Here is a 144,179-nt window from a genome sequence, read left to right on the forward strand (position 1 = left end):
CTTCCAGGCAAGCTAACTAATACATGCAGTGCCTAGTGAGGGAGATGACAAATGAACAATTACAATAAACTGTAGCAGTCGCTATGCAGAAGTGACATAGGAGCAAGCCACAGGTTCCCAAACTTACTGACCTGTTCTGCTATGCAGAGAGGACTTACAGACTTCTCTTCTGCAGAGGACATCACTTGATTGCTGTCCTTCATGCTTCTACTTACAGCCTTACCTGAACATTCCTTGACAATAACAATAAAATCTGCTACCATTCCTAGATTAGTTTCTTCTCCAATTAAAGAAATTTTGACACCCATTTACTTTATACTTACTGCTGTCTGCATGCTGTGATAAGAGCATAAAACAATACAAAACAATAACCACATTACTCTCAGCCCGGGGTTAATTATATGCATTAAACTTACCATGATAACATTTGATGGAATACATTGATCATTTTATTTATTTATTATTTATTTTTTTAAAAAAGATTTCATTTATTTATTTGACAGAGATCACAAGTAGGCAGAGAAGCAGGCAGAGAGAGAGGAGGAAGCAGGCTCCCCACTGAGCAGAGAACCTGATTCGGGGCTCGATCCCAAGACCCTGGGATCATGACCCGAGCTGAAGGCAGAGGCTTTAACCCATTGAGCCACCCAGGTGATATTAAAATAGCATTTTAATGTATGTCAGCTCTTAATGTGGTACATATCATCCTTATACCATAGGTGCTACTGTCATCTCCATGTCACCAAGGAAGAGACTGAAGTTCCAGCAAACAGTCCCACTTGTTCATGGTCACACAGTAAGTAACCCTGGATTTCAAACCTGTGTAGTCTGGCTCCCTTCATATCTATTAAGCTATTTTCCTTGCAGTTTTATTTCATCTTGACATTCCATTGTGTCTTAGATTGAAGTTTATTCTAATACCGTCATGTCTGGAGAGGTACCACAGCAGAAGTTTTAGGATTAAAACACTTGGTTTGAATCTGGTGTCATTACTTATTAGCTAGGCAGCCTTGAATACTTGACTCAAGCTTTCTGTGCTTTAGGTGAGTCATTGGCCCAATGGGAATAATACTAGTACATAATTTAGTTGTTTTAAATGAGTCAGTACATATTAAACAATGAGCAGAGGTGAACAAATAGAAAACACTTATCTCTGGTTATCATCACTGCTATTGCTATCAGTTACTACTATAATTATTACTACTATGGATAGAGCATTATTACCACCATGGCTGGTTTGTGAGCCCGTAGAAAAGCAAATGGAATCAATGTTCCCATTGATAAAGTGGGAATTTAAGTCCTCTTGGCTTTCCGTATAAGATTTCTATGAGGATCAAAATAAAAAATTAATATAATATTATTTCAAGTCTCTGATCTATGCTGACAAAGTATTTGTAACTGTATCATTGCATTTTCAGCTTTTATTGCTGTGCAATTCTTTTCTTAGTTTGTGAGATTCTGGGTGCATACAATAAAATAAAGGAACAAGAGTAGTCCCGAAAGTCCCTCAAGAATCAGAATCTGCAGTTTGGTGGAGCTGCTCCTATTTCACACCTGTTCTCTACCTGCTAATGGAAAATATGCAGAGACCCTGTGTGGGGCACCTGGGGGTCTCAGTTGGTTAAGCAGTTAAGTGTCTGCCTTTGGCTCAGGTCATGATCCTGGGGTCCTGGGATCGAGCAGGGAGTCTGCTTCTCCCTCTGCCTCTCCCCCATCTCACGTGTGCACTCACTCAGTCTTGCGCACATGTGCTCTCTCTTACCTCTCCTCTCTCAAATAAAATTAAAAAAAGAAAAGAAAAAAAAAAAAAACCTGGACCCTAAATGTACAGTGGGCCCAATGAGCAAGGGGATAGAACTTTCATTGATTAATGAAAGATCTCCTTTATGCTAGAGACTTTTACTTGTGTTCACTTTTTAAAAAAATTTTTAAAAGATTTATTTACTTTAGAGAGAGAGAGAGAGACAGAGGGCATGAGTGGCGGAAGGGGCAGAGGGAGAGGCGGGGGACAATCCTGAGCAGACTCCGTGCTGAGAGGTAGAGCCCCTTGTAGGACTCCATCCCAGGAACCTGAGATCAGGACCTGAGCCAAAATCAAGAATTGGCCACTTACCAACTGAGCTATCCAGGTGCCCCCACTTTTTAAGTTTTTTTAAACCTGTGTTCTTTGTAACACTAGAAGGTATGATGCATTACCCCCATTTTTACTGGACAAACTTCCAGCTCAGTGAGATAAAACAAGTTGTGTCCAGGCACCTTAATAAATGTCAAAGATATTTTAATTCTGGTGCTGGCGTCCAATAGTTTAGACATTTTTCAATAGGATATGGCATATCCCACATGTACCCAAAGAACAGTTAATAAGCACATTCATTCATCCTCAGAGGGAAAAAAAAAAAAAACGTTTTAAGAAATGACCTGGCCAGTGGCTAATGAAGGGTCCAGAAAGGCAAATATGGGGAGGGTGATTGGCAATAGATACAAATATGTTGCACAGATATGCAAATAGCATCTTGGGACTAGGTCACAAAATCTGAGTTTGATGTTAATTTGATATTCTGACCCTACACAATTTTTAAAGCCCTATATTGCTTTGTATCTTAATTTCATTATAGTATTTTCTTTGTTTCCCTTTGGTCATTATAAAGGTAACAGCTGTTCAATATAGAAAATTGGGGGCACAGGTGGCCCAGTCATTAACTGTCTGCCTTGGGCTCAGGTCATGATCCTAGGGTCCTGCTTCTCCCTCTCCCACTCCCCCTACTTGTGTTCCTGTTCTTGCTGTCTCTCTCTGTGTCAAATAAGTAAATAAAACCTCAAAAAAAAAAAAAAAAAGGAAAATTGGGGGCAAATTCTAGAAGGAAAGTATTATCACTCATTGTCAAAGACCCATAAGTAACCATGTGAGAATTCTCAACATTTTTTATGATTTTTCTTTCTTTTTTTAATTTTTATATACTTATGTATTCTGTTAATTTTTAAATTAATATATTGCCACATCTCTTGTCTTCTTTTTGCCAACTTAGCATTTGGCTATTTTATAACAAATTTTTCATGACTTTTTAGTTTTCTATGCTGAGGATTAATAAATTTTTAATTTACCTTATCTTTTTGCTATTTTGAATTTATAAAGTAAAATGTGTTTTAACTCTACCCTAAACATCTCTGTTACTTATAGGGTTTTTTGTATCCATATTATTATGGTAGAATGAATATGCAAAGATACATATGAACATATTTAATGTCTTAATACATATTGCCAAATTGCTTTTCTATAAATACAATAGGCATTGGTCAGGAAGCTCAGAGAGAAAGGGTACTTCAGATGGAAGGGTAGCCTGGGAAAGGCTAGGAAAAGGGGATAAAGACTGAGAAATTTGACAGTTGAGGTTAGGGCTGAGGCAGGGAGATGGAAGAAACATCCAAAAATGTCAATTAGCATTAGTTTCAGATTCACAGCCAGCAAGAGCCTAAAGAATATAAAATATACCATGTTGTAAAATTAAAGTCATAGTTCCTTTTTAAAATGTGCATGAAGGGATTATCAACATTGCCTTCTTTTCAAATCCAACAGAGAGGAGGCATTTAGAAGCCCAAGTTTTGCATACATGCTTATATTGTTGTCCAGTGATGGGGTTTCCTGTTCTTCAGTAGAAAGGCTGACTCTGTATTCTTGAGATGCATTTGAAACAGGACTGTTTTAACAGATGAGATGTTGGCTCCATCTCTCACAATATGTTTTGAAATGACAATAGCTATACTCTGACTGGTTTTGGCTACCCAGAGCAATTGGATATTCTAACAAGTGAATCTGGATGCAAGAAGAAAAATATATTTTGTAGTCCAAATTATGCCAATAAAAATTAAAATTATATCAATTATAATTTAATTTTCAAAATAAATAACTCCAAAATAATTAAACAACACATTACTAATTCTATAATTTTTAAATAATATTTTTTTGGAACTAAGGTATCTTTCATCCATCGTGATTTCAATATTTCCCTGAGTCATATTTTCCCCTTTGAATTTGTATCTCTAGAACTTGATTTTTAGACAATAATAGTCACAGATCAAATTATTTATTAATACGTTTGACCCTATAGAAAATCATCTCAATTGTTTCAGGATTATTAGTGTTTAGGTAAATAGAGTTATATAGGAATGTTCATGAGCACATTCAACAAGTAATTACTGAGATTAAAATAAGGGAATATAAGGTTAATTGTATTCTCTGCCTTTGATGAACTTTGATGAATAACTTTGATGAATTCTAATGATAATTGCAAGTAAGAATAATAAATCCTGTGGTTTTTAAGACTTTTAGGGTTAAGTCCCGCACCTCATTTCTGTTCTGTGCTGCTGTGATGATAGAATGTATAGGTTTCTGAGAAATCCAGGAGAGGGGCCATCTAAACTCATGAAGAGTTGAGAACACTGTTCCATTGGGCAGATAATGGCTGAAGTAAATTATCCTGGTGATTACCACAAGTCAAAGTTTAGTAGGATAAAATGTGTGGTGTAAAGTCACAGAAAGGAGTTGTTAGAATTGGGGACGTCAGGAGTGCCAGAGTGACTTAGCTGGTTAACAGCCAATTCTTGATTTCGCCTTAGGTTGTGATCTCCGGGTCGTGAAATGGAGCTCCATGTTAGGCTCTCTGCTCAGTGTGGAGTCTGCTTGTCCCTTTCCCTTTGCTTCTACCATCCCACCTCCCCTCCTCGTCACATAAATAAATAAAATCATTAAAAAATAATAATAATTGGGGTCTTCAGCATGCCTGGCATTCATGTTGGAGTTAAGATCCATGAACTAGGCATGAAGTGAAATCACAAATGAGTGCTACCATTTCAGACTCTGTTTCTTGAATCAGTGCAGCACCTTGGAAGATTTTATGCAAGTGATGCCATCAGATCAACAGTGTAGAAAGATTGTCCTGATGGAGATCTGGTAGTTAAATATGGGGATCTGGAAGATTGAGAATGTCATTATTACTAAGCTACTTTATTGTTCCACTGAGATATAATGGGGACCTTTTCCATGGCAATGCAAGGAGGAACAGAGAAGAGAAGATACATGAAAGATATTTATTATCACAGATTTCTTACAAGTTTCTTTTGAAAAGCTTAGTTCCTTAAATCCCAAAGATTTACAGTTGGACATATTTCAAAACAGGGGCTGCTGAAATGAAAAAGAGTGAAAGCTAAATTGCCTTCAACTTAGTTTTTTTTTTTTCCCCAGCTCTAACTTGCCTATGTTTGGTGTGGAATTAGGTATTGAAATCCACTCAAGTTTCTAATTTTCAGCTCTCCTGCACCCACACAACCTCACACCTGTGAGTTTGCTAATATAATAGGTTCCCAATTTAATCCAACAAGGGGCTTACTGTGCAAATGTTCTTCTATAGCATGTTTTCATGTAAATAAAACCTAGATCAAAATGTGGATACTCATAAACTTAAGGATCTATATTTTAACAGAATGATTCTTAAAATCATTCTAATTAAGTATGTAGCCATGACCCAGTTGTGACAATTGGAGCTATAATGTAAAGAGAAGGGATCATAAGTAAAAACTTGGCACTCACTGCTGAACTATAGTATGGGTGTGGCTCTTAGGTTTTCTCTAGTCTAAACAATAGATAAAGGCAGTTAAGGAAATAAGAAAAATATAAGGAAAGATACCTCTGGTTTGTGGTGCTGGCATTAGCTTCCTGGCAAATAAAAATTAGAGCATTCTCCTTTGAAAGCCTGGCCCATTTCTCACTTCCATTATAAAAACCAGATAAACATATCGATGCAATACAATATCCTGAGCCACACCATGTGTTTTCATTATTAGAATGTCTGGGGCTTGGAGCTTAGGATTTTGTATTGTAATAAAAAGTCTACCAGGTAATTCTCATGGACACCAAAGTTTGATAATGACTGCTCTTAAGACTGTTGGACCCCTATGATTTCACACAAGATGTTCTGGAGGTTTTGTACAGAACAAGTATTTTTGAAATATAATGATTGCTTTAAAATATTTCTACTTTCAGTTCTCAGAAACCATTTAAAAGGAGAAGACAGAAGATTTATCCTTGTGGTTAGGTGTAGATACACAGGCTAGGGGTATAGAGGGCCAGTCAGTAATATATCCTTGTCAGTGTCCCCTAGTGCCTAGCACAAAGCCTGAGGCATGGCAGGTATCCTGTTAGATATATGGAATGAATTAACTAATTTGAAAGTCAGAGGCTTTCTTCTCAGTAGGGAAGTTGTGGAGGTAAGTCTTAGCTTCTGAAGTGAAGCCTTGAGTGTTCCCAGTAATGAACTCTGCAGTCATCTTTTGATGGGAATGGGAAGCAATTCCTTTGCAGGCCTTCTGTAAGGGGCTATATATACATATTGAAAAATGAAGCAATGGTTTGCCATTGCTCAAATTAAGTAGATGGGCTCCGTTGTTTGCTTCATGTGCAGGATTGCTCTGTGCCTCTAGATGGTGCTGCTGGCTCATAACTAAGCAGCTGCAAAACCAAAAGCTAAGGCAGCGTGAGGCATTCTGACCCCTGAGGAACCATCCCTATGTTTGTGTCTCTGCCTTTTGCCACTTTGCAGGAAGCTGTATGTTAAAATGCTTCCACTTGCCCAATTCTGATCACCTTTTCTTCCTTCTCTCCTCATTACCTTTGTTTTTAAACTAAGGAATCTCTTTTAAGATGCTCTTAATAGAATTTCTGTTTATGCTCTTTTTATTTGTGGTATATAGAATGGAAGAGTAGAGATAACTAATCCACGTTAAGAAACAACAACCACAACATCAACAACACAAAACTATGGCTACCTTGCAATATTCCACACTGAAGTCCATACTATGGAAATACATATTTACATACTCTGTACACAACCTTGTCCAAGAGGTATGATCTCTCGGAGTCCAGTTGTAATTATTTTTAAAAAGAAACAGATTAACACTTGACATTAGTGAAATAAAAATACTCAGGATTGAAAAATATGTCACATATGCATGGCTACTCTGCCCTCTTATTCCGAGGACACAGGTGAAAAAACCTCAGTGTTTTTTCAGCCCTAATTAGTTAAATCTGGAACCAGAATCCATCCCCGTCACATAGATAAAGATGGATAAGTATCTGCATATACTGTACATGATTAACTAAACTTAATTCGTTATTTTGTGGTAATTATTTGGGACATCCAGAAGCTAGATGTCCTCCTCATATTTCCATGAAATAACTAGCAGAACTAAAAATAGAACCCAGGTAGACTGACTCTAGGTTAAGAGTTTTTGTTTTTTTTTTTAAAGATTTTATTTATTTATTTGACAGAGAGAGATCACAAGTAGATGGAGAGGCAGGCAGAGAGAGAGAGAGGGAAGCAGGATCTCCGCTGAGCAGAGAACCCGATGTGGGACTCGATCCCAGGACCCTGAGATCATGACCTGAGACGAAGGCAGCGGCTTAACCCACTGAGCCACCTAGGCGCCCCTAGGTTAAGAGTTTATACACCATGCTGATTGTGTTCGATCTCTAAAATTCCAAGCCAGAGTCCCAAACTATTAGAGCACATCCTGGCAAACAGGAACAATTTATTCATTGATCAGTAAGGATTCATAAACAGGATTTGAGATGTGTCCCTGAATCAGAGCACAGGCAACCCTTTTGCTTCAGGAGGGAAAAGAAGCCACAGAGCCCAGAGGAACACTGAGCTTTTTGGCATAGCAAGGCTAACCATAGGCACAGTTTCTGTAAGTTTGTTGGCTAAAGAAAATGAGGGGTTACCCAGTCACTAATATAAGCCAATACCATTAGGAATTAGAACTCAGGTTCCAGAAAAAAAACAATGAGAAGGGCAGGAGCCTCAGCGTCTTAGGACCCAGATGTGAAACATTGAAGATTCTACAATGAACACCAAAAAATGGCCTTATAATTCTGGGAAACTTCCTTTACCTTTTAGATGCACAAGTTACATCAATCTGCAAGTGTTGGTAGGTAGAATATCAGATCACAGTCTTCATTTTAGCTCATTCTGTGCTTCTGTGTTCAAAAGCCATGTCCTTTCAGCACCATGTCAGAGAGGAAGGTGGAAATTAAAAAGGAAGAGGATGTGATCCACCTAAGGATTATATGCAGAAGCAACGTGGGTTACCCTTATGGTCTAAGGAAGCCAGGCTGATGTCTCTATAAACACACTTCAAGTTTCTCATCTCCTCCAGCACTTAGAACTGTGCCTCCAACAAGAGAGTACTCATCTGGTAACTGCTGAATATATGATATCGTAAATTTGGATTCATTCATCCATTTAATAAATACATAGTGAGCTTCTACAATAGGGAAAACACTATTGTAGTCACTGGGTCTTAAAGAGTATTGCTCAGGGCGCCTGGGTGGCTCAGTGGTTTAGGCCGCTGCCTTCGGCTCAGGTCATGATCTCAGGGTCCTGGGATCCAGTCCCGCATCGGGCTTTCTGCTCGGCAGGGAGCCTGCTTCCCTCTCTCTCTCTCTCTCTGCCTGCCTCTCTGCCTACTTGTGATCTCTCTCTGTCAAAGAAATAAATAAAATATTAAAAAAAAAGAGTATTGCTCATGAGGGTTCAGTATACATGAGTCTTTTCATAGAAAGAAAAAAGTTAAGTCAGGAAGTGTGAAGCAAAAATAAAGAATGGCCTTGGGTATGCGGGAAGCGGAAGACTTGATTTCCTGAATCTAAAAAGATTCTGAAGTTCAGCAAGAGACTCAGACTAAAGTCTTTTGTAAAAGACTGAGCACATACCAGTCAAGGCAAGTGAAAGAGTGGGTTCAGAGCAGGACTCATTAATGGTGGATTGTGGGAGGACATATTGTTTTCTCAGGTGGTTTACCTGGGGTAACTTGAAACAGTCCCTTAACTGAGCAATACTATGGCCAGAGTTCTCAACTCCAAAGAGTCTCATAATCAAGTGTTTTGATACAAATTTTGTATATGAGTTATCTTGTTTCTCTCCCTCCCCTTTCCATTCTCTGGATTAAGGAATAAAATAGTGTATATGTACAGCAGTTAACGCTTTAAGCGCCTTTTCTTTTTTTTTTTTTCTAAAGATTTTATTTATTTATTTGACAGACAGAGATTACAAGTAGGCAGAGAGGCAGGCAGAGAGAGAGAGAGAGAGGAGAAAGCAGGCTCCCTGCTGAGCAGAGAACCCGATATGGGGCTCAATCCCAGGACCCTGGGATCATGACCTGAGCCGAAAGCAGAGGCTTTAACCCACTGAGTCACCCAGGTGCCCCTTTAAGCGCCTTTTCAAACTAAAGCATCTAAATGGTCAAGAAACAGCCCAGCGTTAGCATTCTCAGACCACAGGAACACCGCTGCAATCAGTCCTTTGAGACCTAGCCACTCCGTCTGTGTCATGTCCTGTGGGTTTCAGTCACATCACTGATTATTCATTCACAGACCTGCTCATCCCCTCACCACTATACACTGGGCACAATTGCTCATTGTTCTCTGCTGATTAGAATGCTATGACTTATAAATGGATGACGTAAAAGAAAAATAGACCAAGACCATTACTTGCAGGTGGATTTTTCTAGTCTTGACTGCTAGGTCCTCAATCTTCTGTGGAGTGTCTCTGTCCACTTATGGTTGGGATTTTTTTTTTTTTTTTAAAGATTTTATTTATTTATTTGACAGAGAGAGATCACAAGTAGATGGAGAGGAAGGCAGAGAGAGAGAGAGAGAGGGAAGCAGGCTTCTTGCTGAGCAGAGAGCCTGACGTGGGACTCGATCCCAGGACCCTGAGATCATGACCTGAGCCGAAGGCAGTGGCTTAACCCACTGAGCCACCCAGGCGCCCCTATGGTTGGGATTTTTAAAGTAACTTTCTAGACTGTACCAAGTTCCATGTATGTCCAGTTCCAAAAGGCAGAAGGTATACAACAGTATTCATGACAGGATCTAATTTATTTAGATAAATAAATAAATAATAATAAATAGATAAATCTAATTTATTTATTTCATGTAAGGATCTAATTTACTCTAAACTCTAAACTGTCCTTTATGTGAACATTATCAAGTTTGATTCAAAGACTCTCAACTGACAGACTAAAAGGGTTAAATAGAAAGTGTGGATATTAATATATCAAGTTTGTCACCCTAAAGGACTCAAGCTGGCTAATATCCTTTAATTGTCTTTGGCAAAAACGCAAATGTTAAATTCTATCATATACCTTCGTACTAGTTATCCGAGTTAAAACTGTCTCTAAATGCTGCCTTTTAGAAGTACCTCTTGTTGACAGGCGAAGAATACAAGAAATGAGAAGTTACATACCATGAAAGAGGAAGAAATGTGCTTTCTTAATTTCCATCCTAAGTTTGACCCAAATAATTCTCACATGGTCTTAGGGGTGGGAACCTTTTTATGGGCCCCTCGTGTCTCCGGTAGCACAGAACACAGGCTCCTGCGCCAAGCAGGTGCTCATACATAATAATTACAACAATTATAGCACTCATATGACCCTGAAGGATCAGGGAGGTGGGGATTAATTAATAACTAAAAAGAAGTGGAAATCTGAGAGAGCAAAAGTTGAGTTGATGGGTACAGGTTCGTAATGCCTACTTACTTGAGTTGGTGTGAGCCTCGCAGCCCAACATCTGGCAAACCTATCTGAGATTTAGCAGATGAAATCTCAGCATATGTGAACAAATCTTTTTTTTTTTTTCTTTTCAGTGATGGAAAAGATAAGCTATTTTTATTTATTTTTTTTTTACAAATAAAAAGTTCAGGCACAGAAACCATTACGTTTCATAAATCTATTTTACAACATTCATTAAAATTATTTTTTTCTGTCTATTTAAAACGAAAACATGGACCATTTCTGTTGTAATTAGCTGGTATCCACAAAGATAAGTATGTGAATACAACTATATATTTACCTCTGCATGTAGCTGCAAATGCCAGTCTATTTTGAAAAATATATTTATAAATAAATTTTGCCCTTCCTTCTTCTGTATTTTCTAGAAAAATTACATTGGAGAGTTAGATACATATCTTCCCATAGGTCCTCATCCTTCATCATCACAAGCATTCTCGACTAGCAGAGACCCCGAGTTAGAATAAAAGTGTTAGATTTTGGGTCCATTGAACTTTTTTATTTTTTATTTATTTATTTATTTATTTATTTTTTTTTTTAAGATTTTATTTATTTATTTGAGAGAGAGACAGTGAGAGAGAGCATGAGCGAGGAGAAGGTCAGAGGGAGAAGCAGACTCCCCATGGAGCTGGGAGCCCGATGTGGGACTCAATCCCGGGACTCCGGGATCATGACCTGAGCCGAAGGCAGTCGTCCAACCAACTGAGCCACCCAGGCGTCCCCTTTTTTAGAAGCCTGACCACAACTACTACCTGTTGTCTTGGAAGAAAAAACTAATTATTTGGGAAAAGATTGTAAAAGAGTATCTGAAGGAGCAAAGAGCTAAAGGAACTGAACAGATTCCCAAAAGTCAGTGTTACAAATGGTAACTATAAATTCTATGAAGTTAAATTAAAAAGCAACAGAAGGTCAAATTCCCATAACATGGACGGTTGTGAACTTTCTTTGGTATTTAAAAACACTCTATTTTTCAAATTTGTATTTAGGAGAAAAGGATAAACTGGCAAGAAGAGTAGTTGTGGGGAAACTAATCCTCGTCTTAAATATTAAGAGACGAGGGGAAAAAATTCCAACACTAACCCATCTTTCAGCTCGCTTTCCTATATGCTAATCACTGATGTTCTTAATGATTGCAGGCCCTGCAAAAGCCCTAAGGATCACAGAAAGATTAAATTGTGCTCATTAGATTGTAGCTAACAAGGCAGGAGAGTGTCCTGATATATGTAACAATGATTTCCGATAACTTGCTCTGTGACCTTGGAAAATACACTTAACTGCTCTGAACCTCAGTTTTAATATTTGTCAAATTAAGTGATTGAAGGGTAATCTGAAGTCCCTCAGATAACTGAAAGTCAATGATTTTTAAGATGTTAAAAAAAAAAAAAAGAAAGAAAAAGAAACTTCAGTTCAAAATATCCTTCCAGCTAGAAAATTAAATTACTGACAGCTATTGGTGGCTCCCAATACAGATGATTCAAAAGTATAGCCAGACTTGGGGATCATTGTTAATACCCAAAATATCATTAGGAAAACACTGACTAGGAGTCAGACCAGGCAGAAAAAGGTTAGACTCTCAAAAATTTCTTCAGCTAGTGCCCTGTGTTAGCTAGAACACTCCAACCGCAGGGTTCTGGGTTGAGAGAAAGTTTTAAGTTTAAGGATATGAAAAATATGCTAAAATTAAGTATTTAATTAGGGCAATGTAGAGCTACAAGGAGGGCTAATGGGAGAGGGAGAACTGCACAGACTGTTATGAATAAGTAACCTTGTTTGTTAATGTATTTTGTATGATAAGTGGTTCTTATAGAGGTGGCTACTGGTGTTTTTGTTTATCCTTAATTTCAAGGAAAGATAAAGTATGTTTTTGAAGATTAGTATAGAATATGAACTAAAATTTAATGAACCACCTTTAATATTTTGGATGCTATAGCCCTGACCTATATGACTGAACATGCCTTAGGTAACTATAGTTTAGTGTCAAACATAAAATACTTCAGATCATGAACATGTATAGGAACATTAACATACACACACAATGTAATACATACACAAGATCATACATTCAATCTTATCAGGTGATTTGCTCTTCTTAGTTAATACATCTTTGAGACCTGTATTCACCCTGGTATAAAAATTTTTATACTGTGAGATATGCAGATCTATCTCTTCACTTGTAATGTTTATATAAAATTCCATAGTATGAATGTACTCAAATTAACTGTTTTTCTAAAAATTAGATACTTTAAAGTCTTTGCTATTTTTATAATCCACATTCTTATTAATAGTCATAGTCTATAAATAGTTTAAATAGTATAAATAGTCTAGATAGTGTGTGTTTTTTTAAATTTTTTTTATTAACATATAGTGTATTATTAGTCCAGGGGTCTGTTCACAGGTCTGTGAATCATCAGGCTTACACACTTCACAGCACTTAGATAGTGTGTGACTTTTGAACAAATAAAACCATCTCCTCTCTGGTCATATTACACATTGTAGAAGAAGAGCACATTCTTAGCCTTCAACTTTATGAAGGTCACCTAAGTCTGAGTTTTGTCTTTTCATTATTGGATGTGCAAGAGAGGATGAATTCTTCCCAGGGTCCATTCTCTCTTCTGCAGAATGGTTTGATGAGCTTTGTGATCCTGGAGAAAAAATATGTGACTCTATTCTTTGAAAAGAGCAAAAATTTATTGGGGTGCCTGATAACCAACTTAGTCAGTTAAGCGTCTTCTCTTGATTTCAGCTCATGTCACGATCTCGGGGTCTTGGGATTGTGCCCTATATTGAGCTCCACACTCAGCAAGGAGTCTGCTTGAGATTCTCTCCCTCTCCCTCTGCACCTCCCTAGCTTGCACAAATGGGTGTGTGCGCACGCTCTCTCTCTCTCTCTCAAATAAATACATTAATTAATGAACATTATTTTTAAAATAGCAGAAGTATAAAGGAATATTTCAAATACTGAAAAGATCATACATATATTTTTTTTCCTTTTTTTTTTTTTTTTAAGTAAAATCAGTCAAATTCTTCTCACTGGAGTCTTTTCAGTGATGATTGTGGCAACTATCAGGGCAGCACTCTTGTTGAATTCAGATAGTCACAGATAACATAATACTCTTCATCCTGTCTGGTGGGCAAAGCAAAAGACATGTTTCTATATTGCTCTACAGTCAGGACATCTCAGCTCAGAGGAGTTCTAGGAGCCATCAATAGCACTGAATGGATATAACTGGTATGCTCTGCCAGCCACAGAATTCCAGAGGGTATTCCTTCAGAAACATTCTAAAAAAGTGTTTACTTCTCCCTCTTCAAATTAGTTGGAGAATTTCCAGAGGAGATTTGGTAGAAGTATTTCCAAGATGCAGAAAGAAACTGTCTCTAAACTTTGTTGAACTGCCCAAATAAATTTGCATCAGAAATAGAAATGCAGTCACATGATTTTTAAAAAAGAAAGAATGAAAGAACCGATATCACCCATTTATACCCCAGAAAACAACAAAACAAAATAAAAATAATAAATGAACAAAGTCCATGCTTATGGAAACTGCTTTCATTAGATTGACCAAGTTTATGGTTTTCGATCAGTAAGTTATTTCTTTTTCTTACTATTTTTATTTTGAAGAGACGTAGTTGCCCTGGACAGAGAAATACAGCTTGACCATATATTGGAGATCTAAATTACTTCTTCTTGAAGTAGTTAGAATGTTATTCATAGGAATAATTTTTTTTTCTTTAAGATTTTATTTATTTATTTGACAGACAGAGATTACAAGTAGGCAGAGAAGCAGGCAGAGAGAGAGGAGGAAGCAGGCTCCCCGCTGAGCAGAGAGCCCGATTCGGGGCTCGATCCTAGGACCCTGGGATCATGACCTGAGCCGAAGGCAGAGGCTTTAACCCACTGAGCCACCCAGGCACCCGATAGGAATAAATTTTATATTCAGACCTTTCAGGATAAATCTCACTGCTAACTTGAATCTTTTTAACTAATCCAGCTTTCACCTATATACATGGTATAGAAATTCTATTATTTCCTGCTTCTCATAGCAGCTTTGAAATTGTACAACCTACTTTAGCATCCTTTAGTCCTTAACAAGTAAGACTGGGGAATTGAGGAATAATCAGTAATGGTTATCTGCTTTTTCCTATTTAAGAACAATAATGGTGCTCACTCATCCTGAACAAGGCCGTTAATTAATCATTGTAGCTATGCAGGTTGAAGTCCCAATGTTATCATCACTGAAGCATAGCAGCCATATAAACTCCTGCTTAAGTGCTTTTGTTCTGTGAAATAAATCTTTGCATTACAACCATTCCTAATCATTTATTAAAAGTATAACACTTTGCTATTATCATACTTGATTGTGATGTTTTTAAGCCATTTATTTATTTTGTCTACTTGCTAGCACAAATTTAATTTACTAGAATTTTTTTTTTAAGATTTTATTATTTGACAGAGATCACAAGTAGGCAGAGAGGCAGGCAGAGAGAGAGAGGAAGGGAAGCAGGCTCCCTGCTGAGCAGAGAGCCTGATGTGGGGCTCGATCCCAGGACTCTGAAACCATGACCTGAGCCGAAGGGAGAGGCTTAACCCACTGAGCCACCCAGGAGCCCCTTTACTAGAATTTTTAAGCCTATAGTGGATTTGGTAGGAGGGGGCAGGAAAGCTCTCCAAAAGAATGCAGTCTTAAAGAAAATAAAAGTAAAAATATACAGACGTAAACAGGATAGAAAATTAATATGGATGCCCAAACAGATTGTTCATGCAGTGGACATTAGGCATAAATCATGAGAGTTGGGATTATTAGGTTCAGCTATAGAACACAACCAAAAGAAATAACTGGTAATATGTATTGAGTTAACCATATTATCTCAAACAAATAGAACTTTCTATTGACTTGAAAAGTATGTTTGTCTCTAATTTGCAAGTTGAGGTAATAGCCTAATTTACTTAAATGTTACTTAGTGTCTGTGAATAATTCCCAAATGAAATTACTACTTTATAGTCTCCTGGGACCCACATCCCCAGGAAAAACAACTTTTTAAGATACTTTAACCAGATACAAATGGTTTCTTTTTTATTCATACAAAAAAAAAAAAAAAAAAGAAAGAAAGAAAGAAAAGAAAAGACAAGACTTAATAGGACAAGTTATTTATCAGGAAAGACCCTCAGAATGCTGAATACTGAGGAGTATACTGAATACTTGTGTGCCACTCCCATTCCCCAAAGCAGCAGTGGGACAGTACACAATCTCCTGGAGTTCTTCTTTAAGCACAGGTTGATTAAATGCTTGAATGGGATCTAATAAAGGTTATGGGGAAACATAATGTCACTAATTGTTAAACAAATAGACCAGAACCTATACAGCCAAATGAATGCTGGCTTTTTTACCAAGGGAGGCTGCCAACTCACTCCAAGATAGTACCTGATCTCAAAACTCTGGAGCGCCCCCCCCCCCCCCTTAATGTCATTCTGGTGGCTCAGCCAATCAAATCACCACCTTATCACTTCAAGAGATTAGAACCTTTTTTCCTGTCAGAGGTAGTTTAGAATGGATTCACTACCACATTGCGAAATTGGACTAAGGTTTTAATCAAATGCAGGTTCAGTCACCAATTCTATCATTTACTGCCTGGAAGACTGCAGGCAGTTACAATGAGAGACTGAGTGAATGAACATATGAATAAATTAATACATGGTAATTTCACGCCCTAATCAGAAAGTCTCTGCTTGCCAAAGCTGACCCTAAATTCTGATGTAGTACTGAAGAAAGAATTAGCTTATATGTGAAAATACCTTAGTCAACAAGAAACCTTATTCTTCCCCTCCCTCATTTAAACATGCATTGGGTTCCTACTATGTACCATGCATTGTACTAGGCAGATGAAATACCAAGATAGACATTTTATGGCCTCCCAAACCTTAATGGTCTAACCGAGGAGACAAACAAGTACCCACATAATATAAGTGCCGTCTGATTGGAGCTAAAGGAGGGAGGCAGAGGATGCAGAAGATGGAAGGGAGAGAGGGAAGAGAAGGCGTTTAGGGAAGACTTCGTAGAGAAGAATTTGTGGATCTGAAAAAAAAAAAAAAAAGAAGTAATCCTGCCAACTGCAAGGGACTGAAAGTTTGTGTTCCTGCACAATTCAAATGTTGAAATCCTGTTTCCCAATGTGATGGGATTAGGAGGCAGGGCCTTTGGGAGATAATTAGGTTCTGAGTGTGGAGCCCTCATGAATGGGATTAGTGTCCTTATAAAAGAAACAGCAGAAAGCTCTCTCGCCTTCTTTTGGCATTGAGAATAAAATGAGAAGTCAACAGTCTATAAACCAAAAAAACAGTCGCACAAGAAGCAAATTCTGCTGGCACCCTGATCTTGGATTTCCAGTCTCAAGATCTGTAAGGGGTACTTTTCTGTTTATAAGCCATGTAGTCTATTGTATTTTGTTATAGTAGCCTGGCCTAAGGCATCACCCCTCCCTTTGGCGAGGACAGGAAGATCCAAACAGAAAATTCATTCAAGGTTGAATGACCTCTTGTAGATTTTAACTGTGAATTACTAATACAGATTTTTAGATCTAGGGTCCAGTGCTCTGTCACAACTCTATATGAAGAAAGTCTGTACATTCTAGAAGCTTTACCTAGGAAAGATCCAGTTTTGGGGTATTATCCCAAATAATTGTGACAACCCTCTCATTTCACTCCCAAAAGGGAAACAGCTTAGAAAATAAATGACCAGGTTTGGTCTCTTAGTGTATGATGTAATGCACGGTCTCTAAGACGCATGGCCAGGATTCATTTATGGAAGTAAAGCATTACAAACTATTGCAAAACTATTGCCAAGGGCAATAGTTATGAGATTGAAAACTGTCTCTCATATTCATTGGTTGTGGACCAATTATCAAACCTCTGAGCATCATTGATATGTGTAATGGATTGGGATGAGGTGGGTTGGTATTTACCTCACAGGTGTGTTTTGAGGATCGAATAAGTTAAGTGTTTGTAAAAATCTTTAGTATAGTCTCTGGCGTATGCACCATCTAGATATGTGTTAGCTTATTATATATCATTAGCTAGGTGTCCTACACCCAGATTCACTGAGAACAGCAGAGCACAATTTAAAGACATGTCCTGGAACCAGACTGTGTAACTCTGAAATCTAGTTCTGCCGGGACTGTATTTAAAGGCTGTGAAAACTTGGGCTAATTACTAAGCCTCTTTTGTCTCTTTTGTTTTTCAATTTCCTCTTAAGTCAAATGGAGATATTAATAATAGGGTCTACCACAGAGAGTTATGAGTAGTATCAAATGTTACAGAGAGAATATGTGGAATGGTGAGAAATATTATCAACATCATCACCATCATTATCATCATCTTTCTTTGCACACTAATCCTTGAGGTCATTAAAAGGTCTCTGGCCCTGAAGAGCCTACATATTTGTACCAGGCAATGGCAATGATACTTTTTTTTTGTCAAGTTCCATCCTTGGCATGAATATCCAATGAGTTGTATCTCACTTTTAAATTGTAGTTTTGCCTTTCATTATGCTAGAGCTTTACTAAATATTTCTAGGTCTTGGCTTCCTTGTAAAAACTTGATTTTTTTTAAGTATCTCCCCTTTCATATTTCACTCCAGTGCTCTTAGGAATTATTAACAATTAAGATGACTGTTGAATAATAAAGTACCAAGAAGCACCCACTCGATTTGTTAATGGTATTTGACTTCCAGCAAATTCTCATAAGTACTGAGACAAGCAGAAGCTATCTGTTTTGTACTCTTTTGGTTTTCAATTCGTTAATCAAAACCCCATTTCATGATTCCAGTACTACCCATCATAATATCACAGCACAAAAATTCTACTGCCATGAAGGTTTAACCAAGTAACCCATGAGTGGGAATACAATAACATTAACAAAAATAAAATTCCAAAGACACACTGTTCTGAACCTGAAAAAGAATAAACACCAACACAGCTCATCTGTTTGAAAAATTATTTAATCGTATCACTTTGAACACAGAAAAATTATGAAATTTCACTCTATTTTCTAATGCAGACCTTTCCAAACTTAATTCTAAGTAATTCTAGTATCATCTTTTCTAGTGAATTTGTTCACAGGCTTAGAACACACCAACATGGTTATTATTTTTCCCTTTTTATTGTATTTTCAACCCAATATTTGCCCTGTGCAAATGCCTCTATCTCCCCTCCTGTAAGGCTCTTCTCCCTCATCATTTCCTTATCAAACTTACCTCATTTCACCTGGTGATATGGAAAGTTTTCCTGTGAAACTTCCTCTGGCATCCTTCTTTCCAGCCTCCACGCCCAGTCAGAATTATTTCACAGTCCTTGCTGACTCATTGGACTTAACAGTTATTCATCCCAATTTTTATCATAGCTGCAGGCAGGTTGGGTTGCCCTCTTTAGTCATAAATTCTTTAGGAGTAGAAACTACCTCTTGTTTCACACTTCTGGGTACCTCTTGATTAACTGTCACCCACTCTTTGGCAAGGCATTATAAAATTTAAATATTAAGAAATATTTGTTAAATAAATGTATGGGTAGGACATAACAGTAAAGTTTGATTGTAGACTCCAGCTCCTCATTAAATACCCAGAAAACGTACTGATGCATGTGCTTGGACAATATTATTATGGTTTAATTACAAGCTTGATTTTGCAAACACAATACCATTTATCCTAAAAATTGAAGTTGTTTTCAGTTCTCTCTCCATCTTTTTCTTTTACGTACACACATACACCACACAGAAACTGGCCAATAAGATCCCTATGATCCTGCCTTTGAAAGAAAGACACCCCTCCCACCCCCACCCCTTAAATAGCTTTTGAAAGAGAGGCACAAAGTGAGTTAGGTATGCCGAACAGGTGAATATCAAAGGCAGACTTCCCCCTGCTGCCATTAACTACATGAAAGCTTTTGGGAGTTATTCCTTTGCTCATTTTAGTGGTTTGTATAATGAGATCAGAAGACAGAAACTCTGGCAAGTCTTGGATCTATTTGTAGCTGCTAGACACAGAGACACACTCTGCAGAGGAATGATGATTCTATTTGAAACACCAAACATCCAGATGCCTGAAGTGGCCAGTAATCACCCCTGTCTTGTCTGGGTATCATGCCTTTTGCAGTGGGATTCACTTTTCTTTTCACTTTTTTTCCCCCCTTTTTCTTTTCAGACTCACGACCGTGAGAAAACATTTTCTACATCCTTATTTGGCTCATTGTGAAATAAAGTCTTGGGAGCAGAAAAAGAGAAACACCCTTACGCATACTAAAATGAATGTAGGAAACCAAAGTAATTATACACACACACATACATCCACATACGATGTAAGCGGTACCCAATAGGATGAAAATCTGGCCAACTCATTGTGTACATCTTGAATATTCTGGAGGGTCCCTTGAATGCTGAATTGATTTTGCATTATTATGCTTGCATTTGCCTGCTTTCCTTGCTTGTATTTTGGCATTCCAAACAAAGAATACCTGACTTAGAACCTGATACCAGTCTTAACTTCATTCCTGATGTTTTTTTATACAGTTTTGTGTTAGCCCCAACTGCATCTTCTTCTCATCAGTATAGGTAACTAATATTAGACCTGATGTCAGTATCACGTATCCCCCTTTTGAGTGAGACTAAAATCATGACTGATGAAAGGACCTAACTAAACTGTTGATGTTTCAGTAGGAAGGAGGGCACGGCAAGGAAAAAAATAGTGGCCAGAGGCAGCCTGGGCTCTGATGGGGAGAGGCCTTTACATTCTCATTCCAAATGCCAGTGAGGAGCCTGAATTTACAGAAGTACTTAAGCAGGATTTTGGAAGTACTGGTCTATATGAATACTTTTTGTAAATGTAGTATCTTTAAACCTACCTCGAAATAAAAGAAAAAAACATCATTTGTGTTAAATTTGCAAGATTGACTGAATTCACTTGCATCACTTATTGCTTATTATTAAAAAATCTTACGTAGTCTTACATATCTACATGATTATATGATTACATAATTACAAAATCTTACATATCTACATTAAGAATGTAATAGGGGTGCCTGGGTAGCTCAGTGGTAAAGCCTCTGACTTCAGCTCAGGTCATGATCTCAGGGTCCTGGGATGGAGCCCCACATCGGGCTCTCTGCTCAGCAGGGAGCCTGCTCCCCCCTCTCTCTCTGCCTGCCTCTCTGCCTACTTGTGATCTCTGTCAGATAAATAAAATTTAAAAAAATTTTAAAAATTAAGAATGTAATAGTTACATGAGTCCCCACCTCTGGGTCATATCAGAGTCTTGTAACTTTGCCAAGCTCTAGTGACTTCCAAAAACCTCAGCTCAGGAGAATAAACTTAGAGAGATCTCGCATTTACAAAGGTTTCCTTGGGATTAGTCAACAGCTGTGTATCGTTCATCCTCTTAATGCTGAAACACTATAACTTTTGTGTGCCTGCCTTTCTCCATGATGAATAAAGTCTAGATTTATGTCTCCTTTGTTGTCATAATTATCATTAAGATCCCAGTTTACACTTAAAATTGTCCCCATTTTGACAATATATTTATGGTCAGTCTAATTATCTCCACATACTAGATTCACTAAAACTATGCTTTTCTAAGTGTAGACCACAGGTTGAACACAACGGAACCTAAGAAGGTCGTTTAAAAAAAAAAAAAAATTTCTAAATATCAGTCTCAGAGATGTTGTTTTGATTAGGTCCACTTGGTGCCCATAAATTTGTACTCATTCAATTGATATTTATTGAATATGTCACCAGATGCTATTTTCAGTAGTAAAAGTCAGCAGTAAAAAGGAAAAATCCTTATCCATCTTCACTGGCTCTGATAACTAAAAGTGGATTTTTAAGGAAAAAAGTGAAGGAGAGAGAGAGAGATGGGGGCAAGGTGGAGACACAGGAAGGAAGAAAGCAAGTAAGCAAGCGACCATAGTATATGACAGATGAAAATTCCATTAGTGTTTGTCAACCCAAGTTCTCTCATATTTCAAATAAAGTAGATTTGGAATATAACAACAACAACAATACTATTATGAAATGACCTCATGTTCCACCTACTATCCTAAGGTTTTTATATCCATTATTTCCATCTACCTTTGCAAACAACAACAACAACAATGAGGATATTATCACTGTCCTCATTTTACAGATGAGGAAACTGAGCTCAGGTATACTAAGGAATTTACTCAAGGTCACAGAAATACTATGAATGAAATAGCATATTACCCACATAGTCTGCTTTCAGAACCTATGCTCTTAACCAATATTCACAGTTCTCCTTTTCTTCTGCTCTCATCATTCAGTGAGTTTTGTTAGAATAAGAACCCAGGGCTGTTGACTCCCAGGACTAATTCCTTTCTGGTGTATTATGTTTCCTCAAGTGCAGCACCACCGAAGTTATTGTCACATTATATGTCACGGAACTTCTCACTTCTTCAAGTCAAAAAATAAATTCTAACACCTCTGGCAGCAACAGTTAACTAATTTATTTAAATTCATCTCTTAATTTACTGATATCACAAGGTAACTACTGTTTGACTATTAAGGTGGATTCAAAATGTAATATAACTATGTAGAGAGAGAGAGAGAAAAAAAAGAGACTGAGAGACAGAGAAGACATATAGCCGGCAAATGCTGGTGAAGGTTTTAAATGCTGTATGTCTCCCTCAGGACAACAGAAATCTGTCCAAAATCCATACGGAAGTAGCAGCTGAATAACTCCTGTTAGAGCAGAGGTGATTTTTAGTTTAAGGTTTATTATGTCTTTAGATTTGTTACCTCCATGTTGGCAGTGTTCGTGCATTATGAGACAATTAATCTCACCAAGAATATATGCAGGATTTAAATTAGGTGATTGGGAAGTACCTGAGTTAGATGTATGGGGCATGAAAGGCCAACCACTCTCAGAGAGCACTTGCTGTATATGTATACATCAGACACTACGTTTTGTTTTGTCTTAGTTTTAAGCAGTTAATTCCTCACACAAATATTTTATTAGCAATTACAGCTAATTGTCACTATGAGAAAACAGAAGTTCACTTTCCAGAGACACGAAGATAATAAATGCTGTTTTCAGAATTTGAACTCAGGTTTCAGTAATTCTATAGGGCACACTCAATTACCTATTGTTTACACTTTATTATCACAGTGGAGACTGATGCATCCATTTATCTGCTTATTTTTTAAGAATTGTCATGTTGAAAGTGGGAAACAGCACAGGAACAACAAACAGGATGAGGAAATAGATTACCTCTGAAAATATAGGTCTGATATCTCAGGATGTGTTATCCTTTTAGAATTCTGACAAAATGGCTTAACATTAGTACCTATCTACTTTAGAATTTCCTATTGTTATCTTTTTACTGTCCAACTGACACTAAAGGAGAGTTACCATATCTTGTTTTACCCCCATGTTTAAGGAAAGTCTTTTATTTTCCTGAATTTGAATCAAAGTTTTATTACCTTACATCTATATAACTATGTGCATAATATTTAATTCTGATCTTAGTTTTCTCATTCTTAAAAATGGTAATAATCATTAAATTTCAGAGTGCTATGAAAATGAAATTAAATGTAACATTTAGCAGCATCAAGCACATAGTAACTGTTCAATAAAATTAGCTAGAATTTTCCAAAGCAATATCTACCCATATTCACAAACACAGGTATATGTAGAGCAGTAATTCAATAATTCAATAATTGCTAGTGAGTACATTTAAATTATGCATTAAGAATTAGAAAAAAAAATAGTTGTCTGTTGGCTTCCAGGATGAGTTTACATTATAGGCTTGAAATTAGTTTTAGGTATACTTATTCTTTGTTTGTGTTAGTATTAACGATATGTGGAAGTCATTCAGTGGCATTATTTGATGGTAGGTCCTAACGAGTGTAACTAAATATTAAAGGATATCTTCTCTACTCACTAGACATATGGGAGGCATGAACGCACACAGCCCATAAAGTGAGGGAATTTTAATGAGCAGCACTGGGGCACCCAATGGGATCACAAACCAACCATCTGTTCAAGAGAAAGAATAAGAGATGAAAGAAAAAAGAAGTTGTCTGCCAGTTCAACAATATTTTCTGCAACTATTTGAATTAATTGATGAATTAAGCATATAAAACACACCATAAATTTGTATGTCTTTATTCACAAAAGCAAGTGTTCTAAGGTACCACTTCAGTGTAAGTGAACATCTACCAAAATTAACCAAAAATACGAGTTTTATATCAGATTTGTCTTACCCTATGTCAGATTCTGGCCTACCTTTTTACCACCTCCATCAGGTAGATGTTAAATTTTGATAAAATCAGGAGATAAATTAGGCTGCTTAACTTGAGTACCACTCTGTGTATCCACTCACTTGCTAATTGGGTGATTTAATTGAGCTTCAAATCCACTACTTGGATACAGATAAATAAATATCTGAAAAACAGATAAATAAACAGATAAGCAGATAAATAAATCCTAGTTCTATAGAAACTGTCAGTCTAGGGTTATCTGGGTGGCTCAGTCAGTTGGGTATGGTACTCTTGGTTTGAGCTCAGGTCATAATCTCAGGGTCATGAGATTGAGCCCTGCTCTGGGCTCCTTCTCAGTTGGGAGTTGGCTTGAGATTATCTCTCTTCCTCTCCTTTTGCCCCTCTCCTAGCACACTCTTTCTCTCTCTAAAATAAATAAACAAATAAATAAATAAGTCTTTAAAAATAAAAGAAATGGGCAGTCTATGCTATTTAACATAACTGAAATAATAGATAATTTACATCAGGTTATACATGTCCTATACATGTATTATTTCCTCCTGATGCCTCTGATACGGAAGAAATATTTTATTGTTATATAAAAGGAAAAAAGGAGAGCACATTTTAATCAAGTGGCCATGTTTTTAATGTCTTCAATTCTGCATTGACATTAGATTACATCACAAGAGGATGGATCTTAAATTCATACAAACTTGGGTTTATTGTCTACCATTCTCTTCTCTTTACATCAGAGTTTCTCAGCTTCAACACTAATGAAATTTGGGGCCAGGTAATTCTTTGTTGTGGACGGTGGCTTTGTCATTGTAGTATGTTTAGCAGCTTCCATGGCCTTAACCCACAAGATGCCATTAGCCCCACCATCCACCTCCAGTTGTGACAACCAACAATGTCTCCACATATTGCCAGTTGTTTCCTAGGGGACAATAATACTTCCAGTTGAGAACCATGGTGTATATTACTGAGACACTATAATTATCACCCATAATCAAGAGAATGTTGGTAAAAGAAATTATATTTCCATCAGATGTGTTTATTAAGACTGTACATATTTGGGGCGCCTGGGTGGCTCAGTGGGTTAAGACTGTACATATTTATAAATTATCTGTTATTAGTATATTTCAAATAGGATCAAGGCAAAGACTGTCTTACTTTTATTTGTTTCCCAAGACAATCTAGCTTCTACAAATGAAGAACACACAAGTAACTCTCAATGAGGGGTTAAAAAGGAATCAGGAAACATGTTCAAATTGCATCCCTCTTCTTCTGATTAAATTTTTGACCACTGTATTAGTTAGCTCAGGCTGCTATAACAAAATACCACAGACATTTATTTTATCATAATTATGAATGCTGAAAATCCATGACTGAGGTGCTGGAAGATTTCATTTCTCCTAACGCCTCTCTCCTTTGCTTGCAGATGACTGCCTTCTGGCTTTGTCCTCACATGGCCCTTCCTCTATATATTCATATCCCTGGTGTCTCTTCTGTGTGTACAAATTTCCACTTCTTTTTTTTTTTTAAAAGATTTTATTTATTTATTTGACAGACAGAGATCACAAGTAAGCAGAGAGGCACACAGAGAGAGAGGGAGGGGGAAGCAGGCTCCCTGCTGAGCAGAGAGCCCGATGCTGGGCTCCATCCCAGGATCCTGGGATCGTGACCTGAGCTGAAGACAGAGGGTTTAACCCACTGAGCCACCCAGGCGCCCCAAATTTCCACTTCTTCTTTTTTTTTTTTTTAAAGATTTTATTTATTTATTTGACAGAGAGAGATCACAAGCAGGCAGAGAGGCAGGCAGAGAGAGAGAGGAGGAAGCAGGTTCTCTGCTGAGCAGAGAGCCCGATGTGGGGCTCTATCCCAGGACCCTGAGATCATGACCTGAGCCGAAGGCAGCGGCTTAACCCGCTGAGCCACCCAGGCGCCCCCAAATTTCCACTTCTTAAAAGAACTCCAGTTAGATTGGATTAGGACCCACCCATACCACCTTATTTAATTACATCTTTGAAGATCCTGTCTCCCAAATATAGTCATACTTGTAGGAATTTGTGGTCAAGGTTTCCACATATGAATTTGGAGGGGACACAATTCAGTCCCTGACAACTTTGTTTGCTCATGAATTCAGTCTTTCAAGTATGAAATGAGTATGTCATCCTAGATCAGTTTGTTTCCAGATATTATCATTGGCATATTGTCATGATTTTGACTATATCTGTATACTGTCTTTATTTGTTGATATTTTTAAATTGAATTAGTGTTTAAATTATAAATATATCTAAAAGGAGTTTTCTTTCACTACCATAATGGACAACAGTTATATTTACTTACCTTATATATAAAGAAAATTACTAAAACTTCAAAAAAGACAAAATACATACTTTTGTCTTGCTCTAGCATAAGGTGCTGAGCCTGAGGAACACTCTATCTTGGTTGTAATAGCAAGTGTTGAAGACATGTAAGTGTTAAAGACACATTAGCAACACACTGATTCATTCTTCTTGATGTGTCCAGAGGGAATGAAAGAAAGTTGAGATGAGAATAACTTTCTCACTACAAGATTCAAGGTTAATTATTGCCTTGCCAGCATGTCATCTGAAACCATCTTGTGTTCTACTAAAAATCATTTTGATTTACACCCTGGTTTCACATCCCCCACTCTGGCAAACCCTGTGCTAGCTGATTTCTAATTCTATTTCAAAGATCCTACCAATCTTTTAGGATGTGTAAGCATCAAATATTAAAAGAAGTAGAAAGTAAAGTTAATAGTGAAGTTATGGGGTTAACTGTAAGTCAAATGGATTGAGTAGAGCCATTGAATAATGTCTTTATACTTGACATGAGAGTGCTGTACAGTTCAGCCCTAACACGATTGTCTTAAAAAGTTCAAAGATAAGAGACTACTTTTCCCTTTTTGGTACACATATCAAACAGTGTTGTAATAATTCATGTGATGATGGACTGAGATTGTTCTATGATTGATAAACTCGAGGGATATAATGTATCATTTTTTGAAGTAGGTGTTACAGTGATTGGTTTAATAATGATATGAGGTGTCAAAGATTAAAAATATCAGGGGAAATGTCTATATAATATGCAAATGACTGTTAAGTGCAAGCATCTTTAACTAGATAAAGACAGAAAGCACATGTACTAGAAAGACTTGAACATCATTTGTCTGGATCCCTTCTATCTTACCAGGCACTTGGAATACTTTCAAATTCATTGCTGGAATGAGTTTATAAATTTCACAAGCACCTCTGTCAGAGTTTAGGGATATGTATACACATCACAAAGTTGACAATCATGTGAAAAATTAGTAAGAGGAGGGATAGATTATTTTTATTTAGCCAGATATACTCTTTTGTTTTCAAATTATTTTTATTAACATATAATGTATTATTAGCCCAGGGTTACAGGTCTATGAATCATCAGGCTTACACACTTCACAGCACTCACCATAGCACATACCCTCCCCAATGTCCATAACCCAACCACCGTCTCCCGACCCCTCCCACCTCCCAGCAACCCTCAGTTTATTTTGTGAGATTAAGAGTCTTTTATGGTCTGTCTCCCTCCCATTCCCATCTTGTTTCGTTTTTTTCCCTCCCTATTCCCCAAACCCCCCATTCTGCCTCTCAAATTCCTCATATCAGAGAGATCATATGATAATTGTATTTCTCTGATTGACTTATTTTGGCAAGATTTTGTTTGTTTTGATGGCTGCATAGTACTATATACTGTATAGTACAATATATATGTTGTACAATTGTACAATATATATATCGTACAATATATATATAGTACAATATGTATATTGTACTATATACCACATCTTCTTTATCCATCTATCTGTTGATGGACATTTAGGCTCTTTCCATAGTTTCGCTATTGTGGACATTGCTACTATAAACATTGGGGTGCATGTGCCCCTTCAGATCACTACTTTGTATCTTTAGGGTAAATAACCAGTAGTGCAATTGCTGGGTTGTAGGGTAGCTCTATTTTCAACTTTTTGAGGAACCTCCATGCTGTTTTCCAGAGTTAGCCAGAGATATTCTTAGATAAAGAAAAACAAGAGGGAGATTGCCCAACCGATTAAACCTATTTTATCCCCTTCTCTATTGATCAAATTTGGGCGTAGTTAATTATAATGGTTGTATCAGAGAGTTGGGATAGTTGGATACATCTAATGAGATACACTGCCTCCTGCAGGGCATATCCACATTCACAAAAGATTTCTGTATTCATGAGCCTCTTGGGCCCCACAGGCCTGAGAGATGTCATGTCAACTCTTACCTTACCTCCTGATGTCTTGTCCACAATTTTGGCTTCTATTAGCACATTCTTTGTTTAGCCAGAACACAAGGACCTTATTATAAAATCATTCATTTATAGGATATGTACATTAACATTGACTATCTGAATCTTCCTAATTTTATCTTCAAAAGACAAAAAAACCTCAAGTTTAAAAATGTAATTCCTACAGCAGTAGTTATACCAAGTGTTGAAAGGTACCAATGTCATCTTGCTTGCCCACAGCTCACGGCTTTAACAAAGTATTACAAAGTATCAAGAAACATCCCTCACATACCATTCTATCTCCAGAATGGTCTTGCTTTATTTCCATCCAAACCTTCTAAGTAGAGTTTGGAGTCATCAGAGTCCTTTCACTGGAGAAAAGACCTGAGAATTCCCAAAGTAAACCCCACTATCCTTGAGAACAGGTGATCTACAAACTTGGGATTTTTCCTTTCAAATGGGAAATAAACATTTCAGGTCCCTACCTTTGTTTGTGAATCTGCCTTCTCGTAGGACATGGTGAAATTATTAGCTCTTTGCCCTCCATCAGTTCATTGAATTTCTTTTTCACAGAGACTAGTGAAGGTATTTGAATCTATTTGAAGTAGGTATTTGAAAGTAGTAACTCGACTCTTCACTCAAAAAAGCCATTAACTATGTAGATACCCTTATAATCATAATGCTCCATAATATTAAGTTGTTAGCCATTAGGCTACCCATTCTCAGACTGATAATAACCACCTTCTAAAGCCTACTTCTTTTCATTCACTGGGGCTCTTGCATGAAAGGCTGGCATATTCCCAGGGCCTTTAGGAGGAGCTTTGGGAGGACCAGGCACCTACAAGTGAACTCTCGGCATGGATCCTCCATATTCTGCAGGCAGAATCAGATACAAGCCATCCAACTACAATGAGACAGAGAAAATAGTGGGGCCAGCCTGAAGAGATGGCCCCATGTTCATAATATGCATTCCTTTAAAAAAAGTATGTGTCTTTCTTGCACTCCACTGCTTTGCTGATATTCAGAGTGCCTAGCACATAGCAGGTGCGAAGGGACTGACTGCTGGGTGAATGATTGAGTGGATGAATGAAGAAAAGAAAGAATAAATTACTGAAAAAGTTTACAAACTGAGCCTTATTTTACTACTCTGAGGTAGCCATGGGAATCAACAATGCATGGTCCTGTAACATATCACAATGTTTATCAACCCGGTGGCATAATGAAATAACCTCTAAAAATATGTATCTTGGAATACTAGTCCCCTCCTCAAAGGCTTTCAATGTAATAGACAATTTGCATTTTTTAATATCAAGTAATTCTAACATGGTGACCAGGGTTAGAACCTCTGACATGAGCACAAGTTTTCTCAGAGAAATGAGCAGAGCCCATGGTTATATATTGTTCCTCATGAAAAGTTAATATTAACTCCTTAGAAATTGGAGCAGGCTGATAACCTTTTAGCATAGTTGTTCTCAAATTTGAGGTACATCATAATTATTTAGATAGATTATTAAAGCAGTGATTGCTAGTCTCCAACCTCAGTTTCTAAAGGAATAGGTTTGGGGTGGGACCCAAAAAGTTGAATTTCTAACAGGTTTCTAGGTGATGCTATTACTGATGGTTCTGGGACCACATTTGGAAATCATTGCTTATAATCCAATAGTTTTTAATACTTTCTGCAATCCTACTGTTTAATATAGCACCTAGACATTCTAGAAAAGTTTGTTGCAGATAGGACAGAAAATAGATTAGTAATTCCTAGGGGACAGGGTTGGTAGGGGCATGGATTCAGGAGGCGAAGAACCTGTTCTGTATCTTGATTGTTCTGAAGTTTACATAAACCTATACATGTATTAAAACTCATGTAACTGTTTGTAAAAAAAAGTTTTATTATATAAGAAAAAAAAATCCAGCTCATGTCACAGAGTAGGCTCTCAATTAAAAAAAAAAAAAGAAATTGATTCCCATGCCAACTCAGTAATGTGAATTTGAGTGGAATAAAAATATAACTTTTAACTCTTTTACTTTATATATGATTTCCTGAAGAAATCTCAGCTGACTCTCTTCACCCTAGAGACACATTGTACTGAGTGGGCCCAATTTGCTCTACACATCTCTGATCCAATTTACTTTATCTTAAGGCCACACTTTGATTTCTTGAACAAAAATATCCTTGGAGTAAAACCTTTTCAAGTTCCATCCATATCACATGTTAACTTGTTCCATTTGTCAGGGAGAAAGAGAATTTCAGATGCTTAGATTCTGAATTCTGGTAATTTGCCAACCGAGACTCTGAGAATTTTTAAGATTTCACTACTTATTAGATCTTTTGTGATGATGAATGTGTAAAATGCATGTTGTTTACAAATTGGGAAAGCCCAAAAATGTCTCCTTTCAGACCACAAAGGGGAACAAGCTCTCCTACTGTTGTGTCTGCAAGCATAAATAAGAACCACAGTGGTTTACTAAAACAATAAATTAAGCAGACTCAGAATAAGATACCCAAAATAGGACTGTCTCAACTAAGAAAAACTGGGTTATAAGTAAATTTACATCTCTAGCTTCACATGTTGCCTTGCACTATTTGTATATTTTGTGAGCTTTTGATTTCTCCCCTATAAAATAAGAATTGGGAGTAGATTCTTTCTTTTTTTTTTTAAATTTTATTTATTAGACAGAGATCACAAGTAGGCAGAGAGGCAGGCACAGAGAGAGGGGGAAGCAGGCTCCCCGCTGAGCAAAGAGACCGATGCGGGGCTCGATCCCAGGACCCTGGGACCATGACCCGAGCTGAAGGCAGAGGCTTTAACCCACTGAGCCACCCAGGCACCCCAGGAATAGATTATTTCTAAGCCACACTGAATGATTAAATTATGTATTTCATCCAAGGGAGGTGAGGAAAATTTAGGATAATCATATTAGAATCAGGACAGAATGAATGATGGTAAAAATGTACTTTAACTTACATTATCCTTATAGTGCACATTACTGTAAGAAAAGAAAGACATGTGAAGTACAAAGATAGAACAAATACCAGTATTTGTTGTTGGTATGATAGTCTTAGAAGATGCAATTGAAGCAACTAGAAACCAGTTATGATTAAAAAGGAAGTTCAGGCAGGTTTTGGGGGGGGAACATGCATGTGGATAAAGCCTATTTCCTATACATCTACAAGAATCATTTAGAAATCATAAAGGGACACTGTGTAGCATGGCTGATGGAGCGTCGGACTAAGTTTCACCTCCAGTCATAGTCTCTGAATCATGGAATCAAGCCCGGCCTCTGGCTCAGCGCTCAGCATTGAGTCTGCTTGGGACTCTCTCCCATCTCCCTCTGCACTTCCCCACCCCACCCACACTGACTCTCTCTCTCTCAAATAAATAAATAAATCTTTTTTTTTTTTAAGATTTCATTTATTTATTTGACAGAGAGAGATGACAAGTAGGCAGAGAGGCAGGCAGAGAGAGTGAGGGGGAAGCGGGCTCCCTGCCGAGCAGAGAGCCTGATGCGGGGTTTGATCCCAGGACGCTGGGATCATGACCTGAGCCGAAGGCAGAGGCTTTAACCCACTGAGCCACCCAGGTGCCCCAATAAATAAATCTTTTAAGAAAATAAATCATAACAAAGACTTCATCTGAAAAAGTAAAATGTGGATTAAAATTAATAAGAATTATATAGAGGATATGTAAAGCACTTATAAAATTTGGGGATATTAAAATATTATAATAAATTGAGAGATATATTCCTTGCTAGATTCAGAGGTAATTAATAACCAATAAAAATTTGATTCTTCACAAATTGATATATAGATTTAATATAATTCCAATTAAAAGCACAGTGTGGTTACTGAGATTTAGAAGCACTTTAATAAATAGTCTACATCTTATGTGCAGTAAGAAACAGAATACTCATTTTCTTAAATAACATGATATTGGTGAAGTCAAGTTTGCCATGCCAGATATTAAAATATACCCTATTAATAGTTTATATTGTTTATCATTCTGTGCATAACTTGGCCTCTTCTAAGAGGTCTGTGTATGCTCACTCGTTTTTTTTTTCTTTAGTACACATCCTAAAAGGTCTATTCACTTTATGAATAAAGAAACTAAGGCAAAGAGAGAAATAAATAATGGACCCTAGTAACACAATAAGTAGGTCGCTAACCAAGAATTAGAACCTGGATCATCTGACATCAGAATTTGTGCCACTAACCACTATGGTGCACTGAGAGCTTGAAACAGACTGAAATAGTGAGGTTGGCCCATGAACAAAGAAGAACAAAAAGATAGGAGTTAAACCAGAGAAGAGAATATATTAAGAATCATATATCCATCAGGGAGGAATGTCATTATAGTGAAACTTCAGATCTCTGCTTTGCCAAGAGCTAGAAACATTCATCATAATCCACTCCATCTTGTCCTTCATTTTTAGGACTTGACTACACTGTCTCTTATTTCATCGGAAGAACTAGCAGCATCATTTTTGTGCTTTCTATTTCAAAAGTTTATGTGTAGGATGTTAAGCTTCGGTTTCTGCATATTGGGATTTAAGAAAAAGTCATTAGGTCATTTGGTACTGTTTATGTCATGTGTACATGAGCGTGCACACACATGTGTGCTGCAAAGAGGTCAACTCCCTATTTGAAATGGCTGATAAAATTCAGGGAAAATTTATACTTCTTTGATAGGAAATGAGTATGCAAAGGGGTACTTCATATTTATGAAACTAATACCTTCTACTTAATGAGATTTAGCTGTTAAGTGACTTGCTAAGAACTCTATGGTGTATCATCTCACCCAAACATCTCAGAAAGCTCCCATGATATACATAACATCCTTCACCCTACCTTATGTGCAAGGGAACTGGTAAACACACGGGTTACATACCCAGTTCACACTGGTTTTGACACAATTGAAAATAATCTTTCAGAAACATAATTTGAACATAGTTTTCTATAATTTTAAAGCTCATGCTCTTAAGCACTGTACTGCAGGATCCTTAGATAATATAATATATAACATATATAACATACTATATATAATATATAACATATATAACATACTATATATGTTATATAGTATGTTATATATGTTATATATTATATATAGTATGTTATATATGTTATATATTATATGTAATATATAATATTATTTGGATAAATAATATAAAAATGCAAGAAAAAAACCCTATTAATGTCCACAAATGTATGGACATACTATATTTAAAAAAAAATTCACAGATGTATGAAGGTGGAAGAGAATGATTCTTGAAAATGTGCTGGTATATAATAGAAGCATGACTGACATCTGGTGTGTAGGGTAGAACTTCTTGCTAAAGTCAGTTTTCCAGCACAGGTAAAAAATAAGTGCAAATTTTACTTCTTATTGTGACTCAGAAACATCTGCTGTTAACTTTTAAGAGTTTTGTCACCTCATGTAGACTGAAGAAACAAATCAAGGCAAGGCTAGCAAAACCAACTCTTAACTAGTATGTTGATTAGGAGTTGGCTGCTCATCTAAGGTAAGGACTTCGGCAGAAACTGTGCTCATATGTAAATAAAAGCCATTCCCACGTAAGATTAGTGTTTGCCTTCTGCAAATCACAGACCGAGGTAGACACTATGCATGTAATAACCAAAAATAAAAAAAGAAAGATATCAGATAAACAAAATTATTCAAGACCAAACTACATTTCAAGAATGGTGACATTTATTTAAGGAAAAAGAAAACCTGAAAGAAAAGAAAAGAAATAGAAAAAAAGAGTAATTTTTTCAATTTTAGTAGAGTGATGATATGTCCTGAGTTGCTTGGCATAAAAGAATTTAGAATTTCCCAACAGTGAATGGTTTCTTCATTCACTAAACAAATATTTGCCAAGTGATTATTGTGAGTAAGGAACTTTTATTGTAAGTAATTGGATCCATAAGTGAAAAATAAAGACAGAAATCAAATTCCTCTTTCAGCTTATATTGTACTAGGAATGTAGGTATAGACAGGAAAACAATACAGATAGTAAGTGAATAAAGTGTGTTCTTGCTTAGATATGATTCATACTATGGAATGAAGGGGGAGAGGAACAGAACAACATAGGAAAGATACACAGGTGAGAGATGGACAAGGAAAAGCAGGGAAATGACTGAAGAAGGTAGAGAGATTAGAGGAGAAATAGAAATTAAGTAGACAAATTACTTGATAATTGGTGCCATACATTTCCTACAGATTTCTAAAAACAGAAATATGATTTAGTACGCTAATACTAAAACATTATTAGGAAAATATTTTATTCTAATTTTAATTGGGTATTACTGGGTTTTGAGGATGTGATTTAGATTATCTTTAAAAAAGCTTTATAAACATTTGAGCAGTGCAAAAGCAGTATTTGTATTTATTTCTGTTGTTAGTATTTCTCTTGTTGTTTTATTGTGGAAATCATGGAAAAGGAATGAGTTGACACAAAGTCAACAAGTCATTCGAGTTAGAAAATAAGAGACCTTCCTAACGAGGAGAACATTAACACTGCTGGGACCACATGTCTTGGTGAGAGTATAAAAGGTACTGGGTTAGGATCTGGAAGCGTTTTAGTTGTTGTTGTTGTTGTTGTTTTACATTTTTTAGGGAAGTATGGCTTCACTTAGCGTCTCTACCCACCTACCACTGGGGGGAATGAGTAAAGTACAGAGAAAAAAGTGATTTCTGTGTCATAACACATATAATAACTGCTGAGCCTAAACTAAAACTTTGGCCACCTGCATCCATTTGCTTTCCATTTCTCCATTGAACTTTCACTGAACTCTCCCTGGTCATTCTGCACATATGACCTGACCTGTCTCTGCCTTCAAGGAATGTGTAGTCCTGTCACATGATATAAAATTCATGGGCACTGTATTCTGACCAGGCAGGAGAAAATCACATACTAAATACTGAGACTGAAAACAACAAGGATAAATGAACGGGCAGCTTGACCAAAATATGCTTACCATTTTGCAACCCAAGTGTAGTCTTCAGTGAGTAATTTATATTAGATCTAATAAAAAGCATGTCAGAAAGTTTATGACCAAATATAACACAAATCATGAATGAGTTCTGCAGCAAGTATGAATGAATTATGACTGCTGTCCATGTAATGTAAGAGAAGGCAATAAGACACTTTTAGACCCATGAAAGTTTCAAACTATGACTCTAAAAAGTTCTTGCTAAAGTACATGCGTTTTCCCAGCGGCTGCATATGTTTGCCTGACAAAACCCATGGTTGGGCAATGGGTCCCAAGGTGTTAGCATTAAATTCCCACTCACACAGTAAGTTCTTCAATTCATGCGGCTGAGCTGACAGCACTGTAGAACACCTTTCCATAAACAAATTCTACTCTAGAGCCTGTTTTCCCTTAGTTTCTGAAGAGAATTGTAATGGCAAGCTAACAGTCTTAAACAGAACAAAGAAAGAGAAAAATCTTCAATTAAATGGAAGCCTCAGACAGTAAGACATTTTTCTTTATAATGTTCTGCTGCCCGTCCCTTCTCTTCCACTAATTGTTAAAAACTTTGCATAAATGTCCTTTCATTCTACAATAATTACAGCAGAAGGAAAATGCTCTTGGTTATGAGTTCTGCCTAATATTTAAAGCACAGAAGCTCTGGATTTAGGCAGGCCTGAGTTTAAATCTCAGATCAAACTATGTGAAGTTGGGCACTTTAATGAAAATTGTTGTGGTAAAGTTTAATTATTTGTAGAATAGTAGTCATATTTTCATTCAACACATAGGGTGTTCATTTTGATTGTCATTTTTTCAGATAATGCACTTACCATAGAACTGACATATAAAAAACTCCCTAAAAATATTATTTTAAAGATCTCATCTTTGAGAACTAGTGGGTACCCATTCAAAACAATAAAAAGTAACACTGATATCACAATGCACATAAAATGATTCGATAAGTCTGATATCATCCACATTAATGTTCATGTAGATGAAGAATTTAGCCTGTGGTAAATGGTAGGATACTAAGGACATTAATAATGTTACATCATTATTAATGTGATTATTTATTACTAAGTATTGGTGAGACTCTAGTATATGCTAGATTTGTAGATATTTTAATCAGAATATTATAGTAAACCATCAAATGTCTCAATTTATTATATAAGGGATATTGAGATACAGTTATATACAGTGCCTTTTCTCAAGTCACAGTTGATGAAAGTTTCTATTAGAGGCATGTAAGGGAAAGGTGATTGGATTTGAAGGGGAAAGTAAATAAGATATGCCTTAATAATGTTTTGATGTTAATAGTTTAATATAAACTGAGAATATGATTACTCTAACCTTGTGCAATTCAAGTCCAGTAAAATGAATTAAAACAAAATAACCAAGCTGGTACAAGGTTTAAATATTTAAATGCCTGTGAGATCTAAACAAGTATGGAGTTACATGTATGATGCGTTATTGTGGCAGAAAACAAAGAAACACCAAAACAAAAGTTGAGTTTTGGTTATTTCTAACAGGAGTAACAAAACAACTGACATTTACTAAGCACTTGTTACGAATAAGATGCTCTTTAAAGTACTTTACGTGTAGCAGCAAATTTAATCTTTGGGTTATATGCTGCAGTCAAATCCATTTCACAGAGAAGGAAGCTGAGATAAAAAGGGCATAAGTAAATTGCCCAAGGTTACAACAGACAATAGCAAATTTGAACCCAAGCAGAGCAATCTCAAGACACGTCTTCTTAGCCATCAAGCTTTGCCAGTGCTGTCTGAGCCCCTACTAGCTAATAATATTTCTAATATTACTTCTAATAATACTTCTAATACTCTAATAATACTTCTTAAGAAAATCAAACTGTGTGCCCAGATATTAAGTTTTCTTTTAAAAAAACTTACATATCTATATATATTAAAATACCAATTTAAGGACATTGGAAAATAACACAATTTTAAATTCAAAATACTCTAATAACAACAAATAAACATTTTCCAAACAGCAGGTTCTCAAGAGAATCATAGACTACCAGCAAACTAAATCACAAATTGAACTCAAGGTGTATCTTTATGACTTTAAAACTCCTAGAACACTTCATAAAAATTCAGAACCATTTTTAATTGTGACAGAGAGGTAAGTGTAATAAAGAAAAACAAATGCCATAAATAAAATAAAGCTCTCATTTGAACAACTGATATGAGCTCCCACAGATGTTTGCCACAGATTCTAGGACTTTCACCTTCTGAGACTTAGCAGTACAGAAGCAGCAGGGGGGAAAAAATTAATCTGACCCTTACTACTCACTTATCATGAAAGTAGACCATGATTCTGCATAGAACATTAAAACTTCAGAATCACTGAATTATGTCTGTCTCTCCATTACAGGCTCATTCACTCATTTAATTAATATTGAGTGTCTACAATATGCAAAACATTGTGTATATTCACACAATACAAATATGAGATGAAAAAACAGGTGTTTTTTTTTTTTCCCATTTGGAAATACAAGTAAATAGGACAGAAAAAAAAAAAAAGCACAAACATATTTTATCAAGTGTCTAGCAGGACCATTCACTTTCTTACTTATGACATATTGAAAAGGGCATAGACTTTGAAATAATTTTGAGGAAATTTTTTTCCCACTTACTATCTGATGTAATTTTTAAAAATTATTCCTCAAAAACATATTTTTGATATTCTGTAGACAGAAGACAATGATCCAAATATGTAAGAACTAGTAAAGTATTATAGATGACCTAAGTAAGAAGACATAAAATACAGAGCCCTTGGCATACAGAAAGCTATCAATGGATGTTACTTACTTTTTTTTTTTTTTTAAATTACTGACTCTGTAATGATCTGATTGAGCTGTGGTGCTTAACCAGCTGAGCCACCCAGGCACACCCCAGGGACTTAAAATTTTTGATTAAGAAAACTCACATGAAACATTTAACATAATACCTGGATCATCATGTATCCTGATCAAAGTTTAGCTAAGCTTTTTATTAGCTTTATTATTTATCTTATTATTTAATATTGGCATCAATATTTCTCATGCCAGACCTAACTGAATTCATCCAAAAAATACGAGTTATGTCAAGTTCTATGAACTACGTTTTAGTGATGAAAAAAATAATTGAAATACAAATACATTTGCATTAGGAATATTATTAAATCTATGGTCAGAGAAGAAGTTTTAGATAATGAACAGTGAATCCCAATGTTTAAGTTAACCATGCGATGTTCTGCTTTACTTCATTGGCCCAGAGACCTGACCTGAGATGTTTCTTGCCCCTTGAATATCTCCATATTCTTCCTAATATTACTTGGATGTCTTACTCCTATTTGCTTTATGGCATTCTTTTGACACCTTTATATAAGAAAGCAAAGGGAAACCATATCTGAAGTGATAAATTCCTACCATAGAGGACTCCTATCTGTCCTGTGTCACCGCACACATCCCATCATCTTAAATTAGAATCAGGCCTTGACTTTTAGAAGGTCCTCCCAATGTTGATGCATTTGTGGATTTACCTTTAGCAAAAGCTCCTTGCAGCCAGGGATCCATGACTAGATAATGGGATCGTTCATGCTGCCTGATTTATGCAGTGACTCTTGAACTGTGTCATCGTGAAGCTCTTTCATTCCTTCCGCCAAGAACCACTCAAATAGAAATGGCTCAAGTCATCTGAAGGAACAAGTCTTGGGAACTATCATTTAAGACAAGGAAAAAACACTTTATTCGCTAGTCCTTATTTAAGTCAACTCATAAATATATATAATTGAAAATTTCAAAGGATTTTTTTTTTATATGGGGCAACCCTTTTCCCTTGAATTTACTGTTCTTGAAATAACTGCAAGTGCTTTTATTACTGGGAGGCAATGTGATGTTTTGTAAAAGAACAAGATTCAAAGTTAGGCAAAACTAATCTTAAAACTCTATCACAATGAATAACTGTAGTTCCTTACAAATTTATTTATCCTATCATACGCTCTTTTTCTTTGTCTAAAAATGGAGATGTGTGTGTGTACATATAGGCACATATATATACATATACACACGCAAATTCCCATATATACGTACATACACCATGTGTATGTGTGTATATATACATACACACACATATAATGCACTTACTGGGAATATTAAATGGGAACACATTTTAAAATGTTTTGCTTGGCACTTGGAACATACTCCACAAATGGTGGTTCAGTTCCTTTAGGAAAATGTTTCTGTGTGAGCGAGATAGCCCTCAAATCTCGCTGCTACTATGGAACAGAGATAGGGAGTATTGTGGAAATCTAGAAATAAACATAGCCTATTGCTCCCCCTCACCTACTCCAGCATGCATGTAAACCTTATCCTGCAACCGTTATAACATGCAACATAGATTGAATATATTCATCATAGGTGGCATAGCAGGAGGACCAACAGAACAGTGGCATTGTTGTCTAAAAGCTTGGTTTGAATCTCGTTGCTTAAGAGAGGAGAACATCATTCTTGATTTTGCAGTTCTCTCATTTTTCGTATTCAATATTTCATCAATATCACGTATAATTTTCCTTCTATGCCCACTCTTTTGGATTCCCACTGTCATTAGACATATCTCGCAACCCATCATAATTAGCTTGAACTGTATTACACCCTGGTCTTGCCGACAAGTTTGGCAGATAGCATTATCCTTCCAGCATAAAAATCTGATGAAGTTTGTTATCTTTTTTGACCCATCAAATATTTTCCACTACTCTAAGTATAAAGTCTAAGCCCCTTAAATAGATTCTAAAACTCTTGACTAAATGACCTTTGCCTGCATCACCAGATCCATCATTTGCCACATACTCTGTTCTCTGGCTCCCCTCTCTAGGCTTACCACTTTTCCCCCTGGTTCCTAAAACATTTGCTTCAAAATGCTTCTAAACATGTTTCTTACAGTGTCCATTCCTATTCCCCTAAATCTCACCTCACACATTCACCTTAGTAACTCTCTCTGCCTCTAGACATTTAGGTACATAGGTAGGTAGGTAGGTAGATAGATAAATAGTTAATTACAATAGTTTTAGATTTACAAGCTATTAGGATGATAGTAATGAGAATCCTTCTATAAACCATACCTAGGTTCTCCTATTTTTCCTATTTTTTTAAGCCATACCTTATTATGGAATATTTATTATAATTAAGGTGATTTTGGTATGAGCTTTAAGTCTATACTTTATTTACATTTCTGCAGTCATCCCTGATGTTCTATTTTTCAAAATCTCTTCTAGGGTCCCACATGACATTTAGTAGTCATACCTCTTTGGTTCCTCTTGGTTTTGATAGTTGCTCATGTTTTTCCTGTTTTTGGAGACAATGGCATTTTTAAAGATTACTGGTAGGTATTTGTAGAATTTCTTTCAGTTGGTTCTTTTGTCTGATGATTTTCTGATGATTAGACTGGGGTATAGGTTTTATAGAGGGCACAGATTTGTGGGAGAAGACCACAGTGGGGAAAAAGTGCCATTTACATGACCATGTGGAAAGGGTATTTATAATCAATATGACTTATCATTGTTCATGTTAATCTTGGTCACCTGACTTGAAGTATTTATCAAGTCTTTTCACTATAAATTTATTGTCTTCCCTTTCTGTATTATTTTCTTTGAGGAAAAGCCAGTATACATAGCCACACTTAAGGAATGAGGAATTATATCCTGTCTTTTGTGAACACAGTGTCTACTCAGATTATATTAGCCAAACCATTGAATGAGTTGGGAAGTTTGCTTTTGCTTTGCTTCTGAAACAGATTGTAGACAATTGGTACCATCTTATTTGAAAGTATGGTAGAATTCACTCATGAATCAATCTGGGGTTTTATCTGGGATAAAAGCTTTTAAAGTTGATTCTTAGAGAGTTTTTAAATTATTAACAAACTCAAGGAAGGTAAGAGATAAATAATGAAACTCAAGGAAAATAAGAGATAAAGAACTACATCCATTTTGAATTACACAGGTATTTACCATTAGCTAATTTTGTTTTTGTCCATAATCATGAAAGAAACAGATTACTGAAGGAGTGCTCATGTTTGGCATTTGAACTAATATATTTTACTTATTGTTATTATATGTTATATATAATATATAATATATATTATTTATTTATTGTATATTTTATTTTAACATATTTTATTTAGTTAAGATATAATTAGCAGTTAAAAGACTATGAGATACAAATTGAATATTGGACAAATACGTGAGAAATACAAGATGTAAAATAAATCCCTTTCATCCAAGACAGTCTAATAGTGAGACACACAGGAACATATACAACAGTTACTATGTGGAATTGTGATACATTTCGAAAGAGATAACTAAAAGATTCAGAAACACTGATAAAGAAGCACACAATAACCTGAGATACATGTGGGGAAAGGTATTCTGTGAGAAAATAGCAGAAAGTAGAAGTATCCATGTAAAATCAGTGATTTTTTTGTTGTTGTTGTGTTGATTACTCTTTAGATATTTAATTTCTTCCTGGAAGAAATAAAAGCAATGACTTCATTGGCATAGTCAAAAAATAAAGAGAAATAGTCTTGTTGAAAATATTTTCATCACAAACTTTTTCATTTTTTATGCAAACTTGTCAAAGCCCTTCAGTATATCACTTCTGTTTTTGATAGGGTCTATTAAGTTATATTTATTTTTTCATAAATTGTTATGAATTTATATATTTTAGTTCATGATAGTAATAGTTATCTTTTCCTTATATAACCTTCCATTAAAACAATGTATACACCACTGTATTACCTGTACCCTGTAGGTGTTTAATATTTATTAAAACAATCAGCATCTCAACATTAATTTAATGGAACTGGATTTCGATATCAGAACTCTTTTGATTACAAGTGACAAAACTAGCTCAGGATAAGAAGATATTTATTGCAAATTGAATCACATTATTGGGAAATCCAATGATAAATTTGATTATGTCTGAATAGATTTGTCGTTGAACCATTGGGAATTCCTTCTTTCCTTTTCTCCTCTCCTCTCTACTCTAGTCCTTTTCTCTTCCCTCTCTTTCTCTCTCAGTTCTTACTTATTTTAATTGTCTTTACTTTCTGTTGGGTAGGCCCTTAGGGCAAAAAGAGGGCCTCCAGAGACTTGACATCAAACTGGTCTTTAGAGCTGAGGAATTCCTCAGTAAGAACATAGTATAGTGTTTCTTGTTAAATCCATCTTCTAACTCTTTGGAATGAGTCTGGACAAGAGTCATCAGGTGGTAAGTGGGCAAGGCAGAATCATATATAGTCTTATTAGAACATGGAATAGTGAGAAGCAGATCCCTAATGGAAAGGTGAATGCTGGTTGGATTGTCTTTAATCACTTATTTATTATTACTTTTTATAAGATTTACTACCTGAAAGATGTAGTGAGGACTGATTATATAAATCTGTGTCATCACAGGAAATTAATTACCCAGCCCACTAACAAGGGACCAGAAAAAGAAACTACCTTCTGTGAGGAAGCAGCTAACTCATGATCACCTGCACCCCCATCACCTAAGGCTAGGCTCCTCCAGATTGCAGCAAGCACCCTAGGGATTATTTTTATTTTTGCTCTAGCACATAAAATCATCCACAGAGCCCCTAATTTGTCCCTAATGGTCTCTCACTGTGGAATATTAAACGTCAGAACTTTTCATATCTCAGGTACAATACATCTTCTGAAGTGGAACTGTGAATTTTATGCAGTCCCAGACAACGCAAATAAGGTCAGGATTTTTGCATAATCTTACAGTCTGAAGGAGTGTGAGTATGCAGCTGAAAATACCTCCACAATAAGTGCATTGTTGTGCACCAGTTACTAATTTAGTCAGGCACACTGTCAGTCAGACAGACCATCAGCCAACCAGCCTCCGAGCCCATGCATCCAGCCCCCATGCAAGCGGTCATCCCTTTAATCAGACGCTTAGCTAGTCAGCTGGCCTTCATGCAGATAGTCAACCAGTCAGCCTGCACGTCAACTAGTCAGTTTGCGAGGCAGCTAGTCAACCAGCCAGTGAGCCTCTGAGCCAGGGAATGATTGAGCAAGTAAGTCAGTAAGCCTCTTCTTTCAGCTTGGCAGCCAGGCATCCAAATCATTTGTTAACGTATCAACAATTCTGTTAGCCAGTCAGTCCTCAAATCTAGCTATAGAGAGGTGTTGTCCAGGTTTTTAGCTTTGTTTGGCTTTTAGGATGGCTCTGGTTTACTGCTTACTTTCTCAATAATTTTAAACATCAAGAGCAAACTGAATTATTCCATTATAGATTTTCCAGCTAGACGGGATATTTAAGACTGCGCCATGTTGCAACTTCTGATCATCAGAAGAGACACTGTACTGCAAAATGTTAATGGAGTCAGCAAGTTTGCAGAAGGGATGCCAGCATATTTAGAAGAATATTCACAGTTTAGGAATATTACTGAGAGAATAAAGGAGTAATAGTTATAGAATTATCCTGTTTTTAATTCTATAATTAACATGTCTCTCAGGTGTTCCATTTATGTAGCATTTTGTAAATAACTTTAATATTTTAAAAATAAAACAGAGATTTACCTTTCAGGTATTATGAAGTTAAGGATTTCAGGTAATCCAGATATATCTTCCTCAGTTACTTCAAATGAGTCTGTTTCCCTCTATTGAAAAAGAAAAGTATTTTCAATGTTTATTCTTAAATTTACTCATTCTAAAAATTCATCTGTGTACTGTATAACAGATGGTATTCCAAAGTTCAAAGTCCAAAGACAAAACAACAACAACAACAAAAACAAACAAAAAACCACCCCACAACAACCTTGGTTTGAAGGAATCCATAGGCTTTGACATCAGTGAAAACTTAACTCAGTAAAGGTCTAATCCTAAAAAAAAGCACAAAGTTTTATGTAATCACCCAGCAGTGTATCCAGAAAACGGGATGATGCTGAGGTGAGTTTTGAGAAGGAGTTTCTGCCTACATTTGGAATGAGGCAGAAATAAGACCTTGAGGAAATGTGTAGGGTCCTTTTAGAAAAGTGCCAAACATTTGGTTTTCAAGTATGAATCTACATGAGTGTGGAAAATACCACTAAGGAAATGAGGCTGCAGAAGCAAGTTAGGCCCTATGATGCATATCTTGTTCTTGGATGAACTTCATCCTGAAATTTGCAGAGGAACCCTGGAAAGACTGTGCCTGAGATAGGGAATTCTATGCCCCTCAGGCACTGACAGTCTGCATGACTGCTCTTACATTCTTGGACAGCACTCTTCAAATTTTTTTGTTTATGAATTTCTAAAAGGATTATGAAAACCTCAACTCTCTCAAATATTTAAATAGGCTTATAACGTTTATTTTAAGTGTAGAAAGTTGTAGATGTTTTCATTCCTGGCACATATTAAATGGTGAAAATTTTAAAATAAGACACGTAGGTCATTCTTATAAATATATTCCAAGGAAATGGAAGCCATATAGTAAATTGATAACCATTCTTTTGGAGTCATGGACCTAATTTCAATGTGTGGAGGGGGGTTTCCCACACACCCAGCAAGCAATTTTCAGACATCAGGTATCATAAAATTTAACTCAATTTTTATAGTATCTACCTGGACCGAGCTTCAGATCCCGTAAGCAGATGGCTCAGTCCTACACAACTGCCCAACCACCACTCTACCTCCCATCCCACTTTAGGTACCAGTCACAAACCCAGGTGTCTCCTGTGCTTCTGACCTACTGGCAGATCAGAGGTTCCCACAAACCCTCTCTTTAGGTTCCATTACTTTGCTAAAGCAGCTCACAGAACTCGGAGAAACATTTTTCCTACTAGATTACTAGCTTATATAAAAGGATGTAACTCAGGAGTGCCAAATAGAAGACATACACAAGACAAGGTATGAGAAAGGGTGTGAAGCTTTCATGCCCTCTCCAGGGCCACCCCTCGTCCCACATCCATGTGTTCACCAACCTGGAATCTTCTAGTCTGTCCTTCTGGAACTTTATGAAGGCTTCTTCACTTAGGCATTCTTGATAAAACCTCTGACCAAGGAGGTTGGGACCAGATATTCCAATGCACCTAGTATTCCTATGCACCAGCACTGGCCCTAAAGAGAGGTCTAATTACCTCATTAACATAACATGAGGCTTTACTATTCTCCACACTTGGGAAATTCCAAGAGCCTCAGTGCCAGAGACGGGCACGGAGATCCAATATATACAGTTGTCCCTGTATATATTATCCGAGGTTTCGTTTTCGCATTTTCAGTTCCCGCAATCAACCACTATCTGGAAGCTGTAGATTCACCTGGCGAATCATCAGAAGGTCAATAACAACCTACATCTACATCACTAAGCCCAAGTCACAAAGCTGAGTCATTTACTTCACTTCATTTCCTGAGGCAGGCAACTACCATCCCGCAGCCGGGAAGGGAGAAAGTGAGTACAGTGTAGTAAGATATTTTTAGAGAGAGTGAGACCACATTCACATAAAAATTTTAGTATAATGTTATAATTGAATATTATTAGTTAGTGTTGTTAATTTTTTGCCATCCCTAATTTCTAAATTAAACTTTGTCATAGGTATGGATGTATAGGATAAAAGATAGTATATACAGGATACTGTAAATCCAGTACTGTACATGGTTTTACTGGGGGTCTTGGAACATAATCCTTTAGATAAAGGGGGACTACTGTATTTCTTATTACAAATCACAATATCATACACCATTCTCATTTTATAAATTTGCAAGTTAATTTTTTTCTGTGAACAGATTTTATAGCCCTTTCTTTCTACTTGAACTCTTACTTCACTGTCTCCCAAAAGTTTATCCTAATGCAGTTGATTATCCCTGAAAGTGTTTTATTTTTCTGCCATATCACACCTTATAATAAAATACACTTTTAAAATATTTTGAAATTATGCATTAAAATGCATTTTATATTATAGCATCTGGTAGCTGATAGTCTTTAAGTATGTAAAATTAATTGGATTAGTATTATGTTACAATTAATATTAGTATAATTAAAATCAGCTTATCAATCATATATATATATTTGCTAAGTTGGATTCTTAATAATGTGAACAGTGCTTTTTATCAATTAGAGCTTTTATTCACAGAACAGTATTTCTAATTGGTAGAGTGAGAAAGAAAAAAAATCTTTTTTTTAAAGATAACTTCTGAGTACTCCATGTACACAGATAAGTAGAAGGGAATAAGAAGAGTTTTGCCATGTAAAAATCCTTCAGTGCTGTAAACCAATCCAAGCTGCAATTTGAAAAAATTCATAGTTCTCCATTACCAAAATGTTTTCGGTGATCTTTCCATAGACATCTCCATAATGTCACCTATAATTTTGTCGAAGAAAAGTACTGAAAACCATCTGACTTCCAAACAAACATTTCCCAGTAGGTGAAGTCGTTATTTTCCTTAATTTCTGGGAACTACATCAAAAAAGCTTTACTAAGCCTTATCAAAAAAAAAAAAAAAAAAAAAAACAACTCTGTTTTTTCAGGAACTTAGAGGCACCTTGTTTTATCCTTATATAACCTGAGAGAATTGAAAGACATGTACCAGTAATTTAAAGCATCTTTGCCAATATCACATGAATATCAATACACATATGCCATTACTTTTGTACAGAAGCATAACTTCACATGCATTAAAGTGCACTAACATTTACTTCCTGGCTTAATGAATTTTAAGTTATTTAGGTTAAGTCATATGTTTATGTGCTATCTAGATAAAGTCAATACCCTTCACTTCTGACCTCTTATACCATTCTCTAAAAATAACACTGAAGTTCAGTGAGGGAAGGCTTTTTCAGTCAGTGGTGGTGGGTCAATGGAAAATTATATGAGCAAAAAACATATTCTCTGTTGGAGCATGTCATTGAGAGGACATAACCACTAGCTGACCTGAGTGTAGGACTTGGGCATTAGTAGGCTCCTTGCCCTCTCTCCTGTCCTTGGAATATATAGTCCACCAACCGTTTCCATAGCAAGAGCTGGTTGAAGGACATAGTCTTGAGGTCATCTGGACTGAATATGTAACCCAAACCTTGTTAGGGCCTCTGTACAAACTCTTAAGATGCCAGCCAGCAGAAGGAGAGATCTACTTTGGCCACTCAAAATAAGCCTCCTATGTAAATTCCTTTGGTTATTAAACTCTCCGCCTGACAACTGGGGAGGTCTGCCTCTATTTTTTAGTCTCTCCCTACCCTCCATGTGAGGGTGGGGGGGCAGTTTGAGACGCTCAGCCACTCATTATAAACAAATACCAATTCCACATATATTGTAGAGCTACATATGAAAGGGATAATAATGAATCTTTCAGGGAAAACATGAGAAAATATCATTATTTCTTTGAAGCAGGCAATTAAAAAAAAGTCCATAAAAATGTTAAACATTAAAGAAGTAAAAATGTTTGTAATAGGTTATATTAAAATTGAGAACTTCAGTTATCCAAAGAATCCCTTAAGAGAGTGACCAAACAACCCAGTAGGATGGTAGGAGATACTCACATTATGAATTCAGAATACATAAAAGAATACACTCACTAACCAATCAGGAAAAAAAAAAGCAGGTGGTCGAGTTGTAAAGTAGAAAGGACACTCTAGGCAGGCATTTCACACACATGGAGATTTAAAGTACTGAGGAGTCTAGGAAAGGTTGTCATCCTCATCAATCATCAGGGAAATGCGTATCAAAACTACAGTGTGGGGGGCGCCTGCGTGGCTCAGTGTGTTAAAGCCTCTGCTTTTGGCTCAGGTCATGATCGAGCCCCGCATCGGGCTCTCTGCTCAGCGGGGAGCCTGCTTTCCTTCCTGTCTCTGCCTACCTCTCTGTCTACTTGTATTCTCTGTCAAATAAATTAAAAAAAAAAAAAAAAAAAAACAACTACAGTGTGATAGCACCTTCCAGCTACCTGTGTAGTGAACTAGACAGTACTAGATATTGGCAATAATGAGGGGCATTAAAAATTCTGATACAGTCACTTTGTACCACCCTTTGGCAGTTACTGACAAAGCTAAGCATAGCCGATGACCCAGAAATTCCACACGTGGTGGCATATCCAGTTGTACTATGTTACCATTTATTTGAAATACTTTCCTTCACACTTTGGATTCCTTTGATGATTCTGTTGTAAATCAAGTGACTGTACTTGTATGTGTTCCTAAGCCAGCGTGATACTTATTTTGAGGGAGTGGAGTGGGGGAGGGCGACGAAGGGTCCAGCGCAGGTGCGTCTTGGGAAGAGGTGGGCTCCAGGCAGGCCGGTAGCAGGGGTGCTTTAGGTTTCGGGAGAGGCGGAAGCCCTGCAATCAGTTATTCCTGGGAGCCAAAAGCAGCCATGAGGGAAAAAGCAGGCTGGTGCACAGCGCGGGTGTCACTACTGCCACCCATACTTTACAGGAAGATCTATAAAAGATCTTCAAATCAGGTACTATAAGCCCTTGAATTATCCCCTCTTCAAGATTGTCCTGGCTATTTTCAGAGTGTTTGCATTTTCATATACAGTTGAAGATAATCTTTTCAGCTCATAGAAGCAAATCAACAAAAGCCTTCTATTCTGTTAACTGGAACTGTCTTGAATCTACAAAAAAATTGGGGGAGAATTGAAAGTTTAGCAGTTTGGGTCTTCTGATGGAGTACGTCCATTTTAAGGTTTCTTGTGTTTTTAAAATGATACAGTTCTGGATACTGTTTATTACAACTTGTTAATAACCCTGAATCATAGATTTTTATGCATTCTTCCCAGCTGCCTGTGACGTTTATAGATATAAAATTAACTAACGACCTCAGAAAACTGGAACTTAGCCTTTCCATTTTTTTTTCATTCTGGTTGTTTATGTTTGTTTGCTTTTTTGTTTTGTTTCATTTTGCTTTATTTTTATTTTTCTTTTATCTTCCATTCCCACTCAATTTGCCCATCTAAATTCATTAATTGTTCTGGTACTAATTTCCTACGAAGTAATAGTGGCCCAAAACTAGCCATTAGCATTCTTTCCTGTGCTAAGGAACAATCCCTATTTGTGTTTACAGTACAGAGTTATAAATTACATTGAAATATCATTCAGTTAGAGTCATTCTCCAAGATTGTAAAGAGATGGATGGTCTCCAGGGGAGGGTTGTCATAAAAAGGAAAATCAAACCAGCTGAATAATACAATAAGTCTCTGTATAAAGCTCGCTCAGCCAAGCAGGGATATGAAAGGTGGCAGCCTTTGAGGAGATGGCTGACAGATTTCATTTGTTGAGGATCAGATCTTGCCCTGGTGTCACATGTCATATTTTCCCACCACCCTTTCGGTGTTCTACAGGCACCCTTTCCAGGTGCTGTCAGGGGACTATGCAGTGGCTGGCAGTTAAAGGGCCCCTCATGTTTAAGTCAAGTGGTTAAACAACAGCCATTTTCTCCTCTCCTGCGGTAAGGTTCAGCTGAATCTCTAGTTGATTTACTAATCGTGTAGAAAAAAAGTAAGGCTGGCATAAGTAAGTTTGACTCTTTTCCTTCCTTCCCTGTCTCTCTCCCTCCCTCCTTCCTTCCTCCCTACCTACTTTCCTTCCCTCCCTCCCTCTCTCCTTCCTTTTTTCCTTCCTCCCTTCTTCCCTCCCTCCCTTCCTTCCTTCCCTTCTTCCCAGCTTCTCTCTCCACCTTTCTTCCTCTCCACCTTTCTACTTGTTTTAGTTTCCATTTTTTCTTACCTAATTCTTTTTTTTAGCCCCTCTTTTGTTTTTTATGTAACTTGCCCTCCCTTCCCTAACCTACTTACCTGTTTTCTACTACTCCCTTCCTCCTTGTAATTACGGAGTTGCAGAATTCTTTAATAGTTACTGTTTTCTGACCATGATGGGTTTTCGTTTTTGGAGGAATCCAGCATGTTTTAAGACTCATGCTTCATCAATTATCTTGAAGAGTCTTCTTAACCTCTTCTTTCACTCTTCTCTTACTCTCTCTTTTCTATTTTTATGTACATTGTGTGTGTGTGTTCCTCTTGTCAAGGCATAGTGCTATCTAGGCACCAAGAACTGAAAGATGAGCAAGTATTTGTCTCTGGCTTAGAGTAGTTCACCAACTTAGTCCTTTAGTTGTCTCTTAGCCTTGACAATTGACAATTCCAGTCACTGCGTCAAGAAGGAATCCAAGGCTGTCACAATAAGATCATACAGAGTTTATTGATAAACCTGAAATAAGGTATTCAGGGCTTTACAGGCTATATATGAACATATGCATAGGTACTTTATTTTATTTTTTAAGATTTTATTTATTTATTTATTTGTCAGAGAGAGAGAGAGTGCAGAAGCGGGGGGAACAGCCAGAGGAGAGAGAAGCCGGCTCCCTGCCGAGCAAGGAACCCAACGTGGGGCTCTGTCACAGAACCCTGGAATCATAACCTGAGCAGAAGGAGACAGCTTAACCAACTGAGCCACCCATGCGACCCTGCATAGACACTTTAAATAAGTTTTATGATTTTTTTTCCTCCCAGGAAAACAAAGGAATTTGAGGTTTGGTTTAGTCTAAAATTGATACCCAGATATCTATATGAACTCATGATTCTCAGTTTCATTCCTGACCCTACCCTGGTCTCCTTTCTATCCTCTACTCAAACACTGACAACATAATTAAAATTTTCAAAATTATTTCAATAAACATGTTTGAGTCTAACAACAAAAAAATAACATGGTAACACTATAAAATGAATGCAAATATTTTAACCATTTATCCTCATCGTACCTAATATGTACTATGCACTGTGTGTACTTGCTTATTCTTTCTTTCTCTTTCATACACAAACTTAATGTACATTGACACATGCAGAATAAAAACTATATAAAGTTATATGCTTATCATACAGTGAGTTTAGAGAAATGCTATAGATGAATGAATGAATAAATAAGTCATCTTGAAATGATGTGGTTTTTAGTTTCCTATATATATATATTTTTTTTTTTTTTTAAGATTATTTATTTATTTATTTGACAGGCAGAGATCACAAATAGGCAGAGAGGCAGGCAGAGAGAGAAGAGGAAGCAGGCTTCCTGCCGAGCAGAGAGTCTGATGTGGGGCTGGATCCCAGGACCCTGGGATCATGACCTGAGCCAAAGGCAGAGGCTTTAACCCACTGAGCCACCCAGGTCCCCCAAGTTTCCTATATTTTTAATGATATTTTGTACATGAGAATGAACAATTCCAAATCACAAGTATAAGACCTAGGTTTTAAACAGTACACTGTTTTGAGAAAATTGTAGAAACCTTCTGAATAATAACTTCTCATTCATATTTGTAGTAATAATATACTCTATATGTGCCTTATAGTTTGATGATCAAAAACATACTTTTAAAAAGTACTTTGCAAATGACAAAACTGTTATCATTTATATCATTAACATTGATGTTATTTCATAAGTATGTGGGAAAATGTAATTAGCATAAAATTTTAAAATTTCACCATGATGAAATAAGAAATGAATAATAAAGCTGACTTATGTATTTATGTGTGCATATGTGCATGTGTGAGAATGTATAATTAGAAGTAGTAAGTCTGGAATATTTATGCAAAATATGAAGCTTAAAGCATTTTTCTCAGGACTGGGATTTGATTACTCTCTGCTTACAGTCTAATAATTTAAGCCTGATACTTTTTTATAGATGTTGGCAGAAGACATGAAACTCCTTGGTCAGAGACAAAGGGTTCTGTCATTCACAGCACAGTAAGTAAGACGATTATCATCATGTTTGTATCATTTCCTCTTGTCCCCCAAGTCCCATGTGGAAAGCCTTGACAGATGCCCCCATACACAAGGGTTATATTCTAAAGGACGAACAGTGAGCTTAAGAAACTTATCATTTTATAGGAAGCAGCAAATAAGTGAACCTTCATTCATCAGGGAGATGTTCCCCTGAATTACTTGCTATAAGCACAACCCTGAGAAATGGCTGGGGTAATGAACGGCAAGGCATTGAGCTGTAGTACTCAGAAGCACTTGTAGGAATATTAGAGACACGTGGAGAAATGTCTCCCAACATTTTTTTCTCATATCCTTTTATATTTTCTTGTTAAGAAAAGTAATGTTGGGCTCTAAATAATATGGTCTTTACCATAATTCTGGACTTTGCTTTAGTATTTTAAACCTAGACTTAATATAAAAATGACTTCATTTCAGCCAAATTAGATTGAGTCCACTAACTTTTACTTTAATGCCTACTGTGTGTCTGTCAGGGGGTTGGATACTTTGTTATATAAGAGACCATTCCGTTCCTAAGAAAGCATTCCAATAAAAAGGCTTTCAAAAATAGTATTTCAAACAGCACTGGCTGAGAATAGCAAGGCAAAAAGGAAGCTATTGTCTCGTGGTGATCAATTTCAGACAGTTTCAAAATGCCTCTGGTGATATCATTCTTACTATCTCATAATGTTTTGTAAGTTGTTAGGAAGAGAACATTAAATCACTCGATCAGTAGAACTATTATCTGCCCTGTAACTCATGTAAATCCTCTACATACAGGAAATAATCGTTTAATCACGCTGATGTCATTCTTCATAGATAAAGCTCAGCCACTTTCTTTACAGTTATATTACAGATATTTCAGAATTTGCTTATTTGCACCAAGCAAAAAATGTCAAAAATGTACAACTTCTAAGGGAGGTTTTATGCATGTGAATGGAAACACACACACACACACACACGCACACACACACAGATTGACTTATTCCCTTCTCCATCATCCTTGTAACCATCATCCTCATAGCAGAAGCTACCAACTGCAATAATCAACAAATTACAGTTTTCACTCTGGTTTACCCCATTCTGTTATCCATTATCAAAATATTAGGCAGAGTTGATTTTTAAAGTGTGAAATGGCTAAAATCATCCAGTTGTTTCCCATTTTCAAATGGGTTAATGAAAAAATTCCTAAACAATATCTGTTGACCCAAAGCTTTTCTAGATTAGAAGTCTGAGAACTATGATGTATGAGCCATATAAATTCACAATATTATTTATAAATAAAATTTTATTGGAATATAACCATAAATACTCATTTATATATTGTCTATGGCTGATAGTGCACCACGATGACAGAGTTGAATAGTTGCAACAGGACTTTATGACCTGCAAAATCCAAACAAATAAAAATTCTGTCTTGCCTGAATTTGTTTTTTATTGTGGCATGACTAACTACTGTAACATTGTCAGCTTACAACAACAAAAATGTATTACCTGCTACTTCCACTCCCCATACCAACACACACCTGTGAACATGTAGAACAGTGTTCAGTGAAACATGAAATGTGAAACTTAAACTCTAAGAGAAGGTTCAATATTTGAAGCCATGTGTTTGAAAGTCAAGGAAGGTGGTATTGCCCTGTATCTCCTTCTGATTTTGCTTAAGCTATTTTATTCCATTACTACAGTGAAAACGTTGTGATTTAAATTTTTTATTCCTGGAAGAAAGGCCATCTATTACTAATGGGTAAAGATTCAGATATATACATAGCCCAAGAATAGATAAAAGTAAATATGAACATAAAAAGATGCTCAAAATTAATACTAGTTAGGAAATTGCAAATTAAAACCATAGGTAGCTACCACTCTGTATCTTCTACTATAGCTAAACCCGAAGACCAGAGGTACAGGAATTATTATTACAGAGCAGTAGTTGCCTGCAGTGAAGAGTCAGTGGTGAGACTTGGGTACAAAGAAACAGCAAAGAACTTTTTGGAATAATGAATATGTTCTAAGTCTTGATTACGGTGTTTATTTCAGGACTACACTCATTTGTGAAAATCCATCCAATTGTACATTTAAATTGTACATGAAAATTAGGGAATTTTGTCATGTGGAATTTATAATTAAAATGTTTAAAAATGTGTATGGCTCATAATGTCCTTAGTTTTGGTATATAGTATTTTTACTTGAAAAATCTATTTTCTTTTCCTAAGAATCTGTCACGTACATAGTGCACATACACATACACATGCTTACAGACACAGGCAGCTTTGAGAAATTAGGCTGATACAGCTGGTAGATTATGGACTTGTATACATCAGAGTAATCCAAATCCACACGCAAGATAAGTTATAGGGGATAAACAAACTAAAATAAACAAAAATATCACCTGTAGAGAGGAGAGTTGAGCAGACACCCAACCAGTAAAAAGAGAATTCTTTCTGCAAGTGTGTGTGTGTATGTGTGTGTGTAAGAGACAGAGTGGGAGAGAAGGATGCCACAGTATGTGATGTTGTACTTTTGACCCTCCAATCAAACATTTCCTGTTTGTACAAACTCATATGTATTTTTTCCTTACAAATAAATAGACTTGACTAAAATGTAATGAGATGAAGGAGAATTTGAATACTGAATTTTAAAATGGTGAGAAAAATCATATGTATAAATATGCATAGGTGCATAAGAGTGTGATATCTTGGGAAAATGGACAGAATTCGGTACAGCTAAGTGTTCATTAAGCTCTATCCATCTTTGTAGTCCTAGCATGAACCAGTGCTGTTCTGAGTGCATTTTTATATTCTTATACAGTTAATCTTCACAGTAATATTTAGATGAAGATGGTAGTGCTTTCTGTGGGTTGCAAGAAACTCTCCTCTATCTTATATTTAGAGGTAGTATTGGAATAAGACGCAGGAGAACTGGAGATGGATGTAAAAATACCACTTTAGCAAACCATGAGTTGATTGCAAAATGTGCAGAAGTTTTTATTAACTATATATAAAATTTGCCCCCATCTCAAGTTTTTACTTTGAAACAGCCCACTGGAGAGATATTTGGGGTTTATCAAGCAAATCTGTGTCCCAAGAAATTTGTCTTGCACTTCAGAAAAACAAGAGAAAGGTGTTTTTAATTCCAGCAGTCTTTAGATTAGCATGCACACGCAAGAAGATAAACAACCCACAATGAGATCATTCAATCTAATGCTCTGCTGCCCTTTTACACAATTAAAATACTCTTAATTTTCCCATTTTACAGATGCAGGATCTATACATTGATACAGATGAGATACAGAGACTTACATAACATGCCCAAGGTCTCACAATTTTGGAGGGTATATTTGGATACTGACTGACCTATTTCAGGATTATACACATTATGCTATGCCATTTTGCTGCTTTTTCGTTGTATTTTATTTGGAGACTTTATTCTCAAAAGATAGGACCTCGGGGTGCCTGGGTGGCTCGGTGGGTTAAAGCCTCTGACTTAGGCTCAGGTCGTGATCCCAGGGTCCTGGGTTCGAGCCCCACATCGGGCTCTCTGCTCAGCAGGGAGCCTGCTTCCTCCTCTCTCTCTGCCTGCCTCTCTGCCTACTTGTGACACTCTGTCAAATAAATAAATAAAATCTTTAAAAAAAAAGAAAGATAGGACCTGATCATAAATATCTAGAATGTCATACAATTAATTAAGTTTGCCTACTGAAATTAATGGGAAGCAAGAAATATTTTTTTCTGTTAGATAACATATTTATTTTCTAGATGGAAAAAAAAGCATAATAATGCTATATTTTCAAATCCAAACTGCTTTTGTTTCATTTATTTATTTTTATATTTATTATTGATGTATAATTGATATACACTACTTTCAGTTTGTTATATTTTCAATGTCTTTCTCTTTCTGTGGTTATGCATTATACATTCTTTCTTCTTTGTGTGGCTGTGTTTTCATTTCTTGTAGAATTTTACCTTCTCTTGCTTCTCCAGCATATTTGGAAAATAGGTGAATAATTGTGTAAATAGGAAAAGTGAATCTGTGAAGAGAAGTTCTTCACCAGTTCTTCTCAATATCTTGTGAGATGTTTACTCAGACTATGTGTCTAAGTGGGACAGAGATGAAGTAGTTGATTCTGACCTCTGCACTGATAAATAAGGCATGTAACCTAGGAACATGGGTGGTAGAGATAAGAGGCTACACATGTGTTTTGTGTGTGTGTGTGTGTGTGTGTGTGTGCATATATGTATTTGTGTGTGTATGTACATACACAAATATATATATTTGGCCCCACAATACTGAATCCTTATCCAATTCTGAATCTTAGCTAAGTTCTTAAACTCTTCTACATATCTCTCACTGAAAAATAAATGTCATGCTGAATTCTCTAACATTCTGTTTCTGTAAGGGGATTAATTTAATATTAAATATATCTTGATTGAGTGCATTTCCAATACCAAAAGAAATGAGCATCATCTAGAAAAGCTTAGCAATTAGCTAGGCCGAGTGCTTTATTATTCAGATGATGAAACAGAGCTTTCTTTAGGCCAAGTGCTTTATTATTCAGATGATGAAACAGAGCCTTCTTTCTTACTAGACCCCAGCCTTGGATCCTGTCCTTTGCCCAGTTACTCCAGTTCCACAAAAATCCTCCACCCTTTGACCTGCTCTCAGCAAAAACTGTTAGAGCAGTTTCACCAGGAATTACCCTACCTCTTAGTAAGTTTCCATCTTCCTGCCCTCCTCCCCCGACTTGGCTATAAATGCCCTTTTTCCTTATTGTATCCAGAACTGAACTCATCTCTCTTTCTTCTACCTACACCCAAACCCATTACACTACTTCCCTCTTCATTAAAGCCTTCCTTACTATCTTTAACAAACGTCGTGAATAACTTTTCAGTAGAAGGCATGAAGACAAATCTCTTATGTCCTTTAGGCCTTTTAAAAAATTCTTATCTTTTGACAATAACTTTATATTATTTTATTGGCTTTTGTTTTCTTATGATCAGATGTTTTCTTTTTCTCCTTTTTTTTTTTTTTTTAAATTCTGGAATTTTATACAGAAATTTTACAGAATTTGACCCAGGAAAATCTAAGTCTTCTCTAGAGAACAGGCCTATGCATAGGTGATAGTTGGTAAAGAAGAAGCAATACAAGGCTTGTGGCCAGATAGTTAATGTTGCAGTCCTAGCTTTGCCTCCACCTAGCTTGGGGCTCTTAGGCAAATCATATAATATCTCTAAACCTTATTTTACTGGCTTACTGGCACACGGAAATAATGTGAACCCTAAAGAACTCTTATGAGCAGTATATGGTGACAGGTGTATGGTAAGATAAGAAACACTAGTTATCGGGGCGCCTGGGTGGCTCAGTGGGTTAAAGCCTCTGCCTTCGGCTCAGGTCATGATCCCAGGGTCCTGGGATCGAGCCCCGCATCAGGCTCTCTGCTCCTCAGGGAGCCTGCTTCCTCCTCTCTCTCTGCCTGCCTCTCTGCCTACTTCTGATCTCTCTCTGTGTCAAATAAATAAAATCTTAAAAAAAAAAAAAGAAAAAAGAAACACTAGTTATTTAGTAACTATCAATTCAGGTGTCTTTCTTCCTTTTTAGGATGGCTTCATCTCTTCTATTTTTATTTTTCATTTTTTGGTAAATAGTTGCAATTTTTCTTCTTATTGATGTACCAGCAGGCTCATGTCATGAGTGATGTTCATAACACTGGGGGTGGGGTTGGAGGAGGAAACTTGGAAAAATTATTTTATATCCCTCCAAAATAATTCACTAATTGAAGTTTGAGAATTATTAGCTTAAACAGATTTAACCTGTATAGTTTTGTGTTTGTCCTCCAGTGCTGAGTGTTTGTCATTGTTGTTTCTGTTTTGTTATTGTTTTTGGTTGCTTTTTGAATAATTCCAATAATTCTCAGACTGTGGGTCTGGAAGAGCATGTTAAAATTTATATCCCAGAGTCTCTCTTACTATCTGCTGAATATTAACTTCTAGGGAGTGTCCTTCTTATTATGTATTTTAAGAAGAAAAAAAATTGAGATGTGTTTTAAAGAGAGAAAATAAAACTGCATTATCAGTTTGTTGGGTCCCCAATGTTGGGTCCCCCAATAATGGGTCCGTGATTAAAGGAGCATGACTGATACAAAGCGAAGGTCAAGCAAAGCTTTATTTCTTGCCAAGCATCAAGAATCAAACCAACCGGCTGGGGCCACGCCTCTTACAGAGAGCGCGACCCATCCCTGCCTCACAGACTAACTTTTATAGAGCAAAGGCCATGTGGTTGAGCCTGGCCACATACAAGTGGCCAATGAGATTGCAATACACAGAGAAAGCTGCACAGTCATGCTAGGCACACACGGGTGGCCAGTTGAACTACAATTCACCCCATAGTAGCTATTTGAACTAGCCTATCGCCTTGGTCAGAATTGGCACCCAAAAGGCGGGGCCCATACTCCTTGGTATGGGAGATAGTATGCGAGCTTTACTGATTGGATGTCTCCACCTAACCCGACTCATCCCTGCATTTGCGCTGTTATCTCCACCTGACCTGACCCACCCTTGTATTTGGGCTTTGTTACCAGGGACTGGTTTCCTGGACTGGCTTTTAAGTAAGTTGCCCTTGGGGGATGGGGCAGGGTCAGTTTCAGTTTTACTGCATAAACAACAAAATGGCTGTTCAACCGAGGTGGGGCCGCTCTGGCTGAATAGGCCCTTAGAAGTTTAGTGAGGATTTTCTTTCCCCTTGAATCCACTTTAAAAGTAGCCTAATCAGGAAACAGGAAGGGAAAAGAAAGCAGGAGGATATAAATAGAAAGTGTGTTCCATTGTGTTTGACACTGATGTATGTCAACTCTGGGAAACGCTGAAAAACCATATACATTGAAGCATCAGAAGCATTAAGATGGAAGAAACCTCCTTTGGTTGACAGCAGATATCAAAGTCAAAGTTTCCTTTTAGGAATTTCCACCCCTTGCTAAATGATATACAGTGTCCTTTTCAAGAGTAGCAGCAGGTTATTGTGTTAATACCAAGTGATAACATTGCAAAAATTTTTACATGTTTTTAGAAAATACAGCATAGATCATAGAAAGTGGGATTTATTTAATGACACCATTCATGCAAATATGAAAAATACTTAGCAATTAATAGAAATAGACTATTGGTACACATAATAACTTGGATGGATTCTAGGGTATCATGCTATGTAAAAATAGCTAGTCTTAAAATTAATAAATGTGATTAAATTAATGTGATTAAACTTATATAACATCCTCAAATGACAACATTATAAAGATGGTGTGATGGTTAATTTTGTGTGTTAATTTGCGAAGGACAAGGGGGTACTGAGATTGAAAGGACTTCTGGGTGTGTCTGTGACAGTGTCTCCAGATGAAATTAGCATTTGAATTAGTAGACTCAGTAAAGTAGATTGCCTTTCCTGTGTGAGTGGGAATCATCCAATCTGTGGAGGGCCTGAAAAGAACAAAAAGGTAAGGAGAGATTTGCCCCTTTTGCTTCTTCTTTGCATATTTGAGCTGAGGCATCCATCTTGTGGCCTTGAACTGGGATTTATACCATCTGCTACCCTTTTGTTAGCTTGGAATTATATCACCAGCTTTTCTGGGTCTCCAGCTTGCAAATGGCATGGCATGGGACTTAGTCTTTATGATCAGGTGAGCCAATAACTCTCAATATATATACATATATATATTATATGTGTGTGTATTGGGTCCCCCCAAAATTGGGTACCCCAAAAATGGGTCCGTGATTAAAGGAGTGTGAGATTGATACAAAGCGAAGGTCAAGCAAAGTTTTCTTTCACGCCAAGCATCAGGAATCATACCGATCGTCTAACAGACCAGGCGAGGCCCTACAGAGAGGACAACCCCTCCCTGCTTTCCAGACTAACTTTTATAGAGCAAAGGCCATGTGGTTGGGCCTGGCCACACACAGGTGGCCAATGAGATTGTAACACACACAGGAAACTCCACAGTGTTGCTAGGTGACAAATTGAATTACAATTTACCCTAGTAGACATTTGAACCAGCCTATTACACGTTGGTTAGGATTGGCACCAAAAGGCTCCCAAAGGGCGGGGGCCCATACTCCTTGGTAGCTAGGAGACAGTATGCACCCCCACTGATTGAATACCTCCACCTGTCTTGACCCACCCTTGTATTTGGACTTTGTTACCTGGGACTGGTTTCCTGGACTTGCTTTTAAGTAAGTTCCCCTGGTGGGGGGGGCCAAGGTCAATTTAAGCTTTACAGCAAAATGGCAGTTCAACTGGGGTGGGGCTGCTCTGGCTGAATAGGCCCTTACAGTATGTGTGTGTGTGTGTGTGTGTGTGTATATATATATGTATACATATATATACATATATGTATACATATATATATATATATGTTGTTGGTTGTAATATATATATCCCACATTATATATTTATCTTCTATTATTACATATAATCATATATATACATATATATGTAAATTTCATTGGTTCTGTTTCTTTGGAGAACCTTAATACAAATGGCAGCATATCAGAGGTTTTCAGGGAAGAGAAGGTATGATTATAAAGTAGCAGGAGGGTACTTCAAGATGAAGAATAATTCTGTATCTTGATTGTGGTGGTGGTTGTTAAAATCTGTAAATGTAATTAAATATCATAAAGCAATACAGAAAGGCATGCAAAAATTGATTCCTTTGTTGGTGAGACCTCAGTAAAATCAATAGTCTAGTTAATTGTTTAGTGCCTTGTTGTCAATTTTCTGTTATGATAATGTACTAAATTTATGTAAAATAGTAACATTAGGGAAAACTGAGTTACAGGTACACAGTATGGCTTTATAGTGCTCTTCTCAACTTCTTTTGAGTCTATAATTATTTCAAATTATGAAGTTAAATATGTGGGTTAAGTATTACTGTAATTGCCAGAGATTCAAGCGGTGGAATAAACTAGATGGATTCCTTGTCGTTAAGGAGCTTACCTTCTAGTAGAGTTAAACAGTAAATAAGAAAACAAATATATATGTAATATTACGTTGAGAAATGATTGAGTCATGAAACAAAACCTGAGACAAGATAGAGTTTAATGGAATGGCCCAGGGATGTGAGACTTAAAATATTTGGATTTTTGGAAGAAGAAAAAATGTTAATTCTTGATATAAAAAAAAAAAAAGGAAAAAAAAAGTTCAGTTGAGTAAATTTTAAATCTCTCATTGGCTTTATGCAATGATTCATGATTTGAGCATCATCTAAACTAAGACAGAAGGGAGCTCCAAGGAGCTGTACAAAATGAAAGACTTTTTTTTTTTTTTTTAGGCAGAAGGGAGTGTGAACAAAGAGGTCATGCTGCCAGAAAAGCCAGTTACTTATTGCAATGTTAACTTCCTTTAAGGGATGGCAGAGGTCTATTAGGCACATTACCCTAACTACTGCTGATCAGTTGATTGCTGGTTGACTGGCTTAAGATTCCATTTCTGGGAGAGCTGACACTGTAATTAAGTCTCAGTTAGGTGACCTGGGGCTTAGTATAAGCAGCTCCATAACCTGTTGTCTTGTTTTTAACACCAGTAAAACAAAGAGCTGGAAATTGCCGAAATAAACATCATTGCTCCCTACTGCCTCCATGTTAGAATTTGCGAACTGATCCTGGTAATGTTTTCTGCTAAATCTCTTCTATAATTTTTAGATCCTTTCTTAGACATTGTTCCTGGAAATTTTTATTTATGGGTTAGAGTTACCACAGGGATAAAACTTATTTACCATCCCATGAATAGATTAACCCTAATCTTCAGCACTTCATGATTCTTTGTGATGTAAAGTGAATTAGGATTTTCCTTACAGAAGTTATACTATCTTTCCTCTGGCTGATGTGTAGCTCTATTGTAGGTCTGCACTAAAGCAGAAATCATAAACAACACGTGAAACTTTGTCCTTTCTGTGCCCCTATGGAGCGTTAGAATTTATTATGAAGGTCTTTAGTTTATTCTACAGGAAAGAAAATTAAAAAGAACTAATTTTTGAAGATAATTTGACATAGCCGAGAAAAGCATAAGCCAGGCAAATAGACCAAAGTGGATTTTGTGTATGTTCTGCATGACCTTGACCAAATAATTTAACCACACTAAGACTCAATTTCTTTACATGAAAGATTGTTAGAATAATACTACCATATTGCATTTTGGCAGAGGTTAAATGATACAGCACACATAAAGCTCCAAGCACAGTGTTTGTATATAGAATGCACTAAATATGCATTTGTTCTCTTCCACTTTCATTTTATATGTTGAAATGACTGAAAGAGAGCATGTGATTTTCCCAGGACAGGCAACAGTAGTAGAATTTTAGAATCAGAGAATATTAAGGTAGGAACTATCTTTTGATTATTCTGTCTTCCCCTTGATGGCTAGGACCAGGAATTATCAATCTCTTTGTAGTCTATAATGCCTGCATTAAAGTAATGGTTTATCTACTTGAACAGCTGAATATCTATTCAAATCCTTACTACTTAGAGGAAAAGAAAAAAGGCAAAGTATATCAAACACAAAATAAATAATTTGATTTCTAGGGTGTCACGACCGAGATTATGTTGACATCAAGAGTGCTACATTTGTTCCTCTTTACAGTGTCCTTTTTAAGAAAACATTTACTTGAAGTAAGTTTCTGAATTTTCTTAAGGATCAGATAGGCAAATTTCAAAAGAAACTACATTTGTTCTTAAGAGTTTGAATTACCATTTGGATGAGGAAACTCTTACCTGTTTTATACTGGAGATCATTATCTAAATTAATTCTGAATAAAATGGAATTCAAAATCATAGGGAAAGGGCAGTACTTTCAAGAACCTAATTCTGTTTTACCTTTTAATTTAGCATTGGGTGGTAGTAACTGTTGAAGCTTAAGGAAAAAAAAAAAAAGAAGGCACATGAGTGATTTGTGTCAAGGCAGCTTGCTGCCATGTTACCTGGAAGAACGGTTCCTTTATCTGCCAGTTTAGCAAACCACTAGGGAAGAATGTGTCATGAGTGTGTTAGAATCCAGCAACCAGGAGGTTAGCCCTAGCAAATCAGTAGGTCTGAGAATTGGTCCTTCAAACTTGTGTTATAACACATCTTAAATGATTCTGTTGCATAGGTAGCATTGCTTTTCTATAGTCAATAGTAATAATGATGATGATGATGTAATGAAAAGATAGGCTTAGATTAGGAACAGAAAACAGAGTCCTGTGTTTACAGTGTTTCCTCTCAGCCCCTGGAGCTGTGCTGCTTAACGTCATTACCGAAAAAAATTCTCTTTTTATTTTATATGTTATATTGTTTAGGTAAACACAACATACATTAATTATCTACAATTTAAAAAATGAAGATAAGTAAAAAAAAAAATAATAAAACCACTTGTTACCTTATATCCTAACTGTTAACACCATTGTTAACAGTTATATGACTTTCATGGGTTTTTCAGTTCCTCTATGTGGGAATTGTCACATGCCATTAGAAAGTAAGTTGTTATCCATATGTTGTGTGCATGTGTGTGTGTGTACATGCATGTGTGTGTGACTCTGCACTGTATTTAGTCATTTGTATTATTTCTAATATCTTATATTGGAAAAGGCACTGCAGTGAACATCTTTGTATATTATTATTGATGTCCTTCCCTGATTGTTTTGTGCCACTTTCTGAGTGATTTCCTTGACATTATCACCTAACACTTGTATCATTTTTATTTTTAATTTCCCAGAACTCTTTCCTATTTTCTATTTCTTTTATATAGCATCTTCTTCATATTTCTTAGTTGTAATATGTATTTTGTCTTCTGATAAAAATGTCATGTGTTGCCAGTATTGTGAGGTTTTGATTTTCTTTTCAAAACTATGTTTATTTACCTTTACTTCATTCCTTTGTCTTCTTTGTTTTGAGCTCCAGCTTATAGAAGATTCCCTCCTGTAAGTATCTGCTCATATTTGGATTGTTTTTCATCTTGAGAAATCAGTAAGTGCTTTCTAGTTAGCTATGGTTCAGTGGTGGTTGGTATTTGTCAACCAGTGCAACTCATTACAGGATAAAGGGAGAGAACTAAAATCTTTTTCCTTGGAAGTATTCCATTATGCAAAAACAAACAAACAAAACTCCCCCAATCTCCAGCTTGGGCTCACTAAATCTGGCTGCCAGAAACTTGAGAGCTAAATAGCAGAGGGAGATTCTGGGTAAGATGAATTTCACATTTCAGCAAGTAGAAATGCACTTAAGCACCTCCGTTTATGATTTCTCCTCTCCCAGTCTCTGTGGCTAGTGTCTCTGCATCAAGACCAACGTTGGGAAGAATAGTGCAGTCAGAAAGCTGATTGTTGCTCATTTATCCTTCAACCATCACATATCCCTGCCTCTAATTCCTGAGACTCCATGGACTAATTTTGGGTTAATCCACATTTTTTTCTTAAAACTGTATATTTTTTATTTCTGATCTTCTACCCTCCCTCTAGAAAATTAACATTGATATGGTTGCTTAAAATCTTCCAAATATGTATTGACTCTTCTCATGTGCAAATATCTTCTTTCTCATTCTTTTGGTAGTCAAGTGTTTTAATTAAAAAGAAAAAAATGAATTATCTACTATTGTTTTAGTTGGTGGTTTGGTGATGGATGCATAAATTGAATAAAATATGTTAAGCCTGATTTTTTAAAATTCTCTGATGATAAAATTCAGTTGCACATGCATTAATGCATGGTAGGCTTATATTCTAAGTTAAATAAGAATGTGTTATTTGAGATAAACTTCATGTTGCATCCATAATTTTCAAATATTGAATTGCACTCAAATAAAGGGTCATTTCTATTCAGAGATTTATAGTTTAGCAGATGCCCCAACTATTATATCTCTCTGGTTTCCACTCTGTATTAATTAAAAGTCTCATTTCTTCTGTCCTTGGCTATAGACCACTGATCTGAACAATTACTCCAGGCAGAATCTGTTGCTAGTGCCAGCTCAGGTGAATAATAAAATAGAAATATATTGCATTTAATTTTGAAGCCTGCCAATGCTTTCATATGAGAAATATATAATTTTTTTGTATTTTCATTGTTGATTGCAGAAAATAAACATTTTTCCCACAATCATTTTGTGCTAAGATATTTATATATAGTGACTATCACAACACTTCAAGGAAATCAGCATTACATCTAATTTATTATGGGAGCCATTTGATAGATGAAGTAATTGAGGCTTAGAAAACTTAATAACTTGATTGAATATACATGAATAACGTTAATAACAGTTAAAATATTCTAAATGTTTAACCTGAGCCATAGTAATAATTGCTTTTCATTTATTAGCACATTTAATCTCCATAAAATTCCATAGTAATAGATAGTATTATACCCATTTAAGCAAATGAGGAAACTATAATTAGAAAGGTTTTAAAAAGCAAAACAAAACATAGCCAACATCATGAAACTTAATGGTAGAAGAGGGGTTCAAGATGAGAAGCGTCTGATTCTAGAACATAAGCTTCTTCCACAACCATCATATAGCTTCTTATCTGTAGATTCCTGTTCACTATATGGACATTATTGAAAATGTGAATTAATATAATTTTGAATTAAAAACAGTGATTGAAATCCTACACGTTGTCTGAGATCTAGCATCTTGGATCTCTTCTCTCATTTGGCGATAAATCCAGTGTCAAATTTAAGTCAAAGACACAGACTTTTGAAAAGGCAGGCAAGTTTACTATCTAGGATTTCATCTGGCAGAGGACACTTCAAGAGGAGTCTTCCTCTTCTTCTTCTTCTTTTTTCCCCCAACTGTGCTTCACACCTTTAATATCATTCAAGAGCATTCATTCAGTGTTGACACCATTCACAGTTGTGCAGATGACATTATCAGATTGTCAGGCAAATTGTAGCAATTATCTCTGAGTCTTAAGCAATGCACACTTTGACATATATTTGCCTTTTGATAACAAGGAGTGATCTGGCAGCTGAAAGGCAGATCTATCATTGAAATGCTTCTTAGATATTTATTTCATTTCCAGGCGAATGACAACTTTGGCAATAAACAGTGATATTCTTTCACTTAAGGTGAGTTTTAGGATTAGAGAACTGAGTTAGTACTGGCAGCTTGGCATATATTAGCATATGAAGACACTCAGCATTTTGTCTCTTGGGAAGAGCAGTAATTAATCATTGACAAACAAATTGTAATTCTTATTATGCATAATAGGGAAGAAATAATACCTCAGCTTCACAAATACTGGGTTTGAACGTGGGTGTGGAGCTAAGAACTGCACAGTGGGAAATCCTGTCAGAGTATCTGAACATAAAGATCATTCATGGTATGATGCATTTCTCAGAAGGAGAGGACAGAGCAGAGCAAACCATGGTGGGAGAGAATGAGAGAGAGAGCAAGCACAAGTGGGAGAGGCAGTGGGAGAGGGAGAGATAATCTCAACAGACTCCACAGTGATCACTGAGCCAGACATGGAGCTTGATCTCAGCACTCAGATCAGGACCTGAGCCAAAATCAAGTCATGCTTAACCAATGGCGCCACCCAGGTGCATCGATTGCAATTTGTATCCGAGGTTTCCCACTGCAATTTTTAATACTATGTTTATAGAAGTGTAACAGATTAAGATTTGTTTGGACCCCTTTGGTATTGTCAAATGATTCTACAAACTTTCTCATTTGACATAGGAAATCTTTTTAATTTTTTTAAAGACTTACTTATTTACTTTTGAGAGACACAGAGAGAGAGCGCATAAGTGAGCGCCTGTGAGTGGAGGGAAGGGCAGAGGGAGACAGTCTTCAGGCTGACTCCATGCTCAGCATGGAGCCTGACACAGGGCTCCATCCCATAACCCATGAGATCATGACATGAGTTGAAGCAAGGAGTCAAATGCTCAACTGACCGAGCCACCAAGGTGCCACTTAATTTTTTTTCTTTATTAGCAACAGACTATATTTGATTTTCAGTAATGGATATTTCTGGCCAGAAACTAAGATAAAAGTTAGAATTCATATTTGGATTTCGATATTTCTTTATAAAATAATATATGTACTCTACTAAATTTTATCTGAGTGATCTTCACAAATTTGTACATATAACAACTCCAGCTCCTTTTTAGTTACCATTTCAAATATGATCTCCCTTCTTTGGGATGTTCAATCTTAAACTCTGCTGACAACAACAACAACACATACACACACACACACACACAAAATCAGTAGGGATGTGTTCTACTCATTTGGAATGGTATGATTTTTAGTAAGGAGATTCTCTTAAAGAAATATATGAAATATGTGGTATTAATTAGCTAATTAATACCTCATATTTGTGAGTTTCTCCAGATTTTTCCCTCATATTGCCTTATAATTTCATTATATTATGGCCCAGAAACATGCTCTGTAATATTTGAACGTATTGAACTTTTTTTTTCAGTTTTGCATATGGTAATATCCTTGAGAAAAGGTATAATCTGCAGTCGTGTAGAATATTCTACAGATGTTAGGTCCATTATATTCCAACTTATATATAGGTTTATTTCATATTCAAGTTTTTGATAACTTACTGATCTTCTATCTAGTTATTGTTACATCCATTATTGAAAGTGTGGTGTTGAAGTCTTCAGTTATTACTATTGAATTGCCTCTTCATCCTTTTATTTCTGTCAGTTTTATCTCATGTATTATGGTGTACTCTTCTTATGTGCATATTTATTTATAATTCTTAATATTATGATGAATTGATTCCTTTATCCTTGTAAAATAGGTCCTTTAAAAATGTGTCCTTTGTAAGTGTAAAAAAATAAAAAATTATAGTGTTTGTTTTTAGTGGTGAAAAAAGAAAGGAATTAATTTCAGTGAGGCCAGCCCTAGGAAGACAACAGACCAATGTTTCAAAAATGTTGAAAATACTTACATGTTCTTATAAGGAAAATATGGGACAAGGGTCAGTGAGTATGAATTTAAAGTTGGTCTTCTGTAGACATCATACAGTTGGATTATGGTATTCTAGATTGCCTTACCTGTTTCATTTAATACTAATATTGATATAATTTGTGTCTACTATTTTATTCTTGTTTTCTACATGTTTCATTTATTTGTTGATCACCTTTTGCTCTTTTACTGAATTTTTTGGTATTAAGTGGATATTTTCTAGTGTATTTTTAAAAATTATTCAATGATGTTTTTACTGTCTTTATTATTTTCTTATAGCTGCTCTAGGAGTTAATTTTGATCATATACATGCTAATTTATGAGACCATACATCCTGAATTCCAGTGAGTTATGGAAACATTATTCCTATAGAGCTCTAGCCCTTATTTTTCCTTTTGGTCTATTATTTGTATACAGATTATATGTATATGTGTCAAAAACAAAATAATGCACTATTATAATTATTAGCTCCTATAATTGTATGTCTTTAAAAGAAGCTAAAAGAAGAAAGCAGAGCAAATACACTGTAAACAGTGTTTTTAATATTAACCTTCTCATTTACCATTTAACATTCTCTTCATTTATCCTTCTAGAATTGATTTACAGCTGATGTATTTTTTTACTTCTTTTACTTCTTTCATGGTGTCATTTTCAAATACATTACATTTCTAAATGGTATAGTGCCAGTGATACAATTATATGCATATTTGTATATAATGGCTTATTAAGCAAGGGCTTAATTAAGCAAGAAAGGGGTGAAATTCACATGTATATTGTTTGGCATAATTTTAAAGTTACCTTTACTGCTGTTCCTTGTGTGTGCGTGTGTGTGTGTGTGTGTGTGCACAATTGCGAGTGTGAGAGAAAGAGAAAGTATTTGCATTCTAGTTTGGGAACACTTACTTTCCAGCATCAAAAATATTTTTAAGGCAGATTTGTTAGAAAAGAGAGCACTTTTCATGTTTATTTGGGAATGTTTTTGTTTTGCCAGCAGCTTGGGAGATAGTTTTGCTGGGCATAAGATTCTTTGTTGACAGTTTTTAATCTTTAAACATTTTGAATCTATCAACCTACTGTCTTCTGGCCTCCATTCTTATTTATTTATTTTTTTTGGCCTCCATTCTTTTGATTGAGATGGTAGCTGTTAAGTTTATTGGGGTTCCTTCCTATAGATAAATCATTTTTCTTTTTACCCTTTCAAATTTTTCTCTGTCTTGTCTTTCAACATTTTTACTATGATCCTTGTGTGTGAGAATCTCTTTGCATTTATCTGTTTTGGAGGTTTCTGACATTACAAGGGGTGGAGATTAATGTTAATTAAAAACTTATAGCTAGTATTTCTTCAATATTTCCTCCACTTCTTTCTCTTCTCTCCCTGTACTCACATTATGTGTATGGTGGTCTTCTTAATTTTATCTCATATTTCTCTTTAGCTCTTTAATTTATTGTCATTCATTTCCCCCTATTTTTCAGATTCCATAAACTACATCAATCTAAGTTTTCTTATTCTTAACCGGTTCAATCTAATCTTGATCTCCTCTAGTGGATTTTTCATTTCACTTATTCTACTTTTCAACTTCATAATTTCCATTTATAGAAATCTTGAAAAAAAAAACTTTGTCATTCTCTGTTGAAGAAATATTGTTGCCTTCTTTTATTTCTGTAAGCTTAAGTAACGGTTGCCTTAAGTACTTCGAACATATTTACAGTGGCTGCTTTGTTTTCATTAAATTCAACAGCTGCATTCTCTCACAGGATAATTTTTCCTGTGTATAGGTCACATTATCCTGTTGTTTTGCATGTCTTAGAACTTCGTGTTGAAAACTAAACATTTTAGGTAATTTATCCAGCAAATTTGGCTGATTTGAATCCCTCTTCCTCTAAGGCTTGTTGTTACTTTTGCTTTTTGTTTTATTTAGTAACTAGTTAGGCCATTTTATATTTCCTTTGCAATGAGAAACTTCTGATATTGCTCCTCAGATGGTGCTGTTTTGTGCATGTGCACAATCATTGGGATGATAGTAGTTTCAACAAGGCTCTTTTTCACGAACTCTTTTCCTGATCCAACTTGCTGGGAGGCCCCACTAGTTACTGCTCATTACTTCTTAGTACTAAATAATATTCCATTTTCTGGACATAACACATTGTATTTATTCTTTCATGTACTGAAGAACAATTTGGTTGCCTGCAAGGTTAGGCAGTTATGAATAAAGCTACTATAATCATCAGTGAGCAGGTTTTGTTTTCTTTTGTTGTTGTTGTTTTTGCTTTGTTTTGTTTTGTTTTGTTTTAGGTGGGCAGGGGCTTTTTCAGCACCTTTGGATAAATACTAAGGAGCATGATTTCTAGATCATAAAGTATGTAAGAAATCACTAAACTGTCTTAAAAATTGTACCATTTTACATCCACACTAGACATGTACGAGAGTTCCCATCATTTCCAATTGTGTCCAGCACTTAGTGTTATCATTGTTCTGGATTTAGTCCATTCTGATAGGTATGCATAGGTATTTCCTTGTTTTTTATTTATTTGTATTTCCTTACTGGCATTTGATGTGAAGTAGTTCTTATAAGCTTATTTGGCATTTCTGTATCTCCTCTGATGAGGAGTTAAAGTCTTCGGACCATTTTTTAATTGGGTTTTTTTGTTTTCTTATGTTGAGTTTTAAGAGTTATTTGCATATTTAATGTAACAGTTCTTTATCACATGTAATCACTTTGCAGATAGTTTTTCCCAGTTTACGGCAGGTCTTCTAATTCTTTCTTTTTTAAAAGAATTTATTTATTTATTTGAGAAAGAGCAAAAGAGAGAGAGAGCTGGGGCAGAAGGGTGGAGGGAGAAGCAGACTCTCTGTTGAACAGGGACCTCCTGCAGAGCTCAATCCCAGGACCCAAGGATCATAACCCAGGGTAAAGGCAGACTTTTAATTGACTGAGCTACCTAGGTGTCCCTGTAATTCTCTTGACATTGTTTTTCTGCAGAAGAGAATTTTTCACTTTTAATGAAATCTACCTTAACTATGATTTTATACATCATTTCTTTGATGTATAAAAAGGCATTACCATTTGCAAGGTCGTGTAGGTTTTCCCCTTTTATCTTTTAGGAGTTTTAAAGCTTTATGTTTTGTTAGGTCTGTGATCCATTTTGAGATATGTTTTGTTAAGGGACTAAGATCTTTTTCTCAAATAGTTTTGTTTTGTTTTTGCCTGTGGATATCATTTGTTCCAGCACCATTTGTTGAAGGGATGACCTTCTCTCCATTTTAGTGTCTTTGCTCCTTTATCAAAAATCAGTCGAGGGCGCCTGGGTGGCTCAGTGGGTTAAGCCGCTGCCTTCGGCTCAGGTCATGATCTCAGGGTCCTGGGATCGAGGCCCGCATCGGGCTCTCTGCTCAGCAGGGAGCCTGCTTCCCTCTCTCTCTCTCTGCCTGCCTCTCCATCTACTTGTGATCTCTCTCTGTCAAATAAATAAATAAAATCTTTAAAAAAAAAAATCAGTCGACTATGAGGGTTTATTTCTGGGCCCTCTATTATGTTTCATTGATCTTTCTGTCTTTTCTTTGACCAATACCACACCACCTTAGTTATTGTTGCTTTCTAATGAGTTTTAATTTTTTTTAGGTTTTTATTTATTTACTTGTCAGAGAGAGAGAGCACGCACAAGCAGGGGGAGCTGCAAGCAGAGGGAGAAGCAGGCTCCCCGTTAAGCAAGGAGCCCAATGTGGGGCTTGATCTCAGCACCCTTGGATCATGACCCGAGCTGAAGGCAGATGTCCAACTGACTGAGCCACCCAGGTGCCCCTATAATGAGTTTTAAAGTCAGATAACAACAGACCTCCAGGTTTGTTCTCCTTTAGTATTGTGTTTAGTACTGTGGGTCTTTTGTCTCTATATTTAAACTTTAGAATTAGTCTGTCAATATCCATAAAATGAGTTGCTAGGATTTTGCTTGGGATTTCATTCAATATTGGCCAGTGATGTTGGTTTTTCATTCATGTATTTTAGTGGAATGAAGAAGTACTGCTGTAGTTTCTAGTTTGACAAGAAGTTTAATTATGAATGGGTGTTTTCATTGATCAGTATTCCTAATATAACCATATTTTCCTCCTAATTTTTATGCCTGATAATTTTTGTTTGATATCAAATGTTCTAAATTATATGTTACTGGTTACAGGATTTTGTTGTATTCTTTTAAAGATTCTTAGATATTATTTGTTGGCTATCATCAACTTTAGACCAATTTGAGGCTTTAAAATTTTGCTTCAATATAGTCTCTGTTACAGCATTTGCAGAGAGCCTTCATTTTGGGAATTCTGTAGTCCCACTCTGAAAGTAATGCCATTCTGTTGAATCTCACAAATGCCTCAATTTCTTTTCTTTTCTTTTTTCTTTTTTTTTTTTTTTTAAGATGTATTTATTTTATTTGAGAGAGCAATCAGGGGTAGGAGTAAGAGGAGAGGGAGAGAGAATTTTGAGCTAACTCTGCACAGCATATGGACCTTGACTGGGGGCCCAGTCTCATACCCTGAGATGACAGCCTGAGCTGAAACCAAGTTGGATGCTTAACTGACTGTAATACCCAGGCACTCCACAAATGCCTTACCACTAAGAGGCCTTACCACTTTGGCTTCCAGGATCACCAGCTATTGCCAAGCTTGTGTGAGTTCTGATGATGCATGGCCTATTGCTTTGCAGTGGCTCTTTCTCTGGCCGTGGGTAATTTCTTATTATGCAACTTATAGAGATCAGTACCCAGCCAGAGTTTCAAATTTTAAGAGTGCTCTGCTTATGCAATTCATTTTTTTTTTTTTTTTTGGAAGCGCCACCTGAGCCTTCTAGTTGCTTCAGCCTCCCCAAATTCTAATCTCTGTATCCTCTACTCAGTAAGTTCATCTTACTCTGTTTGCACCCTCCCTTTCTCTGTGGCTTGAAAATTTCTTCCAGGTCATTAACTGAGACAAACATAAGGCTTATCCAGATTTTATTCCTTTGTTTAGGCTTGCAGTATTTCTTTGACCTTTGTCTAGTGTCTAAATATTTGCCTTCAGTATATTTTGTTACCTAGTTGCTCATGGCAAAAAGCAAACCTATAGCAAAATTTTTCTTGGATTTGAGCAGATGTGTCTTTTCTGTCTAAATTTACATTAGTAAAGAAAAATTTCATACCTGAAAATTATATATCTATAAGTAAAAATTATAAAATGTGGCCATTTACTTAATTTCTTTGGGTTTATTTTGCATTCTCCTTTGCAAAAAACTGTCCTTTATTTAAATTTTCATCTGTGAATGGCTTAACAAATGCCTTTCAGTATATTCTTAATAAACATTGAGTGAATTAAAACTAAATGATGAGCCATCTTTCATAGAGAATGGGGAAATCAACTGTAAATTTTGTTTGTGATAATAGAAATATCAGAACACTCTCCTGATGGAGAATTTTTTTTTTTTAACTTTTCCTGAAATCTAAAATTTTACTAGCTTCTTGGGTTGGAGGAGAATGCTAAATTGTGAACAAGTGACACTCCTCCTTACTGTGCTTCCCTTCCTTAAAGAAATGCCCTTTGAGTGGTACCTGACTGGCTTAGTCAGAAGAGCATACAAATCTTGATCTTGGGTTTGTAAATTCCAGCCCCATGTTTGGTGCAGAGATTACTTAAATAAATATATTTTTTAAAATAGAGAAAATAAGGGTGCCTTGGTGATTCAGTCATTAAGCATTAAGCGGCTGCCTTCAGCTCAGGTCATGACCCTGGGGTCCTGGGATCAAGCCCTGCATCAGACTGCCTGCTCAGTGGGAGGCCTGCTTCTCCCTTTCCCACTCCCCCTGCTTGTTCCCTCTCTTGCTGTGTCTCTCTCTGTCAAATAAATAAATAAAATCTTAAAAAAATAAAATAGAGGAAATACCCATTAAGCACAGGTAACATATTAGACCACAGTCTCTCCTAGCTTGACCATTTCCCAAGCACTAGTATCTCAGTTATAGTGGAGAAGTTCATCTGATGACTTGAATTATAGTCTTAGTGTCATCCTTAACTAATTAAACATATGATTTTAGAGTCGGCACTCCCAACTACTTGGGTCTAAGTATACATCCATATAAAATGATGTAGTTGGACTGACTAAAGTACCTGCTCACTCTTGTCAGAAGTATTTAAGACCATGTTTCCTTTCTCATCCATGCATTCACTCATTCTCATTAGATACACTTGACAGAGAGGGTTGCATGATATCGTTTTTTTCATATCCCACCTTAGTGAGAATGTAAAAAAAGAAATGACTCAAAGAGAGGAAATAACACAAATATCAATAATACAAGATGCAATATAATTTTATTGCATTTGCTATGACTTTTCAGAGCTAAGTTAAAGCTAGCAGAAAATTCTTTATCTGGTCATTAGTTTAGTGTTCCATAGAATAAAGTACTCCTAGAGCTGTAGAAGTGGGCTGTATCATTTGATTTGAGAGAACAGAATATAAATTTGCTAACATATGTTACTCAATACAAATTTTACATTTGCTTCTATAACTTGTATAATTAAGGATGTGAAAATTACATTTAACATTCTGTTTGTCTCATTTAATATGTTACTTTTAAAGTTTATCCCTTAAATTATTCCCAGAGTTGTCTTCATATTTTGAAAAGAGTTAATTTATAGCAGCACTGTAAGTCAGTTTATAGTATGTCATAGCAGTGAGATATGCCATATTCATTTAATGTATTTGTTTTATAATAAGCACTCTGATGATTTATATATTACATTTTATTGTAAGATAAGACAAAATTATTATGGGACTAATTCTAGATATTTAGGTTTCACCATTATAGAATAAAAATATTTCATTTCTAACACTCTTGGTTTTTAGTGGTGAAAGAATGTGCCGGGATACCTTTTTTCTTAACATTGTGTTTGCAAAAAAGGAGAAGATTTAGTTAGACATTGTGGTTTTGTTTAAAAATTATTCAAACAGGGGTGCCTGGTTGGCTCAGTTGGTGGAGCTTGGGACTCTTGATCTTGGGTTCAAGCCCCACATTGGGGATAGAGATTACTTAAAAATAAAATCTTTAGTGGTGCCTGGGGGGCTCAGTCCATTAAGCATCTGTCTTTGGCTCGCTCAGGTCATGATCTCAGGGTCCTAGGATTGAGCCCTGCACAGGGTTCCCTGCTCACTGAGAAGTCTGCTTCTCCTTCTCTCTCTGCCCCACTCTATGCACTCTCTTTCTCTCAAATACATAAATAATTTTAAAATAAAATTAAATTTAAGAACCCAAATAAATAAAAATTATTCAAATTGACCATTTCTGTACTCATCCAAAAATAATAAGCATCAAGCACTGTCCAGGATCTGAACATGTAATAGCAAATGAGCTGGACACAGAATCATCCCTTATAGAACTTGCCCTTTCCTTGGGAAGATAGTAGACAAATAACATATAAGTAAAAATACAAAATTGACAGCCATGTAAACTTCAAGGATTATCAGGTGATAACAGAGGGATGTATCTGGCCTGAAGGATGGAGCTAGTGTGTTAAAGGAACAGTCTTCTGTAGATCATCCACAGATCTTTTAATGCTACAGGTCTCCCAGTAGTATACGCTTCACACTTGTCCAGTATATACTTCTGCCTATTATGCATCTCCACCTGGATATATTACAGAAACTCTAAATGCATCATATATACAATCAAATTCAGTTTTTAATGCTCACATTTTCTAAGTTTAATCATTTTCCAACTTTCATGGTTTATCCCTGCTGATTTACCACCAAAATATCTCTTAAGCATATTCCCTTTTTCCAGCTCCTCTGTGGTTACTCTAGTGATGCATTCACTTTGGGATACTTGGTGAATATCAGGTTTTATGCCATATGCTTTATAAGTTATACATAAATAATCTTTACCCCAAGATAGTTACTGTTAAATCATTGGCTTTTGGACTCTAGAGCTTGCTTTTTATTTTTATTTATTTTCTTTTTTTTTTTTCAGATTTTATTTATTTGAGAGAGAGCAAAAGAGGGAGAGAGAAAACATGATTAGGGCAGAAGGGCAGAGAGAAAAGAGAAGCAGACACTCCACTGAGCAGAGAGCCCCATGTGGTACTCAATCCCAGGACCCAGGGTTCATGACCTAAGCTGAAGGCAGACAGACACCTAACTGACTAAGCCACTCAGGTGCCCTAGAGCTTGCTTTTTTTTTTTTTTTTTTTTTTTTTTTTTTTAAGATTTTATTTGACAGAGATCACAAGTAAGCAGAGAGGCAGGCAGAGAGAGAGAGAGAGAGAGAGAGGAGGAAGTAGGCTCCCTGCTGAGCAGGGAGCACGATGCGGGGCTTGATCCCAGGACCCAGATCACGACCTGAGCTGAAGGCAGAGACTTTAACCCACTGAGCCACCCAGGCGCCCCTAGGGCTTGCTTTTTAAATCACTATTCCCTTCCATTCTCTATTTTGAACTGATTGACATCCCTGTAATGTGGTTTTGCCAGGCTCAGCACTGCTAGATCACCAGTTCTCCCTCTAACACAAAATTCCAAGAGATTCTCTAGCATAGATACCAGCAGTACAGAAACTGGGCATTTGAGAAAAAATGTGTGTGTGTATATGATACACTTAGAGTATAGTATAACATACTATAATATATTATAATTTTTTGTTGTTTAAAGATTTTATTTATTTATTTGACAGAGAGACAGAGATGACAATTAGGCAGGCAGAGAGAGAGGGGTAAGCAGGCTTCCTGCTGAGTAGAGGTCCTGATGCGGGACTCTATCCCAGGACCCTGAGATCATGATACGAACTGAAAGCAGAGGCTTAACCCACTGAGCCATCCAGGTGCCCCATAATATATTATAATATATTTCAGTATATTATAATGTTTATGGCATTTGTATATGTATACAAATATATTTAACTATAATTGTACCTGTAATTATAAATTATATCTATATTTAAATATATTATAATTATATTTAATTATATTTATAATATAAATATATATTTATATATTATAAACAACTATAATTAAAATATATTTATTATATTCATATTTAAATATATTATATAAGTATAATATATTTAATTATATTATAATATAGATATAATTGGTGATCTAGCAGTGTGTGTGTGTGTGTGTGTGTGTGCATGTGTATGAGTGAGTTTAGCCTCACCCTAAATCTACAGAATCATAAATTCTCAGAGTAAAATCTAGAAATGTGTATTTTTCAAAATGTTGCAGGCAATTCTGATGATCAACCAACATTGGTAAGCTATGGTTTCCAGATTCTCTGAGCTTCTCACTCTGTCATTTCAAAATGACAATTTTGAATGCACCACAAACTCAACATCTTACCTTCCAACAAATATTCCCATGTCATTGAAAAATATTCCTCAAACACACCATCTTCTTCTATGATGCTGCAATACGTAAAAATCACACTTTTATGAAACAGCACCTATCTTTTCATTAAGTTGGCAAGTTCCTTTCCTAACTTCAATCCAAATATAATTACACGCCTCTAGAAGATTTCTCTTTGTATCTCATTCCAAAGTTCCTTTTCCAGTTCTGTTCTATGTGAAAGGATTTGCTTTAACAGTTATTTTAAGGCCTTTCTTGCCCACTGAGGGACATCTGAAAAGGAAAATGACACAGAACAGGGAATTACTGATTCTGGTGTGTACTGTAAGATTTGTCATTCATCTGTTTGTGATGATGGTGATGATGATGATGAATAAACTGGAGTCAGTACTTTGTACCTCTAGTTTAACAAGTTAAACACGCTTACCCCTAAAACGAGACTCAAAATGCAATAGAACTACAAATAAAATATAATCAGCTCCATCCAATCAAACATGACAAAGGAGGTCTCAAGAGAGGGCTTATGTGGTAACACCAGGATTGATTTATCTGTTTATTTCCCTTTCTGCATATGAGAAATTGTACATAACCCAGACCAATACAAAACTAATAGGATGTAGTGAGTCTGGGGGAATGTCAGTAGAAAATACAGAAGACAAAGAAACAGATTGAAGGGTAAAACAATGTAATAGCTTGAATTCAAATTCCTGATACACACAGGATGATTTCAGTTCTCATTAATATTAATCATCACAACTGTGTAAGAGAGCAATTGTGTTCTCATTTTCAAGACAAGAGAACTGAGACCCCAAGAGATTGCTTAATTAATCCATGTTTATATCATTACTTGCTGACGTAGCCAGGGGTCAAGTCTGTGTTTAAATCACCATCATTTTTTTCTTATTCCATTCCATCGTAATTTTCCCACCAAAAACACCCAGGTGAAAACGGAATCTTCAGATGTGAGTTAGACAATAAACAATGAACAAAATATATAGGTAATTATTATAGAATGTTAGAATGTCATATAACACATATTAGGAGCATCACCATTTTGAACCTGCAAAATACTTTCTGAAGAAAAGTCATCATGGCACAGCTAAAAGAAAATAGGTTTGAAGATACAGAAACTTGGGCTGGAATTATGGCTCTGTGTGTGTATGTGTGTGTTTGTGTGTGTGTGGATGCATGCGTGTGTGGATTCATATATATGATAGATAGTAATACCTATTTTGCAAATTAGTCATAAATCCTGGAGGCAATAGAAGGAAAATTCCCACAGTCATGATTATCTATAGATAATGGACTTTAAAAAATGGTATTTGATTTTTTTTTCTGCCTTCTATTCCATACTGGTGGAAACTGGTCATCATAAATTAGTCTGAGCAAAAATGCAGTATTTATGTAGCTTGTCTTTGGGAATTGATAGTGAGATTGTTCTGTTTTTATAAAGGTTGTTCACTCTAAGATCACTGTGGAGAGAAGAAGAACATCTTAGAGTAAACAAAGTTCCCCTTCCAACCCACTCTGATTATCCAGGACGCTTTCTATTGAAGCAGATGTAGTTACTTCCATTCTGGTGGACAGGGAAGGAAGATACCCTAGTTTGGCAGTCTTCCATTTCTGCTTCCTCCTTCCTATTCTAATGTCTTGTCAAGTACTACTCTGTTTCATAGCATGTCTTAGAGATTACTGCAAAGAAAGATCTGACAAGAGAAAAATAATTATTCTACCCATGAAAATTATTTTATCCACAGTTTATTGGAATCTCAGTGTGTTCCTAAAAACAAACAAAAACATATAAAAATATAAAGACAGAAACAACAACCAAAAAAAAAAAAAAAAGAAAGAAACAAAAGCATAAAGAAACAAACAAAAAAACCCATAAAGACAAAAAAAAGTGGGCTGTAGTCCCATTGTTACCACTGTGTCGCATATCAGCATAGATTATCTTTAGAACACTTATAACATTCCTTAGTTCTTTCCTAATAGTTAGGAATCAAGGAGGTATAAAGTCAAAACCATCTTTCCTCTTAGAAGCTCAGTTTCTCCATTTTCAGAGAAATGTGATTTAAGAAGAGAAAATCAATAACTCAACTCCTTTCTGAGGACTCTGTTTTGGCCCTTCAGTTCTTTGTCTCCATGGCATGCTGTGATATTATTTGTCTCGCTGCAAGATACCAGGTAAGAGAGCTGTCAGTATGACATGTGCTGAAAAAGACTAGTTTATCCCTAAACCAGGGCTCCTCCTTGGTCTATTCAAAAATATTTTACTTTCCCCCAGTGACTTTCTGTTACTATTTCTTTTGTTTGTTCAGATAAATAGGAAAGGGATGGGACAAAAAGGGGGGGAGGGGCAGTAGAAGAAAATGACAGTTAAAACACAGGTATAAGTTCACTGGATAAATAACAGACTGATATTCTTACAGTTGAAAAGCCTCCATTTGTTAAGTCTCAGTACTTGAACCTGGGCCTTTGGGCTTCAGAAACTGGTTCTATTTGTTTATTTTTAAATCTTGTTTATTTAAGCTCTGCTTGATATGATACAATCTTTAATCAGACAAATGCAACTGTTATTCTAGAAATAAGATAGCCATACTTTATTCTCCTAGGTGATTTATTCTCTTACTTCCAGTAACAACCTGAGATGTTGCAATGCAGGGCTAGTGTCTGATCTCCTTTTGTATTCCTCATTGAATATACCCTATTTCTTACTATACCCTAAGTATTTGTAAGTCTGAATTGAACATGGATTTAAAAATAAGCACAAGACTGGTGCCTGGGTGGTTTAGTCAGTTGAGCATCTGCCTTCGGTTCAAATCATGCTCTCAGGGTCCTTGGATGAGTCCCCAATGGGGCTTCCTGCTCCGTGAGGAGTCAGCTTCTTCCTCTCCCTCTGTCTCTCACCCCCACTCTGTGTGCTGTCTCTATCTCAAATCAGTCAATCAATCATTCAATAAAATATATTTAAAAAAATAAGCACACGCAAAGTCTTTAAAGAATGAAGGGGCACCTGGGTGGCTCAGGCTAAGCTACTACTGCCTTAAGCTCATATCATGATCCTGGAATGATCAGGTCCTGCATCCAGCTCCCTGCTCAGTGGGGAGTCTGGGTCTCCCTCTTAGCCTACTCCTTCTCATGCATCTTCTCTCTCTCAAATAATAAATAAATAAAATCTTATAGGAAAGAATGAATTATTAAATTGGCAACAATAGATAGCACATTATCTCTCCTTTAATCAGAGCTATCTTTAGAAACAAAGGAATCTTACGTAGAGCATTTTGAAAGCAGTGAAAAAATCTAGTAAATTCTGACTGTCTCCTTTTTGAGTATCCAACAAAATCTCTGTGCTACACAATGATGGTCTTACAAAGACAGTTTTGTTTCTATATTAGGATTAACTGGCAGTCTTCACATTCTCCATATCAGAGATATATCTTGGTCCAAAGATCACTTGAAAGAGCATTACCTGAGTAATTGACTAAATTACTCAGATAATTTAATTAATTTATATTTAATATTAATTAAATTAATATTTAATTAATTAAACATACAGATTACTGGACTCTGAATAATAACTTTGGGGAGGCAGTGTCTGATTCTTATATACAACCATGAAAAGTCTAGTTTAACATCTAGATCTGTTCTATGAAATCATAAGTAGTGGGGCACCTGGGTGGCTCAGTGGATTAAACCTCTGCTTTTGGCTCGGGTCATGATCCCAGGGTCCTGGGATCGAGCCCCACATCGGGCTCTCTGCTCCGCGGGGAGCCTGCTTCCTCCTCTCTCTCTGCCTGCCTCTCTGCCTACTTGTGAGCTCTGTCTGTCAAATAAATAAATAAAATCTTAAAAAAAAATCATAAGTAGTGTTAGGTAAGCAGTGGATTGGAAATTGGAATTTTAAGTGTCCTAAAGTTCATTTATGAGTCTTTAGTATTGATAGCAAAGTGGTGGTGGCCTGGTTGACTTGGTTTGCTCTGTTGGAATCCATGTGGGCTTCTGGTCTGAGACAAGGTCCAAATACTATGCAAACTTGCAGCAAGAAGATTCATCCTCAAGGCTGGGAAGTGAGAAGGGTAGTCACATCAAAATTAGTTTTAATGTCTGGATTTGCCACAAATAGCTACATAAATTACTTTAACTCTGAGTCTCATTTTCCTTAACCATGTAGATATATTGAACTCCTCTCACATTTTAAAGAGTATTTACCACAATGTGTGATACCATGGAGATGCACAAAAGGTAGTTTATTATATCAAATGGGTGCTTTAATACTAGGCTGCCAAAATCCTGAGAAACCTGCATACTAAATAACTTGGCTTACACCTCCAATCCCCCAAAAGAACATATTGTGTGTCAATCAAGAGTCAGTCACAGAGTGTGGGAGATCTTAGGACTAGAATGACAGTCTTACCCAGAGTTGTGGGAACAACTCAGTTTTGTAGAATTCCCCATTTTATCCCTTTCTTGGAAATTGATCATGCCTACTTAGCTAGAAAAAAAAAGGTTTTGAGAAATATAAAAAAAGATAAGATTTTAATTTTATTTAAGTGTAGATTTCCCCAAATACAGTTGATTATAGAATCCTTTTGTTTTCAAATTAACAGCACTTCAGAGACTTAGTTTTCTGAAGAATACACTTCGGCAAATGCTAGTTTCTAAGTCCGTGGAGAAAAATCTGCCTACTTCACTTTCCTCAACTACTCTCAGGCCTTTCCTTAAAAACAAATTAAAACAGTCATTTGAGCCATTTCTGAAAGTCAAACAGTAAAGAGATTACTTCTTTTTTTTTTCCTCCAGTGTCATGATCTTGGCACCAGTTTCTAGTGATAAAACCCCAAGAGAAAAACATCAGCCTTCAAATGAGCTCATCACATGTGGTGATACCTGGTTATTGTTGAAATCTCAACAGATATATAGTTTTGTTTTTTCTAAACTCCTGCAAGAATGTGAAAGTATCATTTCTAAAACATAACCTGCACTCTTAAGTCTGTGTTAATTGTTCCTTGCTTGACACAAAAGGTCTGAAGCAGAGGCACCCGGGGAAGAAAGCATTATGAGAACAGTCAGATTAGATTTGTGAAGACAATTAAGCACAATTCTTTATGGCTTCTTATTCTTAGCTTTGAAATATTTCTTGCTGTTGAATCATTTGGATTGCTGGTAGCATTGCTGGGTTAAAAAAGGGGGGGGATATTTATTAAACAAACAAACAAGAACAAAGTAATAAATTGAGTTCTGTTCATACTAAGCAAAAATAAATCCAGGGACTATAATAGTTTGTGTTGTGTTAGGATTTTTACAGAAAATATCTTTATCACTTCCTTTCCTACAAATGTGTCTTTGCAGAGTGCTGTCAAATTTTAATTGTCCCCAGAGGACAGGTTATAGATAATTAAATCAACTCTCTCCAGCAAAGAATACTTCAGACATTTTTGAGAACCCTCTAGTTTTTACATGACCTTTGAGAAAAGCCCTTTGCGGTTGACATAGTTTGTGTTGTTGTTGGTTTGTCTTTGGCAAAGAGGAATTAGCATCTGTCTCCATGAAGTCTGAGTTCCGATAAGCTCAGATGCACTTAGCTATTTGCCTTGTCCTCATACTGAGTGCCTCTTTACTTGGGAGTTCCACTTACTATCTCTGAGTTTTGTCACTGGAGCTAAGAATGAAAGTGCATAGTTCACAGTCCTCAAGAATGACTTACATTCAGTTTGGAAACCAGGTAGAACAAATCCTTTTCTCAAAATGCAACAGCTTAGTTATATATATATATATATATATATATATATATATATATATATATATATATATTTATATATATATGGGATTAAAAAGAGAGAGAGAGGAATAACATTCTTGCTAGTCTAGAAACTGGAAATTTCTGCTACAGGAAGACCTGAAAAGTCTTGGAAAATAAGCAGGTTGGCTCCTTTCCCAACATTCGTCCCAGTTCCCCTTCTTTATACTTTCTGAAAGCACTGATTCTCTGGTCACCCCCCCAAATGAGAATTCCTGTAATGGGAAGTCTTGAAGTCTGGAGCACTATCTTGCCTGTATATACTGTCAAATATAGGACTTTGCACATAGCAGAGTCTCAGAAAATGCTTCTTAGTTGTTTCAGGGAAACAGGTAGAACATTGGATTTGAATTTGGAATAATCTACTCCATCTTTCCCACTGGTTTCTACAAAAGTGAGTGAATCTTGCATCTGCCTAGATTTCAATTTTCTTTTCCGTAAAATAAAGTATTTTAATTAAAAGTTTGTTAAAATGCACTATAAATCTTCTGTCCCTTTAAACAGAGAATATTGAAATATGCTTTTTTCTTAAAAATTCATAAATATTTGTTTGATCATCACATACTTGTCAGGCTTATTTGATGGACCATAAAAGGTAAATGAGACCAGCCTTACTTTAAGAAGCTCACTGTGGGAATGTAATTCTATAATTACACACTATTTTCTGAGCATGAGGCTTTACTGCAAAGTGTATATTAAAGGTTCCTTGTGCCTGTAATGTTTAAATTTGTGTATTGAAAAAAAAAAGTAAAAAAAGTAGCACATGCTGAAATTAAGCCCATGCACAACTGCATGAAAAAGAGACAATAATACACATGATTCCACTACTCAGAAAAAATGAACTGTTGAATTGTGAAAATTCCATACAGCCATTTGACTCTGTCTCTGTGCATACATATATGATGAATGTGTGTTTGTATAAGCATGAGTTAATATACTACCATATTAGGGTCCTATTTATGTACAAGTATGTATTCTGATATTTTTATGTTTTTTTTCTATAATATTAAACATACATAAATAGCAGAATGTTATTAATTGCTGACTATTTGATCATATCCTGAGCCATATCCAGGATATGGATCATATCCAATTTATTTAACTCCATATTTCTATTCTTCTTTGTACTCTATTTTGTGTACTGAATGAACATATTTTTCATAAAATGTTCATAATAATTTTATAGCATATTTAGACATTTAGAACACAAATTCCAACATTCTTTGCTTTTTATGATATATAATATAATCAAATATGTGTAATATATAAATAGCATAATTAAATTAAAAATTATTAATTTTTTCTCTTTTTTATTTTTAAGATTTTATTTATTTATTAGAGAGAGAGAGAGAGAGAATGAGAAAGAGCTATCATGAGAGGGGGAATCATGGGGAGAAGCAGGCCCCTTGCTGAGCAGGGAGCCCTCTCTTTCTTGATGTAACAGTTTCCATATTTTATGTCTCAGAAATATCTCTTCAGTGTACTTTCTCTCTTGAAACATTTAGACAAGGAAAAGTTGACCCAAAACATATGGCCATTAGATAGAGATAGATACCCCCTCTTCATCCCCATTACTATTTGTCAAAATGCTATTAGTATATAGCCTACTAATCTCAAGCATTAGGCTAGATAGGACCTTTTCTCATAGTGTCAGTATATTTTAAATGTTTCACAGTCATGATTGTGGAATGACTTTCTGAGGAGGTGGAGGCAAATATATTGCTGGATAATTTGGAAGTACTTTAAAATTTGTCCCTTGATAGAAGTACTACAAAATAGATCAGAGTAGAATATAATCATGAGATAATATAGAATTTCTGGTGCCTTCTCTTTCTCTGACCTTGTCTTTCTCTGTTCTTCCTGTAGTCATTTTAACATCATGAAATGCAATGTGTAGCCATCTGTCCACTCTCATCCCCTTCTTTGTCATTGTATTGTAGTAAATTTTCACCTCTAATTGGTTATACCAAGATGAATGGGAAGTATGGGTGGAGGTGTGGCACTGGCCGGGGTCATGAAATGCTTTAGGCTGCTTCAGAAATCAGCTCACTTAAAGCAGTGATAGGATACTTCCTTTTTTATTCCCTACCTTGTACCTAGTCAAAAATAGTACATAACTGAGAAAGTGTCAGGCATGAAGACAGGGAGATTTTATATATATATATATATATATATATATATATATATATATCTCCTAAGTCCCGTATATATCTCCTAAGTCCCATAGATTTTATTTTCCTTTCTTCTGCATAATGAAATTTTCTAGCTCTGATCTCTTTCACAGTTGAGTTAGTGGGAATTCATCCTGAGATTCTTAAAGAACAGATGAATTATTAACCAGTATTCCTCTTGGGTACATGTGAGCAGACTCTTATGCCCTCAGTAATACAGAAGTGAGTGTCATGCTTCTCTGCAAACCCATTTCTTCTCCCCAATTCATCTTATAAATCTCTCTCAAGCTAACATCTGAAATGATGTTTTTTAACGTGTCACTAATTGGCACAGCCATCCATGAGGCTATTCATTTCTAAACCATACTATTCATTTTCGTGGGAGGGAAGGATAGAGGGAGCTAAGGGGAGACCCAGTGTCTTGGACAATTGTTCCATAGAACTAGTCCTGCACCCGAGGAAAAGATTCCATAACCTTCTTAACTATCCCACTGATCACTACTCCTACCATCAGCTGGTTACAGTATAAATCTGTGATATATCGACACCAGCTTGGATGTCAAACATATGCTTTTCATTGGATTAAACCAATTGGGATTCATCCTTCACACCTTTCAAGTTCTCACATGCATTACACAATAGAGTACCAACATTTATACCAATTTTATTTAGATAACAATACAGACAATAGAGTAATGGCAACAAAAAACTAGTACTATTTAGTAATGAAAACTGTGTCAGGCATTCTGGTGAATACTTTAAATATCTTTTTTTCCCTTGAGATTTTACTTATATATTAGAGAGAGAGAAGGAGAGAGAAACAGGAAGGGAGGGAGGGGGAGGAAGGAGGGGCAGAGGGAGAAGCAGAGTTCCCACTGAGCAGGGACCCGGAAGCTGGACTCAATCCCAGGACCCCCGAATCATGACCCAAGCTGCAGGCTGATGCTTAAGAACTGAGCACCTCCCCCCAACCCAACTGCCAATCACCCTTTAAATATCTTCTTATATCATCTTCACACTAATATGATGGGAACTGTCTTAGCCTTTTTTCAAATGAGGAAACTAAGTTTAGGACAGTAATATAGTGTCCAAACTCAGCAGCAGATTTGTCATTAAAATCCAAGTCTTTGGAATTCTGAAATATGATTTTCCCCAATATTCCCACTATATATAGGAAAAAGTAAGTGTGTTTGTGTGTGTCTTCATAATTCTGTAACATCCGGTTGTTTCTTCATATGCACCCCATGTAGGTAGACATAATACCAATATCAAATATAATCTACATATTATTGATAAACATATGTATTGCAACTTTGCATTTTCTCTGAAAAGAAAGAAATCAAATATATTAAATACTAAAGTCAATCTCTTTTTTCTTACTAAAAGAATGACTTGCATATTTATCCTTGCAAAAAATGGTTTTTATGGTTAGGTTCCTACAGCTCTAGCTGATGGTGTTAATCATTTCTACAGTCCCTTTCAGTACTTCAACCAAGGAGTCCAAAGTCATGGGGATTCTGAGATAATATAACAATTTTGTGTCATGAATTACTCCTTATTCCCTCAGCATATGTGGAAATTGTCATATTGCTTCCTACTGAACTGTTTTGTTCACAGAATCCTCCAGCACCAATAACTGACTTGAAATTCATACATGAGATTTAGTTTAAGTATTAAAGATTTCTTACATGTCCTTTTATTAGATGTTTGTCAGGAATAGGCTCATTCATACATAATTTTCTGTTCTCTGTTCAGCCTTCATTTTGAAAATGGAGACATAGAATTCTGATTCAGTATTAAAAACTTACTTTCTTTAAAATCCATATTAGATTTGAATGTGTATTAGTTTACTTGTAACATTGAATTCAGAAATAAATATTTGAGCAGCTGCATTAATTTTTTTTTGGGGGGGGCGGGTGAAATAATCCAGTGTGCTTTCATGGTTCAGATTTAAATGATATATCTGATTTTCCCAGATAAGAGATCAAAATTAGGGTTTTATGCAGAAATGATAGAAACTGATATTAAAAATGTTGAAAGTAGAAAAGTCAGATAAAAGGCTAAAGACAGGTGTTATTTTTCTTTCTTTAAAAAAAAGCCCTCAAATTTTTTGAACCATTTTTTTTTTCAAGAGGAAAAGAGTTCTCAAAATCATTCTATTTGCTCCCTTAGTTGTAGGAACAACTGAAATGATTGAATTGACTAAAAACTGAATTGATAATAGTTCACCAGAAATAACTCAAATGGTTTAGAATGCTTCTCCTTTTTGGGAGAGATATATGTTCTATGCAATATGAACAAAATTAAAGAAGTTATTATAAGCAATAACACTGCAACAAGACTCAATTTCCAATGCTCTATCTCTCCCCAGCAACTTCAAATAAGGTATCTCCAGTGCCATCCAACCCTGGCACCTCAAAGAAGCCAGCTTAGTGAGGGATTGTGTGGCCATCCTTACCTTTGGGTTAACAAGTCCCTACCTTCACAGCTGTTCTTGTAACTCATCTTTCTAGAATGAGACTTTCTATAATTATAGACTCCTCATTCTAGGGTTGACGGCCAGATTCCATGTTCAGAGAGCTCATCCTAGAATTCCAGCTGCCTACTGGACATCACCAATTTTATGGCACACATATATCTTGAAATATCCACAAATAAAATCATAATCTTCCCCTTCCTCAATCCCACAATTCTCTTTTTCCTACACCTTGTGCTTTCTCACTGTCTACTCTTTCTTTTGGGAAGATGTTGCCTCTTTATGTCTTTGAACATCTGCTAGTTTTACAAACTGGAAATGTGACATTGACCATTAATTTCTCCCTGTCCATAACCACACCAGTGACATGTGTGCAATAAAGAACAATGTCTTCTCCTTAGGATGGACAAAACTTTGTCTAACTTTCATAAGGACACAAACTGCATCAGATAATAGTTCTTCCACGTCTGTCCATAGGTGTTTAGCCCTGCATCTGAGCTGTGTATGCTTCTTTTAGTATTGACACTTTCAGCTGGATTATTCTTCAGACTCTTGTCAGAATGGTCAACCTGCAACAGAAATAAATCAGTTGAATGGCCCCTCCTTCCTTGGGCTCAGATCTTTCATTTAGAATTCAGATACCAATATTTATCACTGGTCAGCAGCTCTCTAACAGTCCTGAGTATGGGATCCTGGGACATTTTTACTCTTAGAGGCATGTATGTTTAGTGAACATAACAGTGACTTTCTTTCTGACAAGAATGGCACCAAAATTGCTTTCCCTTGATTTATCTATGGAAATACTTTCTAACCTTCATCTCATATTACCTACCATCTTCTGAGTCAACATTTGCTTGAACAAGTCTGTGAAGCTATTAATTATGATTTTAAGTGTAGCCACATACTGAAAAAAATTTTCTGCCAACTATTTAGTTTTTATACTATGTTCTCTTCCTAGTCTTTCCTGGTGACTGATGTAAACCAATTTTTAAAATGTTAGCTTTGATATGATGGCAAGGAGAATAACACCTACAAGAAAAAAAATGATGTCAGAAATAACCTGGCTTCCTCCTTGGACTTCATATAGAATAATTCTAACTCCTCATACCTCTAAAAATAATAATTTTCTCTTTCTTTAAATATTCTTTACCTCCTACCTCCCTCCTTCTCTCCCTCCCTCTTTTTTTCTTACTCTTTCCCCTAGCCCTTCCACTCCCTGTCACTCTCTCTCTGTTCCCTCCTTGCTTCCCTCTCTCCCTCCCTCTGTCCCATCCCTTCCTCTCTCCATTTAGTATATTCCATAACCTTCACTGTCAAGGAAGTTTCAAATGTCATCTCTAAGGAAATTACTTTACATCTTTGTTCCAGCAATTAAACTCTAGAACTCTAATCAGGAACACAAAATATCATTTCCCAGAATGATGAAAATAGTGTTTTCTTCTTTCACCATTCTTTTTTTTTTTTTAAGATTTTATTTATTTATTTCACAGGGAGAGAGATCACAAGTAGGCAGAGAAGCAGGCAGAGAGAAGAGGAAGCAGGCAGACAGAGGGGGAAGCAGGCTCCCTGCTGAGCAGAGAGCCAGACGTGGGGCTCGATCCCAGGACCCTGAGATCATGACCTGAGCTGAAGGCAGAGGCTTAAACCACTGAGCCACCCAGGCGCCCCTTCTTTCACCATTCTTAAACATAACTCCCAGGTCATTCGTAATGGTCCATTGGACTCGGGTTCATATGCATTGTTGATGCAAGGAGTTTTCAGTTTCAGTTAAGATGGAGTATGTGTGCCCAGCTCATCTTGCTGACTGATTATTATTAAAAATCATGGAAAAAATAGAGTAGCCACCAGAGAACTCTGAGCAGTAGAAGAGCAGGCAGGTAGAGTAGGGAAATCAAAACTCAAAAAATAGCCATACGGTCATAAATTCTGTTTGTGCTTTTACTCTTTGTTGTTGTTGTTGTTGTTTTGCTCTCTATTTTTGTTTGGTGATTTTTTTTTAAATTAGTTTTCTTTCCCTAGTGAAAATGTGAATCCTTATGGTGGTGGCTAAAAAGGCAGCAAGGGTGAGAGAAGGTGGTGGCCGCAGAGACAGCTCCTCCTTCTTTTTTCTTTCTGTTTTACAGCAACACAGACCCAGTAATGGGCCATGTAGATAAAATGGGGATACTAAATCCTCATGGTTTTTACCAGAGCAGTAGGAAAGGGTCCACTCAGACTCAGGAGAATAGAGATTACTGAGAAGGGGACAAGAGAATCTATATATGAGATGTGGGGCTCTTCTCTGAACTGCCCGTGTATGCGATTGATTAGAATCAACAACACAAAAAGTTTGAAGACTGAGTAAATGTGTGGATCGATGCCAGGCATACGAGAATTGCATAGCCAGAGTCTTTGAAAACTAAACAGCCATTGAAAATTAAGCTGTCATTGAAGCCACAGTTCAAAAAAAGTGAGTCAGAACTTGTGGTTTGAATCAAATCATTTTGATTGATTGCTTTATAAAAGTTCTCTGAGAGATTTTTATAGGGCCCAAAGTCTTATAACAGCATCTATCATAATCATGCACTATAGAGTAAACATAGTCCTCAAATGAATGGGAATGTGGATTTGTCAGTGAAATAAAATTTTTAAAATTTTAGAAATGAAAAACATAAATTTTAAAATACCATCAAAAGGACACAGAAATAGAGTAGAGATGGCATAGAAAGGACCAGTAGAATTAAGGATAGATGTGTAGAAATCATAGCTAAACAACAGAGGGAGAAAAAATTAAACAAAATAAACGGAACTTCACAGACCTGTATAACAGTATCACAAGGTTTTATATTTGTGTCACTGCAGACTGAATGGAAGTGGTAGATATGAATTAACAGTGGCCAAAAACTTCCCAAATTTGTTGAAGCCAATAAATTTACAGACCTCGTAAACTCAGCAAACTCCAATAAGGATGAACTTCCAAGTATACCATGACCAAAGACATGATGGTAGAACTCCTGAAAATCAAAGATGAAGAAAAACTATTAAAAGCAGACAGAGAGGGGCACCTGGGTGGCTCACTCGGTTAAGCGTCTGCCTTCAGCTCAGGTCATGATCTGGGAGTCCTGGGATAACATCAGAGTCCTGGAATTAAGCACCACATCAGGCTCCCTGCTCAGTGGGTAGTCTGCTTCTCTCCCTCTGCCCCTCCCCCATGCTTGTATGCACTCTCTCTCTCTCTCCCTCTCTCTCTCAAATAAATAAAATCTTTAAAAAGCAGACAAAGGAAAACATCACATTGAACATAGAAGACACTGATTCACATAGCTCCAGATTTCTAATCAGAATCAATGGAGGCCACAAGAGAGTCGAACTGCATTTCTCAAGGTGCTGAGAGGAAAAACAAATGTCAATCTAGAATTCCCTATTTAGAAAAACTATCTTTCAGGAATGAAAGTGAAATATATTCTCAGCTGAAGGAAAATTAAGACAATTTGTCAACCATAGACATGGTTTAAAAGTAGACAAAAGGAGCTTATTCAGACAGAAATGTTATAAAAGAGGGAAATCTGGAACCTTAGGGATGAAATAATAGCAACAAAAATGGCAAGTATCTGGGTAAAGATAATAGACTACATTTGCCTCTTACAATTTTAAAAATGCCAATGGCTATTGAAAATAAAATTATTACATTGTCTGGTTTTCCCCCCCAAGTATGTAGATGTAATACATACAACAACTCTAACAAAACATAGGGATCCCTATGGTTGCAAGGTGTCTATATTTTACTTGGAGCGACTTTTAAAGGAACTAGCTTTTAATTTTATTGCCTAGTTCAAAAACTGTTCTTGGATGTGAAGATCGAATATAGTTAAGAAGTCAATTTTTCCCAAACCGATCTTTAGACTTAATGGAATCTCCATCAAAACTCAGAAGGTATTTTGTAAATATAAACAACCTGATTCTAAAATTTATTTGGAAAAAGTGAATTAGAAGAGCCAAAACAATGTTGAGAAATAAAAACAAAGGTAAAAGACTCAGACTTCTTAATTTTAAGATTTAGAAAAAAACTTCCCTAATCATGTATGCATGGTATTGGTGAAAAGATAAACACATAGAACATTGGAACAAATAGTGCAGAAATAGAAACAAATATGGTCAATTATATTTTTAAAAAGTTCCAAATGCAATTAAAGGAAAGCATAGTCTTTTCAACAGATATAGGTGGTGTAATTGAAAATCCGTATATTTAAAAAAAAAAAAAGACAAAAAAAAACCTTTGATCTAAACTTTATACTGTGTATGAAAACTATATACAGACAGACTTAAATGCAAAACATAAATCTATTAAAAGAAACTTTGAGGGGCACCTGGGTGGCTCAGTGGGTTAAAGCCTCTGCCTTCGGTTCAGGTCATGATCTCAGGGTCCTGGGATCGAGCCCTGCATTGGGCTCTCTGCTCAGCAGGGAGCCTGCTTCCCTTCCTCTCTCTTTCTGCCTGCCTCTCTGCCTACTTGTGATCTCTGTCTGTCACATGAATAAATAAAATCTTAAAAAAAAAAAACAAAACCTTGAAAAGAAAACAGAAAATCTTGGTGACCTCAAGTAGGCAAAGTGTTCTTATTTATGACAATAAAATAATACTTAATAAAAATGATAAATTGAACTTCATCAAAATTAAAAGCTTTTACTCTGTATAAAATAGTTACAAATACGAAAAGGTAAGCCAGAGACTTCAAAGAATGTTTTCAATAATATACCAACAACAAAAAAAAATTATATTGCAAAAAAGAACTTTCCAGTCTCAACAGTGAGAAAACAAACCAAATGAATGGGCAATATCTGTGAACAGATACTTCACTGAAGAAGATAGATTAATAGCAACTGTACACTTGAAAAGATGCTCAATATCAATTAGTCATTAAGGAAACAAAGTAAATCTGGAGTGATACACTAATGCACACCTATTAGAATGGTTAAAATTAAATTATTTTTTAAAGATTTATTTATTTTAGAGGGAGAGTGTGCATGGGCAGGAGAATAGGGTAAGGGCAGAGGGAAAGGAAGAGGAAGGGAAGCAGACTCCCCATTGAGCTCAGAGCCCAAGGCTGGACGGGATCTTGTGACCCTCAGACCATGCCTTTAGCCGAAACCAAGAGTCAGAAGCTTAACTGAGCCCACTGGATGGCACTAAAACGAAATTAAAAAATAGAACAGTGATAGTACCCAGTGCTACCAGGGGTATGGAACGATTGGAATTTTCATCTGTTGATGGTAAGGATGCAAAATGTTGCAGGGACTTTAGAAGAGAGCATGACTGTTCCTGATTAATAAGTTTCTATTGACCCTTAACCACCTGCAACCTCATTTCTAGGTATTTACCCTCTGGAAATGGCTTTATATTTGGACAAAAATATGTACATGAATAGTTACAGCAGCGCTGTCCATAGTCCCCCCAATCTGCAAATGGCCTAAATGTTTCCCAGCATTTGAATATATAAATTGTAGTATGATGAAATGTGATTCAACAGCCCCCCCAAAAAAGGAGGGGCAGGAGGGGAAAAACTATTGATAAGCAGCGTCACTGGATTTCAGATTCATTATGCTAAATGAAAGTCACCAGTTCAGAGTCTTATAGGATATTTGATTCTACTGAATATATCACATTCTGAGAAAGACAGAATTACAGGAATGGAGGATAGATAACTGGTTTGTTTTACGAGCTGTAGGCATGTTTGTCTGCCACTGAGTAGCACAAGAGAAATTCTGGGAGTATGGAATTATTCTGTATCCTGTTGCAGTGATGCTTAAACAAATTTATACATCTGTTAAAATATGTACAGTTATACCAAGAAATTGATTCTTACCATATGTAAGTTTAAATATATATTATATTACTTTTCAAGAAAAACTATATATAAATGAGCATGCAGTTTTTAAATCACTAGTGCAACTCGAAATAATTTTCCCAATGGTTGATTCACGTATTTATTAATTCATGCCTCCATTCAACAAATATTTCCAAACTTTGTCACAAATAAAATTACTTTAAACCTTCTAGTTTTTCCTTCCTTCTTTCTCTTCCTTAAGGATGCGTGGGGATTGAAACAGAAATTCTGCCTGTAAATAAAGAGAAGTTTTGCCTAAAGTTAAGTCTACTATTTTCTACCAATGAGTTGAAGGAGAAAAACCCAAAGGGACATTTGGTTATTTTATTTCTCATTCTCTCTCTCTCTCTGTCTCTGTCCCTGTCTCTCTGTCTCTCCTGCCTCTTCCCTCCCTGCACCTTTACTGGTGAGGTCCAAATGCTTCCTGACTTTGAGAAGATCTACATATTGAACACAGGCATCGTAGCCATAAGCACTTAAAACAAATATTTTTTTTCTTCTATTTGTGTCAGTTATTTCTAAAATCACTATCATATGATACTAAGGTTTCGTTTGGAGGTGGGAGAGATCTTTTTTTCCAGACTTGTTTACTGGACTATAGCACTAGATTCTGTAGCTAGTGTCATTTAAAATGAATAAGGAATACTCTGCTATTATTCCCTATACACATATTATACTAAAGTATTCTTCAAGGTGGCAAGGTGGAATAATTGAGGTGCCAATGAAAATGAAAAATTCTTAGGTCTTCTGAATGAATACCATTTAAGCACATTTTCTTCCTATTTATGAATATTTATATTTTCCCAATATTGAATGTAGTTCCAGACACAAAATATTCTGAGATATAAATTACCTTTGTAATTAAGGATTTAATTTATTTATTAGTAAGAGTGCCATGACATAAAAAAATATAAATTTAATAAATAATTTATGCTAGTCTCAAGTTAGAGTGTAGAAGCAGGTAGTCCAATGGCAGAATGGGGAAACAGCTCTATGAATTTCTTCATGGAACCAGGATTTTTCCACCATGCCTGGGTTCTATTTCCAATATGAACTTATAGTTTAAGATGGCTGATCCAAATCTAGACATCACGTTCACAGTCCAACCAAGAAGAAAGAAGGAAATAATAAAGGGCCATGGTGAGGAATAACTATATGTTAAATCCAAGTTACAAATGTCTGCAACTGAACATTTTTGCTTGAATCTCCCTCATTGGAGGTTACTTATATAGTAACATCTAGCTGAAAATGAGTCAGTGAAAAGTCATGTCCATTTTGGGCAGCTCTACTTCTTGTAAAAACACGTTATATTACAATGGAAAGGGGAGACCAAATGTTGAGATGGGTTGAGATTCTCTGCCATTCTTGTCATATATTTTTTGTTGTCTGTGGTTTCTGTTTCAAAATCAATCATTTATTTTAGAGGTAGCAGAATTGCTTTTCTTGGCAAATTATCTGCATAATAATTATGTATTTGGATATTTTAGGTGTAATTGTTTGAAATTGATGGTATTCACTGAATTTTTTATGGGGAAAAGGGTATTTTCTGAAAATGGAGTATGGAAATATTTAGTCATATGCTTTTATTTTCTCTTCTATTTATATAAACACAAACACACATACACACAAATTATGAACTCTTTTTATGGGAATTTATACGAATAACATAGTATGATATAACAAAAAATATTCTTACAGATACACAAATGGCAGAATCATAGTGATATCTTTTAGTTCCAAGAACAAAAGGAATTTTATATTTTAGAAAAGCTTAGAAGTATTCTTATTCACTTTAAATATTTGTCAAGAAGATAATCTTGTATTTTCAACCTAACTTCACTGCTCAGAAGATGAAAACATACAAAATCAGTGATATAACTCAACTAAGAAGACTGAAAAGATCAGTTTGCCAGGAATGATCATGTTTCAGAATTGCCATTTAGACTGAGAAAGACCCAGATATTCATAGCTACATATTCCCAAATTATAGTGGATATTCATTCAAGTGGCAGTAATAAATGCTTTACAGGGAAAACTTTATGTCAAAAATGGCATTGTCCCTGGTATAACTGGATTAAAGTAAGAACTCTAAATATATTGGTTTCTCTTTAGCTACTGAATTATAAACTGAATAGATAAGAGGACTCTTTCTTCACCTCTCTAAACTTTGACTTTTCAATTGGAGATAATAAATATTCAGTCATTCATAAATCCATTCTACAAATATTTATTGAGTACTACTTATGTGTTAGGAGGTGTGCTAGGCATTTTAAATTATTTTTCTTAAAGAGAATGGTGAGAAATCATGAATATTCTAATAAGAATGGTAACACTCAGGTTTTAGTCTTGACTAGGTCATGTCTTAACTCCATGATTTCAAAATATAGGCTTTACTTCTCTGTTTATCATCCCTGCTGCTGCAGTAGAAGGGCATCCAGGAGGACATACTAAGTTCATTTTAATGCTAAAATTCTATTGTTAGAGGAACATTTATTCCATAATTAAATGAGCATGTGCTGCTTGGGCCAATACTTTAATTTGTTCATTTCTTACTAAATTATGCAAATTTCACTAAGACTAGTGTTTCTTAGAGGTCATGATCCTTTCAGAAGCATGCATTCATTTAACTCACACGATACATGTTTTTCCACAAGAAATCAGAGCACAGGTATCTTACCTCCATAATTTCAAGTTGATTCAGTATGAGAGACTAATATCTTCCCAAACCTTCTGCTACTCTGTCTTATGATAGCCAGATATTTGATACTGAAAAAGAAAATTTCCTCTGGAGGTTACATTATTTATGCTTTCACTCATTTATGGAGGAAGCAATAATCCTCACTGTGAATCTAAATCTCTTGTCATCACTAGGGCTCTCCTGGTAGTCACTTCAGTGTACTTAAAAACTATGTAAAGTGGCCTGCTAATAAATTACATGTACATCTATATTTTTCATTTTCTTTAGACAATTGATTTATGTTGACTAAATTGTAAATCTTTTGCAGATGTAACTACTTTTAGACCAAGGCTATATGACATATTTACTGCCCTAGTAAAGCCCTGTTCGTTTTTTCCTTCTGGCATGGGGGCTGAGCAGGCAGGGTAAAAGCCATGCTTGCTAGTCAGCGTGTGGTTTGCATAAGATTCTTCAAGGAAGAAGTCCATTCTAGCATATTGGTGTTCTAGGAGAGAGGAGAATCGTGTCTCTTCTTGCATGTCAACAGATCATGTCAAATAAGACAAAAGTGTTTCTAAAGGTTACCTGGAAGAGAGTGCTGTCGAAATCTGAAAGATTCTTTAGTATCTTAAGTTCAGACTGTGGTATGAAACTTGCTGTGGTTCAGAACAGAAACACCAGACATCAGACATTAGAGAAACATAATATTGAAAGGAAAATGAATATGATACAAGTTGATCATGGTGGTCCACAGGGTATCTTAATAAGCCAAAGCCAATATTATGAGCTTGCAAGTATCAGAACTCAGAAGTTGGTTTTAGGAGGAAGATGAATACCAACAGTCAGTTGAAGTGTCCATTGGACACCCAGAACCCAAGGTGGGCATCAGTCATAGCTCTCAGAGATCTGCACAAATAAGGAAGTTACAGAATGATCAGAAAGTAAGACAAATCAGTCATTAAATTCATGATGAGGGGGAGTTGCGGTAGGAACTGTTTTTCAATTATATTTTCTATGATTAAGGACATGATGCCTGACATAGAAAGGATTTAGAATATTTGATAATATTTTGATTGTCTTCCCAGATCTTATTTTACTAAGTCTTTACCTCTGCCACCCTCCATTCACATAGTTCAGTCACTGGGACACAGACTTCCAGAATTCCAATTCTGTATCCTCAGTGAATTGGACTAGAATTAGGTACATAATCCAAGCTGACACAGTCAGAATTCTTTTATCAGTAATTTGGCATTTGGAACTTGGTGAGATTTTTTTTTTTTTCTCTGTTCACGTGGCTGGATATTTAATATGGGAAGCTAGGGGACTGTGTGGTCATAAATTCTGCAATATGAAATGAAGCGAATAGTTTCAGTCTGAACAGGAAAGACCAAAACAGTCATTTAGGAAAGAAGGAGTGATAATAGAGAGGGGTTCCTAATGACATAGGAATCCCTGATTCTGGTTTGCTTTTTGACACACAAAGTCTGGATTCTCATGGAATCCCAACCCTCTTTTGGTTACAGAAAATGAGTCTTATGTGATGAGAGAAAAAGAGAGATACTAAAAGACTAGGATCTATCTTGATTCGTCAGTCTTGTCAGCTGGAGTTAAAGTTGGGCTTGCAGTATAACCAAGAAGATAACAGGGGGTTTATCTAGGATCTGCATCTTAATTGGTTGTAAAGAATTCTGGCTCAAGGCATATGTGTTCATGGACCACCTAATTCTGGATCAGGGATTTAATTAAAAAAAAAAAAAAAAACCTGAGTATATAAATATTTTTCTATCTTCAGAACTAAAATGGAAACTATGACTCCTTATAAGGGCACAGTTCAACAAGACAATGAGGGATGCTTATGAAACCATCTATTAAAAAGGATGGTATGGAGTTTGCATACATATCTGTAATTTTTTTAATCAATCCATATGTCAAGTTAGAGGTAATTGACAGTTGATGACTTTATATAATTTGCTGAGTTCATATAACTTACCAGACAAAGATCTTATTCATATGATAATGATGTTATCTATTATCATCCTGCTTATCCATGTAAAATTAAGGCTCAAGATAGTGAATCATCTTTCCATGGTCAGAATATTTATGACTTGATAGTCCTCTGACTACACATTCCATATATAACCTCTTCCCTACAGTTTGCCATTGACTTGCTGCTATTTATTGAATGTCTTCTGTAGGTAGCAAATACTTTGTATATATCTAATCTTTGTAATCATCCTAAGGCCAAGGAGGTATATGTTGAATGTGACAGCTAGGTTTTAGAATCCAAAGTGGCTCTCAAGTCTACCACATTAGATTACTTTGGGTTTTCAGAATTAAGCACATTTGCATATCTGGCTCTTCCCTAGTTACTAGAAGGAGAAAACCTATTTTCAAAAAGCTTAACATATATTCAGGGAGACTTAGATACTTGGGAACCAACTACGGTACAATTACAGTATTTAAAATCGGAATGTATAAAGTTCACTTTTCTTGTTGACCTTAAAATGGAATGGAAAATTTGGATATTTTAGGTATTTTTATTGCTAGCTTTCTCTTGAAGTTATTCAGTAGTGGAGGTTCTGAGCAGGTATTAAGTTGCTAGGATTTTTTTTTTTTAACAAAGAACAACAAAAGTTTTATTTTCTCACAGTTCTGCAGGTTACACAAGATCCAAGTGTTGGCAGGGTTCCTTCCTTCTGAGGGCTTTTGCCTAACTTCTGGTGGTTTGCTGGTATATTTGACCTAGTAGCATTACTCCTTTCTCTGCCTTAGTCTTGAGATAGCACTTTTCCCTCTGTGTTTGTCTGTGTGTACATCTTTATATGTTTTATAAGGACACTAGACATTTTGTTTGTTTGTTTGTTTGGTTAGAGTCCATTCTCATGACCTCATCTTAATGTAACTAGTTACATCTGCAATAACCTTATTTCCAAATAAGGTCATAGTCTGAGTTACTGGGAGTTAGGTCTCTACAGGAGACACATTCAATCTGTTATAGGGTGTTTTTATAGATGGATAGTCTCCAACCCCAGCTCTTTACTTGCAGCTTACCTCATATTTGAAGTTGCTGCATGGGCTTACAAAGACTATGAAGAGGAGATAACGCCATCGACATCCCTCTTTTCTTTGTCCATCTCCCTTCTTATATCTGTATTCTATTTATCTCTCCTTACTTGCCTCCAAGTCTCTGCTATCTCTTACCACAACATCTCTGTAGTGACTTCGCTTTTGCTGGTCTATTTATACTCAGAAGGTTTCGCTGACTACATCCCTTCCATCTGTTCTGGATGATTAAATTTTTTCTCATATTCTGACCAGGCCATAAATCCAGCATTATTTTTAAGCAATTGCAAAATTGTTCTGTTCACATCTTTTGTCAAAGAATAAACCAATCAGTAAATCAGTAAATTTTACTGGGAAGAGAGTCTGTCTCATAAATTTCTTCTACAAACATCATAAACAGTCATGCTAGGAAAGAGCCAATTTTAATTCATTATTTTTATTCTGTGCCACTCTTTTTGAAAAAAGATATTTAAAGCTCTGTTCTGGCTGACTTCCAGGTTTAATATAGAAGTGTTTGGAATTGCTGACTCAACCCAGAGCCTATTAATGTCTTCATTGTTTCTTTCCTTTACAAATACCATCGATCATGAAACATTTAGACTTGTTTTTCCCAAAAGCTGGAAGGCTTAAAACCACTTGCCATAAACATAAAAACTAAATAGGTATTAGAAATCAGTAATAAGAGGGAGATCCAGGAAATCCACTTCAGTTTAGGGACAAAGTAATGATAATGCTCCACTTTCTGTCACATTTCCCAACCTCCCCTTGTTTTTTCTAGCACCTGATTTATTGAATTGCTTAACATTTTGGGTTTTGTGCAGTTCTCTGTGATCTAGAGATCAGTAGCATTTATTTATCCTTGAACTTTTGACCATGTCATTGACTAAAGTCATATCCACTTTCTGCTAGAACTATAACTGTCCAGTTAGCCCAGCACATCATACTTGTTTATTGATCAACCAGGTGTTGCATAGGTTTTATAAAGAAGACAATTGCATACACTTAGAATTATAAAAAGGAAATTAAAAATGAAGGTAATTGAGAAATTACAGAAAATTCTCTTTCCAGCCATATGTGATAATTAAGAATACATTAGTTCAGTAGCTCTATTATTGCTTAAATGGAGCAAATATATTTCATTTTTATAACTCCATAGAAATTTTAATGGGCATTTTATCTGTTAAGTTTCAGTTGCTAGGAGAGAAATGTCCTTAATCTTCTCTTCTAGGTAACAAATGATATCTCAGTTTACTTTGGTCATCTAAGAAGTAAAAATAATTTACCTGAAATTACATTTATAACTTTTCAGTAAATGTTCAAAATTGAATCTATGAATATATTTCAAATCCCTTCACATTGTCATTGTGGATGTTCATTATTATTTGGGTTAAAATGTGGCAGGAGGATGGAAGAGAACAGAAACCCTATTTACTCAGAAATGGCCTCTGTGACTTTTTGAATCTGTTAGAAATTTTTCTAGATAATCTGATTTCCTCTTGCCCTATGTCTCTGAGTTAAAAATTGAAATGCATTTCGAAACAAAGAGTTAAGGTTGCTAAGTGTCATGACCCATAGACTTTATATCATTGATATTATTGACAACATCTGTGAATTTTTAAATATGTATTATTGACAGTGTAAATTATTGAGGCAAATTTGGGAAAATGCTTGATTTTTTTTAATACCGGAAATAATGTACTTTAAACTGAGGACTTCCTACATTATAAAATAATATCATTTGTTTTAGGGGGGAAAAAGTAGTTGATAGGGATCGGAAGTCTTGGTTTTCAGGCACTTTTTTTTTTTTTTAAGAGAGGATTTCTTTCTTTTTTTTTTTTAAGGTTTTACTTATTTATTTGACAGACAGGGATCACTAATAGGCAGAGAGGCAGGCGGGGTTGCGGGGGAGCAGGCTCCCTGCTGAGCAGAGAGCCCAACATGGGGCTCAATTACAGGACCCTGGGATCATGACCTGAGTCCAAGGCAGAGGCTCAACCCACTGAGCCACCCAGATGCCCCTTCAGGCACTTCTGTATTATACACATGAGAAAGTATAAGTTCATAGAAACCAAACAAAAGTTTTCAGACCATTAATGAAGTTGATGACAGGACAATTACAAAAACCAAGGTTTCTGTACACTAGTCAGTTTCTTATCCAACATGGTCATAGATGTATTTGGTCATTCCAAAAAATAAATAAACAAATAAAAATAAAAAGTTCATTTAATAGGACAAAAGTAAATAACTTGTTAGATCAAGGCAGCCCCTCAAATTGAAGGGATTCATGTTATAAGATTATAAATTCTAAGTTTGTGTTATGTAAATGAGGAAGCTAATGGCTATAGAGGCAATTCAGCCATGGTCATTATAGGAAGATAATGGCTAATCTAGAGATAGAAACAAGTTCTTCAGCTTTTGATGTGTCATCTCTCATAAGAAACTAGACAGCATCGCTTCTATGAACAAAAGCAAAAGATGATGTTATGGATATAAAAAAGTCAGTTTTAATCTACAAAATCCCTAATGGTAAGAAACTGGTCTCTTGTTTGTGTTTGTTTAAGGTTTTTGTTTGTTTGTTTGTTTTGCCATTAGCTTAGCTTATGCCTATTTAAAATTTATATTATCCTATAAAACAAAGGAAAGGGGGTAAGATTAGTAAATTAATACTTATTAAGTATCTTCCATATTATAGGAATTATACTGGGTATTTTTGTCTATCATTTCCATTGATTCCTCACAGAAACACTGAATGCAGTTGCATTAGTCCCAATTAAGAAGAACAACTATTTTTTTTAAAAGAGATTTATTTATTTATTTATTTGATAGAGAGAAAGAAAACACATGGCAACAGGGAGGGGCAGATGAGGAAGGAAAGGGAATCTCAAGCAGACCCAGGGCTGAGTACAGAGACCCATGCAAGTCTTGATTCCACAACCCTGAGATCATGACCCAAGCTGAAACCAAGAGTCAGATGCCTAACCACCAGCATCACCTAGGCACCCCAAGAAGAACAGTTATTGAAGCTATGACTTGTATAGGCCAATTCTGGAGAAGTTGTAATTCCAAAAGAATACCTAGTCTGATGATTGAGAAGTGATTTTAGAAAAATCAAGAATCTTTACCTACATTCATAAGAATTTGGGACATCTTTCATGTACTTACCCTGTAGACACTTTGATAAATCCATTTGTGATTCTATGGTTTGATTCTAGTTAAACTTCAGAATAAGTTTTGAAGATTTCTTATATTGCTGAATTATGACAGATTATAAGTATTAAAATAATCAGTTCTAAATGCAGTTTCACAAACAACAGATTTAAGGAAAAAACCTGTAAATACTTAAACTTGAAAGATGTCTTTTCCCTGATAATGGAACACTATGTGAGGTTTTACCTACTCCATAGTTCAAGTTTATGTTGGCAGATGTTATATAAAACTTCTTAGGGAATGATTACCTTAATCATTTAATTTCTTAGTAAGGCTCTAAATGCTTGTCTGTAACTGTAGTCATGTTCTCAAAAAATGTATCATTTCTTTTTTTTTTTTAAGATTTAATTATTTATTTGAGAGAGGGAGAGAGAGCTTATGTGGGCAGAGGGGCACAGGAAGAAGAAGCAGACCCCACTAAGCAGGAAGCCACATGTGGGGCTCAATCCTAGGACCCCAAGATCATGACCTGAACCAAAAGTGGATGCCTAACAGACTGAACCACCCAGGTGCCCCCAAATGTGTTTTATTCCTGTAAAACAGACAATAAATTAAAGGGACAAATATTTCATGCTATATTAAGTATATTAACTGTACATATTGATCTTTCTTGATAAATATTGGGAATGATGAATTTATTCAGGCTTTTTACAAGTTTCATGAGAGTGGTGTATGCCCTACCCTATGATAAACAATACTGATAAAAGGGCGAATAAAGCATAGATCCTTCTTTTAGAGAAGTTGCAAATTACTGAGATTAGGTACACTCTGAAGATGTGATTTATAACACATTGAGATAAGACATAGGTAAAAACTGTATAATGAGGAGGGCATAATATTTGTAACAGAGTGGTCATAGCAATACAATATATTGTAACATTTATTGAACTTACACTATATGTGGATGTTTTAAATGCTTTACACACCTTAATTCATTTATTCCAAATTAAATTCCTGTGTTGGGTACTTTATGTAGATAATTGTTTTAATCCACAAATATTTACCACACTGTGTAATAATTAACCACTTTTTACATATGGAGGCAACAAGAGCTGGATGGGGTTTTGTTGTCCCAGTTCAAAGACTATGTGTGCAGTGAAACTGGCTAATTTGAAGGAAGTTTAATAAAGGAGCTATCTATATATCTAGAAAAACATCAAAGGATATTGCTGTACTATGGTGTTACCTAGAGTAGGGGACAGGGAATTTTTACCACCTACTTGTATAAAGCGGAATGGAAGGAATGAGTTAAAGTAACCTGTACAGGTAGCTGGGCAGAGAGAATTACCTGCTAGGAGCTGTGACCTTTGGTAGAGAATCACTGAGACCTTTGGTTGAGAATCACTGCTGAACCACAAAAGCCAGGAAGAAAGAAACCAGGGGCATAAATATCCCAATATCTCTTTTCCCTTGCCTAACATCTGCTGGTGCCTCCACTAGCTAAAACCACAGGAAGTCAGAGGTAAAAGGATATGTATGTAGTTCTAAGAAGGGTAGAGACTGGTTGGGAGTAAATGTGAGGCAGAGTATTTTGTACCTACCCATCAGAGTGGAGAAGAGCACACATTCAGAGGAAGGTGAGGTATTTGATCTGAGGGTGCAGCTAAGCTGCAGAGATGGGACTGATACAGAACTCTATCTTCCATCACACTTTCACACTCTTTTCTAAACACCTTCCTATTCATTGTATATCTTGGTAATTTTTTTTTCCCCAAAGTAAGGTACATGAATGTTATATGGGACAAATACAATGAAATGTGAGTACAAAAAGTTGATTCAGGTTAAGATTGGGACATTTTAGCAGAAAAGCATACCACTTTCACTTATTTATCAAAGTATGTTGAGTATCCATTGTGTGTCTGGCATTGCTCTAGGCACTAACAGTAACAAAAGACAATTTATTGCTTCAAAGAGCTCTGAGTTCAGATGTAGAGGACAAGTAAATCAATGATTATAATACATATGAGAAATGTGTTTTAAAAGTGTGAGAATCTATAGGAAGAAGAGAAGGACTTAATATTTTATAAATATTATTCTATTTAGTTGTTACCACTACCCTGAGAAAGTGCTATTTTTCTAAAATTTTATTTTTTAAAGTGCTATTTTTACTGACATTGACAAATGAGTTAAATGAAACATGGAGAAGTTAAGTAACTTACCTAAAATCTGACAGCCAGTAAATGTCCCAATCTTATCTAAATCCAAAGTCTATGTTCAATTTCCATTATAAAAATATCTTCCTATGTGCTGGGCAACAAAGGTAGATAATCTTGCTATACTCAGAAAGCTGATACATAGTTGTGGATAGAGAAAATGTCATAATTTTTAAACATATCATAATGTTTTTCTCATGATGTAGTTGACTATGTTCTAACCCTCTGGTCACTTACTGACATTTTCTAGAAATAAAGGGGAAAAAAAAGAGTATGATATTCAGTCTAATTCAGGTTATACTAAAGATATATGTGCACATGTTCCATTCTGCTCATATAGTTTCATAGCCCACTGCTTTTCTGCTACACTCAGTCCTCATATCAGGAGTTATTTATGTTCCTGGCACATCATATATTATAAACTATGACCATATAAATGTGCATAATCCTCCCCTCTTGACTCTGTAAACTTTGATCTTTGATCCGCTATCCTTCACTTTTATTAAATAGAATTGTGAATGTAGTTCTTCTTAAGGATAATTTTCTGCCATGATATATGAATTAGTATTTTATAGCTAGTATTATGGGAACTAGTAAACCCACCTTATGAAATAGAATAAATAGTGCTTGGAAATTTGTTAGTCCTTGCTGTGTCTCTCCACTTCACCATGAGATCATATTCATGTCATTTAGTCATTGAAACATTTGAAAATATAACAGTAGGGAGCTGCTATCATGTGACTAAGAAAGACTGTGATAGAACACATTTGTTTTAATGCTACTTGGCTTCTGTTTTAATCTTAAAAAGTATAAGTAACTGCAGTAGAAATATATTAGACATTGGAAGGATTAAAGAAAGAAACTGAGGAGAGGAAAATGGTAGCTGAGTAGGAGGATCCTAGGCTTGTTTCATCCTACAAACACAAGTAGATAACTATAAGTTCATCCTAAATGCACCAGAAGTCAACCTGAAGACTGAAAGAACAAACTCCACAACTAAGGGAGAGAAGAGGCCACAATGAAGAAGGTAGGAAGTATGGAGTTGTGGTTTAGGGGAAACAGATTATGGATGCTATGGAGGGGAGGAAGCCATAGTTACAGAGAAGGGAGAAAGGGAGAGAGAGAGAGGAGCACACAAGGGAATGTGAAAAGAGAACATTTCCCCAAAGCCATTGGTTTGGAAAAGGAAAGAGACTCAATTGCATGAGTTCTTGCAACCAGCTGGCTTTAAAGACTGGAGTTTTTTTGTTTGTTTGTTTGTTTTGTTTTTTTAAATAAAGATTTTATTTTTTTGACAGACAGAGATCACAAGTAGGCAGAGTGGCAGGCAGAGAGAGAGGAGGAAGCAGGCTCCCCTCTGAGCAGAGAGCCCGACATGGGGCTCGATCCCAGGACCCTGGGACCCTGGGACCATGACCCGAGCCTAAGGCAGAGGCTTTAACCCACTGAGCCACCCAGGCGCCCCTAAAGACTGGAGTTTTAAAGGTCATCAGGCTTGGCTGGGATAGAGGTCAGAGGTCACTGCCCTAGTCGTGGAGAGAAGGCAGGCAAATAACTTGGGTGCAGACAGCATGGAAACAGTGATCAGAAGAACACCTGAGGCACACAGTGAGGAGATTATTTGCTCTTCTTGGAGTGCTTCCCTGAAAGGGAGCATTCATGTGAGGGAACAAAGGAGCTGACTGGCACCAATTCTCCCCATCCTCATCCCTCAGCATAAACACAGAGCTACCTGAGGGAAGCAGCTCAGGTTGGACACTGGCTGCTTATACCAAGCCCCAACCCTTGTGCTCTGGAAGGACTGCCCTCTCAGTCAAGCTTGCCTCACTCCCAACACAGTGGTCCCCTCTCCCAGAAGACCAGCACAATCCCCTGCCCATACCATATCTCCTGATCAGAGAGTTTTACAGTTCTGGTGAAGTGAGTCTCAGGTCTCATTTCACAAACAGGCTGGAACATATGCCTTAAAACTTGACACATCCAGCTACCCACAGCAGGTAAGGAGAGCCTCTGCAGACAACAGGCCTAAAAAATAAAGCAGCCAAAACACAGCAGCAGAGTACATGCAGCACATACTGGAGATGCTCCCTGAAATGCCAGGCCCTGGGCACTACATGGTTTCTTCTGTGTAAGGCCATTACTTGAAGGAACAGTAGACATAACTAGCTTAGAGAAGAAGGCAGAGACTTAAGGAATTTATCCGAAATGAAAGAACAAAATAAGATCACAGACAGAGATCCAAGTGAAACATATATAAGTAACGTGACTGATAGAGAATTTAGAGCAACAACCACAAGGGTACCCTCTGGACTTGAGAAAAGAATGGACTACATCAGGGACACCTTTACCACAGAGATAGAAGAGTTAACAAAGAATCAATAAGAAATAAAGAATGCAATAAATGAGGCTGCAAACAGGTTTGATGCAATGAACAGGCTGGAAGAAATAGAGGAATGAATTAGTGACCTAGGAGATAAAATAATGGAAAATAATGAAGCTGAACAAAAGAGAGAAAGAAGAATTTGTAACACAGGAATAGACTTAGGGAAACTCAAGACTCTGTCAAATGTAATAACATTCATATTATAGGAGTCTCAGAAAAAGAAGAGAGAAAATGGGCAGATAATTTATTTCAAGAAATAATAGAAGAAGACTTCCCTAATCTGAGGAAGAAAGTAGACATCCAGATCCAGGAGGCACAGAGAACCCTCCTCCCCACAGTCAAAGTCAACAAAAGCAGACCAACACCAACACATATTGTAATTAAATTTGCAAAATATACTGATAAAGAAAAAAGTCTTTTTTTCTTTAGAGAAAAAAGAGAAAGCAGCAAGATGAAAGAAGTCCTTAACTTGCAAAGGAAACCCCATAATTCCAGCTGGAGATTTCTCAACAGAAACTTGGCAACCAGAAGAGAGTGGCATGATACATTCAAAATGCTGAATAGGAAAAATCTGCAGCCAAGAATCCTCTGCCCAGCAAAGCTATCATTCAGAATAGGAGAGATAAAGAGTCTCCCAGACAAACAAAAACTAAAGGAGTTTGTGACCAGTACATCAGCTCTGCAAGAAATATTAAAGAGAATTCTTTGAATGCAAAGGAGAGACCAAAAGTTATAAAGACAAGAAAGGATCAGAGAAAATCTCCAGAAACAATGACAAAACAAATAATAAAATGGGAATAAATATATATCTACAATAATGATTCTGAATGTAAATGGACTAAATCCTCTAATCAAAAAACACAGGGTACCAAATGGATAAATAAATAAATAAATAAAACCAAAACCACATCTCTGTGCTGCCTACAAGAGACTCATTTTAGACCTACAAACTTGTACAGATCGAAAGTGAGGGAGTGGAGATACATTATCAAGCAAATTGATGTCAAAAGAAAGCCAGAGTAGCAATAACTATATCAGACAAATTAGACTTTTCTTCTCTTACATTGTTTTTAATCCTGCTTTGGTAGTAGGATAGTACTGGCCTCCTAAAATAATTTCAAATGTGTTTCCTCTATTCTGTTGTTTACAAGATTTTGATAAATATTGTCATTAATTGTTTTTTAAATGTTAGAATTCAGTGAAACCATTCAGTCCTAGACTTTTCTGAGATTTTCAATTCCTAATTCAACTTTCATTCTTATTATTGGTCTAAGAAGATTACCTATTTCTTGGATGCAGGATTCATGATTCAGTCTTGGTAACTTGAGCAATTTTAGGACTTACCTGTTCTTTTTCTAATTTATCTGATTGGTCAGTATATAATTGTTTATAGTAGTCTGTTACCGTACTATGTGTTTGTATAGTTATCTAATGTATTGTTTCCTCTTCCATTTCTCACTTTGGCTTTTGAGTCTTCTGTCTTCTTTTTCTCAGTTAATGTAGTTAAAGCACTGCCAATTTTGTTTATTTCTTTTTTTTTTTTTTTTACTTCTTTTTGAAGAATTGGTCATCACTTTCAAAGTTATGTTATTATTTATTTTGGTCTCTATTTTATTTCTGATTTTTCTTTATTTCCTTCCTTTACTAAATTTCAGTTAAGTTTCTTCGTTTTCTGGTTCCTTGTATAATGTTAAGTTGTGTATTTGAACTTTTTTTTCCCTCAGTACAAACATTTATAATATAAATTTCACTCTAACGTTTGTTTTTACTGTATCCCATAGGTTGTATTCTCTTTTTCTTTTGTTTTGAGACATATTTTGATTTGCCACTTGATTTCTTATTTAGTCCATTGCTTTGCAGTAGTGTGTATTTAATATTTACATATCAAATATTTAATAATTCCTAAAAAGAAATAAATTTTATTCAGCACTTACTATGTACCAGACAGCACTGCCATACCAGCATAAATTAGAAATGATTCAGATTAAACAAATGCACTTACTCTTTGTTGTTTTCTTTTGCATTTCCTAAATAATTAATCTGGTTTCCTTTTCACTGTGTCAAATAGATAAGACTTTAGAAAGATATAGCTGATTTTAAAGGGAATATAAAATTTTTTTTCTTGTAATATGCATCTCCTTTTAATGTGGAACTTATCATATCTCATAGCTTTGCTCTTATTAATACATTTGATATTTTCCCAAGGCCATAGGATTCTGATTGCCTTCTTTTTTATACTAGATATTCTGTGTGAGGTTCCTTCACCAAATATTACTGATAGTTTTAAGAAATATTACCATTTTGGGGCACCTGGGTGGCTCAGTGGGTTAAGCCTCTGCCTTAGGCTCAGGTCATGATCTCTGGGTCTTGGAATCAAGCCCTGCATCAGGCTCTCTGCTCAGCAGGGAGCCTGCTTTCCCCTCCTCCCTTCTCTGCCTGCTGCTCTGCCTACTTAATGATCTCTCTCTGTCAAATAAATAAATAAAATCTTTTTTAAAAAAAGAAATATTACCATTTTTATCTCAAGCCCAGCACTTTCACTGATTGGCTTTTTTTCTTTGGTTTAGTATTTTATTAAATGGGATGTTTATTCTGTATTAGAATTTCAGCTCTGTGCCTCTGATTTTACCCACCAATGATGGGAATAACTCTACAGTGTGGGTAACTCTTCCCACCTAAGTTTTTATTTGTTTTTAATTTATTTTTATTTTTTAAACATTTTGTTTATTTATTTGTCAGAGAGAAAGCACAAGCTGGGGGAGCAGCAGGTGGAGGGAGAAACAGGGTCCCCACTGAGAAAGGAGCCTGATGTGGGACTTGATCCCAGGACCCTGGGATCATGACTTGAGCTGAAGACAGATGCTTAACCATCTGAGCCACCCAGGTGTCCCCCACCTAGGTTTTTTTAATATTAACTTCCATATAGGATATCTGTCACCTAAACTTGGTGATTTCATTACCATTGCTATTAAATAAAGTTCTGTTATGAGTGATAAGTTACTTCTGAGCTCAATTATACAGTATAATATAGGTGGAAGTAATAAAATCACAGAAGGCTTTGTAGAAAAAAGTTATTAGAAAGAAGCCAAAACAAGAAAACATTGAAGAAACGTTTATTGCACAACTGCCATTTGTGAGTTATTATATAGATACTGTAAAACTTGATCAAAGCATTAGAATTTAAATTCTAGGTGAGTGAATTAATGGCTTTTCCAATCATTGGTTCCTTTTCCATAACTACTTATGTTTTGGGAAGGGGATGGAAAATAGAAGAATTCCCTGGGAAAGAGTCAAGAATCTGAAAAAAAAAAATCTAAAAGAAAGTAATGTTAATTACAACAACACAAATAAAGACCTAAGGCTATGTTACATGCATATATTTATTGAGAGGTCCCTATAATAGTTATTTTTTATTTGCCACTTCACTGACCACACTATTCTACTAGAGATTCAAAATAATTCTAACTCCTGGGTCATGCCCTTAAATAATTATTTTTTACTTGGAGGTCAAAGCTTAAATAAAATCTAAGTGAATTAAAGATCTGCAAGATAATATGATCACCATCAAATGTCATAGAGTTCAAAGAAGCAAGACTGTTGTGAAATGACATGGTCATAGAGAAATCTCCAGGGGAATTGGTGCTCTAAAGATGTGCATAGTTTATTAACAACTCTCACAATGGGCACAGATATTTATTGTGCATTGCTTTATATGCTAGACATGATTTATTATATCCATTTTATGGATGAGGACATTGAGACATAGAGAAGTAAAGTACCTGGCTCACAGAAAATGAGAGAATTATTTTACTTGGGGCATAAACAATGAAGAAAGTGTGTAGGGGTTGTTCTTAGTGTGCATAATGTTTGCTTAGTTACTCTCCACCATCTAGAATATGTTGAAAGTAGTGAAACCTAGAGTTTCAGAGGGAAAGACTTTAAAAGACAGATAGGAATTAAGATTTAATGTAGAATTAGTAATTTAGAACAATTAATACAGCCAATGAGTTGGAAGAGTTTGAGTTTACTTTAGAAAGTGGATTCTGTGAAGTATCTACTTTTAAATTGTGACATTGAAGACTGAGGAAAGCATAATCATGACAGGAGGCAACTTACAAGAAATGTACTAATTAAAAATGCAAATAGAAGAATAAAAAATATATGCAAGAAAATGACTTCAAGACGGGAATGGGGATAGGAACATTGGCTGAACATCTATTAAGAGACAAGAATTCTAATTATTAATTAAATCATAATTTCTGTAGTTTACACTTCTCACAAGGAGGCTCCGTGAAAACTATTAGTATTGCCAATCAATACACCAAAATAACAGGGCTCAGAGAATAACCTGCATGAGTTTGCACAGCTCAGGTATGAAATGTTGGATTTCATTGAGTCAATCCTCTCTTCCTCAAAAGTTCTTTCCATTTCCCCAGGAATTCCTCCTAAGGAAATGCAAGATAGATAATTAAAATCTTAGGAATATCCTGTCATGAGTAGGGAAACAAAATGGTTTTTTTTTTTTTTGATGTACCCTCAGCTAAACAGAAAGTTTACTTTGTAAGAGAGTAGAATTTCCTCCACATTCTCTGCTGCTTAAATTTCATCACATTACCTTCAATTATAATATAATGTGTTATCATTGATTAATTTTCATTTTATGTATTTTTTGCCCTTACTCTGTTCTTATTCTTATTTCTGTAATGCTGTTTGAATAGTTTCCAGGGTAGACCTGAAACCATTCTATGTATGAAGTTATGGCTAGAACATCCATCTTAACATTTCTTCTCCTTATGGAAATGCATATTCTCTCTTGTGCAGCAAACTAATTAAAGTCCCCTCCCAACACAATATACAAACGGCACATAAATATTTAACGGCCTGATTTAGCATTTTTATTAGAGTCTATGATACATCAAAGTATATACTGTTTAAAAGCAGTATCTGAATGATATAGTGCTTTCTAAAACCCTATCATGCATGATGTATTTTACCAATAAAATTTAAAGAAAACATTTAGGCTGTACCAAGAAAAAACTATTCTTCTTTACTAATTGTATGACTTCAACTTGAGCATTCACCAATAATAACTCATTATGCCTTTATTAGTAGTAAGTAGTACTGGATGAGCTATACAAGATGTAAGATTACCCAAGGATTTTCCTTTATAATGTGGCCAGCCCTGCCGCTTATGGATTCCTATAGGCCAGCCTAGAAATGTTCAATATTTTTGACATTACCTCTTTAGAATTTCTATCTTGTAATTTGAATTAGCTCTACCTGTTGACCTTCCCATTGCCCATTATCCCTTATTCCACAATTGTGCCCACATCTAATTCTCTGCCTTTGAGGCTTCAGGTCTTTCAGGGTTTTTTTCAGTCTTTTCAAATACTCTTTGCTGTCACAGACTATGATGGACCAGTAACATATCAGCAGGTCACACTACCACTCTAAGCGCCTAGACTATGCCATTGTCTTGGGTCTACTATACTAATGTCCCTGCTCTTTCAGAAAAACCTTATTTGGGAATACCAGCTCTGTGAGCTGTCCTCAAACAGCCTATGTGGTTGAAACCTTTGGCATATAGTTTATATGTTGTAATTTATATGGAATATTTAACAGTGAGGTTAAACCAAAATAAGTCAACAGGGTACTTTTCCTGTCAGTTTTGTATTTAACCTTCTGGGAGCTCAGTCTGGGACCCTACCTCTAGACCTAACATAGCTGAGTTGATTATCAGTTATTAAAGTGGTAAGTGATTTTAGTAGTTTGTGCTATTGAAGGTATTGGTATTCTCTTTTGACAAATTTAACATTATACAGGATCCTAATAACAGGTGGAGAAAAACTTAAAAGGTGCAAAAAGGGCAGTGATCCCTGGAGAACTTTCCAATAAGATGAAAAATAAATACCTAGTTCTAACATTAATCCTCCAAATGTTACTGTTCTGATTACATGTGTTACTGGTTGGAAAGACATCAGAGTAGAGCGATGAGAAGAGGTATTTTCTTAAGTGTTGCAGAAGGAAATCTTTGAGAACCTAAATGCCAAAATCAGTGAGAATCAGGGAAACAGATTTTGTGACATTACGAGAATTGTTGGTTTTTGATTATGAAAAGGAGATTTTTGTTCCACTCACTCCAACAAGACATTAAATGGGAGTGATGCAAAATATAAATACCATATTTGTATAATTAAACACTTTGGGCAATTTTTAAGTTTACAGCTTATGTTCTAAAGCTACAAGTACTTACTTCTGTATCATAATCAACTATTAATAAATTTCCCTCATAGAATTCCTTTGGAACTAGTAAAAAGATAAAATAAAAAAATAAAACTGCTAATCTTCACATCCTTTGCTAACACCATAAGCATGAACATAGCAAAGGATAGTATTAAGAATATGTCAATCATATTTGAGGTACTGTGATCTCCAAATATACCATTACGATTGATTTTATGCAAGGCTCAGATTTCAAATGTGAACAGTTGATCTGAACTAACTCCTGTAATATTAAAATGAAAATATCTACATATTTGAATAGCAAAAAGATCTCTTTAAAGTGATATTTGCTTAAACTCACAATGGATAATTTAATTACTAAATAATAGCATATTGTTTCTTTATTCATCAGGAAGTAAAATTAAACCCTGACAAATGAGATTCATTATGAAAAAAAAAGAGCCTCATTAAAAGGTAGATTTGGTGTTGTTATAGAATGTCTAAGTGCTATCAAAAGAATTTAAAGCACGTGTGTTACCTCAGTGTTTACAATAATCAGAACATATCCCAGATCTGTAAGTATCCTGAAGGTCAGTTACTTCACAGTTGTATTGCAGTAGGAAAAGTTCTTACATCAGTGTTGCACCTTATGAGTGATGATTAATTATTTCCGTTTCCTAACTCCAAACACCCATATCATCAGGACTTTCCAATTATATTATTATATAAAAACCCACAAAACCTTTGTATAGTGTTATTCTATTTATCCTTTCTAATTATTACTTAGTATAATATGCTTTAACGGCTTTGTAGTCAGACATCTTCTAGTACCAAGAGCCATCTCCATCATTTCCTGGTGTTATCCCTTTGATATGTTTCAGCTTTTTTTATGGGAAAAATGAGATTAACTGTACCTATTGCTTAACGTTGCTTTGAGGATTGATTGCAGTCGTGCATTTTATATAATACTTAGCACTGATTGCTCAGGTAAACATGACAGCATGAGGGTATTTTTATTTCTCTTTCCTTTATGATGCACCCCAACCAAGAACAACAATAGTCCTATCCTCAAAATATACAGAAAAAATAGCAAAAGAGAATAAAAATAATCAGAGAAATTAGAGAAGGAGGAATGCATAGCCACCAGCTATAAATAAAAATGGTCTTTGAAAGGCACCTGGGTGGCTCAGTTATTAAGCATCTGCCTTCAGCTGAGGTCATAATTCCGGTCCTGGGATCAAGCTGCGCATTGGACTCCCTGCTTGGTAGGGAGCTGCATATCCCTCCACAAGCTTGTGGTTTCTCTCTTGCTGTCTCTCTCTCCCTCTGTCAAATAAATAAATGGGTCTTTGAAAAACAGAAATTTGGATTGCAAGAAGGATGGAGGGAGCTTGAGAGTTGATCTAGAATTCCTTGGCTCAGAAGCAAGATGTAGATTTCTCTGAAAAATGCCAAGCAATAGAGACGGAGAATTTCCCACATTAACATCAGATGCCAAACCAAAGATCCAGAAATCTCAGAGAGCTTAACAATACATTCAGAAAAGCTGGCAGAACTAAATGGTTCAATAGATAAATCCATAATCAGACGTCGTGATGTTAACATCCCTTTCTCAGTGATTGATTGGACAATGACCTCCCCCCACAAATCAGTAAAAATGAACAACATTGTAACCATGTTTTGGTTTCACCCAGGTAATGCAGAATGTACCTTCTTTTTACAAATGCAGTGGAATGATAACCAAATGGTTTTGAAGGCCATATTGATATGTCTCAGTAAATTTCAAAACACTGTAAACTTACAGAGTATGCTATGTCACAAAAATTGAAGTAAATTATAAATCTATAATAATGCAATAAATAGAAAAGCCCAAAATGTTTGGAAAGTAAAAAAATCCTAGTAAATAAATTATGATACAAAGAAGAAATAATAAGACAAATTAGGAACTATTTAGAAGAGGATAATAATGAAAATAGAATGTATTTACAACTTGTGGAATGAGGCTAAGTAGTGAGTGCTTGGAGAGAAATTTAGAGCTTTAAGTGCTCACAGTAGAAGAGAAGAAATGTTTAAAACCAATGATCTAAGTGTCTACTTTATGGAGCCATAAAAATTAGCAAATTAAATCTAAAGTAAGTAGAAGGAAGAAAATTAATGATAAGAACTGAAATTAATAGACAACAAATGATAGGGAAAATTAGCAAAGCTAAAAGTTGGATGATAAAATGGTGAAATTGATTAAACCAGTAGGAATAGGGAGGCGCCTGGGTGGCTCAGTGGGTTAAAGCCTCTGCCTTCAGCTCAGGTCATGATCTCAGGGTCCTGGGATCGAGCCCCAAATCAGGCTCCCTGCTCAGTGGGGAGCCTGCTTCCCCCTCTCTGCCTGCCTCTCTGCCTACTTGTGATCTCTGTCTGTCAAATAAATAAATAAAATCTTTAAAAAAAAAACAGTAGGAATAGTGATAATAAAATAAAAATAAAAATTATACATCCAGCATGTAAGGAACTTGGGTGTTGTCACTCCATCATAACAACAAGTAAAAAGATGAACTAACTGAAAAGAAATAAACACTCTTTTTAGATCTGTCATAGAAATGAGGTCACAGCACACTACTGTACCCAAAATTGGAAAGATGGGCAGGAGGATGCAGAGAAACACAATTTACCAGAGCAGAAACTTCCACAGGAATTAGTACTAGGTCTGTCATACCTGGGTTTCCACAAAAACAAACAAACAAAAACTCCAAAAAAACTATAAGACATTCTAAGAAACAAAGGAACAAAACATAGATTGTAGCATGAAGCATTTAAGGAACATCAAAACCAGAGTCAGATATGGCCAGGATGTTGGGATTAGCAAACAAAGATTTTTTTTTTTTTAAACTAGGTTGATATGCTAAAGACTTCAATGGAAAAAGCAGACAACAGCAAGCAAGAATAGATGGGTAATGTAAGCAGAGAGATAGAAATTATAAACAGATGGAATCAGAATACAATACTAGAAAACAAAACACTGTAACACAAATGAAGAATGCTTTTGTTGGGCTTATCAGTAGATTAGACATCACAAGGGAAAAGATCTCTGAGCTTGAAGATATATATGGCAATAGAAATTCCTAAAACTGGAAAAAACCAAAGAGACAGGCAGATATTCACAAGATATCCAAGGACTGTCGTACTGCTTCAGAAGGTAAAACACATACAATTGGAATAGCAGAAGAAGAAAGAATGGAGTAGAAGCAATATTTCAAACCATAATGAAGAGAATTTCCCACATTAATATCAGACAGCAAACCAAAGATCTGGATAAATGCCCGTATAATTACATATAAGTATGCCATATCCAAACTTCAGAAAATCAAATGTAAAGAAAATGTCTTAAAGAAAGTAGGGGGAGGGGAAACAACTTTCTTATAGAGAAGCAAAGGTAAGAATTACCTGACTTCTCCTCAGAAACCATTCAAAGAAAGAGAGAATAGAAATATTAAAAGTGTTGAAAGAAAACAAACAAATGAAACACCACACGACACTAGAATTTTTTGTCCTGGCAAATTATCTTTCAAAAGTGAAGGAAACACGAAAACTTCCTCAGACAAGGAAAAATTAGGGGAATTTGTTGCCAATAAACCTGCCTTGACAGAAATGTTAAAATTTCTTTAGAGAGAAGAAAAATAATATAGGTCAGCAGCTCAGAACTACATATTAAAAAACAAATAAATAAATAAAGGAAGACCACCAAAGAAGAAATAAGTGAAGGCAAAGTAAAAACATTTTTTTCTTATTAATCAATCTAACAAATAACAGTTTATTCAAAAACAATAGCAAAAAATAATAGCAGGTGCCTGGGTGACTCAGATGGTCAAGCCTCTGCCTTTGGCTCAGGTTATGATCCCAGCATCCTGGGATCAAGTCCCAGATCGGGCCCCCTGCTCAGCGGGGAGCCTGCTTCTCCCTCTCCCTCTGCTGCTCTGCCTGCTTGTGCTTGTTCTCTCTGTCAAATAAATAAATATTTAAAAACAATGATAGCAAAAGTATGTTCCGTAATATATGCTCGTTATATATCATATATATGCTTATGTGTAAGTAAAAGGAATGACAGGATGAAGAAAGAAAGGAGGAAGGAAGTAGGATTGTTTTGTTATTAATAAGGTATCCATAGTCTTCTTGAAATGATACCATGGTATTTGAAAGTGGACTTGTTAGTTGTCATTAGTTGTGAATATATATTGCAAACTCTAAGGCCATCAATTAAAAAAATGTTTTTAAAAAGTTAAAAAAAAGAAGAGACGAGACCATAACTAATATGCTAACAAAGTAGAGAAAATGGAACCATATAAAATGCTCAGTTAAAATATAAGAAGGTAGAAACAAGTGGAAGACAAAAATAAGAACAAGGAACAAGGCCAGGAAACAAAGGTAATTAACATGGTAGATACTAATCCAACTAAATCAATAATCACTTTGAGTGTCAGTGGTCTGTATTCACCAATTAAAAGACAGAAGTTGGATTATATTTTAAAAAATCCTAGTATATATTGCCAAGAAACTGTATGCAGTGCACAATGCATACACACACACGTGCATATACACACACAAGTGCGCGCATACACACACAAGTGCGCGCACACACACACACAAAGAGGCAACACCTGAGAGAGAAAACATGATCCCTCCGAAGGTCCTGTGTAGCTCCATTTTGCAACGAAGCTAGTTGCTAGTTATACATTAAAGAAAGAGAAAGAAGCTATCATTTATTTGATCAAAAATGTCTGTGACCTGTTTTGCTATGCCTTCTGCCTCCAAACAACATGTCCTCTGCTTTTTGGGTCTTCAGGTCAGTAAGTCTTGAAGGACTGGCCCAAAGTGATGAAATGATCTGGTGGTCTCCGGCTCAGGTCATGATCTCAGGGTCCTGGGATCGAGCCCCGCATCGGGCTCTCTGCTCGGCGGAGAGCCTGCTTCCTCCTCTCTCTCTGCCTGCCTCTCTGCCTGCTTGTGATCTCTCTCTGCCAAATAAAAAAAAAAAAAAAAAAAAAAATCTTAAAAAAAAAAAAAGAGATGGCGTGAGAGGCAGAGAGGGAGAGAAATTTTTTTTTTTTTTTTTTTTTGGGAGAGAAAATTTTAAGCAGACTCCAAGCTCAGCAGCATGGAACCTGAAGCCGGCCTTGATTTCATGACCCTGAGATCATGATCTGAACTGAAAATAAGAGTTGGGCGCTTAACTGACTGAGCCACCCAGAGACCTCTCATTGTGGTTTTAATTTGAATTTTCATAATAGCTAAAAATGTTAAGCATATTTTTCAAGTATTTATTTGCCATTTTTGTATTTCTCTGGTTAGGTATCTAACAAATCCTTAGCCCATTTCTAAATGATTTTTTTAATTTTGTTTGCTTTCTTACTGTTGACTGTAAATAGTTTTTAATGTAGTCTGAAAACAAGTCTTTTGTTGGTAACATGATTTTAAAATTGTTGTTTCATGACCAGCAGCTTGATTCTACATCTTTCTAACAGCCTTTCAGATAGGGAAGGTTTTTAATTACTACAAAGTTCAACTTGTCAGTTTTTTTATGGGTCATGCTTTTAGTGTTTCTTCTAAGTCTTAGCCTCGCCAAGGTCAGTAATATTTCTTTTATAATCTCTTCTAAAGATTCTGTAGATTTTAATTTTACATTGAGATCTATTTTTTTTAAAGGGTTATATATTTATTTAACAGAGAGAGAGATACAGCGAGAGAGGGAACATAAGCAGGGGCAGTGGGAGAGGGAGAAGCAGGCTTCCTGCTGAGCAGGGAGCCTGATGTGAGGCTCAGTCCCAGGACCCTGGGTTCATGACCTGAGCTGAAGGTAGATGCTTAACAACTGAGCTACCCTGGCACCCCCAGATCTATTTTCAATAAAAGTATGTATAAATTACAAGATTTACATTGAATTTTATTTTGGGGTACTGATGTTTGTTTTTTCCCACACTATTGATTGAAAAGATTCTCTCCTAAAATTTATCTTTATCTTGGTTTTCATCATTTTGACAATGATGTGACTAAATTTTGTTTCTCTTGTATTGATCCTATTCAGTGTTTCCTGAGTTTTTTATTTATGTTTTTCATCAAGTTTTAGAAATTTAGGGCCTCTATTTCTTTTAAAATTTTGTCTGCCTCATTAATTCTTCTCTCTCTTGTGAATTCAGTTACAAATATAAATTATTTGATATTGTCCTGGCAGTGTAGGAGGCTCTATTAATTTTTCTTCATTTATATCTTCAATTGTTTTGTACTTGAATAATTTCCATTGTTATATCTTCAATTTAACGTATACTTTCTTGTGTTTTATCTGTTCTATTTCCTTGACACCCATGCAGGTTTGTTTTTTATTTGGGTTTTTTTTTTTTTTTAAGTTTTCTGTATTGTCTTTTAGGTTTCAGTATAATAAACTGTTAGTCTTCTTAATTTTTTTTTTTTTAGATTTTATTTATTTATTTGACAGAGATCCAAGTAGGCAAAGAGGCAGGCAGAAAGAGAAGGGCAGAAAAGAAAAGAGAAAGAAAGAGAAGGCAGAAATTAGCTGAGCAGAGAGCCTGATGTGGGGCTCAATCCCAGGACCCTGAGATCATGACCTGAGCTGAAGGGAGAGGCTTTAACCCACTGAGCCACCCAGGCGCCCCTGTTCTTTTGACTTATTTTTCTTGCTGATATTTATCACCCACGTACCTACTACCACTGTGCTTTTTTTTATGTATTGGGGTTTATTTATGTTAGCTCTTTCAAAAGGATTTTTTCTGCAAATTCCAACATCTAGATCATCTTTGTGTCATTTCAATTGACTGTTTTGTTCTCTTCATTCAGGAGGATATTGTCTTCTTCAGCTATATAGTACCTGGAATTATACAGTGGACATCATAGATAGAATGTTTTAGAGAATCTGGATTCTCTCACTTTCTCTCAGACACTGTTGATTTTTGTTCTTATTAGTTAATTTGGCTGTACTCAAAACTCCAAAATCTGTCTTTTTCTGCCATGAGTAGCAGCTGAAATCTCTGTTCAGTGCTTTCATTTTTTTAGCTGTTGTTTTTATTGATTCTTTGGCATTTCTCCAGTGCGAGCACGATTCAGGTGGTATGCAAGGATTTGAGAAATATTTGTATTTTGGTTTTGCACTTCTACATCTGTGGACTACTATTTTCCAGTTGGTCTGGCAGCTCCAAACTTTATTCTCTTAGTCCTCAATCCAGTAATGTTGTGATTTCTCTGTTTGAGTTTTATATATTCATAACAATGTGGACTTCCCTTAGATAAAAAGCATATAATCAAATTATTAGCTAATGTAGTCCTTTTTTTTTGTAGGTTTGACAGACTTTGTCTTTTCCTTCTTCTTTTTTTTCCTCCCATACTCCTGTACCTTCAAATAATTCTTTTCTATGTATGTATGTGTGTGTGTGTGGGTATGTAATTCAAATTTGGCACAGAGTTTATGAATGTTTTCTGAAAGATTATTAATCTCCTACAGGATATTCTGACATTTCTTGAAGCAGCATTTCAAGGATTTTGGATTGTAATGCAAGGAAGATGGGAAATCTTAGAGGGTTTTAAGGAGGAATATGATATTTAAATTAACATTCATGAACTGCATCCTGTGTATTAATGTGTGGATTTTTTTTTATTATAAAATTAGTTAGAGGGGCACCTGGGTGGCTCAGTCATTAAGCATCTGCCTTCAGAAACTCAGGTCATGATCCCAGGGTCCTGGGATTGGGCCTGCATCAGGCTCCTTGCTCGGTGGGAGGCCAGCTTCTCCCTCTCCCACTCCCCCTGCTTGTGTGCCCTCTCTGGCTGTCTCTCTCCCTGTCAAATAAAAAAATAAAATATTTAAAAAAAAAAGATTAGTTAGAGAAGGTCAGTTATAAAAACTTGGGATAGTAGTGACTTGGATATACCTTAAAGTGGTGGATAAGGATAAAAGTAAGTTCTATTATTTGCTGTATCACTTTGGGTATGCTATTTTATCAATCAGCTATAAATAAGGTAATGTTTACATAAAGCCATTAGTTTTTGGTGGCCATTAAATAAAATGGTATATGTAATATGTTGGCCATTACCCAATACAATAAAGCTCTACAGCATTTTATAATTTGCTCTGTGTGTATTACATGCCAAATACCGCATGTTGTTTACAGAATTATCCCTCTGTTCATCCATCTAATCATGTAGATGCACATTAATCAGATATCAAATAAATACATAAAAATTATAATGACATCATCAATAGTTATTTATGATGACATAGGATTGTATGACTTGACCAAGTGGTGAGAATAATATATAAAAATATAAAATTGATCCTATTTTGCCTATAATAATTCAAAAGTGTGCAACTGGCTGACCTCCAACTCAGTATAATAAGAAGGGTGGTATTTCTTCAGAAGTGAGAAGTGAAATGAGATCGAAATAAAAATAGAAGTTCCCAAGGTTAACAATGTAGGTAAGATTGCTTCAGACGGAGGAAACAGCATGTGAAATGGCCCAGAGCAGGTGAGGAAATGGAAGAAAACGACTGTGGTTAGAGTATGGGGATCATCCCGCCACACGTGGTGTTGACAATAGGCAGGAGTCAGGTTATACAGGGGTCTTGCATGCCATGAAATGATTTGGTTTTCATCTTTGAACCAAACATTCAAATAAAACCCAGCTCTTTATGAGTTTTAGGTAAAAAGCTCAAACAGTCTTCAGTGTGGAGAGAGACAAAATTAGATGAAGCAAGTCTCAGTAAGTGTAGAATGATGAAGTTGATTCAGATAAAGTGGTGGTGGCGCCACTGCTGTCTGTGGTTTTGTTTCCTAGAGAGAGATTTGGAGAGAGGGAAGAATGGTAGGGAGAGGTTTGTCTAATTTTGGGGGGGGAGGCATAACTTCTTTACATCTGATACTCTATAGCACAAGAAAAAAACTGACAAAGAAACAAGTAAAATTAGTCCATTTCATACTTCATTAGCACCAACAAGAGAAGGAGGTGCTGGGTCTTCCTGAGCATTTACTGATCCTTTCAGGTAAGCAAGAGTTGCTTGAAACTAATTATTAGGGTTTCAGTGGTGTTTGAAATGTCCCAAATACTTTAAAGGTACCTAGAATCCAATTTTATTTTAACATAACATTATCTCGGTGATGGCTTTATCATAACATAAAGCAGATTAGATAGAATTTTTCACTTCCCTCTGTCAGATTGAAGTTCTGTGTATCATTAAAGAGACAGAGCAATTGTACAAGAGATAATCATCGTATCAGTCCCCAGATACATCTGGAAAACTATTAAGAACCAAAGAGGAAGCTAATGAAAAGATCCCCTGTGGTTACAGAAATTACATGCTTTGGTCTTTTCCTTCAGATATTTTCTTTGTTAGATTCTTCTGCAAAACCTGGCAAAAGTATATTTATTAAACTGCCTCTATTTCCCTAATTTGCTTTATCTCTGGGAAACCAAGAATAGAATGGTCCAAAGAAACACATAATTGTACTGTTTCCTTATAAGTGTTCATATGAAAAAAGGATTACTTGACTGGCTTTCTAATCCCTTCTATCTTCACACACAGAGACACACACATATACATGATACTCATAAATAATATGATGTCCAGATCTTGTGAATGCAACATTTTCTATAATATGTATGCTTCTGTGTATATATAAAGTGTTTGATTTATCATATCAATATTGCCTTTTTTGGACCATTTATATGGAAGTTGATCAATGGTTCCTGACTCAGGCCCAGTCTATCTAAATGAAAAAATTGACATTGTCCTCTAGAAGACTACATAGCACAACTAGAGTAATCCATAGAGCAATACCTTGTCTCTGTACAAAAGTGTTAATCAGTTCCAACTATATAAAAGTCCATTAATGCTATCCCATTGAAAATGCTAAAAGAACTGTTGTGAACCAAAGAAAACTCAATTAACAGTGCTTGATATGTGCACTTACATTCTCAATCCTCAGGAGAATAATATATAAAATTGTATATTTTACAATATATAAAATATTAAATATTTTATATATAAGTATATATATTTATATTATATATCCCCCCCCCCCAGTACTTGGGGAAGTATGGTCAAAATGGGTATCTTGGGCAGAGAAGCTATCTGCTTTTGTCACTGGTAACATCAACTGATAAATATGTGAAATGTGTGTGTGTGAACACGTTGCATTTAGATCACTGACAAAACATTCACATATATGTCTTACTGTTAAAGAAAAGTTAAAGCACATGTAATATTCATACTTCTGACTTCAGAGTATAAACTGGTCCTGATGTCTCAATATTTATAATGATTTTTTTCTTTTTAAAACAATTAGAATTTTAGCTGTTTACAACCATGATGAGAAATGAAAGAGCTTTATATGTTATTAAATGAAGAACAGTGATGAATAGTATGTGTTTTATACACCTTAAACAAATTATTTTAGGCCTGTGTGTATTGTTGTTGTGTGTATGTGTGTCTAAGTCAGATTTGATTCTTGCTTGATTGCATATTATCCATGCCATCTAAGAGGCTAAGAAGGCTCTTCCTGAAGGTGACTTCATATGACCTTATCCAAGGATGCTGATTCCTAAAAGTTAAGAAGACTGACTTTGAATATCAGCAACATTTATGATCCATAAGAAAGAATATTGGCCTCCCAAACACCATGACCTTTCTAAAAAAGAACTTCAAAAAAGATTGAATGATCCCTTTGACTCTGTCAGCTAGAACACTTTGAGTATCTTCCACCTTAATATAGATAAAATGCATCTGGATTTTATTTATAGTTGAATTAATTTAGAAGGGGAGACATAAACATACGGTGGTAAGGTAGAAGACTCCATAGTAAATGGTTAATTAGACTCCTAAATAATGGTCTTAAGTAAATAGCAATTAAAGAGAAGGAGATAAGATAATACTGAGTTAGTTATAAAAGACAAACAAAAAAGTTGGGCATTAAAATGAAAGTTAAGGGGCCCCTGGGTGGCTCAGTGGGTTAAAGCCTCTGCTTTCGGCTCGGGTCGTGATCCCAGGGTCCTGGGATCGAGCCCCGCATTGGGCTCTCTGCTCAGCGGGGAGCCTGCTTTCCTTTCTCTCTCTCTGCCTGCCTCTCTGCCTACCTGTGATCTCTGTCAAATAAATTAAAAAAAAAAATTTAAATGAAAGTTAAAAATGAAACAAGATGGGATTGGGAGGGAGACAAACCACAAGTGACTCTTAATCTCACAAAACAAACTGAGGGTTGCTGGGGGGAGGGGGGGTTGGGAGAAGGGGGGTGGGGTTATGGACATTGGGGAGGGTATGTGCTATGGTGAGTGCTGTGAAGTGTGTAAACCTGGCGATTCACAGACCTGTACCCCTGGGGATAAAAATATATTGTATGTTTATAAAAAAAATAAATTAAAAAAAAATGAAAGTTAAGAAGAGCTTCCAGGGAGGAAGTGTCATGGATGAGATCTAATTTCTTGAAATATGAATGGTTAAGTTGTGGGTCGAGGTACGGTATTCAAGGTAGCAATGAGGTTATAAGTTTAGAAAAGTAGATCAAAACCTGTAAAAATCTAATGTGAAATGGACTTCTCCTTCAGAGTATCCTAATGAAGCTTGCTATGGAGACTCTCACAGTTCACAAGGGAAAGAGAGTGGGACTGATGGCTGACAGTTTTGAGTTCAAATCCCAACACTTCTACTTCTGAGTTGTGTGATGTGGGGTGTATTACTTAACTTTTATGAACTTTGGTACCACTAATATAAAAGGAAGATAATATTGCTCACTGAAGAGACATTATAGATTGGGTTTAAGAGCTTATACTCAGAAGTAAAATTTTGGTTTTATCACTTACAAGATCTAAATGTCTGGTAAGACTTTAAATTCAGTATCTTTTCCTTATCTTTAAATTGCATTATCATGGGTGCCTGGGTGGCTCAGTGGGTTAAGCCGCTGCCTTCGGCTCAGGCCATGATCTCAGGGTCCTGGGATCGAGTCCCGCATCGGGCTCTCTGCTCGGCAGGGAGCCTGCTTCTCTCTCTCTCTCTCTCTCTCTCTGCCTAGCCTCTCTGTCTACTTGTGATCTCTCTCTGTCAAATCAATAAATAAAATCTTTAAAAAAAAATTGCATTATCATACAGAAATATTGTAAATACTGAGCATGTTTTTTTTTTTTTTTTTTATAATAGAGCCTGGAAGGCAAGGTGCTTAAAAACTATTCATTGTTTTACTGTTATGACATGATGTTGGTGTGAAAAATGAAATAATATATTGTTGTAATGTGTCAAGCATAGTGTGTAGGACATAGTAAAGATGCAACAATGGTATTTCATCTCACTTCTGTTTTCCCACTAAGAAATGTCAAGGTAGACTCTTCAATGTGTCATTTCCAGGAGAAATGACCAGACAATGTGTCATTGTCTGCCTATTACTCTTTTCAATAGTCACACTACCCCTAGGAAATCTTTCTACCAAAAGTCATAACTATAGCCTTTCTCCAAGTGCCATGAATGAACTTCCTCACCCCTTAATTAATCTGACTATTCTAGCCCTGTAAAGTAGAATTAAAAACTCAATTTCCATGGGAGACTATTCTTAGCAGAAACCTGTTGACACCATGCATCACATTGATCCCAAGTATGAACTCATCTTACTTAGCAGAGTTAAATATATTTCATAAACACATTCATGGAAATTTATATTTTCTGTCTTTTATTTGTATAAAAAACTGTGCTCATTTCTCTCTACAAAGGAGAAAATATATATAGCCCTCTTATTAGTACACATTTTTTATTGGAATGATTCTCCAAATTTCCTTTAAATCTTATCCATGTATGAGTAAATAGAAGCTCAAACAGGTAAATTTGCTTAACAGATACGAACACAGAAGATGTTAATCTCTAGAAAACACCTTCTCTAAACTTTATTACTTTATATTTGATATTAAGTAATTTAAAAAAATGCAGTGTGCCTAAAATAGCAAGCCACATTAACAATCTACTGAAATTAGCATATTTCTTAATCTTGTTTAAAATCTAAAAATGCTGCAGCAACCCATAAACAACAACTATTTTTAAAATAAATGTCACTGGATTACCAGAAATTGTATCAACTGAGGCACTATCTTGCCATCTGCTCCTGAAAAGCCATGTAGACTTTAGATTTGGGAAATAGTTCATCATCCCAGTAGCTTCAGGGACATCAGTAAAAATTTCTGTAGATAACAGATTATCTGTCAGGAAATTCCATGTGTTAACTATTTTTCTCTATCACATTTTCAGAGCTAATTAAATATTTAAGCTAATCAGATGTTGAGAATTTTTTGATGTGATTTGTGAAAAATATATTACAACATTAACTTAGGGGTTTCACAACTTCCTATTGTTCACTGTCTGAAGATGATGTCTGTGTTTCCAAAGGATGTTATTAAAAGTAGTTGAAAAGTACATATGGCAGATCATTAATTTGGGCCATTTTGCACATTTTTTTCATTTCTGCAGCATCTGGAAAACTTAATGGGAGCTGAAAATGACAAGGCACGAATAAATGTAAGCCACTAGAGGAGTGCAATAATTTTCCTCTTTGAAAGAAATTTAGGTATAAACCCTTAATAACTGTATAGAAACAGAAGTCCATGCCCCTGGCATAGGGGATTGCCATAGGTTTGAGCTTCCCATCACTGGACTAAATGTTCTGCATTGGATATCAATAATGTTCCATGAAGGGAGAAGAGAGAATTCGAAGATCTGGGAGAAAAATCAGATATCAGTCTGCATGTGACCTTGGAAATGTCACTTTTCCTTTCAGACAGTTAGTTTTATCCTCAGTAGAAAAAGAAGCCTTAGATATATCTGATTCTCAGTGTTAATTTACCAGCAACCCTCCTATTCAAAGCCTTTCACATGCTCATCACAACCTATTTATACTTGAATGGTGAAATTCTGGTGCCGAAAGTTTTCTTGCTACTCTATCAAATAAGGTACTGTAGCGGAATTCAAGGGAATGAAAATGACAACAATGCACTTTAATTATCTGCTCTAATTAATGCAGAACTGTGTCATGCAAAATCATGTTACACACAACACCTCATCAATGGATTATAAGCAACTCATCTGTCACAACAAGGCTGTTGAGAACTACAGAGCTGGTTAATTTCACGTGTAGTTCTAATGATGTTAAAAATTCTCTTCTGTTTCTCTCTCTCTCTCAGACACACACACACACACACACACACACACTCTGACTTTCACTTATTTACATTAGTTTAAACACTATTAATTGCTATAAGTTTCTCTTTAATTATTTGTAAGAACTTTCAAGCTGCCTAGAGTCTGAGTTTCCATTTTCAGTCATGCCTGTTAGATGTCAATTTTTAACACCTGGATAGAGTAGATTATGCAAGAGAACAGCAGGATATAGTCCAACAGTGGTCAGAAGTAGTGTCAGTAAGTTAGGACTAGGTGGAAGGGAACATAACAGAAAAAGCGGTATTCCAGAGGTAATCTCCTAAGTGTAGAAAGCCCAATATTGGTCTGTCAATAAGGAGGATCCAGTCTGATGAAGTTACTGAGATCTTTAAGGGGGGAAAAAAATGAGGAAGTAAAAAGACAGGATGGGACTTAGTGTTAAAAGGAACTTGTAATAAATCTATAGTCCAGATACTGTAAGAGGCATGCCATGCCAAAGACACCAGGAGACACAGGAGAATTTCATGCTGAGTTTCTGAGGATTGGGCTAGATCTACTTAAAACCCTAAGTAAGTTCACAAGGGAGAAAAGAGCTAAAGCTCTTGAAGGGGTAAAAAGGCATAATGTAAAGTGTTTCTTCTCCCTCTCTTGTATCAAACTTTACTTGCCTCATTCCCCATACGTCCATCTCTTCCTATCTGCCATTCAAAGATATAACAAACTAACTTGTAAAATGATCAGTAGATAATTTGCTTAAGAAACATTATTCACTTCTCATTTTTATATATACATAACTTGCTTTTAAAATGCTTTATATTCACTCTTACAACCACAAAAAATGAGAATAAATTTTTAAAATAAAAAAAGATATAAAAGTAGAAATAAAAAAACCCAAATCATCCCAAGAATATGGCTGTTTTGATTTGTTCCCATCTAGTAATTCAGGCAAGTTTATATAGTTGTGAACATTTGGTGTAAAAATTTTTATTTCCTGATTTCTCTCTAAAATTCAAGTATTTTCTTGTTGGTTCATATAATTCATTATATTGTATGATTGGCTTATATTCATTCAGTTAGTGGTATATCATTTGTTTAACCACTAACTTATTGTCAAATAATTTATTGTTTTCAAACAATTTAAAAAAAAATTAAAAAGAATATGTTTATGCATTGAGGTGTTTACTTTTTCTGTTTAATACATTTCCATTATATAAAATAAAATAAACCAAGAGGTATGAAATGTTCTTTGGACATATTCTTTTTTTAGACATATTCTGATTTGTATGATTTTTATTACCAACATATAAAATCTTTCTAATTTTATTTATTGACAAAAAATTTATAAACTCCCAATTTATTCCCAGAGAATTTGGATAAATCCTAAATGATATCTTAGGCCATAAACTCTTTTCAAATAAAAATGATGCATACCAGTTATCTTAAAAAAATTAAACAACAAAGTGAGATATAAAAGGAATGTAAACACAATTTCTACAACTTTCATCATCTAGAAATAATAGTGTTGAAAAGACCTAAGCAAATATTTTTCTACGTGGATGTAAAAATGGGAGAAGGGATAGAAGGACGATTGATAGTTTTTATACAGATTTATATATATGCATATGTGTTTAAAATGATTTTGTTAGGTATACCATGTCATCTAAAGTAATTTTATTTGATTTTAGCAAAAGAAGACAAAAAGGAAAGGGTATAAAGAACTGATGTACTAAGAAGTATATTTTCTTCATATCAGGTAATCATCTGGTAAAATAGGCTTCTAAAATAAAACCAAAAATAACACCAGCAAAAATATTGCAGAAGTAGGTTAATATAGTTATCATTTATTATTTTGAGTCTCAGCTATTAAAAGTAAGAAATTTAGCTTATACTATAATTCCTCTTATCAGCCTTCTTCTCCATCTCTTGATTGTTAATTTGCCAATGTTTACATCCCTTATTCTTTGTACTATAGTTCTATAGAAGCTGAGTAGAATAGAACATTTTCCCATGACATAAATTAGCAGAAAGAATGTAGAAGAATACTTTCAGGTGGATGAGCATGCCCATCTACCTCTAGATGCAGAGTTTCTATCTGCATCAAATTTGGTATTAACTGTAAGTAAGACAATACGGACACGGAAATACTTGATTTATATGTGAGTTGCAATGTGTCTGTGGGAGAAAAAGAAAAAAAAAATAAACAGTTATGTATCTTGCTCAAAAGTTTATTGATTCCAGAGCTCCATGTTTAAGTTGTTCATAGTTCATGTCATTGGGACATTAGCTGCTACACAAACACCTCACTACATCCCCCCCAGTTCCTCTCTTGAGGAGAACCTCTCGAGGACAACCTCTCTTGAGTCTATTTATTTTTAGTCATGGTTACTTGGTTAATTGTGATATATTTAAGTTTTAATCTGCTTACTGAAGCCTTGTTCAATTTTTTTACCTCTCACTCCTTGCTTTGGATAGTTTCCTTTATTATGTCTTTAAACCTATTAACTTTACTTCTACAGAATCTAATCTTCTATTAATCTCATACAGTGTATTTTTAATCTTACGTAATATACTTTCCATTTCTAGAAGTCCCATTTAGATTGCTGTCATACTTTCCTTTATCTATTTTGATATGTGTGAAATATTTATCATAAGTATTTTAATAATCTGGTCTGCATCTTTCTTTGTCCTTAGTCATTTTTGGATATGTTTCTATTGACTGTCATTTCTCCCAATTACCAGTTATATTTTCTTGCTTCTTAGAGTTGTTTTCAGGATTTTGTTGTATATCTTTAAATATTACTGGGTTTTTTTTTAATAAATTTGCTTAATATTATTTGGATTCACTTTAATCCTTTTAAATCTGACCTTTCAATTTAGTTAGGATAGCCCAAAGCAGCTATGACTTTACCATGAGAATACTATTCTTCTGAGGACTCTGTGCATTGCTCCCTGCATTCAGGGGTCTTTCTATTCTGGCTAGTTGAAACGTGAACTTTGGCTTTGTATAAGCTATGTGAATTTTTCTGTTTATTCATCTGTGGTATTTCCTTTTTGAGTCTTGAGTACCTCATATGCATGTGCAGAAAAATTCTCAACTTATAAGAATTCCCCACTGTGCACATCTCTGGAACAAGCTGGGAAGTTCCTCTATAGGATTTGCTACTCAACTTTGAGCTATCGTGCTCTCTAAATTCTACACTCCTTCTCTTCTATTCAGCAAGACCACTAGGATGGTTGGTTTCTCTTCCCTTGCTGAAGCGTAGAAACTCATTTTAGTCAGTGAACTGAAGCTATTATAGGTCTCACTTTTCTTGTTATCGTCTGCTCATAGTGATTATAATCCTGGGCTGCCTGTTGACCAATATCTGAATAATTTTCTTCCCAGGTGTTTTATAGATGTATGTTGAAGCTTATCATTCCTCCCTTATCTTAGCATAAGCAGACCTCTTATGAAGAGAAGATTAAATATTAAGAGTAATATTGTGTATTTGTATACCCCATTCGCTAAATTGCATTCTCCTTTTATTCAATGGTGTGTGACTCAGTTTCCATTTAAAATAGTGTTCTCGTTTTACAGCTTACTCCCATCCCTAGTTCTCATATATGTAATCAAAATATTATTAATTGGATATTTCAAGATGCTTTAACTTACTTTTAGGGGAATTTGTTTCTAACCAAGATCTTGGGATGTCTGCTTTTCATTTGCCTTTAGTCCTATCTTCCCTTCCATCTTCATACATTTTAGTTATAAGTTGTACATTTAGGAGAATTTGTTGAAATAATTTTTGTTGCTGTTTTACAGTTGTAGCCATTTATCTGTTTCTCAGATGGTAGATTTACTTATACATATTTTCTAACTTAGCTTCAAAAGAGAAGAGGAAAATGTCAGGGTATTTTAAATGCAGTGGAACAAGTACATAGAATTTTGTCTATAAAGGCAATGTTTTTGGAGGAATATACCCATTTGTATATGTCCATTCTGTTTTTAATGAGTATGCGTATGTTGTGTTATTAATGTATATTCACAAATATTCTCCCGTTTATAGATTTCTTACTGCATATGTTTTTCTCAAGTTGTTGGGGGCCCTGTTTAATTCCTCAAAATACCTTCTTTTGTATTTTCAATTTACTAGAGCCAATTTGCAACAGAAAACCACAACCTTCTTTCAATGAGGGTAGATATCAGTAGAAAAGTTGAAACTGGTATATCTGTTCTGAAGTGCCTACCTCATGTATGATAGGTATATACTATAGACAGGAAAGTGTACTTGGAACGTTTATAAGAATTACTTTCTTCCAAAGAACGTCTGGCCTAACGGAGAAAAAGTGAAACTCTGCTAACACCAATCAAACCATTGAGAGAGGAACTCTACCAGGAAAATGCACAGCCTCAGAGTCCACATCGAAAAGGTAGCATACATTATTTCTAAATGGATTTTTTAAAATCTGTCCTCTGGTTTAGTGTTTATATTGCTCTGTGTAATTAAAAGGTTTCCTCATGTGTAGATTTTCAATTTCATTACTTGTGGGCTTAATAGATGGCAGGTTTGGTAAGGAAATATATGGCTCATAAGTTTTCAGAATGATCTATTGCAGACAGTTTTATAGAAAACAGATATCTCCAGTGTAATATGCAATTCTAATTATCTTAGAATCATGTGATATACACAGCACGGCACATTTCAAATTTTAAGATACTTTTTTTCTATTCTCATTACATTTAGGCCACTGTTGTAATCCGTTTTATGTCTGTGTTTTAATTTTATGTGCCCTCTCAGAATGTACTTAATATCTCAGAGTGTTTTGCCATAAACTCTAAGAAAGGCATCCTTTCATTACCACAAATGAATTACTTTTCATAAAAATTGCATTCCCCATATATTTCATTAAGTCCCTCTTTAGGTCAGAGCTGTATCAAACACACACACACACACACACACACACACACACAGGCACTCATACACACACACACACCCCCCTAAGAAATGATACATATGCAAAAGGTTGCATGGGTATATCAGAGAGGAATACACTACAAATATAAATTAGTAATGTATGTATGAAACTGCCTTGGCTGTGGATAGACACAACGATTGGATGGTAGACACACACAACAATGAATTAATCTGAAAATTGTTATGCCAGCCGAAATACAGAAAAAAAAAAAAAGACCTGCATTCTATATGATTCTATGTAGGTAAAAATACAGGAACTGTAACCTGTAGTGACCAAACAAAACAAAACAAAACAAAAACAGTGACTACCAATGGGCATGCAGAAACTTTTGGGAATTACAGATACGTTTATTATCTTGATTGTGATGATTTCATAGGTACATACATGTGCTGAAGTTATCAGATTATAACCTTGAAATTTGTACTTTTTAATGTATATCATTTATGTCTCAATAAAGTTGTTAAAATAACCATCTGTTAAACTACAAAGAAAAAATCAAGTGAAAAGGTAGGAATAGAAATAGCTTGAACTTGATAGTTAGATGACTCTGAAACCCTTAATTCACATCTAATTTATTGTAAGAACCAGAGCAAGTCACTTGTCTATGTGACTATTGTGGTTTCTTAAGACTTTTTAAGTATACTGTCCTGTAGAGTGCTTTATCTTGCAAATGAGGAGAGTAGAGCTTATAAGGGAGCTAATAGCTGAAATTATTTTTATCCTTTCAAATAATATTTTAAACTATTAAATGTCTTTATTAACTATTAGGTATGACTGTGCAAAAATTAAATAGGAATCACAGTGCATGGTATTTCTAAGTTTTCTATGTCCTCCCCAACACTTGGAGTGGTGAGTCTTTTTCATTTTAGCCTATAGATATAGATATTATCCTAATAGATATGCAGTATTAACACATTTTAGTTGTAATGACTAATGATGATAATTATCTTTCTGTGGGCTTATTTGTCCTTATACCTGTTACCTCACTTACCATGATACCTATTAGACCCTGGGACTTGGCAACATCTTTTAATTTAATTTTTTTTTTTTTTTTTTTTTTTTTTTTTTTTTTGCTTGTTCAAGTTATTGACCTTAAAGCAGGGCATTGGTTCTACTTCTACTTTCAGTCTTCCCTTGCCGTCAGTGGAGCTTTTTCTTTGGACCATGTTTCCTTTCAGTATGTTTCTATAGTGTATAGTGGTAATTTTCTCCTTTTAGTTCTTACACTTATCTTCCCAAAATAGTGTCTTCCCATAAATAAGCCCTTTTTTGGGGGGGGAGGGGGGCAAACCCTTTGGCAGTTTGTTTTTAATGTTAAAGAAATCTTTTCATTTTGCATTGGAGTTTCCCAATTCTATCTGTATTCAATGATGCTAAGTCCAACTTTGCATGTGAAATAAATGTACACATCCGGATGTTTTACTATCTCCTTCTTTTTGGTAACTCAGTATGATATTTAAGTGTCTGTCATCTGTTAGTTGTCTTTGCTATCAGCCTTTCCTTTGATCTTATTTTAAATTCTTTTTTAAATTAACTTTTTACTATGATATGTACTGGTGACTGTGACTGGTGCTATTGATGATCACCTCAAAAGATAATTAATCACTAGAGCAGTAGTGTTTTGATTTGATTTTAACTCTTGAGCAATATAATAGATTAATGGTGGGCAATATTACGGATTTAAGGTGAAAAATAAAATAGATTTAATAGTTCAAATTTTGATATCTTTTTTGGTTTCCTTTTTTGTAAAGAAAATAAGGTGATGTTTTTTTTGTTCATTTGAAATAAAACACAGGTAAACCCCCACTCCATGCCTAGTCTTTCCCCTGTTTCTGCCTGGTGTTGGGACTGCTGCTTGCAAGCAGGAGAGGCTAGACTTTCCCGGGGCCTTTAGAAGAAAATAGAGCGTTCACTGTCTGTAGGCATTTCCTTAGAGCCAGAGAGGGAGGGCATGGGAAATGGAGCTTGGCTTTGCTAGGTAAAAAATTAAAATTAAAGTAACTCAACACACATGCTTACTATACAAATAGGGGCCAAGAATTACCCATTGTTGCAGGTACCTCCAAGTTGGAACCATCTCTGGCATTTAGACTCAGGGTTCTGACACAGCCCATGGCCCTCCCAGTTCCCGGAGTCCTGAGATGGGGGATAGGGCAGGAAACGAGAGCTCTCAGGCAATCTCCTCCCCCATGATTTAAAAAAAAAAAAAAAATCCTAGAAAAGCACCCAAAGCTTAAAACTTTGCTGAAGCTTCTGTTTAAATAGTTTACCAATTTCTTTTTTTTTTTTTTTTAAGATTTTATTTATTTATTTGACAGAGAGAAATCACAAGTAGGCAGAGAGGCAGCCAGAGAGAGAGAGGGAAGCAGGCTCCCTGCTGAGCAGAAAGCCCGATGTGGGGCTCGAACCCAGGACCTGGGATCATGACCTGAGCCGAAGGCAGCGGCTTAACCCACTGAGCCACCCAGGCGCCCCATAGTTTACCAATTTCTAATTGGATACTGTGTGTGTGTATGTTTTTTAATTACTGAGTTTTAGAAGTTATGTATTTTGGACAAAAGTCTTATATTGCATAAATGATATAAATCATTTCTCACATTTTATGGTTTGTCTTTTCATTTTTATTACAGTGCTTTGAACAGTCCTTAAAAGTGTTTTGAGCTGAGATTTTTAATTTTTGATAAATTCCAGTTGATCAAATTGCTGTTTTATGTATGGTACTTTTCTTGTTACATTCTAAGAAATCTTACATCATGCAAATTCTATAATATTTGTTCCAGTATTTTCTTTTATTTTTATAATATTAGGTTTTACCTGATGTCTTAATGATCCATTTTTCAATATTTTTGCATGTGGGTATCTAGCAAAATTTGTTGAAAAAAACTATTCTGTTTTGAATGAAATATATTCATACTGTTGTCAAAATCATTTAGCCATATAAGTATTGATCTATTTCTGGATTCTGTTTTTACATTTATCCCTTTGTCTGTCTATTAATGCCAATACTGTATTGTCTTAATTACTATTGCTTTATAACATTCTTTGAAATCACTTAGGGTTACTCACTCAACTTTGTTCTTTTTCAAGTTTGTTTCCATATTCTACTATCTACATTTACATTTGAATATTAGATCAACTCATTACATTTTACCAAAAAAATTTTCTTTTGCTTAATAACATTTTGATTGTGATTGTACTGAATCCATAGGCCAATATGGGGAAATCAACCTCTTAATAATATGAAGCCTATAACCAATGACTATGATCTAGCTCACAACATATTTAAGTTTTCCTAAATATTTTTGGTACAGTTTTTTTGCTCTAATATCTACTCTGTGTGATGTTAATACAATCTCTCAAACTTACTTTTGATTAGTGTTAGCATGTAATATGTATGTATATATATGCATATCTAATTAACTTTTTTCTGCTCTTACATTTAAAGTTATTTTCTTTTAGGCAGCATATAGTTGGTTCTTTTTTAAATTCAATCTGACTGTCTCTTTCTTTCAAATGAGATTTTCAGACTATTTACATGTAAGTGATTATTGATACAATGGATTTAAATCTGTTAACTGGCTATTTGTTCCTATTTGTCCAATATGTTCTTTGTCATTTTGCTTTTCTTTATGTCTTCTTTTGGATTAAGTTAGATGTTTGTGAGCCCCTTTAATTTATTTTATTGGTTTCCTAGCTATAATTCTTTGTTCTGTTAACTTTGTGGTTGCTTAAATTTTATCGCATGCGTTTTTAGCGTATTACATATTATCAGAGACTACTTTCCCATGATACTGTACTACTTCATTTAAAGTATTAAATTTTTCAGTAATACACCCCCATTACTCTTTTCTTGGCCTTTGTGTTGTCATGACTTTACTTCTTCAAATATACTTTAGTATTTCTCTTATATTTCTATATTTCTTTTCTTTATTACATTTTTTATTTTTAACACTGCATTGTTTTTATTTTTGTTTACACTATTGATTACCTTTTAAATAGATTTAAATAACAAAAAATGTCCTATATATTTACCCATGTCTTTTATTTCCTTTGCTCTTCATTCTTTGCATAAGTCCATATTTCCATGTTGCGTAATTTTCCTTTTGCCTGGAAGCCTCTCTTTAAAATTTGCTGTAGTGCAGAAGAACTCTAGTCTGTACGTGTGTGAAAAAGTCTTTATTTCACCTTTCTTTTTTGAAACAGATTTCTGTGGGTGTAGAATTCTAGATTGACAGTTCTTTCTTTCATTATTTTTCATATTTGAAAGACATTTCTTCTTTTCCTTCTCATCTGCATTGTTTCCAGACTGAAATTTGCTACCATCCTTATCTTGGAGGTCTTTCTTCTCTAGTTTCATTTGAAACTTCGCATTATTACTGGCCTTGAGCAATTTGATGACATTGTGCCTTAAGAGTAGTTTTCTCCATGTTTCTTTGTTGAGCTTCTTGTATATGTGGATTTATAGTTTTCATCAAGTTAGAAGTTTTTCAGGCCAATAATTTTTTTCTGTCCTTCCTCTGCATTTACACATATATTGGACCACTTGAAATTGTTCTACCTCTCATCAATGGTCTAGTCTTTTTTTTTTTTAAGTTCTTTTTTCTCTTTGAATAATTTGTTTTGCTGTGTTTTCATGTTATTTTTTTTTTCTGGATATCTAATTTGCTGTAATTCTCACACAATGTTCTGTTTGTTTTACTTTGGACATCATAATTTTCATCTCTAGAGGTTGACTTTGGGTCACTGTTATATTTCCCAGCACATCCACTGAAACTCTTAAAATACTTAGAACAAAATGTGCATATGTGTCTATTTCTCATTACTCAATTAAAGAGGACTGTGATGTTTTCATATCAGAAATGAATACCTATTATTCATTACCAGAAAAAACATAATCACAGATGAGAAGAATTCATCAAGCAAACCCTGTTTAGATAAATGCAGCAAATTATTAATCTTTCACTGAAGCTCAGTCTGCTTTTTTCTTTTGATTGGTAAGACCTCATATTACAAAAGTAACTATAAATGTGAAATCAGAACTTCCTCTGAAAAGAAAAAAAGAAAATAAGCCAATTAAACCCCTCCCTCTGTGTCTGGGTAGACACACTTTGAAATATATTTGTTTATCTAAAACTGCAACCGGTAAGAAGTAATTAGTATTTTTCTGACATTTTATTCTTTACAAACTCCTACATAATATTAAAGTTTCATGAGAATAATTCCCATCAAAACCTATACAAAGGTATTTTCACTTTGATTATGACTTGGAGGCTGAACTTTGTAGACAGCATCAGTGGACTCCATTGTCCTTTGGTTAGGTAAGAGTTAGACCAAATAGATGCATAGAGAGAATTTTAGAGAGCAGGAGAGTAAGATCAGGACACTTAATTCCCTCTTTCTTTCCTGCCAGTTTGCAGTGGGTTGGCTGATCCATTTCCTTATGGCCACAGATTCAGGAATCCTGTTCTATGCTGATCTCTCTCCAGTTTCTGTCAACAACTCTCTCCGCTTTTTCTATGAACCTTTAGTAATGAACTAGTCCATTCCTTTTTCTAACCCTGGGGTGCTTCACCATCACCCTCCTGTATTGATTTCCCCCAACCCTGCTCATGTTTTAGAAATAATTCCTATATTAAACTCTCATAATTATTTAGCTTGAGTTCCTGATTATCTGTTTCATATTTAGGTGTTGACAGATACAGTATCTTCATAGAAAGAGTAAGGAACTTTAGATTTTGTCTCCTAAGTCATTTTATGAAGGAGGAACCTGAGACAAAGTGCATGTCTAATCTTTAATATAACATATCATTTTTTCTCCTAAATAACAATAATATCTACTAATTGTTTTTATAGTGATTAAAGTCACATAACTATAAATCATCCAGAGAAAGTCCTACTGAGAATAAAATTGAGTTTCAAAGAGGTTGACTTCCTCAGAATGAAATGAAGGTGGTCAGAAGAGAACTGGGGTTAGAACTGGTCACTTGAGCTTATGGTCTTTGTGCTATATGAACACAATAATAGAGCTAATGGAATAAATAGAATCAAGTCAATAGGATTGGGTATTTGAAGTTTGAGGTGTCCAAGAAGATGTGAATTTATGAAATCCATAATACCATTATTCCCACTTGAGGATGTGGTTCAATCCATTGAAGTCTAAATTGTTTAATAAGTTGGGACAAATGACATCCTTAATTATAATTTTTGAAACTCTGAATTCAGTGTTTTCCTAATTAATTCATCATTCATTAAATGTCAATTAATTCATCATTCATCATTCATTAAGTATCAGTTGATCATCTATTCTATGTGGGGATCCTGGTAGGGAGAGTTAATACAAGGGTGAAAAGATATGTACTTTCATGGCCTGTGGAGGTAATAGCCTAATCAGGGAAGTGGACATTTAAAAAGGAAATCACAGTATAATTTTGTAAATGCTATGAAAGAGGAATCACAAGATGCCATAGAAATATTAATCATGGACACTTAAACCAATTTTTGGTGGACAAAGAAGATTCTCTGGAGAATTTTATAAGTAAACAGTATGAAATGCAATTTGAATTAGCTGTAGGGTTTCTCAACTTTACTATTGCCATCTGGACCACATAATTCATTGTTGGTGGGAGTGATATGGGGTTCTGTCCTGTGTATTGTAGTGTGTTTAACAGAATCCCTGACTTCTTCATACCAGATGCCAGTAGTATTACCAAGTATAAAAATGAAAAATTTCTCCAGACATTGTCCAATGTTCTAGGGAAGGCAAAATGCCTAGAGTTAAGAAAGAAAGAGACATAGGATCAAGAATGCTAGAGAATGTAGTTTAAATAACTAAATAAATGTAGTTTAAATAACTAAAGATATCAGGTTCTGATCCCTGGAACCTGTGTGAGAGTTTTTTGGTAAAGTTTGGAAGATGGGATTAAATCAAAGATACTGAGATGAGATTATCCTAGATTATATGGGTGGGTCCTAAATTTTGTCACACTGTGTCCTTTTAAGTCCTTATAAGAGAGAGTCAGGGGTGGTGGGGGGGAGGGAGATGACACAAATGCAGAAGAGGAAAAGACCATATGAAGATGGAGGCAGAGATTGGTACAATGCAGCCCCAAGCAAAGTAATACCAGCAATCACCAAAAGGTGGAAGAGACAGAGAAGAAATTCTCCCTTATATAAATTCTCCCAGGGTAGCCCTGTTGACACCTTGACTACAACCCAGTGAAACAGAAAATTCTGGTCTCCAGAACTGTATTAGAGTAAATGTCTATTGTTTCAGTCAACAAATGTGTAATAATTTGCTACTGCAACCACATATGACAAATACATAGACAATTTAGGCAGATAAAATATATAAAATGAGAAAAATATATCAGTAATAGAGATTATTAAATAGGCATAATAAAATACGTGTGTGTATGGTGTGTGTGGTGTGTGTGTGTGTGTGTATACAAGCAGTCAAGGAGTATGTGTGTAAAGGAATAAAACAGGCAAGTCAAACCATGCAATTCCCAGCTTACACCAAAGAGCCCTCAGTCCAGCCCCATCACTAGTTTTAGCTATGGGAATAAGCAAGAACCCGATAATGCCAACAAAGCATTTATTTCTAGGGATGCAATAGCAAATTGATTCAAGGGGGTACCTTAAGATAATAGATTTTTTCTGTCAGTACTGGAAGCTAGAAGCATGAAATAAAGGTGTGAGGGGGGGTCATGCTCACTTGGAAAGGTGGAGGACCAAATCCTTCCTTGCCTCTTCCTAGTTTCAGATGCTTATTAACGATCATTGGCATCCCTGGTCTGTAGGTGTATCATACCAGCTTCTTCATCTGTCCACACATGACTTTCCCTCTGTGTGTCTCTGTCTCTGTGTGTCTAAACCTCCCTTTCTTTTTAAAAATACCTGTCACTGGATTTAGGGCCCAAATGGCTTAGACCAAAGAAGAATTGAGACTGGGGTATGCATTTGTGGTTGTTGAGATAATTCTGGAAAGGAGTATTGGAGGCCTAACCTACTGAAATGACCATGAATTTTGAGATGACTAGACAAGTTTAAAAAATATTTGGAAGAGTTGAGCTCAACTCCACATAATTGGAATTCCTTTAATATAGTATAAAGATAAGGGCAAGTCTTTGGCTTTGGGAATTATGAGGATGTTGGCTGTATTTATTTAGATGGATTTGAGGAGAAACAGTAGTTTTTTGGAGATGATGAGTTAGTTCTGTTTTGAACTTAGAGTTTTTGTGACCCTGTTTGTGAGATGCCTTGATAGACAAATTAGGTATTCTGTATTTGCAGTCTATGTGGAAGTGATGTATTTGTTTGGGAGATACTCATCCTAGAGAAGGCTACTGAAGTAAGGGGAAAGAAAATGTAATCATAGGTAGAAGATTGAAATGGTGGAACATCAAAACATGGGGAACCTCAATATTCAGATCATCCACTTTGCAACTAAGGACAGAGATGCCCTAGTCAGGAAGTTCCTCTTTTCACTTGGATGGAGTGGGAAATCTTTACCAAAGACAAAGATTATGGGGGTGAGAGTAGGGATACTAAAGCTGAATAGATCTGGTCTGAGTAGGTAGGTGCACATGATGGTTCTGGAAAAAGCAGAGGTCTAAGCAGCAGACACTGATTCTACGATCTTGCCAGCCTTCATTTGCCATAATGTGTTTCAGGTATGGATACTGTACCGAGGCTGGATTCAGAGAAAATAAAAGAATAAGAAGTAAGTGAGATAGCTACGTCAGGGTGAGGATGAACAAGTAGTTGGGGACACCTGAACTTTTACCTAGAACTCTATTCACTGAAATTTGATGTGCTGCAGTAATAGACGAGCTAGAGAGAAGTGTGTGAGTAGGTCATCTCAGATTGAATGATCACGAGCAGAATTGGAAGAATAGCCATTTTGACGTTGTTTACTCTGAACAGTCTCTGTACTGAAGAGTCTTTCCCCATTTTTTTTTTTTTTAATAAGTTGGATGTTTGACTGCTGGTAACTTTTAAGCCTTTTTGCCCCATGTCCTGTATCTGGACAGGCTGCTTAGAAATCCTGAGTTCTCCTTTGGCAAAAACAGGCAAGTCAAACCATGCAAGTCCTAGCTTACATCAAAGAGCCCTCCGTCCAGCCTCACTGAACCACAATAAAAACTCATACCAATCTCATTTTCTTTTACCTGTTTGAGAGGCCTACCTACTCCACCCAAGGACCTCAGTTGGATAAGTAATAAACTCATACCCCCGTTCGGTGTGTCTGTGGCATCACTGGTGTCTCTGAACCAAATTTTGCATAAGGGATTCATCTGCCTCTGTAAGTGATCCATACCAGTGTCTTTAGTACAGACTGCCTTGCTTTTCTTGGAACAACCTTAATTAACTAGCCAATTAGAGATGCCTTTTTGGAAAGGCAAGTTTTTTTGAGTTCGCTCTCCAAAGACTTAGCAGTGCCTATGCAAGAAGTGGATTATAGTTTTCTCTCTCTGGCAACAAAACAATATAAACTTCACCACAGCACTTATTTTCAGAGTCTTAGCTATTGTATCATGCCTGAGCAAGGAGACTTAGACCCTTTGATGGATCTGTATTACATTATTTGCAGTAGAAAATCCCTTTCTTGTCACATTTATGTGGTTAATGGTAACACAGGGATATTTTGCCATGTTCTATTAAGCAAGAGAAAATAAATCCATTGCAAAGATAGGGACTTACTGTTACTTCGATTCTAGTTGCTTCAGTGTCTGCCGAAGTATTCATTTTTTTAGGTCAGTGCAGGGTCCCACAAACGCTTTTGTAGATGTATATGAAGGCAGTGGCTTCCCAGGAAACATGGTTCGTCCCGTTAATGTATGTGACTTTACAAGCTTAAATTGTGCCATGTTTATTTTCCTCTCACTTGTCCATAGTGTCTCTCATTTAATTTAGACTGTTCAATTATCATCAATTCTAGGCAACCTCTTGTTTAATTGGATGGATTTCAATTGCAAATTAAGACTGCTGATTTCAACTAAGAAAGGTAATTTAAACCTGACAACAGGTTTGTTAAAAAAAAATCGGGAAAATGGTATGAGAGAATAGAGAATAACACAGACGTTTGTTTGTTTATTAAGGTGTCACTTGTTCATTTAATTAGAGCAAAACCGTAGTTTTCTACTAAATAACTTTCTAAATTGCAGAAATAACTAGCACCAAACTCTTCATGTGGGGAATACTGTCATAAAAGGTTTACCTATCCATTTAACAATTCCAGAATAGTTTCTTCTTATCCAAAGAATCTTATCACTTAACAAGCTCCATCTTACAATCATTCTAAGCAAAAAATAAAGGTTAAGAAGAGGTTATATGATTAAGTAGGTGGCACTGCCTATACTGTAAAAGAAAAAGTAGTGATAATGTATTTTCTCAGTAGTTAATAAAGGAGGTGCTATGAAATGTTGAGTTAGGCAGTAGCTTCAGAATTATCAGGGCAACTCAAAGGTTGGCATGGCCCTATCATCAGATTGTGGTACATATCTATTTAAAAGATAAAGAGAGGGAAGACTCTTCCATTGGAATAACATACAATATACCAGTGATTGATAAAGGAAGTTGTAACAATCATGCCAAACCAATTACCCTAGAGACTTTCTAATAAGGAGATGACAGTACAAAAGTGATTATAAATCAAGAAATAATGTCCATTAATAAAAAATGACACTGACTAAAACTGATTACCACATTTTTAAGACTTTTGCTAGTTGCTCCAGCAGTATTTAGAAAATGTATTTATTCAGAGTACAATATAAAGACAATAATGAAGATTCAGAATTTTAAAGGCACCACTTTTAAAGATTGTATTTATTTATTTGAGAGAGAGAGAGAGAGTGAGAGAGCACAAGGGGGTGGGAAGGGCAGAGGGAAAGGTGAAGCAGACTCCCTGCCAAGCAAGAAGCTCAACACAGGGCTTGATCCCACGGCCCCGAGGTCATGACTGGAGCTTAACCAGCTGAGCCACCTAGGCACCCTAGTCTGAGCATTTTCCAAAGCAGGAGTAGAATGGGTGGTCATCAAAGCTCTAAATAGATTGATTCTGGATTCAAAGTGAGTCATTCATAGGTTTCCATTCTCACAGACTAATGATAACCATGTCTATGCCTTGGCTTCTGGAAGGTTTATTTATAATTCCAAAAATCATAATGAAGGGTTTCCAATACAGGAATGATTGCAAAATGAAGCATCATTATATTTCAAGAAAACATTATTATTGTATGCTGATAAATGGAAATAAGGGAATGTGGGTTTTTATAATGCATATTATAACCAAATAAGAATAATAGATATAAAAAATATAGATTAAGATAGATTAGATAAAAATACAGACTAAGTATGAATTATATTGGAAATGCATTTCTAGTTTTGCCCAATCTAGGTATTAGAATCTTGATTACATTACTCAGAAAAGATGACCTTACCCTGTCAGTTATCAATTTATTACAATTCCTGGATAAAATCTTACAAGGTTTGAAACTTAGCTGAAATAGACAATCCTATGCTATAAGATAAAAGTTATAATAAATATTTTATTCTACAATAAACTTTAAAAACTGTTTAGAAAAAAATAGAAATAATATTCATTGTGGTTCTGATATAAACTTATAATTTCTTCAAAGAAAATGGTGAAAATTAGTGGATGACTTAAGTGAAAAGACTTTTCTTATAAAAATTATATTAATCATTCACTCTACCACTTTTATTCTTCATCATAAATTAATAATACAGTATAGTTTTTGAGCTGGGATGCCTTCTTTTTGTTTCAAGGTTATCCTAATTATATGTAGAAAAAATTTCACATTTGCTTGTGAATGCTCAAGACCTACTGCAAATGCAACAATTGTGTGAGAAATTT

The 144,179-nt window shown here is 35.7% G+C and overlaps 2 long non-coding RNA genes across 3 annotated transcripts; one reads left to right on the top strand and one right to left on the bottom strand.

Annotated features, from left to right (window-relative positions):
- Positions 1–719: 719 nt before the first annotated feature.
- LOC125089521 (uncharacterized) lies at positions 720–99,447 on the top strand. Of its 2 annotated transcripts, none has more exons than XR_007123965.1 (4): positions 720–796; positions 33,612–33,712; positions 51,802–51,863; positions 99,185–99,447. It is a non-coding gene; the product is annotated as an uncharacterized LOC125089521 (long non-coding RNA). The 2 variants fall into 2 exon arrangements; XR_007123966.1 differs by lacking the exon at positions 99,185–99,447 and adding an exon at positions 87,494–87,554.
- LOC125089520 (uncharacterized) lies at positions 38,622–45,442 on the bottom strand. Its single transcript, XR_007123964.1, has 3 exons — positions 45,122–45,442; positions 43,740–43,819; positions 38,622–38,878 (listed from the first exon to the last, which is right to left on the bottom strand). It is a non-coding gene; the product is annotated as an uncharacterized LOC125089520 (long non-coding RNA).
- Positions 99,448–144,179: the final 44,732 nt, after the last annotated feature.

The sequence above is a fragment of the Lutra lutra genome, chromosome 17 (assembly GCF_902655055.1).
Source record: "Lutra lutra chromosome 17, mLutLut1.2, whole genome shotgun sequence".
Taxonomy (NCBI): domain Eukaryota; kingdom Metazoa; phylum Chordata; class Mammalia; order Carnivora; family Mustelidae; genus Lutra; species Lutra lutra.